The 144,179-nt window shown below is 38.2% G+C and overlaps 4 protein-coding genes and 1 long non-coding RNA gene across 17 annotated transcripts; 2 read left to right on the plus strand and 3 right to left on the minus strand.

The window, feature by feature from the left end:
* Positions 1-31,722: 31,722 nt before the first annotated feature.
* Positions 31,723-33,896, minus strand: LOC129728407 (uncharacterized). Its single transcript, XR_008728646.1, has 3 exons — positions 32,017-33,896; positions 31,867-31,956; positions 31,723-31,798 (listed from the first exon to the last, which is right to left on the minus strand). It is a non-coding gene; the product is annotated as an uncharacterized LOC129728407 (long non-coding RNA).
* Positions 33,897-36,752: 2,856 nt separating this feature from the next.
* On the minus strand, positions 36,753-38,199 carry LOC129718144 (WD repeat-containing protein 18). Its single transcript, XM_055668585.1, has 2 exons — positions 37,916-38,199; positions 36,753-37,855 (listed from the first exon to the last, which is right to left on the minus strand). Exons 1-2 carry the CDS (start codon positions 38,019-38,021, stop codon positions 36,762-36,764), a joined length of 1,200 nt encoding a protein of 399 aa, XP_055524560.1. The 5' UTR covers positions 38,022-38,199; the 3' UTR covers positions 36,753-36,761.
* Positions 38,200-48,335: 10,136 nt separating this feature from the next.
* On the plus strand, positions 48,336-107,681 carry LOC129718462 (NIF3-like protein 1). Of its 3 annotated transcripts, none has more exons than XM_055669266.1 (5): positions 48,336-48,393; positions 48,463-48,637; positions 81,122-81,450; positions 98,822-98,998; positions 99,052-107,681. In XM_055669266.1, exons 2-5 carry the CDS (start codon positions 48,525-48,527, stop codon positions 99,240-99,242), a joined length of 810 nt encoding a protein of 269 aa, XP_055525241.1. In that variant the 5' UTR covers positions 48,336-48,393; positions 48,463-48,524; the 3' UTR covers positions 99,243-107,681. The 3 variants fall into 3 exon arrangements, 2 of the variants coding, with proteins under 2 accessions (XP_055525241.1, XP_055525230.1); XR_008726913.1 differs by having other exon boundaries at positions 48,344-48,637; positions 99,052-103,467; positions 103,521-107,681; XM_055669255.1 differs by having other exon boundaries at positions 48,344-48,637.
* A 4,371-nt stretch (positions 107,682-112,052) lies between these two features.
* Positions 112,053-118,097, minus strand: LOC129718323 (uncharacterized). Of its 11 annotated transcripts, none has more exons than XM_055668989.1 (6): positions 117,615-118,097; positions 117,308-117,553; positions 117,166-117,240; positions 116,611-116,852; positions 114,779-116,004; positions 112,053-114,728 (listed from the first exon to the last, which is right to left on the minus strand). In XM_055668989.1, exons 1-6 carry the CDS (start codon positions 117,678-117,680, stop codon positions 114,508-114,510), a joined length of 2,076 nt encoding a protein of 691 aa, XP_055524964.1. In that variant the 5' UTR covers positions 117,681-118,097; the 3' UTR covers positions 112,053-114,507. The 11 variants fall into 11 exon arrangements, 10 of the variants coding, with proteins under 10 accessions (XP_055524964.1, XP_055524974.1, XP_055525016.1 ...); XR_008726882.1 differs by lacking the exon at positions 112,053-114,728 and adding an exon at positions 116,413-116,549 and having other exon boundaries at positions 115,876-116,294; XM_055668999.1 differs by lacking the exon at positions 116,611-116,852 and having other exon boundaries at positions 114,779-115,919; positions 117,208-117,240.
* LOC129718456 (uncharacterized) lies at positions 117,047-121,870 on the plus strand. The gene is made up of 5 exons (XM_055669250.1): positions 117,047-119,728; positions 119,784-119,972; positions 120,028-120,144; positions 120,355-121,480; positions 121,536-121,870. Exons 1-4 carry the CDS (start codon positions 119,476-119,478, stop codon positions 120,705-120,707), a joined length of 912 nt encoding a protein of 303 aa, XP_055525225.1. The 5' UTR covers positions 117,047-119,475; the 3' UTR covers positions 120,708-121,480; positions 121,536-121,870.
* Positions 121,871-144,179: the final 22,309 nt, after the last annotated feature.

Below are 144,179 nucleotides of genomic sequence, written 5' to 3' on the forward strand. Positions count from 1 at the left end.
ATCATAACTGAATTTAAACGACACACCAAGCTATATTAAAGACAAACTCGAGGACCTATGCTCAAAATACGACGATATATTTGCATTACAGACTGACATGCTGGCATGTAATAACTTCTACAAACAAAAAATCAACTTAAACGACCAATCTCCAGTATACATAAAAAACTACAGAACCCCAGAGATACACAGAACAGAAATAGACAAACAAGTGACGAAAATGCTAAACGAAGACATTATCCAACCATCTATATCCCCATACAATTCACCCGTCTTACTAGTTCCAAAAAAGACTACGAATAACGACAAAAAATGGCGTTTAGTAGTAGACTTCAGACAGCTCAATAAAAAAGTTATTGCAGACAAGTTTCCTTTACCCAGAATAGACGACATACTTGACCAAATGGGTAGAGCTCAATATTTTTCCACGCTTGACCTAATGTCAGGATTCCACCAAATTGAACTAGACGAAAAATCCAAACAATTTACAGCATTCTCAACCAACTCTGGACACTACGAATTTAATAGACTACCTTTCGGACTAAATATATCTCCCAACAGTTTTCAACGCATGATGACGATAGCCCTTAGCGGACTACCACCAGAATGTGCTTTACTTTACATTGACGACATCATTGTAATCGGATGTTCGATCCAACACCATTTGACCAATTTAGAACATGTTTTTCGCAAATTAAGAGGATATAATTTGAAACTTAACCCGGCAAAATGCAAATTTTTCTGTGCAAACGTGACATACTTAGGACATGACATATCAGCGGAAGGCACACAATCCGACAAATCAAAATTTTCAGCAATCCAAACCTATCCCCGACCACAAAATGCAGACGACGTTAGAAGATTCGTCGCATTTTGCAATTATTATAGGAGATTCATACCCTATTTCTCAGATAAAGCAGCACCCCTTAACGCACTTTTAGTCAAAAAGGCAGTATTCAACTGGACAAAAGAATGTCAAAATGCATTTGAGACATTTAAACACGAACTTTTAAGTCCAAGAATACTACAATTTCCTGATTTTAAAAAACCGTTCATTATTAGCACAGACGCCTCAAAAATAGCATGTGGCGCTGTACTAGAACAGGAACATGATGGCATCAGATTACCTATAGCATATGCCAGTTAGAAATTTACTAAAGGAGAAAGTAACAAGTCAACGATAGAGCAAGAGCTCACTGCCATACACTGGGCAATTTCTCATTTTAGACCATATCTCTATGGACGGAAATTCATTGTAAAAACAGACCATAACCCCTTGGTACACCTTTTTTAAATGAAAAATCCAACGTCTAAATTAACAAGAATGCGACTAGATTTAGAAGAATTCAACTTCAATATTGAATACGTAAAAGGAAGAGAAAACGTAGGGCCCGACGCTCTTTCACGTGTTGCAATTGACTCTGATACTCTAAAAACTATGTCAATTCTTCCAATGCAGACGAGGTCCAAAACACAACAAAATAATAAAGCAACAAAAAGCGAATCTACAGCCAATAAGATTGATCACCTTAAAGCCTACGATTCAATTAACAACATCGAAGCTTTCAATTTACCAAAAATAACATTCGAACTTATCGACAATTATATGAGCATATCAGTAAAAACGAAAAACCTGAAAGGAATCATTGCTCTAGCGCAAGTATACCAACACAAAGGTACAATCTTTTTAAAAGAATGCATGCAACTAGTGAACGATATGGCCAAAACAACAAAAATAAAAAAAATTGCGGTCAGTGAAAAGGCTCCAATATTTAGTTACGTTTCCCGGGAACAATTTAGAGCAGCATGTAATGAGAATTTAAATGACGTCATAACTATTATCTACACACCAGCAACGGTTTTGAAAAAGGCTGATGAAATAAATCAATTGATAAAAGAAAACCACGATACCCTTTTAGGAGGACACGTAGGTATTAACAAACTACTACAAAAACTGAGAAGAAACTATTACTGGTCTAAAATGAAAGACAGTATTTCTAAATATGTGAAAAATTGCATACCATGAAAACAAAATAAACACAAGATTAAAACAAAAGAAGTTTTTGAAAACACTTCTACACCAATAAGAGCCTTTGAACTTGTTTCAATGGACACCATCGGTCCACTAACAAGATCAACAAAAGGAAATCGTTACGCATTAACAGTCCAATGTGATTTAACGAAATATGTAATAACGGTACCAATAGTAGATAAACAAGCTACTACTTTAGCTAAAGCACTAGTAGAAAACCTTATCTTAATATATGGATGCCCTAAGATAGTTAAATCCGATATGGGTACTGAATATAGAAATGAAATATTTCAACAAATATGTACTATTCTCTCCATAAACCAAAAATTCTCCACAGCATACCACCCAGAAACCATAGGATCCCTCGAACGAAGTCATCGTTGTTTAAACGAATATCTCAGACAGTTCGTCAATGAACAACATGATGACTGGGATTCGTGGATACCATTTTTTACATTTTTCTACAACACTACGCCACATACTGAACATACTTTCACACCATTTGAACTTGTCTTTGGTACACAAGCAAATTACCCAACACAATTAAGAGAAACCATTACTATAGATCTAATTTATAACTACGATTCATATCAGAAAGAATTTAAATTCAAATTACAACTAGCAGCTCATAAAGCAAAAGCTTTACTAGAAAAATCAAAAATAAACAGAGTATGTAAACAAGCAGAAGACTCAAAACCAATTAATGTTCACATAGGAGACAAAGTATGGTTGAAAAAGGAAAACCGTAGAAAACTAGATTCAGTATATTCAGGACCATTTATCATTATTCAGATACAACACCCAAATGTAACAATACAAAACGCAATATCAAAAGAAACCCAAACAGTACATAAAAACAGAATTGTCAAATGATAATTGTAATACACTATCATATAATTAAACATAGTTTATAAGATCACAGGCAAACTGAAAAAAAAATTATAAAATCCTATTACGAGATAACTGGAATCAGGCAACAATTGAACAATTCCATTCCATTTCATTACATTACATTATTCTTCTAAAAAAGGGAGGTGTCGTGTGACAACTTGAGCACCCCTAGTTAATACAATCAATACAACCCAAAATAGCCATCAGCTAAACGCATAACACAGAAATGCTAAATAGTGTTATTACAACCATATGCGACAATTGTCGCGCAAGAATACCACACACCGATAGACAATTACTTCTTTGCCTCTTTCTCTACCACCCGTACGCAACCGTACCAGTGCATAGACTCAATAGCCGAAATATGATCTGACGCAGCATTCTAGACCCTTTGCGTGGTTTCGTCCATACTTAGGTATGGTGGGCCAGTGTGGTCCAGAGCGCTAGGTACTAACAGTTACCGTGGTAAACTGGAAAGTACCTACAGGCTCATGTGCCTGAGAGTTGCGAGTGCGTATCGTACGGTGTCATACGATGCAATCTGTGTCTTGTCCGGCATGATGCCTATCAGCATCGCCATCAAGGAGGACAGAGAGTGTTTCGACCAACGTGACACAAGGGGCATACGAGGTACCAGAAGGTCATTCTCGATGCTCCGCTGGCAGCGGGAATGGTCCAACTCCACAAAGGGCAGATGGACGCACCGACTCATACCGGAGATATCCGGCTGTGTCGGGAGACGACATGGTGAAGTGAACTTCCACCTGACACAAATCCTGTCAGGCCATGGTTGTTTCAGGCAATATCTGCACAGGTTCGGACACGCGGTGTCCCCCATGTGTCCCGAGTGCGTGGAGGAGGAGGAGACTGCTGAGCATGTCTTCTTCGTATGCCCCCGTTTCGCAAGAGCGAGGAGCAACATGATGGCTGTGAGCGGGCCTGGCACTACTCCGGACAATCTAGTCCGAAGGATGTGCGACGACCCGGACATCTGGAACGCGGTCTGTGCGGCCGCCTCTCAGATTGTTCTGGAGCTGCAACGTGTGTGGCGGGTCAACCACCAACACGCCAGTGGTAGCTAATTACCAGTCTCCAGGTAGTTAGCTAGGAGGTTATAAGAGTAAAGAGGGTGCATCACGCACAAAAGCCACTCCCCGACGTAATACTTAACCGTCGTTCCGGGAAGACCAGGGCTGGAGACTGGAGGGGTTTTAGTGGGTCGGGACAGGGATCAGTAGGTGTCTGGGCGAGTGTAACTACCCCAGCATCTCTCCCCTAGTCTCATCCCCACACCCTGAGTTCTCTTCTCAGGTGTCTGTTTGCAGATTTCCCCGCCACCTTTAAAAAAAAAAAAAAAAAAAAAAAAGACCCTTTGCATATAGCCACACAGTCCAGAGGTCTCGCTCATACTTACTATTAGGATAGGTTTAAGCAAAAATATACAAATCATATATAAGGAAGAAATTTACTGAATACAAATCAATTGGTATGATAGCAACTGTCTCACTAAGTTCTTTCAGCCTGAACCGGTAGTCTTCTACCCTAGTTCGGTTACTGAATAGAAAGAAATAGCCTTCTCCATCCGATGTTCTAAAAGGACATCTTACAGTAGACATGTTAGCGTTATTAATTAATAGAGACAACAAATTTTGAATGCTTCCAAAAAATTGTTCGATTGAATGGGTTAGTTCGATTTGAAATAATTGTTGTGTGAGGGTAACGGGGTCGCGTCTATCATTGTAGTATGCCGTTAAATTTGATTTGATTTCATCCCAATCAAGAGCAGTACCGTAAGTTTCTAGCACTTGATCGGCGTCTTTGGTGATTTTGGCTCTAATTGCCTAAAGCCATATTTTCTCGAATGGTGTATTTTTCAATGGTTCAATAAATGGTATTAGATTTTCAACTGATCTTATGAAGCTATGTAATTTCATCGGGTTTCCATCAAACGGTTGCAGTTCGCGTACCGCTTGAGGTGTCTGTAAAGATTTCATGATTTTATCCGCTTGCTCAAACATTCTGTTTGTTTCAGCTATTCTGTTTTTCTCGTTATTCAAGTGCGCATTTCTGTTGGGTAGAGGTAAAGGATTAGGTTGCGGTGGAGGAGGTGGAAAAGGGTTTTGGTTTGCATTTTGAGGATCGTTCATATTTGTTTCTCGATTTCTCAGATTGTATGGTTGGTACCTATCCATAAAAGATGTAAAAGAATTTTCCTGGAAAAAATTATATTATTAAACTGTCACAATAAATTATATGTTTTTGTTCTATTAATAATATTTGTTAAGTTAAAACAATGGTATGCAGATTTTCTCTCTGCTTGGTATTTTTGAATTCTAATCGCTTAACAACTAATTGCAGATATTCTCTCTGCTCCGATTACACGTACAAACAGATATGCACTCTGTTATGCAATCGTTGTTCTTTCGGGGAGCAAGCGCGTTTGCACTGCTCCAATCACGCTCAATACAACAGACATTCACTCTGCTACGTGATTAGATTACACACTGATAAAGGACGTGGGGCCTGGGAAATCTCCGAAAGATTTTTCTTTCTGTACTGACGTAATCAGATATTCATTCTCTTACGTATCAGTCTCTAACGGGACGAGAGTAACACTGCGCCGCGAAGATGGTCAGAAAAGAGAAACGTTTTGCGCCAGTGATCAGATATGCTCTCTGTCCGGCTGGTTCGCTTTTGCGTAAAGACTATGGGGCTTATTTATTCATTTGTGTGATTACTTGCACGAATTGACAACAAATGTTCATTAGCTTAACACAACTTAACTTTTCATGGATTTATCATTATTTTTAATAAATTCTTCGATAGGGAAAAAAGGTTAACGTTACTTACAGGAGTGTAGCGATGGTCGGCATGAAAAATGGTATCATTCTCCGTATCGTCATGTTCGTCATACTTATTGTTCGTTCCAGCAAATTTTGAATTTAGGTTGAAGGTATTTTCAACACTTGTAAGTTATATTGTTCACTGGTTTTCAGCATAAAATTTGTTTCCTCCGAATTAAAATTGATGATTTTTCATCACTTGTAGATTTTTCTATTACTTCACGGGTTTGATTTAATTTTAGAGTTCGAAATTATTTTTTTTCATCACTTGTGAGTTTTGAGCACTTGTAAAATTTTTCTGTCACTAGTAGAGGAACTTCTGCTGTCTATTTTAATTTTAAAGTTGGAAATTTTTTTTCATCACTTGTGATTTTTTTGAGTTGCACTTGTGAATTATTTTCTATCACTTTGCAGGGGAATTTAGTTCTAAAAACGACTGCGCCAGTTAACGTATGATGGTCTTCGAACGTGTTTTTAAAAAGAAAATTAAACCACACTGTTTGATTGTACGAATAAGACTGACTTTTGTATTCAATAATTGGCCCTATGCTTAGTCCCTAACGTGGCGTCCGGTTAATAAACTGCTTATGTCTGGATGATTGCTGGGGCACCCGAAATGCTGATGCGATGATATGCTGTTGGTTCGATCGATCGATCGATGTTGTTCTTGCTGATGGTACAGCCGTTAATCGGTGCACCATAGGTGATGATGTGGTGTTCTACTTGGTGGATTTCGTCGATGTCGATGTCACCGTGGCTGGTTGACCGGATGGCACTTCTGATGAGCTGGCTTAAGCAAAAGTGGAAGTCGTTGTTCGATGACGATGACTAGATGGAGCTTTTCAGGAGTGGTCGGGGATGTGGGTGATAACTTATATATATATATATATATATATATATATATATATATATATATATATATATATATATATATATATATTTATATATATATATATATATATATATATATATATATATATATATATATATATATATATATATATATATATACATATATATATATATATATATATATATATATATATATATATATATATATATATATATATATATATATATATATATATACATATATATATATATATATATATATATATATATATATATATATATATATATATATATATATATATATATATATATATATATAAGTTATCACCCACCCCATATATAAGTTATATATATGCCCTCAAGGAGCAGTGCGAAGTGGTTGTGGCACCAGAGGCAGTTCGACTGCGCAAAGGCCCAGTAGGAACCCAGACCGCCACTGTCAGGCTTTCGTCAGTAGACGCAAACCAGGCGCTAAAGGTAGCGAGGCTCAAAGTGGGCTGGTCAATGTGCCCACTCAGCATCTACCAGCCGCCGGAGGTCTGCTTTCGATGCTTCGAGCAAGGACACAAGTCCTTTAGCTGCAAGGGGCCTGACAGGAGCTCCCTATGCAGGCGGTGTGGTGCTGCAGGCCACAAAAGCAAAGACTGCGGAGAGCCCCCGAAGTGCTTGGCGTGCGCCGGGAAGCGTGACGCAAAGCACATAATGGGAGGCCCGAGGTGCACGGCCGGTAAGCCGACTAGCAAGCCACGGGCGTGAGAGTGACACAGCTAAATTTGAACCACTGCTTCGCGGCTCAGCAACTGCTATACCAAGCAGTCACTGAGTCGTTGTCGGACATCGCCATAATCTCGGACCCCTACCGAATTCCTTCCGGAAACGGTAACTGGATTTCGGACGGGTCCGGTATGGCGGCAATATGGACGACGAGCAGGTTCCCGGTTCAAGAGATAGTGTCAACTTCAAACGAAGGATACGCGGTTGCCAAGGTGAACGGAGTGTACTACTGCAGCTGCTATGCTCCGCCTCGTTGGTCTACCGAGCAGTTCGCAAGGATGATCGACCGAGCCACCGGGGAGCTGATCGGTCTATCACCGTTGGTAGTGGCGGGCGACTTCAACGCATGGGCAACTGAGTGGGGAAGTCGACGCACAAACCAGAGAGGCCGGATCTTGTTGGAGGCTTTGGCGAAGCTCAACATAGATCTGGCCAACGTCGGCTTGAAGAGCACCTTCAGTAGAAACGGCGCGGAGTCGATCATCGATGTGACATTCTGTAGTCCAGGATTGATCACGAACTGGAGGGTAGACGATGGCTACACTCATAGCGACCATCTGGCGGTCTGTTATAGCGTAGACTGTAAAACGAGACCGCATGTGGCGAGTAGAATTAACACTCCAGCTCCTCGCGGGTGGAGGATATCACACTTCAACGAAGAGGTATTTGCGGAAGCAATTAGACTAGAACACGAGGCAAGCAGAATTCGTAACCCGAGCGCTGATCAACTTGTTGCCATACTTTCGCGGGCGTGCGACGCCACTATGCCTAGGAACCGCCAGCCTAGGCATGGAAGGCCACCAGTCTACTGGTGGACCGACGCGATAGCGGACCTCCGCAGAGCGTGTCTTCAAGCGAGAAGAAGGATTCAACGTGCGCGAACCGACGAAGAAAGGGAAGATCGTCGAGGGGAATTCAGTTCCGCAAGAGCGGCGCTTAAGAGAGCAATAAAAGCTAGTAAACGTGCGTGCTTCGAAAGACTGTGCGCTAGTGCCAACACTAACCCGTGGGGTAACGCCTATAGGATGGTGATGGCCAAGACTAAGGGTGCGATGGCGCCCGCAGAAAAATCACCAGCGATGCTTGAGCGGATCATAGAGGGACTCTTTCCACGCCACGAGCCAAATCCTTGGCCTCCGGCTGGCGAGTCACTTCACCGACGTTCCAGTATCTCAAACTCAGACCAGAGGTGGTCGGCCAACCTGCCGAACACCCAATATATGAGTGACGGCGTTAGCCGTGCCGAGGCAGAGGAGGCGGAAACGGTTACGAATGAGGAACTCATCGCGATCGCCAACTCCCTGAAGGTGAGCAAGGCACCGGGATTGGATGGGATTCCGAATCTGGCTGTGAAGAAGGCCATCAAAGAGGCCCCCAGACTATTTCGGGAAGTCATGCAGAAGTGCCTGGATGACTGTACATTCCCAGACAGATGGAAGCGACAGAAGCTGGTCTTATTGCCGAAGACAGGGAAACCACCTGGTGACCCGTCGGCATACAGACCGATATGTCTGCTCGATACGGCGGGTAAGGTGCTCGAGAAGGTTATTCTCAATAGACTGGTTAGGTACACCGAATGTGCAAACGGTCTGTCGAGTAACCAGTTCGGCTTCCGAAAAGGCAAGTCTACGGTGGATGCTATTCTGTCCGTCACCAAAACAGCAGAGGTAGCACTCCAGCGTAAAAGATGGGGCATTCGCTATTGCGCAATCGTCACGTTGGACGTGAAAAATGCGTTCAATAGTGTTAGCTGGGATTCCATAGCCCACTCGCTTCGGAAACTAGACATTCCGGTGTCTTTGTACAGGATTCTGGAAAATTATTTCCAGAATCGTGTGCTAGTTTACAGCACAGACGAGGGTCAAAAATGTGTCCCAATTACCGCAGGGGTTCCACAAGGTTCCATCCTGGGCCCGGTACTGTGGAATATCATGTACGATGAAGTGCTGAAACAAAAGCTCCCCCAAGGGGTTGTGATCGTTGGATTTGCGGACGACATCACACTTGAGGTCTACGGCGAGTCGATCGAGGAGGTTGAGTTGACGGCTTCGCACTCTATAAGCGTCGTCGAGGACTGGATGCGCTCCAAAAAACTGGAGCTGGCGCATCATAAGACGGAAATTTCAGTTGTCAATAACCGCAAGTCGAAGCAACAGGCGTTGATCAGTGTCGGGAATTGCACCATCGCCTCTAAGCGCTCCCTGAAGCTGCTGGGGGTGATGATCGATGACAAGCTCGCCTTCGGGAGCCATGTCGAATATGCCTGCAAGAAGGCTTCAATGGCTATTGCAGCATTATCTCGCATGATGTCCAATAGCTCAGCAGTGTACGGCAGCAAGCGGAAACTTCTAGCTAGCGTGACTTCGTCCATACTGAGATATGGCGGGCCAGTGTGGTCCAAAGCACTAGGTACTAGTAAACATCGGAGTAAGTTGGAAAGTACCTACAGGCTCATGTGCCTGAGGGTTGCGAGCGCGTATCGAACTGTGTCATACGACGCAATCTGCGTCCTGTCCGGCATGTTGCCTATCAGCATAGCCATTAAGGAGGACGTAGAATGCTTCGATCAACGTGACACAAGGGGCATACGAGGTACCAGAAGATCATTCTCGATGATCAGATGGCAGCAGGAGTGGTCCAATTCCGCGAAGGGTAGATGGACGCATCGACTTATTCCGGATGTATCCGGATGGGTCGGGAGGCGCCATGGAGAAGTGAACTTCCATCTGACACAGATTCTGTCAGGCCATGGTTGCTTTAGGCAGTATCTACACAGATTCGGGCATGCGGGGTCCCCCATGTGTCCCGAGTGCGCGGATGCGGAAGAGACTGCTGAGCATGTCTTCTTCGTGTGCCCTCGTTTTGTGCATGCGCGGAGCGACATGATGGTAGTGAGCGGGCCAGACACCACTCCGGACAACCTAGTTCGGAGGATGTGTAAAGACCCAAACATTTGGAGGGCGGTTTGTACAGCCGCCTCTCAAATAGTTTTAGAATTGCAAAACAGGCGACAGGTTGACCACCGACACGCCAGTGTTAGCTAACGGCCAGTCTCCAGGTTAGTTAGCTAAGTTAGCAAAAAGACCTAAAGAACCAAGAGGGTGCACAGAGCACAAAAGCCGCTCCCCGAAGCAATACCTAGCGGTGGTCCCGGGGAGTATTATGGGCTGGAGACTGAAGGGGTTTTAGTGGGTCCGGTCACTGATTCAAACCAACCCCACACTCCCTGAGGTTGGTCACCTCAGGGGTTTGGATGCAAATTTCCCCTTCACCTGAAACAAAAAAAAAAAAAAAAAAAAAAAAAAAAAAAAAAAAAAAAATATATATATATATATATAAATATGTATATATATATATATATATATATATATATATATATATATATATATATATATATATATATATATATATATATAAATATGTATATATATATATATATATATATATATATATATATATATATATATATATATATATATATATATATATATATATATATATATATATATATATATATATATATATATATATATATATATATATATATATGTATTTTATTCAATCTTGATGAATGAAGTGTACAATATTAAATAATATTTTATTAATTTTTGTAATTTTTACGCCAATATAATAGACGATGTAACTAAATGTAATGAGGTGAAACTACTAGTCCATTGTATGCAAGTGCGTTGATAAAAACAGAAATAATAATAATATTGTGAACTGAAAATGGCGATAATGAGAGATGTAACACTAACAGTAAACAGCAACTAAAAAAAACAGCTTTAACATTTTTAAATTTCGCAAAAAAAAACAGATTTGAATATTCTTTTAATATATCAAGTTTAATTTCTGGTTTTTGGTGACATCGTAATATACATTCTACAAATTCAAAATTAAACATATTTTGACAAATGCAATCAGATTCTAATATGAATATTTCCCTATCTACCTCAACTGCATGGTTCAGTACCATTTATTCTCGTTTTTTTTAAATGTTTTTTTTTTAGGAAGGTGTTTTTATAGATATTTATTCTCGAATTACCCATTAAGCAACTGCAAAAAAAAGGCAACGATAATACAAGTAACAGTTTGAAGCTACTGAAAATGGTAGGGAATAGGTTAATCAATAATCATATCTGAGGCTATACGGAGAGTTGAAATAGTGAATGGATAAATACTTAGAAACATGCAAGCAACCATAGCTATTATCAAAAAATAAATTATTAAAAAGATGCAAAAAAAAAACATTGTCGAATACGAGAAACGCAATACTAATAGTAAGCAGTAACAGAAAAGGAAGAAAATTGAGTCACCATAAAACAAATAATCCGGATTCAAATCGATTCAAACAAAAATAATAATACAAAAATAAAATATTTCATAACGAATTGTAAGTTCTCGCTTACCACCCCAGCTTTCACGGGGTCGATTTACCCGGAGGGCGGCGATGCACGGGGGTACTTCTACACAACGTAGATTTACTTGGGTGGAAATCAATTTAATAAAATAAATAAATAACAAATAGAACAAAATAAATGAAAACAAGAAAACCTAACACTAACCTTCCGTCCTCCTCGCCGACTTTTCGCAATGGCGGGTTTGTGGAAGGCAGCCGTTGGCAGTGAATTATATCTTGGCGGCTCGCTGCTGGCTTGGCGATCCAGCACTCTGTAGAGGCTTTTTCCACACTGACGGGGTGTATTTCACGATGGGGCACACACACGGTTTCACTCCCGGCGGTATCGGTTTCTATCACTCCGACTCGCGTTGGTTCACGGTCAAGTCGCGATTTTCTTTTCAGGCGAGCCAAAAAACGCGTCCTTTTCTGTTGGCGGTTCACTGCGATCTCTCAGTTTTGAATTTGTGGATCATACATTTATTTTTCAACATGGCCGACAGAGCACTGTCCGTTGAGGAATTCAACGCAGCGTATCTGCAAATGCGTGTTGACCATTTGCATCCCGATGAGGTCGATTTTTAACTTATCTCCAGCGGTGTTGTGATCCCTTCTGAGAGTGACAATCGGGTTCACAGCGACGTCGTCGTTTGAGAGGGTTACTGAACATCGAAATGGAACAAACAGCGGAAGCTGTTCGGTCATTTAAGGGAGATGTTCAGGAAGAAATCGCTTTGTGCCGTGGGAAGTTTGAGTCTATGAGGGAAGATCTACAGTACAGGTGCCCAAACAAAGAGATTTAGCGGAGCAGACTGCTCCATTTGGGATTCCGACTTCAACTTTTGCAAAAATATGCCATTGGGGAGATCGCTCTGTACCGCCGAAAAAGAAAGACGCGTTTTGACCGCCGGGAAGAATTTCGAAAAAAAAGCTAAGTGCCGAGTTAGCTTCCGCCGTTCCCTGAGTTGTGCTGGAAGAATTACCCAGCTCCGGTGAAAGTGTAATAGTGCGTGTGCCCCAGCGAGCTCATTAAACCGGAGCAAACGACCACCACCCAGGAGAAAGCGGCGCTTCCCTGGAATCGCGCCACAAAAACCCACCATTGCTGCGAGGAGGACGTAAGGTTAGAGTTAGGTTTTCTATTTATTTTGTTTTATTTTATTTATTTGTTATTTATTTTTTATTGTCCTAATTAAACTTTATCTCCACCCAATCTAACTGTAGGCATGATGTCGGCATGTCATCGTGACTGATTTTAAACACCTTACGTGTTGAGTATGAACTTAGGAATGAATCTTTATTTCAGTAATTGGCTTAACCTAACCTCCTATTTACTGGAGATACTTGAAGTCATTATGTATCGATCAGCCAATTGGTGATCGATGCAGAAGGCGGGAGAGAGCTAAGTATTGAGAGAGAGACCGCCTGGTCAGCGCATCGTCGCTGCATGTAGCTTGGGAATGGAATGGCTTGGGAACAGCCATAAAACAATGACTCTGTAAAATTACACTTTCATGGGAAAGTGTTTATGCAAGGCAGCAACGATGGGTTGATGACTGACGAGGGTTTTGACTTGGAATCAGCATGACGCAACTTATGCGTTCTGCTGTGATTGAACAGGATTCGATGCCATGTGTGATGCACATGCCACACCATCCTCCTTTAGGGAAAAATGATTGAATTGTATGAGATCATTTTTGTTGCTATTGTTGTTGTCGCCTTCAAATACCTCTCACAATAAAGTTTCTGAAATGTATGCTTAATATCTATATTCAACGTTAATTTGTTATAATTATTTTGAATTATTTTGAAATTACTCTATTTTTATGAACTATTTGTTCATCTTGGTTGACAATATTTTTTATTTTAATGTTGGGATGATTTATTTCAATAACATTGAATGGTCCAGAGTAAACTGGATCCAGTTTCCGTCTTTTCTCCTTTTTCAACCAAACCTGGTCTCCTATCGCTACATCAATTGGATTTGAAACTAATTGCTGATTTTGTATTCTAGTTGTTTTAGCTTTTTCTAGCAGAGTTTTTGCTTTACTAGCTGCTTGTTGCATCCTAAATTTCAGTTCGTAATTGGTCGGTATGAGGTGTACTATTATAACAAAATGTGTAGTATTTAAGCCATGCATCCCAATTGTCATGCTCTTCATTGATAAAACTTCGGAGATATTCGTTTAGGCATCTATGGTTTCTTTCAAGACCTCCTATCGTTTCTGGGTGGTAGGCAGTTGAGAATTTTTGTTGGATTTCTAATAATTTGCAAATGTTTTCAAAAACTTCATTCTTATACTCGGTACCCAGATCTGATTTAATTGTATTTGGGCATCCGTATATGAGAATACAATTTTCTACTAAAGCTTTTGCTAATGTATTAGCCTGTTTGTCAGGTATTGGAGCTATGATAATATATTTTGATAAATCGCACTGAATTGTTAGCGCGTACCTATTTCCATTCTTTGATTTGGTTAACGGTCCAATTGTGTCTATTGATATGAGATCAAAGCATTTGGCTGGTGTTGTTGTTTCTAAGTATGTTTCGTTTGTTTTCATTTTGTGTTTATTCAGGCTACATTTCTCACATTGTTTGATGTGATTTGCTATCGTGCCTTTCATATTACGCCAATAGTATTTTGATCTTAATCGCTTCATTAATCTGCTAATACCAACGTGACCTCCCGTAGGGGTGTCGTGGTATTCTGAGATAATTTTCTTTATAGTGTCTTCATCGTTTATAACTTGGGCTGGTGTATAAATTATAATCGTAATGTTTTTCAGTAGTTTATTGCATGCTTCCTTAAAAGTTTCTCGAGAAATCATTGAAAATAATATATCATCTATTTTCACAGCAAGCATTTTTATTTTTAATGTGGCGGCCATTGCATCTAATGTCTGCAGACATTTTTGTATATTAAAGTTTCCTCTCTTGTAAAATAATTGCTCTTGTGCAAGAATTCTTTTCAGAGTTTTTGATAAAATTCGTACGTTTAGATTGTTGTCGTCTATATCGAAAATAACCTTTGGTATGTTAAACGCATCTAGGTTATTGACCGATTCATACGCTTTGAGGTGATCAGTCTCGTCAGCAGATGAATTGGTTTCTATGTCATTATCGTTCTGATTTATTTGCTGCCTGGTCATAGATCTTGTTTGGATTGGCAGTATGGTTAAATTTTTAAGTTCTTCGGAGTCGATTACTACGCGGGATAAAGCGTCGGCGCCAACGTTCTTTTTTCCGCTTATGTGTTCGACATCAAACGTAAATTCTTCTAGGTCAACTCTCATCCGGGTTAATTTTGAACTTGGATTTTTCATTGAAAATAGGTAGACGAGTGGACGGTGGTCTGTTTTAACCGTAAAACGTCTACCATACAAATAGGGTCTAAAGTAGTTGATTGCCCAATGTATAGCAGTCAACTCTTGTTCAATAGTGGATTTATTACTTTCACCCTTTGTAAACTTTTTGCTTGCATAAGCGACAGGCAACTCTATGTCACCATGCAGTTGTGACAAGACAGCACCGCATGCAATTTTAGATGCATCAGTGCTTAGAATAAACTTTTCTTTAAAATTTGGAAATTTCAAAATTGTAGGGGATAATAATTTTTGCTTTAAATGGTCAAATGCTTTTTTACATTTTTCGTCCCATTCAAATTTTACTCCTTTTCGCAGTAGCGCGTTTAAAGGGGCTGTTATTTCGGAGAAATAAGGAATGAACCTTCTATAATAATTACAGAAAGCGGTAAACCTTTTTACATCATCAACGTTGCGGGGTTCAGGGTAATTCAGTATTGCGGAAAATTTCGATTTGTCAGGTTGAATTCCTTCACAGGATATGTGATGTCCCAGGTAGGTAACATCACTTCTGAAAAACATGCATTTCGAAGGGTTCAATTTAAGGTTAAATTCTCGAAGTTTTACAAAAACTTTTTCAAGGTTTGAAAGGTGATGTTTGATTGAACATCCCACGATAATTATATCGTCAGTATAAAGGAAAGCGCATTCCGGAGGAAGACCGCTCAAGGCTATGGTCATCATCCTTTGGAAGCTGTTTGGCGAAATATTAAGTCCAAATGGGAGTCTATTAAATTCAAAATGCCCTTTTGTAGTGGAGAAAGCTGTGTAATTTTTTGACGAATCATTAAGTTCTATCTGGTGAAAACCAGACATTAAGTCCAGGGTCGTGAAATATTTGGCTCTTCCCAGTTGATCGAGAATATCATCGATCCTGGGGAGCGGAAATTTGTCGGCAACGATATTTTTGTTTAATCGCCTAAAATCGACTACAAGTCTCCAATTTTTAGCCTTTCCATCGCTTGACTTTTTAGGCACAAGCAAGATAGGAGAGTTGTAGGGCGATATTGATGGTCGAATAATATTTTCTTTTAGTAATTTATTCACTTGTTCATCTATCTCTTCGCGATGAACTTCTGGAATACGATAATTTTTGGTATATACTGGTGTTTTGTCATTTAATATTATTTCCTGTTTATAAAAATTATTGCATGTCAAACTTTCATGTTGAAGTGCAAAAATATCGCTAAATTTGGAACACAAGTTAGTTAAGCTCTTTTTAGCTTCATTTGGAACACTATCCGTTTTCAGTTCCATTATTAGACGTTCTTGTCTGTTTTGTAAATCAATTTTATCGAAAGTAAAAATATCATAGTTTTCTAAAGTTTCGTATGTTCTATCAAATGATTTGCTTATTTTTACCATTTCAGATGTAGTGTTTATAATTTTTACTAAATGGTTTCTAGTGTTAACTATTGATTTTGCACTAAAAACACCTGGTAAAATTTGTTTTGATTCCATGAAATAACTTCCTTCAGGTTTTCTGGAGTCGATAATTCTTAAAACCTCACACCTAGGTGGTATCATAAAATATCCACCTAGACTGTCTTGTATTGTAAACTCTATTTCTGTACCTGCATTGAAAACTGTAAGTATCCATGAATCATAATTGATACTACAATGAAATTTTGTCAGGAAATCTCTTCCCAAGATTCCGTCGGTGGGGATTGGAAAATCCTCGTTAATTAGTTGAAATTTATGTTGTATCGAAGTATTATTAGGACAAATTATATCTGTAGTAATTGTTCCTAGGGTTTGTAACTTTTGCTGTGTAATGCCTGAAAGTGAACAATTCTCTTTTACGTTTACTAATTCACTAGGATTAACAATATTTGCTTTTAGTATAGAAATATCTGCTCCTGTGTCCACTAGTAAAGTGCACACTTGATTAGAGGCAGTTATCTGGATATTTATAAAGTTCGTGCAGGATGTGCTAATATTGTAACATTTCAGCGTCTCGCAATATTGGCCAGTGCGACCTGCGAGTTCTGTAGAGGAACTTGCTGGTTGGACTGTTGAGGTAGCTGAGCTGGACTGGCTGCCATGCTCGTTATGCCCCCAACGTTCATAGGTTGGGGGGCCGGCATGTTTTCCGGCTGGGCATAATAAACGCGATTATGCGGGTGATAATTTCCTCCTCGAAAATTATTACCACCTCTGTTTCCAGATCCGTTACGATACCCATATCCACCTCTACCTCGAGATGAATTTACCCATTTTGATTTCCATGACTGCGTCCGTGGTACGTATTGCCTCCGCGAGGTGCATTGCCTCGGTTGTTGCGTCCACGGTGACCACCTCTGGCGTGATTGTAATTGGGGCCTTTGCAATACAAGATAGTGTTGGTTGTAGGATTTTTTTCATTTTCCGTTGCTTTGCCTATTGCCTCTGCCAGGGTATCAAATTTACCGGCTTTTATGATCAGTTGTGTTTCTTTATTTTTAAGTCCGCTTGCCAATGCATTCGTACCGGCTCTAACAGCCAGCCTCGATGCAGTGTCAAGTGGAACTTTTTCTGCAACATAAGCATTTTCGAGTTGGAGTGTTAATTTCTCGATTTGCTCCGTAAATTTGGCTAATTCTGAAGTTTGTCTTTCATTTGATAATTTGGCCAAAATTACCTCAGGTTGGAGGGTAGTCGAACATTTCGCTTTCAGGCCATCAATTATTTCTTTAATTTCCTGTGGGTTGTCGCCCACAGCTGATCGAGCTTTTCCCGATAATTTAGATAAAATTACTCGGATGGCGGCTGCCTTGTTTGCATTTGTGACGATAGTCTCCAATGCCTTGATTGCGGCAATCACTCTGTCTAACTTGTCACTGCTTCCGTCGAACTCGGGTATGAGCGTGGAAGCAGTCTTAATAGTATCTAAAACTGACGTCATGTTGGCGTTTAATCTTTTTGTAAAAATAATAGCTGTTACTGCTGCTTTAAATGAAACTAAATGTAATTTGCTTTTTTGATCTACTATTTGCTTAATAACTTGATATACTCTAAGTGCTTTTTGATATATTATTTCATTGTCTGGATTATCTGTAGTTTCTCTTAGATTGGCAATTTTCCAAATAAGATCCTTTGCTATGTTTGAATTTTTTGTCAATATTCTTTGTGATGACCTTACATTCTCTTTTGATTTTAGGTCTTCATATACTTGTTTTAATTTATTGTATGTATCTTTCATTGAGACTTGTTAACTTTAATGTAAAAATAATAGATGGATAAACTCACTCGATATTTATGTTGCTTGCTTCCGGATTTGTTGCTTTGGTCTCATCTTCCTGCGGATTATAGATGCTTCTTGTGGTTCAGCTCCACTGCTTCCGTTGCACTCGTAAAAAAAATTATGTCGCTTCTGCTGCACTCGTACAATAATCATCTGGCTTCCGTTTCACTCGTATATTAATCATCTTGCTTCTGTTGCACTCGTATGTAAATCATCTCGCTTCTGTTGCATTCGTACAATAATCAGCTTAATTTCTCGAATTGGTATGTTGTAGTGTTATTTTCCGACGGGTTTACTGTCATCCCGTTTCGCGCACTTTCAGTTTATTTCGCACTGTTCCCTAAATCGTTTTTGTAGACACACACTTGTGTACACTGTCACTTTGTCAGTTTTTTAAATTGTGGTCAGATCCGAAATAGTTTTCGCAGCTTTCAAAGCCTGCGCACGGGTGTGTTCTTTGTAAAGTTTGTACACTGTTATAAGCAATTGCACAGAGACGATCACGAGTATAATCGTGAGTTTGAATTCGTGCTCTCTATGCTGCTCTGCGTGAATTTCCAGTCTATTTAAAACTTGGACCTGGGGGTCCCCGGAATTCTGTGATTCTTTTGACTTTTCGTTCCCCATGTTGACAATTAACGCTGGTCATTATTTAAACTTGTTTTTCGTGAGGGGAATTAGTCACTTCACACCGATTATCACGTCGTTTGTTCACTGCTGCAGTTTACGATTAGCTCAGAAATTCAGCTTCTTCTTATTTGCACTTATTACTTATTACACAAATATTGTTAATTGTGCTTCACTTAATGCATTTTTTGGAGAAGGCTGTGCTTGGTTTTAATGTCACTGGGCGCCATGTAAGCATGATGTCGGCATGTCATCGTGACTGATTTTAAACACCTTACGTGTTGAGTATGAACTTAGGAATGAATCTTTATTTCAGTAATTGGCTTAACCTAACCTCCTATTTACTGGAGATACTTGAAGTCATTATGTATCGATCAGCCAATCGGTGATCGATGCAGAAGGCGGGAGAGAGCTAAGTATTGAGAGAGAGACCGCCTGGTCAGCGCATCGTCGCTGCATGTAGCTTGGGAATGGAATGGCTTGGGAACAGCCATAAAACAATGACTCTGTAAAATTACACTTTCATGGGAAAGTGTTTATGCAAGGCAGCAACGATGGGTTGATGACTGACGAGGGTTTTGACTTGGAATCAGCATGACGCAACTTATGCGTTCTGCTGTGATTGAACAGGATTCGATGCCATGTGTGATGCACATGCCACATAACCCCCTTTTGGTGAAGTACCCCAGTGCTACGCCGCCCGCCGGGTAAATAGGCCCCGTAAAAGCTGGGGTGGTAAGCGAAAACTTACAATTGTCGCCCAACTGAAATACAGATTTTGAGGAAAAATATTCTTAAGGAATATTTTTCCTCCCGAGCGTGGGGTACTTCCTCCAAAAGTTAGACGGCTGCAGAAAGATTGCGTCCGAAAAAGAAGTTTATTCCGGATATCTATTGAGTTTGGAAAATGAGAAAGACGCGGTAAGCCGCAGAATTTCCAGCTTCGTGTGTCTGATTTACAACAGCTACTCATTGAAAGCGTTTTGATATCGGTTCGTCATGATATATCGGCTCTAAAGTTTAAAGTGAGGGAGTTTCATCAAAAGCTCAGTAAGAAAACGAAGCATTAGTGATTGCAACCAAAAAATGAGCAGCCCCCCCCCGCCAATCTGCCGCGCATACTTCGCTGCCCTTACCAACTCATCAACACTTCTGATGTACAGTCAATTCCTCGAGCGACACCCAGCATGTACCTACAACAATATGCATATATATATATATATATATATATATATATATATATATATATATATATATATATATATATATATATATATATATATATATATATATATATATATATATATATATATTTTAATTTAAGGAGTAATTGTAGTAATGAAGATAGAAAATTAAACTAACTGAAAATATGATTGTAGAAACTACGAAAAATATAGTTCAGCAGGTGGGACTCGAACCCACAACTTCCAATATCCGGTCAGATGTGTTCCCGTTACACCACCGCAGAACGTTAAAGACGTAGTTCTAGAATCGAGTTTTGTATCGCTTATCCAATTCTCGCACTTCGTACATTTACTCAGTAGAGACTATTATTTATAGCTGGCTATTGTTTCAACACCCTCAGTGGAAGTTGGAATGACTTCTCAGTGTGAGAGATAGAAACGTGCCAGTAAGTTGCCATCTCTACCAGCAGCAACATCGACTTGCGTCACAAACATTTTTACTTTTCTTTTTTCGACTCTAAGCAAAGTCATGCTATTTTTTAATTTTAATTTAAGGAGTAATTGTAGTAATGAAGATAGAAAATTAAACTAACTGAAAATAGGATTGTAGAAACTACGAAAAATATAGTTCAGCAGGTGGGACTCGAAGCGATACAAAACTCGATTCTAGAACTACGTCTTTAACGTTCTGCGGTGGTGTAACGGGAACACATCTGACCGGATATTGGAAGTTGTGGGTTCGAGTCCCACCTGCTGAACTATATTTTTCGTAGTTTCTACAATCATATTTTCAGTTAGTTTAATTTTCTATCTTCATTACTACAATTACTCCTTAAATTAAAATTAAAAAATAGCATGACTTTGCTTAGAGTCGAAAAAAGAAAAGTATATATATATATATATATATATATATATATATATATATATATATATATATATATATATATATATATATATATATATATATATATATATATATATATATATATATATATATATATTATTTCACAACATTAATGTCCGTTCGCCGACAAAATTTTTCTCATGCTGCATCAATTAAATCGTTTAACCATACGTTGTTTTCTAACCATTTTGGTGTATAACGTTGAATTGCTCGTGCGCCAAAAAAAAAAAGAACGATGCAGCAATATATGTGGGTTGGAATGTTCGTTCTGCACTAAGTAGCTGATAAAATCATTTCAACCACATCGATTGGAATAGGCCACTTACAGTCCATAAAGTATTTGAAACCACGATTCAGTTTGTGTTTAATACGCAAAGTACATAGGTACTAAGCGATTCACTTAGATGATACTCTTATGAAAATGCACCGGAATAAACATGAATGATCACTTTATGTTTTTTTTTTTTTTGTCTGTAATTAACCGATAAAGCACGGCCATCACTGTTGATGACACAAACTGTTTTTCGCCATGCTTTTATTTATTGCTTCACTGAGGCTGAGCGTACAACGCAGTATTTTCATTTGCTTAACTAATTCACTGGACTGGTGTAAATCTGCATGATTGGAGAAGGCGATTGATTCTGTATTTGAATAATACCGTCGATAAGCGTAGATTTCCGTAAACAGATAATTGATATTTGGTGATCATCCACCTTTCCGGAACGGCTCCATTGGATCTTGAAATCGGCCTGTCCAAAATCACCACGAACAATGTGGTCCGCTGTGGAGGTTTCAGCAACGTTGCACTCCTACATCGTTATCGTTTTGCAATGCTGTGCAAAATGTGTGCATATTGTTGTAGGTACATGCTGGGTGTCGCTCGAGGAATTGACTGTACATCAGAAGTGTTGATTAGTTGGTGAGGGCAGCGAAGTATGCGCGGCAGATTGGCGGGGGGGGGGTCTGCTTGTTTTTTGGTTGCAATCACTAATGCTTCGTTTTCTTACTGAGCTTTTTATGAAACTCCCTCACTTTAAACTTTAGAGCCGATATATCATGACGAACCGATATCAAAACGCTTTCAATGAGTAGCTGTTGTAAATCAGACACACGAAGCTGGAAATTCTGCGGCTTACCGCGTCTTTCTCATTTTCCAAACTCAATAGATATCCGGAATAAACTTCTTTTTCGGACGCAATCTTTCTGCAGCCGTCGCTACTGTGCCATCCGGTAGCTTTTCAATGCTTTGGCAATCGTAGCTCGGACACTGACATTTATTTTTATTTCACTTTCAAACAGTGAAGCTGCAGCCGCCAACACGACACTTGAAGTACAGCTTAACTAATAATTACAGCAATTCAACTTTCGGGGCACATAATGTTTTTTCACGAACTTCGTTTCAAATCACTGGTCACTGGTCGCCATGTGGTAAAATTCTTTCTTTAGTCCGGCTTCCAACCGGACCCGGGAATGTCATCACTTATTGACTATACACGATGAGTGTTGTTAGTCGAATGAATCGCACTGAGCGATCAGTTTATTGTACACGTCGGTAGCAATACCCTTTTCTGCTGATGCAGCGGGTGATCGCACCGTCGTTTTATGCTGATGCGAAATATGATCGCACCGCTTGTTTTATATTTACTTATATTCTAAATGGGGACGGGACACGAGGCATATGGACGCTAGGCATATGGATGTTAGGCATAGTATGCTAGGCATACAGACGCGAGGCATAATGGATGTGAGGCATAATGGATACGAGGCATACTGCCAAAAGGCATAACGAACGCGAGGCCGAATGGACGCGAGGCCGAATGGACGCGAGGCCGAATGGACGCGAGGCCGAATGGACGCGAGGCCGAATGGACGCGAGGCCGAATGGACGCGAGGCCGAATGGACGCGAGGCCGAATGGACGCAAGGCCGAATGGACGCGAGGCCGAATGCGATGTTGTACGATCGCATGAGATCCAATTATGTAGTTCTGGTGTTTAAATATTCGTAAAGAGTTTAAGTTGGGTATAATACTTTTCATGAAATCATGCGGCGAGACGCATAAACGAGGGCAAGGAAACGAGGCGACCGCCGTGGTTTCCGCAGTCCGAGCCGGCCGCCGACCCGCCGTCGGAAGCGGCGGCCTCTCGCACCCAAACAACTGATCTACTGGTTTGCTAGGTCTACTCAAACAGAGTTTTCTTCCCTTAGTTAAGTCCGAACGAGCATTAGCGAGTAAGGACAGCATTCGCCCGAACGAGTCGGCCGAAGGCCGCGAGTGTATTGCTTTCCAAATGACACTTTGAAGCGAAATACATGTTATTTAAAGAGGACTGTGATGATGGTGACGATAAAAACATATTCCGCATCACTTTCTCTTGGCCTTGTGTCCTTTCGGCCTTGTATCCATTCAGCCTCGCGACCATTCGGCCTCGCGTTCATTCGGCCTCGCGTCCATTCGGCCTCGCGTCCATTCGGCCTCGCGTCCATTCGGCCTCGCGTCCATTCGGCCTCGCGTCCATTCGGCCTCGCGTCCATTCGGCCTCGCGTCCATTCGGCCTCGCGTCCATTCGGCCTCGCGTCCATTCGGCCTCGCGACCATATGCCTCGTGTCCGTATGCCTGCCGTCCATTATGCCTAGCGTACTATGCCTCGCGTCCGTATGCCTCGCGTCTGTATGCTTAACGGGGTGTCATCATTCTAAATGGTGCTTGGAATAAGTCCATTACAAGCGAAACAAATTCTCGGTCTGCGAGTCACCAGAGGCAACGGTGCGATTTCAATTGACTACCGCTGAGCTACTTGAAAACTTCAAAAGGCAGGATTGCAACGCTATTTCAACTCCTCTCGACGTTAACCAACGAAATAAATAAAGGCAAAAAGGTTTCCTATGGAATTCCATACACTCGAGCGACATGGTTTTGGGAATCACCGTTTTTGATTGTCTCTAGCACCGATCGTAGCTGTTCAACGATCCATGACCGCCGATTGGACTTTCGGACAATGCTGGAAACGAGATGAAATGTAAGCAAAAAATTTGTTTACAAAGAGTCCTTTTGCTTCGAGCTAAGGGAAGCGTTATGCCCCGAACGTAATAAGAGAATGTTTCTGGTTATATAACGGTAATTCTCATTGAAACTTACTGATATTTCATCAGAAATATGTTGGTCGACATATATTCCATGCAATAACACTTTTCGCTGGTGGAAAACATCAATTTAAGAGCTAAAAACACGTAATTTAGCTGAGAAAAAAATTAGACCGTTTGCAACGAAAACTTTTTTTTGTATTTATTCACATATTCTGACATTTCAGTGCTGGCAAATGGACAGGGTGACTAAAGAAAACATAGAATCAAATAATAGAATTATTATTTTGTTATTAAAATGTTTCTCCATTGTAAATCAGAGGGGGTGCATCTTGCCTCAACGGTGCTTATTACCCCAGGTACCCCTATATATGTTTTTTAGTCTGAGATGTATTTTTGCGAAGTTACTGTATGATGCTAGACCTCCTTTATATCAGTGGCGTTACAAGGACAAGGTGGGAAGGGGGTGGGGGTGAACGATCTTAACCTTCAATGATTTTAAATCTGCTGGAGCGATCAGCATGAATTAGGTATTAGAGTCTATTGTAGCTGTTGTATTTCAACGATTTTGAATGTCATATATTCCATTAGTGTGGCAAGGGGGGGGGGGTAAATTAACTATTTGTAAGCTCCTCAACACCTATTTTGCTCACCGTGCCAATTTCGATTGGTGGGTGTGTTTCTATAACATTGGTTTTTCTGTATCCCAGTGGCGTAGTAAGGGGGGGAACGTACTAATTTTATTATTTTTAAATTATTGAAATGTACGTCGTGAAAATTTATATACAGGTGGTTGCGATGAAATTTCGCACAGGTTATTATTTTAGGCAAATAAACAAAATGTATATGGTCGGTTCTTTAAATTCGATGATGATATTTTTTTCCACTCATGCCATTGCCACCCTAATAATCATTCATGCTAAATTATCCTCTAAAGCAATGGAATGTGATTTTTTACACGTTTTACAATATTCGTTGGTGTCTTAGAAACAGGTCTGTCGAAAAGCGAAGGTTTTCTGTTTACTAAAAGTTGTGCTTTAATTAAAAAAAATTGAGTAAATTTTAAAATCACGATTTTAAAAGTTTTTTAATGTTTCTTATTGCCCTACGCTCTAGTTTGAATAAAAGAAAAAGAATCATGAACCTTATAAGATGATACTACTAACAAAATTACTAAAACATCAGAAATGTAAAATTTTTATGCTAGACTCGCACTAAATCAAAATGGGGTTTTCTATAGGAAAATTTTTGCAGGTGTTAAAGAAACACGTTTAAGTAAAAGTAAATGTATTTTCAGGATCAAGATTCTCAAAATCATTTTTGAATTTAGGTCTAATAATGTACAAGATCAATCACGATTGCCACTGCTACTGTTTTGATTTAGAACGATGATAGTGATTATTGTACACCTCAAAAACTGGGGAAATAATATCATGATCTGCGTTTCAGAATCCCATTTTTATATAGTAGATAACTTTGATGATGAGGATATAATTTTGATATTACAACTAATGCGTTATGCTCTCCTGGTTAGGTTAGGGGTTTTACGCAGGACAAATTGGTCTATGTGCCATCGAGTAAATTTTTCAGCCAAAGCAATTTTCGAAAAATCTTTGAATAAAATTCTGTTCAACGAATTCTCTTAAACGGTATGTTATAATATAAAGGTAATGAAGTGATTTAACATGGGAATACATGAAATTAACATTTTCTTTGCGAAATAAGTGATTTGATCTGAATGTACATAGACCACTCTGAAATTCAGATTTCACTGGAATTCTCGAATCGTTTCGGAACAGAGTGGTCTATGTAGGTACACAAGGCTAGTAAAAGACAAAGAAAATGACGGTAACTCGTAAAGAATGACTAGTGTCACATGTTAAATGATAGAAATAGCATGTCGTCAAAGGAGATGTGTCCTAAAAATGAACAGTTGAAGAGAAGGATGAAGCAGATAACATTTCGCGAGCTGATAGGAGGGCTTTAGTTCATCGCACAATGCGCGAGACCGGACATTAGTCATGCGGTCAGCGTGGTCAGTAGCTTCTGCAGCAATCCAGGATTTGCTCACTGGACAGCAGCAAAACGGATTCTTCGCTATCTTCGGGGCACCAAAGACCTCAAGTTGTCATACCGCAATAAAAACGACTCCCTGTTTTCCGGATACAGTGACGCCGATTGGGGTAACGATCCTGAGACAAGGCGTTCACTCAGTGGCTACGTTTTCATCCAAAGTGGTGGTGCAATATCGTGGAGTTCCCGGAAGCAAACCACAGTTGCCTTATCGACAACAGAGGCCGAGTACATGGCGCTTTCATCAGTCACGCAGGAAGCAAACTGGTGGCAAGGATTCTTAGCCGAGCTTTGGGGTACTAAGGATCCCATCATCATCAAATGCGACAATCAGAGTGCTATCAGTCTTGCAGAAAAAGAAATTGGCTATTCAGCAAGAACTAAGCACATTAATATCAGGCATCATTTTGTGCGTGAGCAGGTGGAGAAGAAAAAAATCAAGCTGGAACATGTCGCATCTAACCTTAAAGCTGCAGACATCCTCACGAAGGCGTTACCAAGTTCAAAACTATATGAAGATATGAAGATGTTAGGAGTTAAACAATGTTCCGCTCAAAGAGGGATGTTAGCATAGTAAGCGTTTACTTTGTAATATTGAATAAAGATCATTCTCTGTTATCAATCTAAACCAACTAGACGTGTTAATTATATCAAAAATCAAAACACTTTATGTCTATATGTCATAACACGAGAATTGAAAGTGATTTCCTTTAGAAAATGAGGTGTTGCGCGATAAATAATTCTAAAGTGTTTCGCATATGAATTTTATATGTTTTGACCAGTAGGGTGAATTCAAGTGCAAAACAATTTATAATGTCGTGTCGATTTCTTTCAGTGTATATTAGTGTAACCACAGATAACAGATATCCAAGCTAGAACAAAAAAATCCAGAAATCGCGTGTAAGATTTCAAATTCTTACTCGTCTGGAATGCTAACGACATCTTTCTGCAACTTACGACTTCCACCACTTTAGTGATGGAACCACTGGATTATAGTCAAAGCTGCCAGACGCATGAAAATTCTCACAAATAGTAGAGTCGCTGTTTCATTTTTGTTGTTCTCGCAACACTGCAACCATCTCAGCCGCCACTGCGCTGTCAGTTCGGCTTACAAAAACAAATACATTGAAATAATTCCCGCAGTTCATGTTGTGTGAACACCGTGAACACGCAGTTATTCTATGTGTTTGTAAAGTCGGAAGAAAGTTCGGAAGTCGGAAGTCCGACTTCCGAACTTTAATTTAGTGCTGGCGCCACAATAATATCGATAAGAGCTGGAAAACTATCGATTTTATCAAATCATTGACCACTAAGTGTTCTTAGCGCCACCATACTGCGTATTGCGACATGCTAAAAAACAGTTGCGTCTTTTTACACATGAAGCAAAATTAGCTTGGATGTCTGTTATCTGTGGTGTAACTCAATCTTTTCTGGCAACAACAGTGCACGGATCCAACATATGCTTGTAGAAGTAAGCAGAAAATCCAGTGGTCAAAGCAATAAGCAATATGATTCTCATATACCTTGCGAACTCAAAGTAATGTGGCGCCTCCGAACAACTCCTTGAAACATTAATGGTGAATGTGTGTGTAATGTGCATAAACTATCAAATACGAGCTTGGCAATAACAATTACATAAATATCTTGTCAAACGTGCCGGCACGATAACTCGCATACAGACACAGTTGATGTTTCTTGGACGCGTTGAAGGCGTTTCGACCTTGTTTACAGTCATATGCAGGGAGCTGTGCGTCTTGTTATTATTCGTCTTAGTTTGTAGCACATCTGTTCAACCACAGATAACAGACATCCAAATTAGAACAAAATAACAGGAGGGTTATGTGCAAAGCTACGACCGCAAGGTTGAAGTAAAATACTTTTACAAGAAAGATAACCGGGCTGCTTGCGTGTCAGTCATTTTTTTTCTAGTAAATAAACGTTGACTAATCAGACCGATCGAATTTTGCGCTTCAACAAGGATCCACCATTTTCAATAATATAGTAAGCACAGAGAACAGACATTCATGTTCATATAAAGAAATTTGAAAATTGTGTGTAAAAATTTGAGTCAAAATACGTTAATACACTAACGACATCTGTCTTGTGGTGCCCCAGTTACACTGCACAAATATTGCTGTATCGATATTTTATCGATATCAGTGCTTGGTTTGTAAGTGACAAAAGCGCCACATAGCGGGAGCATTACCACTTAGTGGTAAATGACGGTTGCAAGTTTTTACACATCTTTTGAAAAGAAGATGAACGTCTGTTCCCTGTGTAGTAAGTTGCTTGTCATGATTGGGGCTCGACAATTTTTAAATTTTGGGATGAAATTTTTTCGGATGCCGTGCTCATGACTGAAGGAAAAGATAATTCAGTACGTTCTGAGACACGGAAACCAAGGAAAATTTATAACTTTTACAAATTTAAAAATGTAAATTAACTCAAGAGAAAACATTAACGCTTTAATCATCAGGTTTTTATTTCATCCTGAAAAGGGCCATTTACAGTTTAATTTAGTATCGGATAAGATGCCGATTACATCTTTAAAAATAAACAGTGAAATGCTGATATAACACTCAAAACTAGACGGCTCACGTGTTGTCAAAATGAGTCAACTGTTCATTGAATGCATTTACTAGTGCCCACTATCGCACAGAGACTGCATTTCACCAAAGTGCCTCGCTGCATCAGCCACTATCGATGCTGAGATCCGCTGCAACTAGTGCGCTATCCATAGCCATGCCACAGTTGTGGCCGCTTTACGCTGCCATTGGTATCCTCTGTCCCTGCATCAGCTGGCCGAGCTGCTATCGTTGCTGGGATCCGCTGCAAATAGTGCGCTATCCACTGCACTGCTAGTGCTGCTGCTGAGGGAGGACGACTGCTGTTGTCGCTGTCTAGAACTATTATGAGCGGCTTCGGCTGAAACAGGCTCTTTTATAGGCCAAATAGCATGTTTAAAATTGCAAGGTATATGATTCTGTCGACCGTCGACAATCGAGGACGAATTTTTCGTTTTGACAAGGCTTGACTATTTTAAATAATACAATAGTGTGAATAATAAAACTACAATTATCTTCTTTTGGGAAGAATTTTAGAAGATTTTCCAATCAATTGCTGCAAAAACGAAGGAAATCCATCGAATACTAACAGATTTATTAGCATTTAAAATTGGACATATTTTTCACTTTTTTCGGTTTTAGATTTTCATTTCACATCCCTATGTAGCCGAACTGCCTGAGAAAAGTATTCTACTTTAAAACTCCAACACTTTAACCACTTTAGTGATGGCAGCGCTGGATTACAGTCAATGCTGCCAGACGTATTCAAATTCTCACATATTATGCGACAAATCACCCAAATCACCGTTTGTTAAAAATATCTACATTAAAAAACGGCAACCCTTCTCATTGCGATAATATCGATAAGAGCTGAAAAACTATCGATTTTATCAAATCATTGACACTAAGTGTTCTTAGGGCATCCTTAACGGTGCGCTTCTATACCCCGTTTGGCAGCGCTCTATCATCACTTCATACCGTACTGGTTGCTGCTAAACGCACTAGAGAAATAGCAGCCGGGCCTCCGGCAAGTATCGCGCTCTCAAATTTGGCAGCCCGATAGCAGCGCTGCTAAAGGTTTATGCTGGAGAAACGTCAAACAGAGACGATAGCAACGACCGGTGTGAAAACGGGTGAGTGAGCAGAATAGCCGCGCCGTATACAATCGCCATAGCAACTTGAATAGTAGCGCACTGTTAAGGATGCCCTTAGTGCCACCATACTGCGTATTGCGACATGCTCAAAAACCGTTGCATTTTTTTTCACTTGAAGCGAAATTAGCTTGGATGTCTGTTATCTGTGGTTCAACTAAAGAACCAAAAACGAGACAAAATCTCTTTATTTTAAGTATCGACATCTGGCGGTTGAGAGAACCTTAGATTATTGAAACATACACGCTGCTTTATTTTAACTCTAATCTGATTAGGATCTACTCAGTTTGGTATTCTTATGCAAAATGTCAAAAAGTGAGTAATCGAGTACTGGACAATTGAGTAACATGAACCCAAATTTTCATAATTACCATGTTTACTCAGTTTTGAGTTATTATCCATGATGATTACTCACCCTGAGTATATGTATATGTCAAAAGTTTTCAACAGCAATATTATCGGTTTCGGAAGAACAATTGGTGTCTCTTTTTATTCGTTGGCTAGCAGTAAGTATCTGATCTGTCATCAAATCAATAATTTCTTAATCAATTAATAATTTCAGCCCAACATCAGTATTGCAGAGGATTTGAAAACACCTAAAAGATCTCTTCAAAATGAACAACCGCATGTTGTATGTTCTACGATGCCGTTTAAAGCCGGACTTTTATTCGTGATAACAAACGGAAACATTTGTATTGATGTACAGTGCTCAACAATCGATGCAATTTAAATCCTTCGCAGTATTCGGTGACGAATGATGACGGATTTTCTGGCACAAAAATGTAAATCACAGTTCACGGGCAACTGTCAACCGGTTGGGTGCCACATTCAATGAAGACATGGGAATGATTTAGTAAATTTTCTAATGTTTCGATGAAAAATAAATCTGTGTTTTTGATTGTTCTGATTTTATTTTCTTTATTGAGTCAGATTTACAAAAACCAGAAATCATTAAATTTCCGTATTTAGGCAAACTGGGTAACTTGTACTCATTTTCGTTAATTTCTGGTTTGCATTAACAGAGTAGATTCTACTCAGTTTTTGACGTATGACGCCCTTACTCAGAAGTGAGTAACCGTAAAAGTACCCTAATTAGGGTACCTCCACTTTTTTCAAAAGTGGGTGATATCTAACTCACTTTAGAGTAACAAAAAATGAGCGTGTAGATATCCAACTCAACCAACAATACGGGCAACAAAAATGTGGCGCCCCTTCGAGTATGATGGCGGTTGGGTGAACTACATCATAGACTAAAGAGACATAGATATCCAAGTTGGGCTTCACTGCATATAATCTCAAGGCAACACTCTGAACTTGCCATCTGTAGGCCGTTGGGTGAACTAAAGCATATCCACTCGGAAAAATATCATGGTATTCCTTATCATTTCAGTACACTGAAATAATCTCACCTGTTCATATTATATGGGAGTGTTATAAATTTGCACTATTAGAACTTCCAATCAAAACGATGTGATCGAAAATGTGTCATGCATTCTTCATAGGATCGTCTGATAGACTGACATTACTACCAAGCTTTTAAAAAAGATAAGAAAACCCTTTAAAAACTAAAGAACATATAATCCATTAGACTCATTGGAAACACCATAATTTATATCTTGACATACACTAACATTTTCATAGGAAAATCTCATGCATTCTTTGTTATTTTCCTATAGAAATAACTTCACTAAAGGGACTGTTTCTTTCATATGATATGTACATGAAAACAAATCGAAGTGTTTGTTTATGAAATGTACTAGAATTTATTATAAAAATATAAAATATATAATATTTAGCAAATTTGTGATTGGTTGTTGACTGTTGAACGGCAATCCTAAAAATTAAGGCAAAAATGAATTACGTCGGTTATTCCTGACAAATGATTAATAAAAAATAAATTACCGGTTCAACGTCGGCCACTTGATCCCAGTTCCAATTATCTGTTCGTTGTTTGCCCTACGATTTGATAAGTGCCAAATTCTTCGGTGTAATCTATAGTTGTGAATATTTATGTAAGTTTGAGCTCAAATGGAGTATAGAAAAATAACTTACCCATTGGAGATAAGCAAATATCCTTCCAATCGCCCAATAAGACGCCGTCTTTTCGTGGTGTAGCCATTTTGAATAACCATCTGGATTATTCGATACCAAATCCAAACGTCAAAACAAAATTTCACAAGTACTGAAGAACTGACAAGAAGTGCGGCGACGTGTGTTTTTCATTAGATTTATCAATAAGATTTATGTTGGTTTCGAAACATGGCGGTTTTATATATTTACTTTATAAAATGTATTCCGCAATATTGCCGGTAAATTCAAATTTTTGCGGCACATGTTAGACGTAAATGAATATCAAATAAAATGGATGTGAAAATCCGATAATAATTATTTCATTGTGCGATTCGTAAAAATTATTGTATCACATTTAATTTATAAATGGATTTCTAATGGAATCATATAAAATTGAGAGATCTTTTGATATGTGAAATTCATTGGACGAATTCAATAGAGAATATATGTCGACTTGTTTCAGATAGTGAGCTTGACCAGATTCTCACACCCAGAAAAATATCATGTTACTTTCAATCAGATTTGTACGGCGGTTTTCAATCGACTTTACAATATAATCTAGATGATTTGGTTCTCAATCGACTATTAAAATTGGTACAAACAACAAATGAGTTATGCTAATGATGACTAGAGCAAGATACCTGACTTCATACATTTTGCTTGCAACACCTTTATAACGGTGCCATCTGATGACCTTAAAACTGTGATTATTAGCAAAATCGATTTATCATGCTCAATCCGCTAGATGAAAACAAAAACAGAATGGCAATATCGTATAAGGATATTGAAAATTAGATGATAGGACCATACAATGATATTGAAAAACATGCTTCACCTTTCACCACCTTGTCGTCATCACCAAATTAACAGTATACAAATTAGTTCAATTTTCGTTCACGCGTAGCGAAACTCGTGTCCGCTGCATACTGCAAGAGTAACGTATTGTGTACTTGTCATCTTTGGTTATGCTTAAAAACATATTGTTGAAACGACTATGAACGATTAGTCATACTATCATCAAAATAAATAATTTATATCATGGTCATCTCACACATTGACATTTATTTTAGTCCTGTTGTGATAAATTATTGTTATTATCTAGACCATATAGATTAGTCTGTTAAAAACACCGCACAAATCTGACCAAGCCTAAAAAGATAGCAATTACCTTAATTAATTACCTAAATTATTGAAACTCTTTAGTCTATGTTCCAACCTAAGACAAGACGCGACAGCTGGTCACCGTTACATTCAACCAATTTGAACCGGCTGCTGATTGGCTGAATCCGATAACGCAATCGTCACGTAGAAAATACAACGAGGTTACTTTTCACTGTGAAGCAGTGATGCTGGAGAGCCATAATTTAGCTATTATAATTGTTCATAAATAATGATGCAAAAGCATGCAAGGTACATGATATTACCGAGTAATGTATTTCACTGTTATAACTTTAAAAATGCATTGATTAATTGTTTTTTTACTATTTCGGTTGAAGTCCAAGAAACTTAGGAAGAAAACATTGATAGTAGAAGTATGCTTTATTGAACATAAAATAATAAATAAAAATTGAGTATTTTTCGCCCATATATTGCAATTTCAATTTGTTTTATTTTCATTGACCTGCAGAAGTTGTTAAAAATAATCATTCTGGCATCAACGGTATGGAACGTTCAAAAAGTAAGAGGGTGGTATTCAAGACACGACCGCATGACGTTGGACTACGGTATTCTTATATTCCATTAAAACAAATAATAGAGAGAATTGCAACTCTAGTATTTGCTGCAATTTTATCTAACAGTGCATTTCTGGATGCTGAGATGTTAAAACGTTATAAATAATAATATATACTAAAAGAATGGATATTTTTTATTTAATCGCTGTCATTTCATACATATTCGAATCAACCTTTTGTTTGCTGCACTACCAAGACAATCATTTAATTGAGCGAATTGGTAAAATTTTCCTATCTAAGCAAAAGCAAACTTTACGAAACTATCTGAAATTGGAGCTCAGAACGATTCAACCGAAAATTTTAAATTTGAAAATTGTTTAACATTTAATCGATAAAACTCATGCTAGGTTAGTTCCAGCCCAGCATATAACTTTATGTATTTGAAAAAAAAAAAACGTTTGGTTCAATAACTCAATATAGCAAGAGCTCAATCACACGTTTTCGGTAGTTGTTATCAAGGTTTGGGCGAGTGACAGGAAAATATCTTAACTTCTTCAGTTGTGATTTAGAGCATTTCTAATTGTTTTGTTATTTTTCACGATAGCGACAAGTTTGTTTCTTTCTCTGTGTGCGAGAAACAAAATCAAAACCGCGCACCGAGAAACAAAAACGAAAATTTAATGAATGCTCATTGAGAAAACTTGCAACTCTTTTTACCAATAACTTATGATACTCAAAAGTACCCGTTTTGATCTAAATCAAATTTCTAGTAAATAAGTGTTGATCATTCATAGGCAGTAATTTTTCCTCGATGAATAAAGACTGGCTGAAGAAGTTAAAATCGCTGCTGTAAAATCAAATTCACAACTGTGTTCGTTAAGACGTTTTAATATTTTCAATGACAATAATAATCTTCGATAAACACCCGCTATAGTTATTCACACACATGCTATAACTATCTAAACACGCGTTAAAACTATTCATACACACGCTGTAGCTATAGCTATCCATACACACGCTATTCCTTTCCATACATCCGATACAACTATCTATACACACGCATAAGCTATCCAACCATGTGCTATTACTATCCATACATACGCTATAACTAATCATTACACACGCAGCAGCTATCCACACACAAGCTATAACTATCCGTACACACGCTGAAGATATACACGCAATAGCCATAATATGCTACACATGCTAGTGTCTTACACACGCTATAGCTAGCCATACACACGCAACAGCACCATCCCTATCATCGCAAATGTCATAGAAATACAGATGCACATACGCTATATGTGCACACTGCACACACACCCAACGTTTTCACCCAACGATATCTGAATTGGATTACCGCTGGTGGGGTCCAGCTCAGATCGAAGGAGCACCGAACTGAATGAAGAAATGCAGCTTCCCACTACCTCCGCCGCTGCTGCCTGATACCACCGCTCTGGTTCTGCTGCAGCTCAGTTTGGCCGCTGGAATCAGCCACCGCTGCTGATTATACAAGACCGGCCTGGTGGCCTTTCACTTGTTAACTGATGACTGCTATGAGACGACACAGGCTATTATATAGCCCAAAGCAAAAATCCATCCGCGAGCAAACAAGAAGCGAGCTTGTGATTGGTTGAATGTGCACGACTTTTAACACAACTTTTAACTAGTTTAGTATCGAAAACATATTTAAATTATTATATGACGATCTTGCGCAATATTTCCCCTATCAATCAAGCCATTGGTGTTTAGAATCTGTTCAGTGGTAATGATAAAAGAAGCATTTTAAAACGGTGTTGAAACACCTGTTGCAGCTACCGAAAGCGAGCTCGTTATTGGTTGAATGCTGTGAGACTGTTTACAAAGTCAGATTGGTTGTATCCGTTAGTGTCGACTGTGCTTGTGAAGAGAGGTGGTGATTGGTTGCTCGGTATGATTTAGACAATCGATGTCATTTATCAATTTTTCAATAGTGTATCTCGAACAATAGGTTATTTTTGTTACATAAATTCAACCGTAAAAGAATTTCTGATCGGTTGATGCCAAAACCTCGAAATTCTGAAAAGAAATGACTGATATAAGCGCTCAAAACCTGACCACTTTTCCCTGGTTTTCCCCGGTTGAATTACTAGATTTTCAAATTCAGATGCCTAACTTCGATATAGACGTTAGTCCAACGTCAAAAAATTTCGACGGGGATGACGGCCGTTACAAAAAGAAAAATAAGAAGCCAGCTGTCGCGTCTTGTCTTAGGCTCCAACCGTTCCAACGGTTCCAACCAACGAATTTCGGCTGTATAAATGTGGCAACCCTGGTACTACCATCGAGTATACCACCGTTTCAAGCACAAACTGGAAACGCAATACCTATATTCGGAGCAGTGATATGAATCAGGGGGGATCTATCTGTCAAACATCGTGTAAACAACATATTCGGCAACAAGGCGTTTGTTTTGGTTTTTGTTCTTTTTGGTCATGAAATTGATCGATGTGAAATATTATAGAATAGAGATAAGTGACTTTTCACCTACGCACACTAGGAAACGTGTAAACCTGTGTAAAGTTGCTTTTGTTTCCTCCAAACTGTAAATCATTGCATCTCGTTGCTTCGACTTTTATCACTTTTTAACATTTTTGGTCGATTATGTTCAGCAGCTTCTTCCGATTTCTGATCACGAATAAAAAAATCATTCAGAAACAAGTTTAAAATATATAACGAGTGTTCAACTGAACATTTGTCCAGCTGCTAAAAACATAGCATTGCAAACAAAACGGCTATTGGTAAATATTTTCCTCAACTAGTGGCACTAATACATTCGTACGTAAAAAGGTCTATTGGAACGTTTTTTATCGAAACTCGAGAAACCGCGAAAAACTTTCATGAATGTGTTGTATAGTGTTTTTTCCCCATTATTGATCATAGTTACAAACATCATGGACCAACAAATGTCATGGACCAGAGTTGATCTGCGATAACGCACAAATATATGAAATTTGACAGCAGTGAATCCCCTCTGATATGAATTGAAAGAAGTTACTTGTAAAATTTTAATTTTTAAATACCTTTATTGTTTTTTAGAATATGTTTCACGGAGAAATCATATATTTCGTTATTTACCATTTTCAATCGTTGAATTTCTCTTTTGAGTTTTGAAACCTCTTCGAAATTACTGCTTTCTCCTACAGGATTGTTAGACGTACAATTTTGAGTTTTTACATCTGCAGACAAATTTTTAATCACGTTGAATTCTATAGAAAGATCAATAATTTTATCAGTAGGATAAACTATCTTTTGAAATGGCTGGAAAGGTGAATTTAATTTAATTTCTTGATTGAACATTGCTTTAGGTGTGAGTAGGAATCGTGCAATTGTAATAGTTCCTTTGTGAGGAATAGTACGAAGTTGTTGTCGATTTTTAATATGCCATACGATAACCCGTTCATCTGCTCCTCCAGACAGCAAAATTTCTTCGTTTGACGATACAGAAAGACATGTTACTTGCTTATTATGTCCGACAAAAATATTTTTTTGATGCTGTTTCCTAATGACGTGATAGTCTTTGGATCGTGGAACAAGAGTAATGTTGAATACATGTATAGGTCCTTCATTTGTGCCAACAAAAATGCTAGATTCTAAGGGGTTCATAATAACCGAGGCGAGTGGTTCTTGAAATATTAAATTAAGAAGCATACAACCGGAAGACAAATCGTAAATTTTACATGAACGGTCCGTCGATACTGAACAAAGCAAGGCTTTTATTCCACCTCTTCCTATGTACAAGTCCGTGACTGGCAAGACGTGATCAGAAAATGAATAAAGGGCTTTTGAAGTCTGCTTCTGAAACACCCGAACTATTTGCGACAAATTCCATACAAGCACCATGCCGTCTTGACCAGCGCTAGCGAAATGCGAACCATTGTCGGTAAAACAAATAGATGTCACAACTTGGTAGTGGCGCGTTATTGTTGTTATCATTGCCCCAGTCGCCATAAGATATACGTATATGATTTCCTGGACAGCTACTAAGCAATAATTTCCGTCGGGAGAAATTGCTACCGCATTAGCTCGTCCGGGTAAAACAAATCTGGTTGAAATAGGTTCATGACGGTTTATCGGCCATATATGAAGCATCGGTTTCACCATGTTAGCTGTCAGGATAAAATTTTGATTGATTGTACTGAAGGTATGATGGCCAGGAGCTCCGCCACCTTTGTAAGTGAGTAAATGGTTCCCTGTCCGTACATCCCAAACACAACAACTCCATAATTGCTCACTACAATCTCCGGTGATTGCAATTTCCACACAGTCGGACATTATCTAATTATGTTTCCTTGTTAGAAGTGTCAGATCTCCATCAAGCAATTATTATATTCGGTAATATTAAAACAAAAACACTAGCAAAAACACAGCTTAGAACACGTTTCTTAATAGTGAATAATTCCTTTATTCGCGTTGACGGTAGTGATAGTTAGATGCCTGTAAATAGATAGAGTGGCGACACTGTCAAAATAGGAATAAAAACTATCTGTCATTGAGCAATTGAGCAAACAACCTATTAAACACGTGTGTGGAAAAGAGAAAGGATGTTCAGTGTTACCAGTGTTACTAGCGTTACTTTAGATGACACGGCGCCACTCTACACGCTCATTTTTTGTTACTCTAAAGTGAGTTAGATATCACCCACTTTTGAAAAAAGTGGAGGTACCCTAATTAGGGTACTTTTACGGTTACTCACTTCTGAGTAAGGGCGTCATACGTCAAAAACTGAGTAGAATCTACTCTGTTAATGCAAACCAGAAATTAACGAAAATGAGTACAAGTTACCCAGTTTGCCTAAATACGGAAATTTAATGATTTCTGGTTTTTGTAAATCTGACTCAATAAAGAAAATAAAATCAGAACAATCAAAAACACAGATTTATTTTTCATCGAAACATTAGAAAATTTACTAAATCATTCCCATGTCTTCATTGAATGTGGCACCCAACCGGTTGACAGTTGCCCGTGAACTGTGATTTACATTTTTGTGCCAGAAAATCCGTCATCATTCGTCACCGAATACTGCGAAGGATTTAAATTGCATCGATTGTTGAGCACTGTACATCAATACAAATGTTTCCGTTTGTTATCACGAATAAAAGTCCGGCTTTAAACGGCATCGTAGAACATACAACATGCGGTTGTTCATTTTGAAGAGATCTTTTAGGTGTTTTCAAATCCTCTGCAATACTGATGTTGGGCTGAAATTATTAATTGATTAAGAAATTATTGATTTGATGACAGATCAGATACTTACTGCTAGCCAACGAATAAAAAGAGACACCAATTGTTCTTCCGAAACCGATAATATTGCTGTTGAAAACTTTTGACATATACATATACTCAGGGTGAGTAATCATCATGGATAATAACTCAAAACTGAGTAAACATGGTAATTATGAAAATTTGGGTTCATGTTACTCAATTGTCCAGTACTCGATTACTCACTTTTTGACATTTTGCATAAGAATACCAAACTGAGTAGATCCTAATCAGATTAGAGTTAAAATAAAGCAGCGTGTAGTTATATATACACGCTGCTTTATTTTAACTCTAATTTGATTAGGATCTATCACGCTCATTATTTGTTACTCTAAAGTGAGTTAGATATGACCCATTTTTGAAAAAAGTGGAGGTACCCTAATTTGAGTACTTTTACGGCTACTCACTTCTGAGTAAGGGCGTCATACGTCGAAAACTGATTAGAATCTACTCTGTTTATACAAACCAGAAATTAACGAATATGAGTACAAGTTACCCAGTTTGCCCAAATTTGGAAATTTGATGATTTCTGGTTTATGTAAATCTGACTCAATAAATAAAATAAATTCAGAACAATCAAAATCATAGATTTATTTTTTATCGAAACATAAAAGTTTTAAATCATTCACGTGTCTTTATATAATGCGGCAACCAACCGGTTCACAGTTGCCCGTGAACTGTGGCTCATGTTTTTGTACAGTACGCACACCAGAAAATCCGTCATCATCCGTCACCAAACACTGCGAAGGATTTAAATTGTATCGATTGCATGTATTGGGCACTGTACATCGATACAAATGTTTCCGTTCATTATCACGAATAAAAGCCCGACCTAAAACGGCAACGCAGGACACACAACATGCGGTTGTTCATTTTGAAGAGATGTTTTTTATGTTTTCAAATCCTCTGCAATAATGATGTTGGGCTGAAATTGATATGGAATATTGTTACATGTTGTTTGTAATGTAATTGATTAGGAAATTATTGCTTTGATGAAAGATCAAATACTTACTGCTAGCAAACGAATAAAAAGCGACACCAATTGTTCTTCGGAAACAGATAATATCGCTGTTAAAAACTTTTGACATATACATATACTCAGGGGTGAGTAAACATCATGGATAATAACTCAAAACTGAGTAAACATGGTAATTATGAAAATTTGGGTAAATGTTACTCAATTATCCAGTACCCGATAGCTCACTTTTTGACATTTTGCATAAGAATACCAAACTGAGTAGATCCTAATCAAATTAGAGTTAAAATAAAGCAGCGTGATAGGCACTCCAGTGATAGTGATGCGAAACTTATCGATACTTTTAAAAGCCGGACATCGATATTATCGTTATTTTTTTACGTTAACGATAATTATCGATATTATAAGGGTGAGCCATCCCTTTGGCATCACGCCATGTTTCAAGGGCTAACATCTCAACATATGTATAAGCCTAAGGAGAGACATCTGGCTTCTTACTCTTCTTCCTCACCCACCTCGATGATCCCTGTTGTATTTTTCGTAAGTGATGCCATTCACTCGGAAAATACTTGAATGTTTTAATGCTTTCATCAGCATTAAGCACAATTCCTCCTGCAGGCGATTGATTTACCATCTGGGGGTTACCGGAGAATCTGCATATTTAATATCCTTAAAATCAAACGTGTCATCCATCAAAGATTATGATTCATTCATTGACTCATATGAATTGTACTCTCCGCACAAGCAATATGCCTGAACAGGTATGTTCCAAACTTTACCCAGACCGGATTCAAAAGTAAAAATAAGCTTACACTACACTATTTACTTCCGACATTGAGCAGCGGTATGCTGTTCTTATGCTTCACGCAAAACCGTATTAACTCCTTGCGCACTTTTAGATCTTTGGTAATTGATATAAGTGATTATCCAAGTCGGATCTCTTACTTCACCCGTATTTGTACGCTTTGTACTTTATTTTGAATGTTCATTTGAAAATATTCTAGATTATAACAGGTAACATCATAAAAAAACATAAATCAAAACAAAGAAACATGCTGTTCAGCAACACTTCCAGCAAGCCTGATGATAAATTTTAACGCACTCGGGGTTTTCAATTTCAACCAATCAGCGAGTGGTTCCCAAACTGGATGCAAATCTATACCCAGTTGTCTCTCCTTATGTATAAACGAGATAGCACATCACCGCTTCTTTTCATACATCTTTATCTTACTGCTGACAGCGGGCACAAATTAATTTGAGCTCACACGGTAAGAGTCGAAAACCCATTAATGGGTACTTTTTCAACCATTTCGCCAAAAAGTGAGCCAACCCATTTAGTGGGTAAACTCGATTTACCCATTAACGGGTAAACCGATTAAACGTCAAAAACTGGGTCACTCATTTTGAGAAATGAATTTTCTCACGGAAATGGGTGAAATTTTACCCATTATTAAATAAACGGAAACTTTGTGATTATCAGTCAAAAAAATGAAAAGAAGTGAAGTGAAATCAATTATTTTTAATTATTTTTAAAAATGAATCTTATCTACGAAAACAGGAGTATTTTATCTGCTATCATCAATTGTCAGAATCGCTATTCTCTGCAACAAAGCCAATACCAGACGGATAGTGAACATTCTAGACCTAATATAAAAAAAATCTCACATTGTAAAGTTCAATACTTGATATAATATGCTGTTTACCTTGCAACTTCTTAAACGACGCAGAAATAATAAACAAAACAGATCGTAGAAATAACGCGTGCGAACAAATCGACAGAGCAAACTAAAACGATGCTTGAAGTATTTTTTCACTCATTAATGGGTAAACAAATGAGCCATTTTTTTTCTAAGAACATGTCTTTCTAATGCGTACAATTTTACCCATTTCACATTTTTAAATTTACCCATTTTTTTGACAGCCGCATATGACAGAAAAAATGGGTACAACAATACCCATTAATGGGTTTTCGACTCTTACCGTGCAGGACATGAGTTCATTGTCATTCACTGTTACTCGGTATAGGGATGCCAAAGGCTCGGGGTGAGCTGGGAGGGAGAAACGGATACGAAGCTGTGTGAGTTTCAAAATGAACCAGAATGAGCTGTCAATATAAAAAAAACAACAATATCGCACGCTAGACTGGGGGCTAATGCGGTCTCGATCAACTAGAATAGTTGAGAGAATTCGTCATCGATATTGTTTTCGGCACATTTTGCATGTTGTAGGATAAGTAGAACGATACACCGTGCCCCAGTGCTGAGTCAAGAAAATTTCCAGCTCTAAAAGTTCCTCGACCTGATCGGGAATCGAACCCGATATCACAACCGTGTGGGAGAGCCGACTGACATCGCTAACCACAGAACCACGGGGACCAGAATGAGCTGTCATTGACTGTCAATTTGAACCAAGGAAAAATAGGCATTTTTTTTGCGATGAGTATTGCGATGAGTATTGGCAAATTGAAGGAAACACAGACTCGAGAAATTAGACTGTTATTAGTCTATTTGCACATTCAGTATTCCTTCGTTTGAGTCATGCATGCGTTACAGCAAGAAGATAGTTACACGCTATCAGAAAACGACGCATGTGCGTGTTCTCTGTTTTGAGTGTAGTATTCGTTTCTCCCTCCCAGGGGGTGAGCACAAGTCAGTGCGGCTGGTTTGGTTACTGGAGGAGACCCAAAAGAAGGAGACCTCACCTACCCTACCCCAGGAGTTGCTTTTGTCGCTAGGTATTGTTGGGTGCTGCTATTCGACAAGATTTAGCATTGTTGGGGGAGGTGTAAAGGTTCATCCCGAAAGTCACTGAGTTTCTGAGAAAAAATGGTAACTAAAAAGGTATTAATAGTTCTTAGTTTCCTAAGAACAGATGAATTCGACAAATTAGTACTGGAGAACTTTAAACAAATATCCAAACTTTTTGCACCATGTCATAAAAAGCAATGATACGAAATTGTAATAAAATGCATTTTCTTTGACTTGCCAACTTATATAATATGATGGACATGCATAGCGGCAGTCTATTGGTAATTCTCTGGTATTTGTTTAGTTTAACTTGGAACTGTTTAAGTTGAAAGTATCTGTTACCCAACAAACAATTTTCACTTCCACTAAAAATCCAAATCAACAAAATTGTTGCGCCAAAACAAGTGTCCTGATTTATTTAGGGGGTAGACAAAATAATTGAGATAAATAAAATTCTTTCAAATTTTAACTGGCCGGAACTTTACGAAAAATGAATCAATTTTGATGACCGGTTTTATTTCACTGGAAAACTATTCTAGTTTCCTAGTATTACTTGGGAACTTGGTGTGACCAGCCTACACCGAAAATGTTTCGGATTTCAAGAGTGTGTGTCAAAGTATACATTTTTGCAACGCAAAGAACGTTTTAGGCAACTAAATTGTTTATATAAAATACATCATTTAAAAAAATCTGAGATCACCGATGTTTTCTAAAATCATTTTTTGTTTTCAAAATTATATTTTTTTCAGAGTAGGATCTTAAACTTATTTTTTTATATTTTTGAAGGAAAGTTCAGATATTTTTAAGATATATTGATTCATAAGAAAACCACGTTAATTTGAAAATCTGCATAAATATTTAACCTTTTAGAGAAAATCCGCGTGAAAATAATCTGACCTTTGTAAAACATTTACATCCAGATACATTTTCAAACGCCAGTTTGCAAAGTTGCTTGGTTTAATAAGACCTACACACCCACAATGTTCGATTGAATTCTGCTAGAGTGCTGCAAGCTCAAAGAAAATTAGTACCCAACAGGGAAAAACCGCCAAAATCAACACCCATACTAAATAAATTCATACCTCGATGATTCCTTGGCGAATTTTCAATCTTTGGCTACCAATAAACTCGAAATAAATTCTGATTTATCGACAACATATAAAACTAACTGAAACAAGATGTCAGTCGCGTTGCAAAAATGTACACTTCGGCACACACTCCGGAAATCCGAAACATTTCCAGTGACCCTTGGTCACGTCCAGTTTTCAAGTAATACTAGGAAACTAGGACAGTTTTCCAGTAAAATGAAACCTGTTTTGTCAAAATTGATTCATTTTTCGTGAAGTTTTGGTCATTTAAAAATAGGCAGAATTTTGCTTGCTTCAATTATTTCCCTTATTATACAACCTTCAAAATGAACTTCGGCTTGAAACTAATCCGTAGAAAGCACTCTCGGCGTAAAACCCGTAGATTTTCCAAAACAAACTGTTTAACTCATCCGGTTGTTAGAATTTTCATTCGCAGTAAGATTTGTCATTCAAGGCCTTAACACAATGGATACATTGCGGCTGCGTTTGCGGCAATTTGACAGTTAGCCCATGCGATAGCTTAACATGATTATTAAGAGAAAGAGATTTGCATAAAACTGAACGCGGTCTATTCCAAACACCGCGCTTGAATCAAAGGCCGCGCTGAGTTGCCAGATTTATGCTGTTCTTATTTGCATTAACCTTCATTGTTAAAGAATCAGGAAAATCCTTGAAGAAATCACTGCTGGGGACAGTGGTGACTGAAAAGGATTACTAATCACCAGAGGAAAATCTATTGGAGCATATACTCACTTCGTGGTTTCTGTTTTAAGCATTATGATATCAATCTATATTAGAGTAATCCGTAAACCTGGCACCCCTGACGTCGCCTTCAGTGTGCTGCCAGAATCGAAGTTTGTTTTGATTTTGGGAAGGGTTGCCAAGACAGGTAGATTTAATTTTGGTTGTTGCTTACAGTGACCCGAGGAAAATATAATCGATTCGGCAACCAAGAAGGGCATTTGGTTTCAGAGTTTCGGTTTATAGCGCGGCGAATAAGTTTCAGTGAAACTCACAATATATGGTCTAGATAATAATAATAATTTATTACAACAGGACTAAAATAAATGTCAATGTATGAGATGACCATGATATGGCGTCATCCATTAATTATGTAAGGACTTTTTTCGAAATTTCGACCCCCCTCCCCCCATAATAAGGCTAAGTAAGATTTTGCATTACCCCTCTCCCCCCTACGAATCTTACGTAAGATTGTCTCTTTAGGGAAAAAAATATTTTCGAAGGTAGAAAAATTTTTTTACCCATAGCATATTCGTAGAGGATAAAACAAAACAAGTTATTACAGTTAATACTATGTTAAAGTAAACAAAATTCAAAATTAAGTAGAAATGAAGTAAAGCACGCAATCACCCAGCGACGGCGAATTCACTGCTTCCCCAAGGTTCAATTGTCAAGATCGCAGGGATAGATAATTCAACTAATTTTATTTTGTTTAGTTTTGTAAACTTTTTTTTCATTTTTTTGAGATTTTTCAATCTTAGGTAAGATTTTCTTGAATCCCCCTTCCCCCCTTCGAAAGCATTCGTAAGAAATTTGGATACCCCCCCTCTACCCCTAAACCCTTACGTAATTTGTGGATGACCCCTATGAATTATTTATTGATAGTATGACTCATCGTTCATAGTCGTTTCAACCATATGTTTTTAAGCATAACCAAAGATGACTAGTACACAATACGTTACTCTTGCAGTATGCAGCGGACACGAGTTTCGCTGCGCGTGAACGAAAATTGAACTAATTTGTATACTGTTAGTTCGATGATGACGACATCTAATTTTCAATGTCCTTATACGGTATTGCCATCTTGTTTTCGTTTTCATCTAGCAGATTGAGCATAATAAATCGATTTTGCTAATAATCACAGTTTTAAGGTCATCAGATGGCACCGTTATAAAGTTGTTGCTAGCAAAATGTATGAAGTCAGGTATCTTGCTCTAGTCATCATTAGCATAACTCATTTGTTGTTTGTACCAATTTTAATAGTCGATTGAGAACCACTATACAGCTTTAATCCCTTTGCGGAACTGATTGGGTTAATAATTCTGCCTCAGCCGTCAAATAATGCTTTAGAATGTTCTCCTATTCGGTTTGTAGCTTCCGTTGCAGATTATTGTTTGTGATCTCATTTATTATCAATTTCACTATTCCTTGCTTGAATGTTTAAATCGGTTTATTAATATTTGCAAATAACTGAGAAAATCAAATTTGGAAATTTTCACTCATCCTTTTAAGTTCTATTTAAAAACGATACAATATATATTTTGGTGAATATCGCTAAATGCTATTTTTAACTAAGGTTTTACATTACTGCGTTGAAAATCGTTGTTATATACGTCTCTTAATATCCTCAAAATTCACTTACAACGAGTAGCAAAGCATAGCATAACTTATTTTGTCAAAATTCACGAACGTCAAGTACAACATAAACAATGTTAAAATAATGTAAGTGAATTTGAAGCTTTTTTCTTCTTTTTGTCGCCTTCGACAATTCGATGAGAGTATCTAAGAGATTTTTACATTTTGTGACTCATGCTAATTTGTAAAATTACGAGAGGTTTCTTTGCAGTTTTGTTGTAATAAATTGAAATCACAAATCATCTAGATTATATTGTTAAAGCATCCTTAACGATGCGCTTCTATACCCCGTTTGGCAGCGCTCTATCATCACTTCATACCGTACCGGTCGCTGCTAAACGCGCTAAAGAAATAGCAGCCGGGCCTCCGGCAAGCTTCGCGCTTTCAAATTTGACAGCCCGAGAGCAGCGCTACGAAAGGTGTATGCTGGAGAAACGTCAAACAGAGACGATAGTAACGACCGGTGTGAAAAAGGGTGAGTGAGCAAAATAGCCGCGCTGTACACAATCGCCATAACAACTTGAATAGTAGCGCACTGTTAAGGATGCCCTAAAGTCGAGTGAAAACCGCCGTACAAATCTGATTGAAAGTAACATGATATTTTTCTGGGTGTGAGAATCTGGTCAAGCTCACCACTGAAATGATAAGGAGTACCATGATATTTTTCCGAGTGGATATGCTTTAGTTCACCCAACGGCCTACAGATGGCAAGTTCATAGTGTTGCCTTGAGATTATATGCAGCGAAGCCCAACTTGGATATCTATATGTCTCTTTAGTCTATGCTACAATGCACAGGAAATAAAATACACTGTTTTATCAACTTGGAAAAGTTGTTGAAGAATTATACCTAAAAATTTACATCATTTAATAATATTGGTTATGTGTTTGTTAGCATTCAAAATATATTGCAGATTCATACGTCAAAATATCACACTTTTGCTTTATTATTTCTGGAATGTGATACAAGATAGCAATGATATAGGATGGTCGGTGTGCGACCACTCCGAACCAAGAGCCATTTTTTGAAAATTGAGTTATTAACACCAGTGTATGTGAGAATAAAAAATATATCTCGGAATCATTTGAATTATTTATACTGATATCATGCCCGCATAATCAATAACCATAAACGGATGATAATCCATATAGTTTTATCGTTAAACATACAGTCGGGACTATATCCCGAACTAGGTGTTAGGCACGTTTTATGGTTATTAATTATGCGGGTGGGGCTTATTACAGAAGACAAAAGTCACTGACAAGACGAGCAAAATGTTTTATCAGGGATCGCAAGTGAAACTTGACTGGATAGTTGAGTCGAACAGTTTCTCAAACGAGCTATTTGACCAAAATCCAGCCGACTCGCCATCTGTAATACCAAAATTAGTCAGGCAAGTAGCTCGCCGCTTGCCTCGTTTCCTGTGGCACGCCTCTATAACAAAAATTTCCCAAAACTTTGAACGCCGGTTACTCGAAATAATGTTTTTAGAGCTTGGTTCGGTTTGGTTGCACGCCGGTTATATCATATCTGCTAGTGCGTCACCAGTTGCTTTACTAGTAGGAATGGAATGGAATACATGGAAGCATTATGATGCCATAGCCGCGTACAACCATTCAAAAGCCGATTGAACAACATTGAAAACGATACACGATCAGGGTTGCCACATTTAAATCTGTGTTATCCCTTGAAAAAGTCTGAGCATCTGTATCTGGAACAAAAATATCTGTAAAAAAAATCGGTATTGTTTAAACATGAAGAACTTTGCATTTTTTAAGTTTTTATGGTACATAAACAAAATTTTTAGCTTAAAACGTGTGAGGAGTTGAAAATATGTTCAGTTTGCTTAATATTTAATGAAATAAAATTTGGATTGTTTTTAAAAATTAATGTCAATTTTGAAAAATCTGTAAATCTGTACTTTTCGACAAAAATCTGTATATCTGTATATACAGATTCTGTATCGTTACTCCGGCCAAAAATCTGTAAAATACAGATTAATCTGTACATGTGGCATCCCTGTACACGATGCTGCACGCTAAAAATTAATTTTAATTTTCCAAAGATCGAAAAGATCAAATCGAAAAATGAACGATCCAAAAAATTCGAAAATCAGGACGAAAAAAATCGATTCTTCTTAGATCGATTCAAGATCGACCAATCCTAAATCTTAAAACAAAAACCGAAGATTTCAAACTGGTACTAATAATCACTTTCAAAAATCTTGTGTCAAAATTGGTGCTTGAATGATCAATTTGTACAAATCAGGTGGAAACATCTCTAGTGTCAACCGGGCAAGCGTTTCCAGAAATTCCCCCTTTGTACGTAGAATGGCTGGAGCTGCTTTAGCGGTTGTTGTGGAAAAGTTGAATGATTTTGCACCCGAGAACTTAGCCGAAAAATGGGATAATGTAGGCCTTCTAATTGAACCTTACACGAAAAGGTAAGAAATCTGTGATTTTTGGGTTTCGTTATCACAAATTTTGATTATACACATAGACGGAAATACAAAATTTCAATTACAGCAACTATTCGCTAACTGGGAGGATTCCCACTGGGACTAGGATTTTCCCAGTTAAAAAGATAACAAACGACAAATATCAAAACGGAAGGGGGGCATGTGGATTTGGAACGAAAACTGAAAAATTAAAGTTTTTCTATCGAGCATATTTAAAATACAAATATAATAATATAGCTAATAAATATACTCGCTATATAAATCTAAAGTTTAGAAGCTTTGTTTAAGAGATAAGTTTGTAGTTGTGGCTTCCCTATTTGGTGATCAACTTGAGAACGAAAGCCTTTTATGAAATTATCGCGAAGCAGCGTTATTCATCGCATTCCCCCTTGGCGTTGAGATGATATTCCATGGAAAATCCAAAATCTGAAAAGAATTTTCAGCAAAAAAAAAACACTGAAAAAAATCAGTAAAAATATTCTTGCTGATTATCAGCATTCAGAATTCTGTTTACCGGAAATCAGCAAATTGCTGGTAATTGCTGAATTTCTGGCAACTCCATCCGTCAAACTGTCAGAACAATCGCCATTTTGTGCGTAAAAAATGAACAAAACTATAGAGAAAAAAAAATGAGCTTATGTATCATGGATAAGGAATTTAAAAATGCCTTGCATGCGCTTAAATTGAATAATTCTCGCTAAACATGTGAAAAGGGCTCATGTGCCATATGTAAACAAGCCACAATTTCACGTTTTTCAATGAATACAAGCTTATTCTACTCGTACAAATAAGATTTTTTGATAAAGAGTGAATTCTTTTATCAATAAATCTTATTGGTAAGAGCAGATTTCGCTTGTATTTATTAAAAAACGAGAAAATTTGGCTTGTTTACATATGGCACATGGGCCCTTTTCACATGTTTGGCGAGAATTGTGATATACATAAAGTGTTGGATAAGTTAATTTTCAGTTTTTCTAGGAATTTGGGAATATGGGCAATAAACTGCTATTTCTGCTATCAATTAGTAAAAGGTTATATCGATGGACTATAAAAACATTTGAAAGTTCATACTGATAATTCAGATTTAAAGTCAGATAACTTTAAAATAAATATTCTCAATCTAAAACATTCGTTTTAATAAAATAACAAAAAACAAAAGAACATTCTGTGTGTTGTCTAACTTTTGCTGAGATACATCAGCAAATTCATGTCAAATGCTCAAATGCTGAACAGGCAGCAATTAATTCAAACAACTGATTTTCAGCAAAATGGTGTCAAAAATTTGACGTTTCGATTTGCTGATTGTTTCAGCGAGAAAGTTTGCTGATATCATAGCTGATTTTCCAGCATGTAGAATATCAGCAAAATTTTGCTGGTTTCCAGCAATAAAAATTTAGTGTGGTTAGTGAGGTGATTTCAATAACTGGGAACAGCTCGTCGCCCAGTTAGCGAACAGTTATCGTACACTTCAAATGCTTTCCTTTTTTTATTCCTCCAAATTGATTTTAAAATACGAGGTTAGTCCAACAACTCGTATGTTAAATCTTTATAAAATAAAAGGGCATTTTAGCGTAAGAAATGTGAATATTTCTCACCTAAAATGTTACAGAATTGAAAATTATTATCTCAGCAGTATGTCTCGTTGAAGCAAAGTTTTATCACCGACAGACGTCCAAGCAAGAACAACATTGATCAAAATTTCCGTGTAAATTTTCAAAGTAAATTGCGTTATAAATCACTCGTACACTAGCGCCGCCTGGTGACCTTATCGCTACAATACATTTTTTGAAGTAGAATACTTCTCTCAGGAAGTTCGGCTACATAGGGATGTGAAATGGAAATCTAAAACCGAAAAAAGTGAAAAATATGTCCAATTTCAAATGCTAATAAATCGGTTAGTATTCGATGGGTTTCCTTCGTTCTTGCAACGAATCTGTGTGCTATATCTAAACTGTTCGAGCTAATCGTGCTGCAACCTATTACCTCGCATTGCCAGAATAGCATAGCTGACGAACAGCACGGATTTCTACCGAAACGTTCCTGCACGACGAACCTAATGTGCCTAACAAGTTTTGTTGTCGACAGTTTTATCGAAAGATCACAAACGGACACGATCTACACGGACCTCTCAGCCGCATTTGATAAAATAAACCATCGTGTTGCTGTCGCTAAACTCGACCGTTACGGCTTCAGCGGCCACCTTCTGAGCTGGTTAGAATCCTATCTAATGGGACGTACACTGAGTGTTAAAATCGACGACGAAATCTCCCAATCGTTTTCCGCTACTTCCGGGATCGCCCAAGGCAGTCATCTTGGGCCACTAGTGTTCCTGCTTCATTTCAACGACGTTCACTACTCCGTAAAATGCCCTCGTCTAGCATTCGCCGATGATTTGAAGCTTTTCAACAAAATAAAACATACCACCGACGCCACTTTTCTTCAGCAACAACTTAACATATTCGCCAACTGGTGCGAGTTGAATCGAATGACACTTAACCCATCCAAATGCTCCGTGATCACGTTCACTAGAAAACTCCGGCCACTACATGTTGATTACACCCTTAACGGTTCCCCAATACGACGAGTCGAATTCATCAAGGACCTCGGAGTGCTTCTGGATGAAAAACTCACCTTTAAACAACATATATCTTTCATCGTAGCGAAAGCTTCCAGACAACTGGGACTTATTTTCCGAATGACGCGTGATTTTAAAAATATCCACTGTTTAGTCACACTCTACTGTTCGCTGGTTCGGTCTTCACTGGAGTACTGTTCAACGGTCTGGATCCCTCACTATAACAATGCTATCCATCGAATTGAAAAGATCCAGCGGCGGTTTGTACGTTATGCCCTTCGAACGCTCCCTTGGCGGCAACCTATGCGTAATACTAGGTACGAGGATCGCTGTCAGCTTCTTCAGATCGACACTCTCCAACTACGCCGAGAAACAGCGCGTGCTATGCTAGTATCAGATATGCTGACATCACGAGTTTACTGCCCTGCCATTCTTCGCCAAATCAACCTGGATGCCCCTACTAGAACTCTGCGAAGGATGCCAGCGTTGCTATTGCCCTTTCGTCGAACTAACTACAGCTCTAATAGTGCCATCATCGGTATGCAACGCGCTTTCAACAGAGTATCACAAGCCTTCGATTATCATTTATCGTTTAGTGTTATACGCTCGAAATTTTTGTTACTGTTCCGTCGACTTCTATATTAGTAGCCATTAGGACAAGTTATTTCATGTCTGTTGGCAGTAGTAGTAAATAAATTCCCCCCGTGTCGGGGCAGCATGAAAATTGCCATCAGGAAATCCAATTTTGAACATGAAAATGCCTTTTTCAAGGCAAATAAACAACTCATTGAAAGTTAATAATTTTTTGACAACGCAAGCAAGCATTCTGTGTTGGATCCTAGCAATTTAAATCTGTCGCGCCCTTCTAATTCACTGAATGTGAAATAGCTTCCACAGTGCATGTTGTCCGTGTATCTTAATTCCCCCACTGTTAGGGCAGCTCAAAGGTTGCGATCAGCAACCGATTTTGACCCGCAAAATGCCTTTTTCAAGGCAAATAAACAAGTAGTTGAAGGTTAATAATTTTCTGGCATCAACACAAGCAGACATTCTGTGCGGGATGCAATCAAATTCTGTTGTAGTTGTCTAATTTTTACTTTATTGAGTTAACCCCCTTCTGTTAGGGCAGCGCAAAGGCTGTGATCAGCATAACCGATTTTGAATAACAAACTGCCCTGTTAGAACGCATTCACAAAAGCAGTTAGTTCGACTATGCACAGAGCTAATATGAAGTCGATTCAATCAATCAGCATGAACAGAATTTCGTCGTCTCCCAGCTGCCAAGCTGCAACATGATGCAACACGCAACAGCGAGCAAACGAAATCGCTTGATGTTACAAGCCGCAATACGGTTAGGGGTTAAATCGTTGCGTGTGTGAGAGCACCATCGGTGTTTATTCGCTGGATACAAAAATCAAATGCAAATTGTGGAATAATTCGTCTAAAGAACATTAGAAAATGGTACAACTGAAAAGAAAGGCGTGGCCTATTTCGTAGCACCCTTCGGCTATAAAAGAGTGTTTCTGGGAAAACTAGCTACATTCATCAGTCGGATGGTGAGCTGGATGGACCGTCCACAACGTTGACATCAGTAGCAGCAGATATCAGCACTGCTCTGTGGTTGATCACCACGTCTCAGGCCTCTGCCAGGCTGAACGCCAACGCGAGCGATCTGGCGAGATTTTTGCCGTACATCAGCCGGCACTTCCTCTAATTGAGAATATTACTGTCGGTAATATTACAGAGATGCGATTGCATTATATCCGATATGGAATTGAACAATTATTCTATTGAGGACAAATAAAACACTTAATTTGAAGAGTTAATATGTTTGGATACCAGTAGCAGTATGGTAACAGCCTCAGCGGTAGGTGCAGCCGGTACTTCCATGAGGCCGATGTTATAAGGAAGTAAATAGAAGCGGCACGGCGAAACAGTTCGGGTGTGCTTAGACGCGCGTCATTTTTCGTTGTTGATATTATTCCCCACATGAAACGACGCGCTTTCGTACGATAGCGGCGGTATTAGCGGTAGATGCATTTGCCAACACTTACTCCAGTAAAGCCGTGTCTAATTTTCAATGTGAAAACACCTTTCTATTGTGTTGGCCGTGCGCATTAGGCCTCTGCCACGCTAAACGCGAAAAGTGGCGCGAACCGATTCGCCCGGCCGTACGTTAATGTACAGCCGTAAGTAGAGCTGTACATTAACCTACGGCCGGGTGAATAGAATAGAATCCCTAACTACGATGCCGTTCCTGAATGCGAAACCACTATTTTCCTGCTATCGGAGTATCCTTACCGGTTGAGGGTTTCGGCCTTCCTCCGGTGAAGTTCTGCCTTATTTTGGCAACTACACAAGCATTCTGGATTTTGGCAATCAAAACTTCTGCTGGCTGTTTGATTTTCAGTGTGAAAACAGCCTTTAACGTTGTTATCAGAGTACCTGACTACGATTTGGTAATATTGTTTGTATTAAATGTTTACAAAATTTTACAATATTCCTCTTTCTCCCATTCAATAAAACAGGTAATACGATGCCTTCGTCATACGCAAGTTCACCATAACTCCCGCTATCGGCGTAACACAGCGTCATATCCGATTTTAAATTCAACAACAAGCTGTCCTTTTTAGGACAACCAAACAAATGAATTGAAGATTTAATATTTTCTCGTTCTGAGCTTTAACCAAAAGTTAATTATCTTAATTTGAATTCACTCTGACTGTTGAAACTTGTTTGCGCCGAAAAGAGTTTGTACTTTTCCTGTTCAGTGAGGTCGTATTTATATGTGCAAACTGAAATTGAGTACTTCATTCAACTTCATTTGCACAGAATTTTCAATACTGCCAATGAGCGGTCAACATTTATTTACTAGGAAAAATGACTAACACGCAAGCAGCCGGGTTATCTATCTTGTAAAAGTAATCTACTTCAAACTTGCGGTCGTGGCTTTGCACACAACCCTCCTGTGATTTTTTCGCTGGTGCACGAACCTGGCGGTACTGGTAGCGCTATCTGGTTACGGATTGCTACTACAAAAAACTTTACACAAGTTTGGAACTCAGCCTGGACGTCTGTCTGCGGTTTTATCTTATGTAGAGCCCCTACATGAGATATAGTAACAGCTTTAACTAGAAATGCTGCTGAGATAATAATTTATAGAGGTGATATTGGTTTATTATATATGTGTTATTGTTATCAGGGTGTGTTATTGTTATTAAATAAAACAAATGAAAACCTAATAGGTGCGCGATTCCAAAATTTCAGGCTTGGAAATTATAAGAAACATATCAAAACCGGTGCATTTTGTGAAAAATGAACATTTCCGGAGTGATTTGCGATAAGGGGGCAACTGGCAAAAGATACACACTTAATTTATCTCGGCAAACTGCCCAACAGCTGATCGAGCTCGGCGAAGTTTTTAACAAATGTCAGCAATATATTTCGACGAACATTCAGCAAATATATCGATCTACCGTAAACCAGCATGTATTGACATTTTGTTTGCCAAAGTTCTTGAAAATTCTGCCGAAAAGTTGTAGAGCATTTCGCTGAATTTATCAGCTGTTGAGTTCTCGGCAATAAAATCTAAGTGTGTAAACATTGGGGAATATCAGTTTGAAAATTTGCAAGTACATTTTCAAATCGTAATTTCAAAGGAAGTGACTAACATTAACATCAATACCAAAAATCGACGTAAAATAAACCTGGCTCATAGTTTCCTAACAATACTACATTAAATTTGTGCATTTATGGCTTAAATCTGCGCTTTTCATCTAACCTTTTTCTATAGGGCCTTAAAGCATTCTGACAACGAGATTCGCCCACCTCTATTTCGCCTTAAAGCATTCTGACAACGAGATACGCCCATCTTTCTTTCGCCTTGTTTTTATTTTTTCTTCAGTTGCGCCCTTTTAAATGCGCCTTTATTTTGAAAACAAAAGTTGATCCGCCCTTTACTGTCGCCTGTTTACGAAATATTTCGCAAATAACCCCGTTGCTTCAAAACAATGTAAAGGGCCTAGTTCCAAAGTATCTTTTGTTTTGGGTAAACTGCTTTATCGCCCTTCACTGAAAGCTTGATTTAAATAATTTTATCGATTTATACAAAAGAAAGGATTCTTGCCATGAATTTCGTAAGTCTTTTCGAAACCAATAGTGTAATTAAACCATTTGTTTACATTTTGTTAGTTGCGCCGTAATCGCGAATCACTCCGGATTTACAGACTTATTTCAGTTTAGAATTAAGATCGTGTCACTAGTCAATTGAATTTGCTATTTGTTACAGGCAGTTTTATCTTCAACGTATTTATTTCGTGGATTAATCCTGTCACATATTTGTGTAGTATAGTTGTCCTTATGAAAGTTTCATGAAACCATGGGTGCAACTAATAAAAGTTTCCAGGGGGTGCTATTTTTTCTAAATTTTATTCAAAAAAAAAAAAAAGAAAACAGGTAACGCTTTTCAATAACGTATAAAATAGTTACAGTCGTAACAGTAGAAAAAATCATTTCAATCGAGATTGAATCTCCAAAAAGATTTATTGAATAAAACGCCAATATCTTTCAGCACCGCTGTTTCGATATTGAAACCAACTACACTGAACCAAGTAATCACCTGATTGTTATTGTTATGTTAAAATTCACATAACCCCACTTATTTCATAATCTAGTTATTGTTATGTGTACACGATAAACTTCATGTGAAAACTAGAGACTGTGTTATAAAGAGATACGCAAAGAGAAAAGCAGTAAATTTGGTAACCCTTTGCTAATATTCTATTCCAAACAATTCTGGCAACCACATTTATTTTCGCATGACTTTTCATACGCAATCAGCGTTGCCACTAAGTTTTGAATAAAATCTGGCAAAACGAAAATAAAAAGTCTGGCAAAAATCTGTCATCACTCATTTTTGAATAAAATTCCTGGCAGAATTGAAAGTAATGACCTTTTTTTTGCTCTCGCCGGGTGTAGGTAGGTAAAGACCAGGCATTAATGACCTTTTTGCGAGACGACGCGGATGAAATCTGGCAAATATCTGGCTCATTTACAAATATCTGGCAGATTCTGAGGTTTATCTGTTTGTCTGGCGCGCGAACGGAAATCTGGCAAAATCCAGATTTATCTGGCACAATGGCAACGCTGTACGCAATAGAGTTCTCCAAGTGAAAACACACGAACACTACGACACGTTTCGCTTTACACTGTATATTGAAATTTGTGAGAGTGTGAAACAAACTCGGTAGTTTTTTGTTCTGTCTTTTAGATGACAGTTCTCACAGGTGACAAAAAATTCTTACAGCTAACAAAGAAAAGTCGAATACATCGCACTAATACAAACGCGCCTGGAGAACTCTATCCAGCTTTTTACGCGCCATAATGGCGGACGCTATAATGCAAAGTTCGTAATAAATTACCCACCCTTTTGACAACTCTGCTCACGTCAGTTTGAAGTCTTCATACAATTTATCAGAAGAAAAATTTATCTGGCAACATTTGTGTTGCCAATTTTTCAGTTCGCATATTACGAACACGCATTATAGCGACCGCCATTATGGTGCGTAAAAAGCTGGATAGGAAGTGTAATGAAATTCTAAAACCTTGTAAGGAGTTTCAAAGCTTGTTCATACAATTTTTTAATTTTCAATGCATTACTCATAATACGAGCATAACGAACACATTTTCCGTTCAAACCATGATTGCACGTCATTCACAACATTTATACTGATTGCAATACACACTCTGTACGAAGAGTAACACTCCTGAGTTTGTTTACTTTGCACACTTGGGGCCTCGATTCGACGGGTCACTTGGAGTTTTCGAACCCACTCTTTGCGTAACTGTTTATAACACCGTCTGTAGTGAAAACTAATTGAAATTTATTAAAACGCAGGAACACTTTTTGTTTGTCAACCCGATAGCTTTTATGTGAATACGCTTCATGAGCGTATCACTGAAATAATCTCACATGTTCAGATTATATGGGAGTGTTGTAAATTTGCACTATTAGAACTCCCAATCAAAACGATGTGATCGAAAATGTGTCATGCATTTTTCATAGGATCGTCTGATAGATTAACATTACTACCAAGCTTTTAAAATAGATAAGCAAATCGTTTAAAAACTAAAGAACATATAATCGATTACTCATTGGAAATGCCATAATTTATATCTTGACATCAGGCCTACATAGAAACTAGAAATCATGTGTAATCCATCTGAAAAGGCATATAGTTATTTTCCATATTGTTTTTCACATGAACCTCATTTGGAAATCACATAAGGTTTCGCAAAATAAATTGGATTAGATTCATTGGAATAACCACATTATTTTTATGTGAGAGTTTGATAAAAGTCACTATCGCACAGACATAACTTTTATGTGATACTTAATATTTGTTTTAATTTGGCTTATTGTTTTTTAATCAAGTTAAACATTTGAGTGACAAGTAACAATGTGTAGTTTTATTTATTGTACACTATATTCCTAAAATTTAAAAGTATTTCATTGATCAATAATCATCAAAACTAGACTTGTAATTAGTTTGATTTAATTTTTCTAAAGTCGTCCGCCTTATAAATGACTTAGAACTTCGTAGCTCGTAGAAGTGAATTCCGCAGCCTAGAATAAGAGAAGATTAATTTTCTCAGCTCTGCACCATTTGTTTATAGTAAGCATGTCTCAAAATTTCGAAAGATTCCTCCGGAAAATCCAGATCAGAGAGCAATCCTTCCTTCGTTGCCGCCATCTTGAAGCACTGCGACAGAAGAGACAGCAATGACATTTTCACATCTGCAAATCACATAACTTTCAACAAATGAGTGTTATCGTAATGACGAAATAACATGTATGTGTTTTTCACATGATATTTATTCAACTCAATTTATCGCGTACATATGAAACATATATGATTTGCGTTAATGAAAAACTATTTGCTGTTTTTGATAAATAGTATGTGATTTCTCCGTTCAGTGTATGAAAAGACGCCTTTTTCGTGACTATCGATAGTTATTGATATTATCCTCGCATTGGCATTCAGGCATTCATACTTCACAATGATGCCAGACTGAAAAAAAGAGATTGGCCTTGCCATTGTTGAAAGAGACTTCGATGCGTGTTCACTCTCACAAGAAATCCTCTTTAAAATTGTTAGAAAATTGAAAGATAATTATTTTCACTCACTCTAACTTGTACGGACAACGACGAGATTTCGCATAAGTGCGAATTATGTGTGCGAATAAACTTTTAAATATTGCTCTGTCCACAACGCAAGCAACACTTTGTTGTTTTTCTTCATCTGGCTCTAGCTGTCAAACTATCGATAATTATCGATAGTATTAGGGAATTCATCGATAATTATCGATAGCTATTTTAGTCGATATTTCCCACCCCTTTGGCATCACGCCATGTTTCAAGGGCTAACATCTCAACATATGTGTAAACGAGATAGCATATCACCGCTTCTTTTCATACATCTTTATCTTACTGCTGACAGCGGGCACAAATTAATTTGAGCCCAGGACATGAGTTCATTGTCATTCACTGTTACTCGGTATAGGGTAGCAATACTCAGAGGGAGAGATATGCGAAGAGAGTGTTGTGAGCCAAACGAACATGTCAAAATTCGAGCCAAACGAACAAGAAAGGTAACGCATTGAAAGGTATTGCAATAAGGTTCAATAAAGAGTATATTTATTTTTACTCGTTTTTCATGTTTTATTGCTAGTTCTTCAAAATTTTAGAAGTAAAAAAATGGTATTTTGAAAAATAAAAATTAATAATTAGTTAGTGATCAACACGGATTTGCTCGGTACTTTTGCCGCTGCAATGTCCTTAGTGGATCAACTGAAAAACCTGTGCAATTCCACGCAACAAAGGGCAAGCATTTCAATCAATTGTTTTTGATCTGGCTGATACTTTACACTGCCCATAATTCAAAAATTGGCTAATATGCCATTTTTACCAAAAACGAGAAAACAGTTTTTCGTGATGGTAAACACCCAAAACAAGGTCCCTATGGAAGAAGATTGTCGAAAAATGCATTTAGGAAGGCAAATGTGAAACGATTTTGGCTAATATCCAGAAAAAAAAAATGAGAAATTGGCTTATATCCAGTATATTTCAACCTGTGGCTTGTACACGAACCAGTAGGTTATTACTGTGCTTCGTTTCGTCTAACTTTCGAAAGTGTGTGGTAGCCTGGTGGTTACTGGCGTCAGATAACCGATTCTTGCATCAAATTTTTCTTTTTTTACGAAGACTATTCGATGCAACAAGAATTTATTCGCAAAACTCAATTATCAAAAAACGTGACTGTTTCCTTCTGTCATAAATATTTACATTTTCAGAAATACTATTTAGCTCTTTGATTACAAGTTTTATTAAAAAGAAGAAGATTGGACTCGCAGCTTTTGAAAAATACATCGTGGTGAAGCTGCTTTTTTTCCTTGATTCAATAGCTCGAGCCTCACGTTTCCGCAACGGTCTAATCGGTTGCACGAAACAATTGCCTCGTCGTCCTTCTCGTCCTCACTTGTGCTTCTAACGTATGCGTTAAAAAAATTGACTTTTTTCGGATAGTGGTAAAAAATAACTAGAACAGATAATTGAGTTTGATAAATTTCCTATGGAAAGTAATTATGTTAGCTTACTTGCAAAAAAAAACTACGCTCTTGCGTACGGCCTTCCGGCAGTTAACTGGAATATTCGCCATAGCGGACGAAAACATGTGTGTAGGCATGTTTTTTGATTATTTTTTCGTTTTATTTATCAATTTCTCCTGTAATTTCGCGACAAAATTGTTGAAGTAGATTGTACGCTTCGGGCTTAAATCCTCGATGAGACGCATCTTGGGAACGTTGGGCGGGTTCGCCAACTTGGGTACCACATCGACATTTAGCCGTTCCATCTCCTCAAACGATCGCCTCGAATAGTGAGCCGACTCTAGATCCGGCCAAAACACCGTGTCTTCGGCCTTATGGTATTTTTTGGTGAACGACGCAACATCCGGCAGGTACTTCGTACTATAATGCCCTACCAGTCGTTGCCATCCAGGGTGAGACAGGTCTCGTCGTCCATCACCACCGCCACGTCGTGAATTGCCGGGAAAATCGATTGTACCATCTTATTCAGGCGCTGCCGCTGCGTCATTGCCTGCAGCTCCGAGACTAGTGAACGGGTATTGACCGTCCATGTTCGCCAAGCACTGTTTGATCGGTTGCACAGACCTCCAGGCCAAGCGCACGCAGCGATGTAGCCACTTTTACCTCAGTCTTCCTCTTCAGTATCCTTTGGAGTATCTTGTCGCTCAGGGTCGTCGGCCGTCCTGGAACCGGGCTTTCTTTCGATGCTCTGATTGTTGTTTAATAGTGCCAATATGTTGTAGATGCCGGAACGGGCGTATCCGGTGTCCACGAACTGCCGCACGATGTCCGTTTTCGACGCGGCGGGGTACCGTTGTTTAAACACGCAAATGAATTTTTTTCTGATGACTGATGGTTTAGCTTCGTCAGTGCGTGTAAAGATAAACCCATGAAAAATTGACAAATTTTGTCCATTTTTAGGCGCAAACGTTATTAAAGTTATGGAAAATAAAATTCAGCACCAATTTCAAAAATTAGGGTGGGGCAACGGCCCCCCCTGCCCCCCTCTGGCTACGCCTATGCTAATATTTGAAACCTATTTGCCAAATCAGCGGTTTTTTTCATCGCTTATCTCTCCCTCTGAGGATCTCTAGTATAGGGATGCCAAAGGCTCGATATTTCCCATCCACATTATTGGCCCTGACACAAGTAAAAGAGATTTTTGAGGCTGTTCGCACCTACGCGAGTTCTCATATGCAATTGTCAATTTATGTGTGAAAACAAAAGCAAAAATATTTCCTTCCTTCACTTTCGCAAGTAAAAACCAAACCAATCCACAGAGTCGTCAGGGCCAATGGAACCACGGTGGGTTCGAAATGGAAATGGAGCCAGAAAAATGTCACATACAACCCAGTCAAAAGCATAGGCGCGTCTAAGGCCTACTTGACATACAATAAAAATTTCATAGGAAAATCTCATGCATTCCTCATTATTATCCTATAGAAATAAATTTACTGAAGGGACTGTTTCTTTCATACGATATGTACATTAAAACAAATCGAAGTGTTTGTTTATGAAAGATACAAGAATCTATCTTCTATTAAATAAAAATCAGTTGGTATCTGTAAAAAGGCGTTTCACTTAAAATAGAATCAACGGATTTGAATGATTTTTTTTTGTATTTGTTTTGTTTTGATCTCCGACGAGTTAATAAGCCATAAAAACAACAATAATCAACTGTTAAAGTTTAAAAAGAAATTAAAATCTATTTTCGCCTTTCCCGCGTTTTATTCCAAGAACAACGTGATAAGATTACAATGATTGCAGGCTATGAGCGGTAAACAAGCTGTTGTAACGTCGTTGTTGAGTAAACAAGCACCTGGTAATGATTCACATATAATGTTTCGCTGCCTACTACACATTTTTCAGTGTTACAGAAAGTGGTGTAGCTCGAAAGCCAAAAAACGAATAAATTAAGTGCAAAAGAGAACTAGCGTGGTAGCACTACAAACTCGGTATGCATATACTCTCAACGTGGCTTTGATTTTATTTGAGCAAAGTTGCATATAATCGTCTTATGTATCAGTTTAACGAAACGACAAAACAAGGATAACACTACATATGTGATGATTCGATTTTCCATTGCTCGGATCTAATCAATTTGTTCCATTTTCTCTAAAATGCACACTGACTAAGATCATATTTGCTCATGTTGCAATGATTCTGTTAACCGGTAAAATGAACGTGAAGTTTTTGCTCCTCAAAAACATTGATTTTTGTTCATGTTTCATAAAAAAGGCACTATTGCATTCCTACAAACAATATTGTTGCGGAGTTTGAATTGCACTGTGCTGAAGCGGCAGGTCTGCCTCAAATAAAAAACAAGAAGTTAACCCTTTCCCGCTCATGGTGACTCTCAAGCACCAAGATATATAATCATCATATCTTGACATAAAATACTTTGTTGTGCCTACAATTGTTCCATAAACTTTTATATGCTGCCTCATAGCATCACCGGGCATTTTTTTTCAAAAAACTACAGTTGACAGTAATTTTAGTTAGTCTACATAGTGTTCAGCTTGAATTTTCTCGTGAAGCTATAAATTTAAATGATAAGCCTTGTGAGCGGGAGAGGGTTAATGTCACTGAAGCGAAAATTTCGAAGTCCTGTGTCTCGATATTACCTATCAACTTACCAGTTGATTTCAAACGTCTGTACCCTCGCACTCGAAATGCAAAAATCTATGTTGACATTCAAACTAGCTATTTAACATTCCCCACGAATGTTTGTCAGCTGACAGATTCTAAGGCTGAGCTCTTTGAAAAAATGTTCCCGAATATCGCGCAAAATCATAAAAACCACCTCTGGTTAAGCAAAGGTGCGATTCTGGCCGCCAAAAATAAAGATGTAGATGAGTTGAACATCATAATTAAAGGTAAAATTGACGGCCAACTACATTCCTAAAAATCGGTGGATTCTGTCTCTAACCAAGACGACGTTGTGAGTTATCCTACCGAACTTTTGAATTTACTATAACTGCCCAGCCTATCTCCTCACAATTTGCGGTTGAAGATTGGATCGGTAATTATAATGTTGCGGAATATCAATCAACCTCGACTGTGCAATGGCACCAGGCTTGTGGTGAAATAGCTAATGGCAAATGTCATTGAAGCTACAATTGTGACAGGATACTACAAAGGAAAAGTCGTATTTATCCCGCGTATCTCTATTATTCCCACCGGCTTGCCGTTCAATTTTTACGTCTGCAATTTCCGTCTGCGTCTCACATGCGCGGTGACTATTAGTAAAGCCCAAGGACAGTCACTGAAAATTTGTGGCATAAATCTCGAGTATTCATGCTTCTCACATGGACAGCTCTATGTCGCATGTTTACGTGTCGAAAGAAACTCAGCATTATGTATGTTTGCTCCAGAAGGAAGGACGAAAAATATCGTTTACCATCAGGCTTTGCGATAACTTTCTTTATATATAAACTAATAAAAGATTCTGGAAATTGGTTATCAATCATATTTACTCCCAAACTCATCACCTGACACTGTGGAATATATAGAATTTAGTAGCTTGGACCGCTTTGTCATCCTTCACATGTTTCGAATAGCCCTAATTTTAAACTTGAATTGCTTAGAATTCTAAAGCTTTTGATAAAATCTGTACCAGAAAGAATGGCCAGGCAGAAGGGTATTACTATACATATTTGCATTTAGCCAAGCTTTTAAATATTTGAATAGATAACGTAAGAATTACCTTAAGAATATTTGAAAGAATGACTGTTTATTTTTAGAAATGTATTTAAATTAGACTACTAATTTTTTTTTGTTCAGCACAATACAAATTAATGTTTTACGAAGCCAATTAAATCTAATGCCTTATGGTCTAAAATATCTTATAAGCTAAAGGCAAACTCTTTACCCTCGCTGCCGACTACGAGCTGAAACTAAATCTAACACTCAAACTAACATGGTTTTTTTTCTTATCCGAGATTCGTTTCGCTGTTAAATTGGCACCTTGATGCTCTTCAAGTAGCTATAAACATGTAGCATGTATGGCAAGTTTCGCTGAGCGAGAATATCACGAACTGGCACATAGGGCTGTATTCCTCGGGCCCTGAGGGTATCCAAAAGTAGAGATCTGGCGCCGCAGAATTCAGCACACACCCAAACCACGTATTCAATGTCTTGATACCCCAATCCACAAACGCAATGATTATTGCTCGCCAGCCCAATACGCAAGAGATGTGCATCTAGCCCGTAGTGGTTGGACATAATCCGAGACATCATGCGAATGAAATCTCGTCCTACATCCAACCCCCGAAACCAAGGTTTGGTGGAAACCTTGGGGATGATGCTGTGTAGCCACCTCCCCAGTTCTCCCTTATCCCACGAGGCCTGCCAGTTGATAAGTGTACTCTGACGTGAAAATTTTAAAAATTCATTGTAGGCAATTGGTCTGTTATAAATATCACCGTTTGTTGCGCCCACCTTAGCCAAAGTGTCCGCTTTCTCATTGCCCGGAATGGAACAATGAGAAGGGACCCACATTGAGGTAATCTGAGAAGATTTTTCGGATAAAGCACTCAGATGTTCCCGTATTTTCCCCAGGAAATACGGAGAGTGCCTTACATCCTTCATCGATCGGAGAGCCTCAATAGAACTGAGACTGTCCGTAAAGATGAAGTAATGGTCCGTGGGCATTTTTTCAATAATCCTGAATTACTGAATTGCAGCCAATTCTGCGACGTAAACAGAAGCAGGATTATCGAGCTTGTAGGAGGAGGTAAAATTATTGTTGAAGATATAGAAGCCAGTCGACCCGTTGAGAAATTATCCATCAGTATAAAACGCATTGTCGCAGTTGATGTTTTTATATTTGTTATAAAATATTTTAGGGATCTGCTGCACGCGTAAATGACCCGGGATTCCACGAGTTTCTTCCATCATGGATGTATCGAAAAATACAGTAGAAACAGAAATATCTAATAAGTTGACACGATTGGAGGTGTATGAGGAAGGATTTATACTTTGAGACATGTGATTGAAATACACAGTCATGAAACGGGTTTGAGAATTAAGTTCAACTAGCCTATCGAAGTTTTCAATTACCAAGGGGTTCAAAACCTCACATTTGATGAGAATACGAGTAGTCAGATCCCAAAAGCGGTCTTTTAATGGGAGAACGCCCGCCAAAACTTCCAAACTCATCGTATGGGTCGAATGCATGCAACCTAAGGCAATACGCAAACGATACTGCATCGTTCCAGCTTGATTAAATAGGTGTTTGCAGCGGAGCGGAAGCAGAAACACCCGTACTCAAGCACCGACAATATCGTTGTTTGGTAAAGTCTTATAAGGTCTCCTGGGTGGGCGCACCACCATGAATCAGTAATTGTCCGGAGAAAATTTACTCGCTGTTGACATTTTTTCATCAAATACCGAACGTGACATCCTTTGGTACCTTTCGAATCGAACCAGACACCAAGATATTTAGATACCAAAACCTGAGAAATCGTTTCACTCATTAACTGTAAGTGGAGCTGAGCAGGCTCACGCTTCCTAGAAAAAACTACTGTCTCAGTCTTCTCCGGAGAGAATTCGATACCTAGCTGTAAAGCCCAAGCAGACATATTGTCCAAGGTATCTTGCAATGGTCCTTGCAAATCGGCAGCTTTGGCTCCTGTAACAGAGACCACGCTGTCGTCTGCAAGTTGTCTTATCGTGCAAAAATTTGCCAGACATGCGTCAATGTCATTCACATAAAAATTGTAAAGAAGGGGGCTTAAGCATGAGCCCTGGGGAACCCATGTAGCTAATACGAAACGTTGCCAAATCGCCATGCGTAAAATGCATATGCTTTTCGGACAACAAATTATGCAAAAAATTGTTCAAAATTGGTGAAAATCCTTGTCGGTGAAGTTTGCCCGAAAAATTGTCAATAGAAACGGAATCAAAAGCCCCCTTAATGTTCAAGAACACAGATGCCATTTGTTCTTTGCGAGCATAGGCTAGCTGAATATCTGTAGAAAGCAACGCAAGACAGTCATTCGTTCCTTTGGCACGGCGGAAGCCAAATTGAGTATCTGATAGTAGACCGTTTGATTCGACCCAATGGTCTAAACGACGGAGTATCATTTTCTCCATCAATTTTCGGATACAGGATAGCATTGCAATCGGCCTATAAGAGTTGTGATCAGAAGCTGGGTTTCCCGGTTTTTGGATGGCGACCACTTTCACTTGCCTCCAATCCTGCGGTACAATATTTTGCTCCAGGAACTTATTGAACAAGTTCAACAAGCGCCTCTTGGCAGTGCCGGGTAGATTCTTCAATAAGTTGAATTTGATTCTATCTAATCCAGGTGCGTTATTGTTACAGGACAGGAGGGCAACTGAAAATTCTGCCATCGTAAAAGGTGATTCTATCGCGTCGTGGCCCGGAGACGTATCGCTAACAAAGTTTTGCGCAGGAACAGAGTCCGGACATACTTTCCTGGCAAAATCAAATATCCACCGACTCGAAGACTCCTCGCTTTCGTTGACCGTTATACGGTTTCGCATTCTTCGGGCTGTTTTCCAAAGAGTGCTCATCGATGTCTCCCTCGACGTTTCGTTTACGAACCGGCGCCAATATTCGCGTTTCTTTGCTCGGACCAAGCTTTGAAACTTGGTCTCAAGCGCCAAATACCGCTTAAAGTCATCGGGTTTACCTTTCACCCAAAAGAAGGCCTTAAACGCGTCGGATTTTTCCGAGCACACTTTGTCCCACCACGGAGTGGGAGGGCGTTCTTTGATCGTCACGCCGGGATATTTCTTCGTTTGGGCTTGCAACGCGGCGTCGAGAATCAAGCCCGCGAGGAGGTTGTATTCTTCAAGTGGTGGGTGATGTAGAATCGACTCGACAGCTTCTGATATCATTTCCTCGTATAATTTCCAATCGATATTCCGTGTGAGGTCATACGGAATATCAACTGATCGCGTGCGAGTTGAACCATTATCAATTGAAATTTGAATAGGCAAATGATCGCTACCGTGGGGATCAAGGACTACCTTCCATATGCAATCCAACCGTAGTGACGTTGAACTTAAAGATAAATCTTAAGCACTGGGGCGCGCTGGAGATTTCGGAACGCGTGTCATATCCCCGTTGTTTAATATTGTCATGTCGAAGTCGTCGCAGAGGTTATAGATCAAAGAGGAACGGTGAGCATTAGAAGGGGAACCCCAAGCCACGCCGTGAGAGTTAAAATCTCCCAGAATCAAACGTGGCGAGGGAAGAAGTTCTATTAAATCAAAGAGCAGCCGTTGCCCTACCTGTGCTCTGCGAGGAATATATATTGAGGCAATACAAAGCTTTTTACCTTGTATTGTCATTTGACATGCGACAGCTTCGACGCCTGGGACCGAGGGAAGGTTAATACGATAGAAAGAATAGCCCTTCTTAATCCCTAGAAGTACTCCTCCGTAAGGGGTGTCTCAATCAAGGCGAATTATGTTAAAATCATGGAAGTTGAAATCTACATTTGAAGTGAGCCAAGTTTCACAGAGGGAAAATGCATCGCATTTATGCTTATTAATCAAAACTTTGAATGAATCAATTTTGGGGATGATACTTCTACAATTCCACTGTAAAATAGAGATAGAATCCTTCATCTCAGCCGATGAATTGGCCATCGAAGGATACGATCGCTGCAAGGAGGGGCCATTTAGCAGTCAACTGCTTCAAAAACGTTTTTACTTTCGGTAAAAATGCCAGCAGAAGACTTTTAAGAGGATCAGTTATGTTAAAATTTTCAAAAATCCAGTCCACAATATCTGAAAACTTCAGCAGTCCAGATTCTGGCTGAATCTTGGACGAAAAAGAAGGAACAGTTGGGTTTTTTGATGTTCCTGGAAGTGCCGGAAACTCCTTATTTGAATTCAATTTTGCCAATCCCGGAGGAGTTTGCTTCGGATTTTCTACAGCACTTCTTAGTTTCTTAGTATCAGTCACTTCAGATGGAGAACTGCTCTGTCCTTTCCTAGGAAGCCTAGGAGAAGAAAGGTTTTTCCTCTTGCTAGATTTCCCGGGTTCAACAAAAGAAGGTTCCCCAACTGAATCGTCAGAATCAGACTCATCGGATGACAAGACCTCGAAGAGATCGGGGAAACCAGTTTGGTGGCAGCGGCCTCTTTGAGCATTTTTTTCAGAGACCGCTTGATCTTGTCTTTGCGCTGTTTGTACGCGGGACATGCAGACAGCTCATGCGGAGTTTGCCCACAATAGAGGCACTTTTCAGCGACCTTATTACAGGCGTCATCCGCATGTTGCTCTCCGCACTTGCCACAAAGTGCTTTATTGCCACAGTGGGAGGCCGTATGGCCCAACTGTTTGCACTTGAGGCAATTCATTACCCGCGGTACAAACAAGCGCACAGGCAGACGCACCTTGTCCACGAGCACATAGCTCGGCAGAGCAGACCCGGCGAAAGTCACGCGAAAAGAGTCTGATGGGGTGTAAGTTTTTACACCCTTGTCAAGCGATACTGAATGTAATTGCTTACATTAAAGTATCTTGGCTGGTTGAAGGCTAGAATCCTTGAACAGGCCTTTCCCAGCCTTCAACAGGTCCTCGACGGTCAGGCTCGATTCGCTGACCACACCGTCAATCTCTACTACGCGAGCTGGAATGTACACGTGGTACTTCCGCGTGAAGAGCTCACAAGCAGCAATCTCGTTTGCTTGCTCGAAGTCAGACACCAAAACACGCAGCTTATTCGGGCGTACTTTCGTTATTTCAGTCACGGCTGAAAACCGTGCCAGATCGCTACAAATTTGCATTGTGTTCAATGCTTTAATATTCGGCCGGAAAAATACAGCCCCAATACCAGCTTTGCCCTCCGGATACTCCTTTAGCCGATGGGTAAATTCCTGCGGGGTTCCAATTTTAACCCTTGGAACTTTGTATCCGGGAGGGCTAGGCGGTGGAACGAGCGGGTTTTCATCCCCGCTTTCGGTCATGCCACCATCGTCGTCCATGTTGGACGCGTGAACCACACACGCAAAATGCCAATTAACAAATAATTTTGTAGAAAAAAAACCAAGAAAAAAAACTACTTAGCTTATGCAGCCGCTCTCCTCCACAATCAGCGCATGGGCGATGCCAATCTCTGCTTGCTGCTTCCTTCCTTGGTTGTCCGATCGACTAATACAGCCAAACGGCCGTGCGCCGGGTACCGCGTTTCTTCAGGCAGCGTTGCAACGCACGGGCTATTGTTGACTTATTCTTCTTTTTGCTGTCTTGAACAGCGACGACGGCAACAGGCAGGGGGGCACAATGCACCTTGAAGGCGAATTACTGGTCGGCACTATCGAGATCGAAATAAAATTGCGACCGAACACGACGAGAGCACAACTCGGAATTATGATACGATTTAACAAGTGCCATTTTCATCGGTGTGATCTATAGTTGAAACTCAAATGAAGTATAGAAAAATAACTTACCTATTGGGGATGAGGAATATTCCTTCCAATCGCTCAATAAGACGCCGTCTTTTCGTGATGTAGCCATTTTGAATAACAATCTGGATTATTCGATACTATAGATACTCACCCGAAAAAAAATAACATCAAAATGACCTCAAAAGTTGCTGTAATTGTACATAGTTATACCATAATTTAACTACATTTTTCATTGTAAATACATCAATTTTACAACCAATATCATTGTCCAGAACAATAAAAAACATAGGTTTTGTCTTTTTTACCATGAAAAAGGGGTGTTGTTATGTATCTTAACAGCATTTTTTCAGGCATTTTTTCCATACATTTAGAAGTCACTGACGATGTTTTTCATTGAAAAAATATTGTCGGTGGTAGATGCAACAACCAAAAACGTTGTTAAAACATGGTAATGACAAAAATCGTTTGCAAGTTTACAGTAAAAATGCCATGTTTTTTATGGTTACAATACGAAACATTGTCCGTTTACTGTTCTCACCGCAAAATACATCGTAAATTTTTTTTCGGTCAGAGAGAGATATGCGATGAAAAAAGCCGCCAAATTGGCAACTAGGTTTACATGTCAGAGGTGCCAGATCTCTTCTCAAAGCGAAATATGGACTAAATTTTTCATTCGACTCGTATAACTGATGGTGACGGTGGGAGTCCTGAGAAATAATAAAGAGCATCATAAAAACCGCGAAAGTGTAAAATTATATGTTTATGTCTATTTTAATATACCGTGCTGGATCGAAATCCGTACACCTAAGCACATGATAATTTTCGATGGTCAATATAAAATCAATAAATCACATATTGCTTTAAACTGACATGTTTACTCATAGGTCTACTTATATTTTATCACTATTATCAAGCAAAATGATTAAAATCACTCCGAAACTCGGAATAATCATGTTCAAATAGAACATGTTTTGAATCGAAATCCGTACACAGTTTTTTGTCTTGATTCAGACTTTCCCTTGCGCACCTCAGTCACAGCTCCTTCGAAATTGTTTGCCGTATATTTATATTTGTTTTCTTCCAAAATATGTTGAAAACAAAAAGAAAGTTCAACAATATATGCATGATACACACGCTGTACGGATTTCGATTCAAGCAATTAACAAGAATCAAAATCCGTACGGCACAGTTTTTGTTGAATAAATACGATTTACACTAATTACCAAACAATATACAGCTCGAAAATAACAAAGACTTACCTTTTCCATCAATTTCAAAAAGATTCACAGAGTAAAACACTTATATCCCACTTGAAAATCGTTTTCATCTAAAGAACGTTTCCTTAGTAAATTCCCTAACGATACAACGAAATGGCAACTGAAACCGATACACGATTGATTTTTCATTTTTAATATTTTTATTTCATGGCCTACTGGCGCATAGTTTGATTTAACAGAAGGCCAACAGCTCAACGGATAGGTACATGTAACTATCATATGAATTTTTATTTTTATAATGCTTAAAACTGAAGAAAAACATTAAGGTGTACGGACCTTCGCCATAATTGATCATTATTTTGTTGACCATACAAAAGGTTTGTAAACCACCGGTTGAAAATCAGTATTATCACAGATAACAGACATCCAAGCTAATTTCGCTTCATGTGTAAAAAGATGCAACGGTTTTTTAGTGTGTCGCAATACGCAGAATGGTGGCGCTAAGAACACTTAGTAGTCAATGATTTGATAAAATCGATAGTTTTTCAGCTCTTATAGATATTATCGCAATGAGAAGGGTTGCCGTTTTTTAATGTAGAAATTGTGAGCAAACGGTGATTTGTCATTATCGACATTTTTATTCAATTCCAGTTTATGTTTGCGATAAATTTGTTTGTTTTAGTGTTGATTTAAAAAAAAACATAAACCATACAAAATCAGTGTAGTATTGTTGCAAAAACAGGGACTGCATAATCTGTGAGAATTTTAATACGTCTGGCAGCTTTGACTGTAATCCAGCGCTGCCATCACTAAAGTGGTTAAAGTCGCAAGTTGCAGAAAGATGTCGTTAGCATACCAAACGAGTAAGAATTTGAAATTTTACACGCGATTGCTGGAGTTTGTTGTTCTAGTTTGGATGTCTGTTATCTGTGGTATTATCCAATTAATTGAACATTGTAGTTGTCGACTGGCGACAATTGATTTTACTCTTATGCCGCACATTTTACCTTACGTCGCAAATAGTGCGTTGTATAGCGCATCCGATGTGCTATACAGCGCACTACCTCCCACGTCAGGATATTGAAAGTCGCATCGAAAAGTCGCGCGCAACGAAAGTCGTGATTTCGATTTAATACTGCTACGTTAATATGATACAGCAATTTTGGAGCATTCTCAATTCATTGTATAGCAACAAAACATGAAAAACGTGTAAAGAAAAATATATCTTTTATTGTAACTGATTGCAATACCTTTTAATGTGTTACCTTTCTTGTTTGTTTGGCTCAGATTTTGACATGTTCGATTGGCTCACAACATTCTCTTCGCATATCTCTTCTTCTGAGTATTGCTATTCGATACCAAATCCAAACGTCAAAACCAAACTTCACAAGCAAACTGACGAAAATTCCAAAGTCACGGCGACGAGTGTTTTTTATTGAATTTATCAATAAGATTTATATGTTGGTTTCGATACATGACGGTTTTATATATCTACTTTATAAAATGTATTCCGCAATATTGCCTGTAAGTTTAAATTTTTACGACATATGTTAGACGTAAATAAACATCAAATAAAATGGAGTTGAAAATCCGATAATTATTATTTCATCGTTCGGTTCGTTAAAATTATTATATCACATTTAATTTACAAATGGATTTCTAATGGAATCATATAATATTAAAAGATCTTTTGGTACGGTAAATTCATTGGATAAATTTAATCTACTATATAAAAATGGAATTCCGTAACGCTTGATCTTATTGATATTATTCCCTCAGTCTCTGAGGTATACAGTAATCATAATTTCGAATCGTCCTAAATCAAAAATAATAAGCGGTGATATGTAGGTTTTTAACATGAAAATGTTCGCTGATGTTCAGGAAAGAAATTTGAGAGAAAATAATAGGTATCCAATTACTAAAACTTGGGATATTATTCACAAAACTACGTAAAACATGCAAAATTATGACTTTTCATACTTAATTCGTCTCCAAATCAAAATTCAAAGCGATGACATGTGATTCTCTTTTCAGATGTTTGTTGATGTTCACGAAAGACATTCGAGAAAAAAAAAATCTAATTACTAAAACTTGAGATATTATTCACAAAACTACGTGAAACATGCAAAATTATGACTTTCTGTGCTGAATTTGCCACTATATCAAAATTCAAAGCGATGACATATGCTTCTTTTTTCACTACAATGTTTGTTTATGTTCAGGAAAGACATTTGAGGAAGAATAATTAGTATCTGATCACTAAAACTTGAGATATTACAGTCGCCGTTCGATAACTGCAAGTCTTTTAACTGCAACGCTTTTTAACTGCAAGACCGATGACTGCAACAACTTTGCAGTTATCGGACCGCAATCCGTCAAATCTGAAATCAAAGTCATATTTGACATTGAAGTGACAAATCTCGCGGGGGGATTCAAAATGCATTCGAAAATGAAAATTGTTGAATATCTAGAAACATTTCAAAAGGACTTTTTCATTTCGATTTCGTTTACTTGTTGTCTCTTCATTCTAGATGGGAGTTTATAGATCTCCACTATCAAGTGGGTTATATACCTTTTTGGTCGAGAAAAATGAGGGAAGTTTGAATTTATTTTCAAGTGCATAGCACCATTTTCATTGCATCAAAGTGGTATTTTTCTGAAAGCACAGTTTATCAACAACAACAAAATACGTTTGATTTTGAGATATACCAATTATTACTGGAGTAATGGCCGTTTCCCCGAAACGCTATTTTTTGCAGAGGATTGCGGTGATCCTGATAGAAACTCAGCGGGTCAACCTTAATCAAAAAACTTATATAATTTCATTAGTTTAGAAGTGTGCCGTGTCCTTGAACGATCGCTTTTATGAGTATTTTGTTTTCAGTGCAAACGGAAACGTTTTTCCCAAAAAATGCACGTTTTGAGCGCTAAAAATTGCAATAATTTTTTTTTTGCGGCAAAATGTAACTGTATGTTTCAAAAAGCGATCGTTCAAGGACCGGCGAATTTAATAACGAAAATTAAAAAAAAAAGACGAAAGTAATCGGTTCACTAGTTTTGCCGTAATCAGGATCACGGCAAAGTCATTTTTCGGAAAACTATTCCGAGATAATCGCGTGTAAAGTTTCAAGTTTAGCTTATGCGGCCGTGGCGAGGCGCCCTGCAAATCGTTCTAACTTTCTTCCTTTTGCTCAGATCTTTATGGAAATTTGTGAAAATGTTCTCAAGATGTTGTATTTGAAGATAATGCAATAAAATTTTTTTCGGTTTTTTGAAAGCTAAAAAAGTATATGACCCCTTAATCAATGAAGCAAAATCACCATGTTATGTGGTTCACTTTCCGTAATTATTATAAGGGAAAAAAATATTCCTTGTGCATTGTTTGGCTAGCTTTCACTACTCAGTGAGGCAGTGCATAGTAGATCACAAACAATATTTTGTGACCTAGCGTTAAATAGACCATTTTAGGAACTGATAGGTGTCACGGATCCTGCTGACGTTGATGTTGCTTTTACTTGCGTTATGGCAGCGGTTCCGAGCTTTCTGTCAAAATTTTATTCATGAATTGAGTTCAGAAACGTCTCGTAAAATGATCTTCTGTAGTGATGAACTTTATCTTCGCCTACATATTGGTTATGTAAAGTAGTTACTAAAACGCAATAAATTATGATGCGGAAATATGAATATCAAATTGATTAATCAAAAAGCTTGCCTCTTTTAGTTTTCTGCTATTTTTTGCCACTATTCCATTGAAAAAATACATTTCGACATCATTGTAAACAAAAATGGTAGTAACGGACCCCCCTCTAAATTTTGGCATGTATCAAGTGTTGCAGTTATCGAACGGCATTCGATAACTGCAATGTAAACATGTATATATAAATATATATATATATATATATATATATATATATATATATATATATATATATATATATATATATATATATATATATATATATATATATATATATATATATATATATATATATATATATATATATATATATATATATATATATATATAATACATGCAAAATTTTGACTTTTTGAGCATGGCTCAATTCGCCTGTGAAATAATTTTTTTCAATAAAATGTTCGTTGTTCCTTCAACATCTGCAATTATTTTTTTGCAGAAGAATTATGTTTTAATTTGGTGCGAGTCGAGCAGAAAAAAGTACATTTTTGATGTTTTCGTAGCTTTGTGAATAGTAACACATTCCGGAATTCGAAATACTTTTTTTACTTTTACCAAAACTAGATCTTGGGACATTTGGCTGGAGGAAAGGCCGCATTTCATTGGTTTAATCTTCTTTTTTTTTTAAATTTCTACGTAGTTATGTGGAATAAAACGTTAACCTTTTCTCAGACGTGTTCCTTGGACACCAACAAACATTTTCGTTATAAAAATTCACATGTTATCTCTTTAGATGTGATTACCTATAGAGGAGAACTAAGCATGAATGGTCACCCTAAATTCTTCTTACTTTGATTTAATTCTTGAGTTACGTAAAAAGAGGTTTTACTGTGAACGATTGACGAATATCTGGTTATCACTCGAGTGTGGTATATTTGGAAATGAAGCCACATAACATTTTCCAAAATAACGATTTCTGGTTTCAGGAAAATAACCTAAAGTGGTATTTGGCCAACCATTTCAATACTTCCGAAACTTCCGAACTCCATACGTCATTTTGAAATTCGAAATAGCGACTTCCAGTTCCTGTAAAACATCCCCAAATCACAAAATGCAATCCAATATGGGTATTTCCGTTCTGTGCGTTCTCAGAATGTTACAGTTATATTTATTTATAATTTATATTATTTATAGTATACCTCAAACAAAATTGAAATAAATGGATCAATTCAATCTCTTTAATCAATTTAATCTATAAATTTCGGAAAAATGCAACTTCAAACTACCAGACTGAACATTACAAGCACAAGCATTTGAAGTATATAAAAAACCAATAATTCTCATCAGAGTGAAACATATACAAGACATGTGATTATTCCAATGAATATAACTAAAACCGTAATGTGATTTTCTATGTGATAATGCTATTAGAAAACCTTCATATATGTTTTCCAATAACTTTTACATGATTACTTGATTCAGTGTAAGTTTGAGAATCGATCTTGGGTGCTGTACGTATACGAAGCCACGTTTTCAATCTTCGAATTATTGCTGAGAAGCTTCTCTCCGCACTTGCCGAGCTCACGGGAATCATCACTAGTTTTCCCTGTATTGACCTAACCGAAAAAACGAACTACCTGTTAACGCGGTGGACGAGAGTCATTAAATAAAGAAAACGCAAATCATTCATCTTGCTAGCTGCTACTGAACTTCGGGAAATGAGTTCCGCTGATTTTGTCGAAAAAACGAACTACCTGTTAACGCGGTGGACGAGAGTCATTAAATAAAGAAAACGCAAATCATTCATCTTGCTACCTGCTACTGAACTTCGGGAAATGAGTTCCGCTGATTTTGTCGAAAAAACATCATGTGAAGCGTCAATAAATGAACAAACTGCTCGATTTTTACAGATTTCTGCTCGCAAGAACGAAATTTTTTCGAATAACGTATAAGGCAATCCCCGGGTGACGTTTCATTGCTTGTACGTTTGATATTGTTGTTGTTTTTCAAGTACAAACCCAAACCCAAAACACAACCGAACACGAGATCTTCTAGAGTCGGAAAATAAATCTAAAGTGATTTTCTATTGTTGTGTAAAGGATTGCCCCACGCAATACTAGATCAACCGATAGGACAATTTTTGTTTGTTACGCTTTTCGATCCGCATTGCATCCAAGTTGCGACCGTTCGTACAAACCTGAAGTTGTCAAAAGTTGAAAACAAACTGCAATCAGCTGTTTGCCACTGTCTCGTGGATTGCCTTATAGATTTTTTTCTAGATATCGAGCAGATTTTTTCAGGCGAGCAGGCGCAGAAATTTTCCAATAACATCTGCCATCTCTGCTCAGTACGTCCTGAGCTGTCCCGAAAGTTATAGGCATTCAAAGACCAGTCCACAAGCAACCGAAAATACGTCTGACCAATCGGACAGGCAATTCGAGTGTATGCAGCGAAAATGTATTTGGCATTTTGCCTGAGCAAGAAGCCGGTGAAATAAATTGACTTTAAAAAGGAACTTTCAACATTTTTTTCTGACGTCAGAGTTGGCCGTAGAGGCGAAGGTTGTTTATTAGCTGAGTCAATTACGGGCTATAATCGTCTTATTCAGTATTTAACTGACAAGATGTACAAATTTTTTACCTATGACACCAAGAACGTCAAGCCGTTCAGGGTTGTCTAGAAAGGTCTCACCAACGAGCAAACCGTTGATGAGATCGAAATTACTTTGACAGAATTAGTTGGCATAGCCCCTACCCAAGTAGTTCCAATGAAACAGAAATCATGAGGTGAAAACAGTCAGAGAACTGAAATTTCCCTTGTTAATTATTCAACTCATTCCCTTGTTAAGTAGTTAACTTATCTAACTCATTTCAGTGCGGTTACTGAGGTCAACAATTCAAAATTTTCGAAAAGCACATGCTATCTATAATGTGCGGGTAAAGTGGGAGTTGTATAGAAAATATGGCGGAGGTGAAAAGCATACCAACGATATGGCCATGGATCTAAATTCTGAAACTCTTATCACAAAAAGGACATATGTCTTTAGAAAGAGAGTAAAAATTATCACTGTGCCAAGTGTAACGGCAACCATATGTTAAATTTTTTCCAATGCCCAGTCCGTTTAACTATTGTTAAGACAAGGCAAAGTAAATCAAATTTAATTTCCCATCCAGAACTTCGAAACATATTGCTAATTCTCTGATTGGACCGTCCAATTTTTCTACTCCTGTACAGTAGCAATACTCAGAGGAAGAAATATGCGGAGAGAATGTTTTGAGCCAAACGAGCAAGAAAGGTGACAGATTAAAAGGTATTGCAATCAGGTACAATAAAGGATATATTCATCTTCTCACGTTTTTCATGTTCTATTGCTAAACAATGAATTGAGAATACTCCAAAATTGCTTTATCACAGCGATTTTTAACTGGTGGCTCACAAACCTTTTGTATGGTCAACAAAATATTGTTCAATTATGGTGAAAGTGTATAAAATTTAACACCTTCACGGTTTTTGGGATGCACTTTATTATTCCCCAGAACTTCCACCGTCACCATCAGTTATATGAGTCGAATGAAAAAGTTAGTCCACACTGCGCTTTGAGAAGAGATCTGGCACCTCTGACATGTGAAACCTAGTTGTCAAATTGGCGGTTTTTTTTATCGCTTATCTCTCTCTCTCTCTCTCTCTCTCTCTCTGAGTATCTTTACTGTACAGCATCGAGTATCGTATGTACAGGTTAGAGGTATATTAGTTAGAATATATTTTCTAATATTAACTACCTGGGGCTCATTGCAGCAGGTAAACTTTCTTTTCTGCAATAGGCAATGTTCGATCTTATGAACGCCATGTTGCAGGCAAATTCCATGTTTGAAGCAATTCAAATTGGAACAAATTTCACCTTTAAAATCGTTTCAAATTTAGAATTTGACAATGATTGTAGATAAATCAATCAAACTTTCGAATTGGAATGCTCTCTCATTGAAAGTCAATAGAATAGACTTTTAAATTTTTTAACAGTAAATAATGGGCACATAGCAATTATTTCTAAAACTTTTTAGAAGCTTAACATTAAATTAAAATATAATTCCAACACTGGCGTAGCGTGGTAAGCGGAGGAGGTAGTCCTAAAGGCCTAAAGTTAAAGTTTGGCCGACTGTCACTAAAAGCTCCAATCGAACTGTCAAAACTCGTTCCAATCGAACATCAGCAATGTTGAAACTATGATGAAAAAATTGTTGACTGTTCGATTGGAACTTTTCAGTGACAGTCGGCCAAGCTTTATCTCTAGGGCTTTAGGTGGTCCGCCTCGGGTGTCCCTTTAGGGGGTGACATCCATGAGGAAAATTTTCAGACGTGTCACCTTCAAAAAGGTGACATTCGTGAGATAAATTATCAATAGGGGTTTTAATTTGAAAAAAATACCTGCTTTTTCTTATACTAATCGATAACCGACCTTTCAGTAGACATAACGTAATTTGTCTTAGATCTCTACGAGTTTTCTTTGATTTAAAAATTGAAAAATTATATTTGTTTTAAATTTTCACTAACTGGCAAGTAGTGCACAGAGTGACTTTACTGTTGCTGGTTTTTTGGGGAATATAACCCTGATAGTAAGCTAAGTGACATTTCTACTGCTGGCTTGTGGAAAATATAACCCTGGTTTACGTGTCATGACAAAGATGTCAGATGTGAAGACATATCTTAATATTGAAAACATTTGAGCGCGTGTGAATAAGTGGATGCCTTACAGTCGGTTGATTAATCTCACTCGATTTAATGTGTCACTGGAAGTTTTGTAAATTTTAAACGGGGACCGTTTTCTATGTATAAAGACATTATTTGTGGAGTGTGAAGATATTTGAGAAATGAACTGGCCTCCCTGTGTTTTGATTTCTTGACGGTAGGATATGTCTTTAAACCACTTACAGTTGTTTAAATTTGAATTCGATTTTTTTCAAAAGTTTTGCTATTTAAATTAAAAAAAGTCAGTAGAATATGTGTTTCTTTTGACATTTCTTATCAAAAGAAATAATAATATAAATACCCCTAGAACACCCTATTAGGTGGATCAATTTCGCGATGAAACTCTCGAAAATTAAAAAAATTGCTCCTAAGAGTATAATCCCATCCAATTTTTCAAAAATTGGTAGATTTAGTGCAGTTGAAAATGAACGTGCTTACTCTCACAATTTTTGAAACAAAATGATTTCACTGCAACCTGGTAGGGTGACACCTAAATTTTCCGCCCCGGTTGTCACTCGGTCACGCTACGCAACTGGATCCCAATTACGTGGTTCATAGATTTGACAGAATTCAGGATTCTGGCGGTGGAGTTGCAATGGTAATCCATCGCCGAATCAAACATCGTGCTCTTCCTCATCTTGAGACGGAAGTTATTGAAACTTTGGGAATTAAAGTTCAAACTGAACTTGAGATTTTATTTGTTGCCGCAGCGTATTTACCATTTCAATGCACACGCGGGCACAAAAACTATTTTAAAGGTGATATACAAAAACTCTCCAGAAAACGTTGAATTTTTTTTTTATAATCTGCAATTTTAACGCTAAACATCGATCATGTAATTCTCAATGGCAAAATTTTATTCAATGCGTGTTTCTCAGGACATTATTCTATTTTATATCCGAATAGTCCTACATGCTTTTCTTCTGTAAGAAATCCATCAACGATCGATTTGGTACGAACAGATAAAAATATGTAGTGTATGTAGTGAATTGATCACACATGCTGATTTTGATTCTGACCATCTTCCAATAACTTTTTCCATACCGTAAAACGGGGTGAATAGAAACAGTTTCCGATACATCTTGCAGTGTACAAAAAAATATTGTAATGTCTAGAACGAATATAAAAGCTTTAGAACATGGGTCTAGCCTTCCTCTATCAAGGGTGTAAATACCATTTTGATGAATAAATAATTCATTCATTTATTGAAAAGAATGCTACATGTTTCTATTCTATTGAAGCCCTCCCAAGCCCCAGTAGTTGCGCCCATGCATGAAATTTTGACTTGGACGGAAATTGGAAGCTTCAAAGCTTTTTTATCCGCTTCTTAAAAACTTCTACTCCACTAGCAGTGCAAATTTATTAAGGTTTCGCACAAGAGGCGTGATTTTTTGACTTTGATTTCGATGTTATAATGTAAATTTATGTTCCGTTAGGATTAGCTACCAAACGAACTTCTTTCGAATTAATCTGAAAACTTCTGTTCTCAATATTTCATGCTTATTACAATTTTTTACATCCTGTACAGACTCCAATATACACATAGTCCTAGTTCATTAAGCAGACAGTATGTGAGTAGAGAAAGAACGAAAAATAAGCGAACTGGAAATATGATACAGATTTGGAAAAATATGAACTTGCGTGTTAACGGAAAAAGCCGTTGTTAAAAATAAAAATTCAGTTCGAAAAAATTTAGCCGTACGGAGCCCCTTCCGTAGTTGTGTCGCACTTGCAAGCACGACGCAGACTGACTTTGGTCTCGATCACACAGGTCTTTAAGAGTTATCAGCATCAGCTGACTCTTCTGTGTGTGATGAGACATTCCTTTCAGTCTATAAATAACGCTTGCACAGCAGTGTTTGTAGTTAGGGATGAGCAATAGAATAAGTCGACAGCGGAATGTGATACGATATAGATTGTGGAACAGTACCACCGTCCCCCGTAGTTTAATTGGTCAAAACACCATGCCGGAGACAGGGAGATTGCGGGTTCATGTCCCGTCGGGATGCGGTATATTTTTCCAAATCTGTATCATATTTCCAGTTCGCTTATTTTTCGTTCTTTCTTTACTCACATACTGTCTGCTTAATGTACTTGCGTGTTAACGGAAAAAGCCGTTGTTAAAAATAGAAATTCAGTTCGAAAAAAAACATAGTCCTAGATCAAACCAAATACTTAGTAAGCTGGTTATTCTAATTATAGTTTAGTATCTACTGCAGAAATATTTAACAATTCGATTGAATAATTTTTATCGTTTGCAGGAACATCAACAAAATTTTACTAACAAATGACCTTACAGAAAACGTGCTGGACGAAGCATTGGCTCTAAGCTCCGATATGATTATTTCTTACCATCCTCCTATTTTTGCTCCGCTAAAAAGGATCACTCAAAAATCATGGAAAGAACGGATTGTTTCAATTTGTTTGGAAAACAAAATTGCTCTGTATTCTCCGCACACCAGTTGGGATAGTGTTACAAATGGTGTGAATGACTGGTTAGCAGCATCCTTGCCTCTAGCCAGCGCACAGCCTGTTATAGAAAATTTGTCTAATCCGTCGTTTGGAGCAGGCAGAATATGTGTAATTCGAGGTTAGGCAGTCCACGCTACTTCGCAAATCGATGCTGATCGATCATTTCCGATTTCGTTGAAACTTGCGCATATGTTCCTTTTTGATGAAGAAATTATTTTATGATATCAGTTCTTCATGTTGACCCACGACTCTTTTCAAACGGCCTATCCAAAAATGTGACAGATTAATAAAATATTCTATATCAGATTAACAGTTTGTTTGATTGAAACAGTGTCTTTGGCAAAGTTGTAGATTATATAGTTGCAATTCCAGAAAATATACTTTATAAAGTTTTTGACGGAAAACTACGTACGGAATTCCAGTTACATAGGGGTGTAACATGACAATCTAAAAACGGAAATGGGAAAATTATGTCCAATTTCATATGCTAATAAGTCGCTTAGTTTTCAATAAAATTCCTTCCTTCTTGCAGCAATCGATTGAAAAATCAATCCGTGCAAAAGCAGAAAATTGTGATTTGATTATTCGATCTATTGTGCTATTGAAAATTGTCAAGCCTTGTTGAAACGCAGATTTTGACCTTTGGTTGGTCGCTTGATGCTTGCTTCCTCTAGCATGATCGACAGAATAATATATACCTAGTAAACCGGGAATTGGAGGAGCCTTCTCCTGCTGAAGCAAATCAGTTTTCTAATTGATGGCCAATAGAACGATCCTAACTAAACAGCAGTAGCGGTTTGTTACAACACTTGCATTGTTGCATTCGGGAGTGATCGCTAATCCTTTGAATGATATACGCTAAGATAACGATAGATTATCTTCCCAGTGTTGATAACTTTTATTCAACATCATTTATTAGTGTAAATCTCTGGAAATAATGCGGTTGCTCGGAAAAAATTTCGGGATCGATCTACGGTTCAATAATATTATCCCGGTTCTGGAAATACATACTCATACAAGCTGGTATTTGGCTATTTTTCAGGATTATTTCTAGAGAGTTTTTTTTTATTTGGATAAAAGCTATTGTGATTGATCACTCTTGAATACAACAAAGAAAGAAATTTTATAAATAACCTTATGTCTACGTCAACGTTCTTTTTTTCCGTACCAAATTTTCCAATTAGCCACAAAATATTCAATATATCTCAAAAAGTACATTTTTAAATATTTAATATTTTCACACATTGAAACTAACAATGTTTACTACCACCTGTCAAAATTTGGTGCTGGTAGATAAGAAACAAAAAAGTTTTAATTTTCAAAAATAAGTAATAATTTTGTCTCAACCAAAACGGTTTGTTTTTTTCTCAGCACAGTTTTTTCTTTCTTCACATAACATTTATTTGACACGGCACAAATACAATTTAATGTTTAACGGCGCCAATTATATCTGATGACTTAAAAACTAAAGCAAATTTTTTATCCTCGCTGCCGACTACGAGCTGAAATTAAGTCTAACTTAAAACTAGCATGGATTTTCCAATCAGTGTTTTGTTGTTCAATGGTCGTCTGATAATCGTCGAATGGCATGTATGGATTCGTTCTGCTGAGCCACGATGTCGTGAGTTGGGACAGAGGCTCGTAGTCCTTGGGTCCTGGTTCTATTGTGCGGGGTCTGGTTGCTGGTTTTGTGCTTGAGGTTCAAACGTGTTCTTGTCGTTTTGTTGGGTGTAGACGGAGGGGAACGGGACTAGACTAGGGCATGGATGGATTTCAGGAAAACATATATAAGGGTCATGTAGGGTAGGTCAAGGCTCGCCAAGACATCACGAACAGGAACAGCTGGCCGTCTACCTCCGGCCTGAAGGGAAGCTACAAGTTTAGACCTGGCGTCACGGTGAACAAGGCATGACCAAACAACGTGCTCTATGTCGTGATAACCTTCACCACAGGCACAGATACCGCTTTCTTCGAGCCCAATACGACGGAGATGCGCGTCAAACCTATAGTGGTTGGACATAAGCCGAGACATCACGCAAATGAAATCTCGACCTACATCCAACCCCTTGAACCACGGGTTCGTCGATACCTTGGGAATTATGGAATGTAACCACCTCCCCAGTTCCCCCTTGGTCCAAGAATTTTGCCAACTGATGATCGTATTCTGACGTACAAATGCGAAAAATTCATTGAAGGCAATTGGTCGTTCATAAATATCGCCGTTAATTGCACCCACCTTAGCCAAAGAGTCCGCTTTCTCATTGCCCGGTATCGAGCAGTGAGAAGGGACCCACGCTAAGGTAATCTGAAACGATTTTTCGGATAAAGCACTCAAATGTTCCCGTATTTTCCCCAGGAAATACGGAGAGTGCTTAACATCTTTCATAGATCGGAGAGCCTCAATAGAACTGAGACTGTCCGTAAAGATGAAATAATGGTCCGTGGGCATTTTTTCAATAATCCCTAGGGTGTACTGAATTGCAGCTAATTCTGCGACGTAAACAGAAGCAGGATTATCGAGCTTATAGGAGACGGCTAAATGATTATTGAAGATACCGAAGCCAGTGGACCCATCAAGAAGTGATCCGTCAGTGTAGAACATATTGTCGCAGTTGATGTTTCGATATTTATTGGAAAAATTTTTAGGGATCTGCTGCACGCGTAAATGATCCGGGATTCCACGAATTTCTTCTATCATGGATGTATCGAAGAACACAGTAGAATCAGAAGTATTTAATAAGTTGACACGATTTGGAATATTCGGAGAAGGGTTAATATTTTGGGACATGTGATTGAAATATAATGCCATAAAACGGGTTTGAGAATTAAGTTCGATTAACCTTTCAAAATTTTCAACCACGGAGCGGTTCAAGACCTCACATTTGATTAGAATACGAGAAGACAGGCTCCAGAAGCGGTTTTTCAATAGTAGTACTCCAGCTAAGATTTCCAAACTCATCGTATGGGTCGATTGCATGCAACCCAAGGCGATACGCAAACAACGATATTGTATTCGCTCCAGTTTGATCAAATGTGTGTTTGCTGCGGAGCGGAAGCAGAATCACCCGTACTCAACAACAGACAGTATCGTTGTTTGGTAAAGCCTTATAAGGTCTCCTGGGTGGGCTCCCCACCATTGTCCGGTTATTGTACGAAGAAAATTCACTCTTTGTTGACATTTTTTCATCAGATACCTCACGTGACAACCCCAGGTGCCTTTAGAGTCGAACCAGACACCAAGATATTTGTGTACCAAAACCTGAGAAATCGTTTTACCCATTAATTGTGTTTGAAGCTGAGCAGGTTCATGCTTCCTAGAAAAAACTACTATCTCAGTCTTCTCCGGAGAGAATTCGATACCTAGCTGTAAAGCCCAAGCAGACAAATTGTCCAAGGTATCTTGCAATGGTCCTTGCAAATCGGCAGCTTTGGCTCCTGGAACAGAGATTACACTGTCGTCTGCAAGTTGTCTTATCGTGCATGAATTTGCCAGACATTCGTCGATGTCATTTACATAAAAGCTGTAAAGAAGGGGGCTTAAACATGAGCCCTGGGGAAGACCCATGTATATTCAGCACAGTTGTTGATAGTAATTTTGTCGTTTCATAAGAAAATACTACAAGGTTTACAGCCCTAGGGTTGTATGAATAGGGATACCATCCGTCCTGATTTAGCAGGACATGTCCTGATTTTGAGACCCATATGGAGCGTCCTGATTTATTTCATATTTTAGCATTTGTCCTGATATTTTTGAATGATGCCGGACATTCAAAAAGTAGCAGTTCAGTACTTTCATCTTGACTCCGGGAAGAAACGAACTTATTTCGAAAGAATTTTTCTTTGCTTGAATCTTGGTTGAAATGAATGGTTGAAATTGTCTAGCCGTTGAAACCGTCAAACGTTTTTTGACAATTGTTTATTCATACAAGTTTATTTCAAACAGTTTCCTAGTGTTGCATTCTTTATGTATCTACTAACACTGTTGAATCGTTCTAGAAATACGTTAAATATGAGTCTTCTGGCGTATTTTGAAGTGCATATCGCAAATTACGTGTTTTATTTATTGATAACTCAAAAAAATAAAAATAGCTTAGAACAAATTTTTGCTGGAAAAAATTGTCCTGATTTTTAACTCCGACCAAATGGTAACCCTATGTATGAAACGGTGACTAAACACTGTCATCAGGGGATTTTTTGTTACAAAATAATCAGAGACCGCAGACAGAACCAATTTGTTTGCTCAGTGACTTAAAAAGGCAAAGCAAAAACCAAACCAAATCCAATAATACTTACGTTATCATAATAAATGGTTTTGTCTTATTGAACTCCGATTAAATCAAATTTATAATATGGATCTTACTTTCACAATAATATGGAAGCCCTCACATAGGTTCAATTATTAACAAACGTAAGAAGATATGTTAAACAAAATTATCAACAAGATCCAGCAAGAAATCGTAGCAATCAACAACCAATTTTTGTTTTTTGCTTGACAATTTTTTTTTTCATTTGCCTACAATTACATTCGCTGTATTACGAAGACAGCTTAGAGCAAGCGCACCGGTGAGTTGCTATTTTCACAACGCTGGCCGTATTTTGGATAGCAACCGATGTTCGCACCGTTCGTTGCTATTAAGGATTACTAGGGACAGTGGTAAATCGCGATTTCGCGGAAGCCGCGAAATCTAGCTTCGACCGCGCAATTCACAAAAACCCGCGAAATGTCGCGACAATAATAAAAAAACAGCAATATTCTATGACAATCATGAAACATTTCGATTTGCAACCTACGAAAGTCATGAAAACCAGCAACAAGGACAAAGCTAAAGATTAATGGGCACCTAGATTAGAAATGGAAGGTGGTTTTCTACGCAACTTATAACATAAAACAGTACTACAACCGCTCTCGTACAACGCGATTTTGTCAGTTCTAATTGAATTTTGCGATTGGTGACGTTCATGATAGAATTCCTGAGAGTGCAGCCATTAAATCCAAGTTGGCAAGATGAATGAGGGGGGCCTGCAAGCCAGCATCTTTTTTAAAATAATCGACAGTGAGATTGGTATTAAAATTTTGGCAGGTATTCGAATCGCGGACGTTTTCCTGAATTTTCCCGGTTTAATAATAATTAAATATTCATCGATTTCCGGAAACGCGGTAGATACGGAACGCAGCGTGAGTTAGTATAACATGAATAATACCACAATATAACTGAAAATAATTTGACACAGCACGTGCTTTTAGTTAGTAATGGAAAGAAATTATGGATTGTGCGGTTAAATTACCGTACATTAAATTAAATAAAACAGTTGTTTCTTGTTTTTACCAGAGAAAAAATCACTTTATTCAGTATTTTCTGAAGAAAACAGGTGCCGCGAAACTACCGCGAAATTAGAATATTTCCTATTTTGCAACCCGCGCATTTTCAAATTTTTTACCGCGAATTTCCACTGTCTCTAGGGATTACCAATTCATCTACTTCTTTTTAACGACCGCAGTTGCTAATTTCTAAAGACCGTCACTAGCTAGCATTAGCAAAATGTTTGTGTGTGTCGTGTTTCTCAAAAATTCTGCGCATCTAGTAATAACCAATTTATCTGTCCGTCAATTGTTTCCGGAATGATCTGCGTTCTTTCTGCTTCATTAAATAGCCCCTTTATTTCAAGCAACTCTGTTTTAACTTTGTTTCCGTTCTCCCAAATTATCGATAACACAATTCTGTTGCAGGTTTCTTCGTTTGTGCGTGCATGGATTTTTTATCCATGTATGTTTAATTAAAGTAATTGCGTTAGACCGTGGAACGTTTCGCAACGTTGCCTTCAATAACTATTATACTCAAAATTGGCGAACTTTCATTAATTGTATTTTGTACTTTGTGCTGTCTCAATTCCTACAATTTACTATTAATATTTGCAAATTTGCAGCCAAACAAAATTTAAATGTAGAACGCGGAAATTGTTCTCGAGTATTTGGTTGATTCTAGTGACGAAGAAAATGATTTCGCGAAACAAATCTTTTTAAACGCGAGTATGAAAAGGATTTTTGGAAAGATTCGGTGTGGCTCTCAGCCTGGAAAACGGTAAAATATAGACCGCTATACTGAGGAAGTTTGCCATCCAGCGTTTTAACAATGTTTTTTTTTTCGGAAACACCGGTCTATACCGATGACCATTTCCGACTTACGTTGTTTTCGAAGATTAAAACAGCTGTGGATGCGAAAAATGGTTTTTTCTTCAACAACCGGACGCAACGGGAAAATGAAACTAACATGCCTTCAAAAGAGTCAGCAGCAATAGTCGGTAACAATCGCGAGCAATTCACTCAAACCTTCCAGGTTTATTGAACTAATGACATGGTTGACCAATCTTGTGAGGACTTGAGCTTTATGCTTCGTGTAGATTAGAGTGCCAACCAAAATGGTCATCTCGAATTAAAAAAAAAACTATAAATGTTTACCCGCCCGAAAAAACACCCTGTGTAAAATTTCAGCTCAATCGAAATTAAAATAGACTTGTTCACGCCGATACTTGCGTCCTACGACGTGTTTGAACAAAGTCAAAGCGTTTCGTCTTCTGGGGCCGACCAATTATGTTCGAAACACTCATTATTTTCATAATATTGTTACGAACATTTACTATCGAGCACAAGAATACAAACAACAGTTAGACATTATTCATCAAATAGCAACGTGCCGCATCGTTGCTATTTGATGAATAATGTCTAACTGTTAGAAATCAGCAACTGCCGGCGTTAAAAAGAAATAGATGAATTGGTAATCCCCAATAGCAACGACCGGTGCAAACATCGGTTGCTATCCAAAATAGCAACGGCCAGCGTTGTGAAAATAGCAACTCAAATGGTAACTCACCGGTGCGCTTGCTCTTACCAGCAGCAGTGGATACAGCAGCAGTAGCAGTGCACCGGATAACGGCCTCAGTTGTGGTATGGCAACGGATAGTGGAGCGCGTCTCAGCATCGATAGCAGGACCAGGTGATGCAGGGCAACGGATACCAATGGCAACGGAAGCGTCCACTACTGTGGCAACGGGGATAGCGCAGCAGTTGACGTTGGTCTCAGCCTCTATATAAGCAGGGCCAACTGATGCAGTGTGGCATTTTAGTGAAATGCTGTCTCTGAGCGATAGCAGGCACACTAGCAAATGCATCCAACGAAAAGAACGTTCTGGAAAGCTTTTCAGTGTTTATTTTCCTTCAAGGAATACTTTATTTGCACTGCCAGTGATAACGCAAAGATGTGATCGGCATCTTATCAGTCATTGAATCAAACAACAAATTGTCCTTTTCAGGATGAAATAAAAACCTAATTGAAGAGTTAATATTTTCTCTTAAATCAATTTACACTTCCAAGAAATTTGGAACAGATATATATTTGGCTTCATCTCCGTGTCTCAGAACGTACTGAATTATCTTTTCCTTCAGTCATGAGCACAACATCCGACAAGCTTTCATTATCAGCATAAAAATTAATTTTTTGCATAATTAAAATTCAAAAATTATCAAGTCCAAATCATGACAAGCAACTATATTATTGAGAATGGTCAATCCTTGTTGAAGCGCAAAAATCGACTGATCTAATAAGTCGTTAATATGATTGCTTTCCAAGCACGGTCGACAGAATCATAGACCTTGCCATTTTAAATTTGCTATTTGTCTGTATAAGAGTAAGGATGGGAGATATCGACTGAAATGGCTATCGATAGTTATCGATGATTTCCTACTACTATCGATAGGTTTTCATCCCTATATAAGAGCCTGTTTCAGTCGAAGCCGCTCATTAGGGACGAATGACCGTTTGGGGTTAAAGTCCCTTTAAAAGAAATCAATCAATCAATCGAAGCCGCTCATAATAGTTCTAGACAGCGACAACAGCAGTCTTCCCTTAGCAGCAGCAGTAGCAGTGCAGTGGATACCAGGCGGATAGCGGCCACAGCTGTGGCATAGCAATGGACAGTGGACTAGTTGCAGCGGATCTCAGCATCGATAGCAGCTGGGCCAGCTGATGCAGGGACTGCGGATACCAATAGCAGCGTATAGCGGCCAAAACATTGGCATGGCTACGGATAGCGTAGCAGTTGCAGCGGGTTTAGCATCGATAGCAGCTGATGCAGTGAGGCACTTTAGTGAAATGCAGTATCTGTGCGATAGCGGGCACTAGTAAATGCATTCAATGAAAAGTTGACTCATTTTGACAACACATGAGCCGTCTAGTTTTCAGTGTTAAATCAGCTTTTCACTGTTTATTTTATCACAAGGAATACTTTATTCTCACTGTCAGTGATAACGCCAAGATGTGATCGGTATCTTATCCGATATTGAATTGAACAACAAATTAAAAAATGACAGACACGCAAGCAGCCGGGTTTTCTTTCTTGTGAAAGTATTCTACTTCATCCTTGCGATCGTGGCTTTGCACACAACCCTCCTGTGATTTTTACGCGAATTCAACTTTCAGACGCACCATCTGTTCATAGACTTCAGGGCAGCGTACGATTCAGTTAAGAGAAATGAGTTATGGCAGATTATGCTCGAACATGGGTTCCCAACAAAGCTGATTAGGCTGATACGTGCCACCCTTGAAGGTTCTACATCAAGCGTTAAGATAGCCGGTGAGATATCGGACTCTTTCGTGATGTTAGATGGTTTGAAGCAGGGTGACGGACTGTCGAACTTATTTTTCAACATCGCATTGGAAGGTGCTATACGGAGGGCTGGTGTGCAGAGAAGCGGCACCATCATTACGAAGTCGCACATGGTTCTCGGTTTTGCGGACGATATCGACATCATTGGTATCAACCGTAGAGCTGTGGAAGAGACCTCTCAGGAGGGAAGCTGCGAGATTAGGGCTTGTCATAAACTCTGCCAAAACAAAATACATGGTGGCTGGCAGAGTGCGTGGTAGTCCGTCGGAGGTTGGTGCTGCGGTGGTGCTAGATGGGGAAACATTTGAAGTAGTTGACGAATTTATTTACCTGGAAACATTAGTGACATGTAACAACGAGGTTAGCCGTGAGATAAAGAGGCAGATAGCAGCCGCAAACAGGGCCTTTTACGGATTACGTAACCAGCTAAGGTCCCGCAGTCTGCAAATCCGTACTAAACTTGCACTCTATAAAACACTGATTCGTCCGGTGGCTCTCTACGGCCATGAATCATGGACGCTGAAAGAGGCTGATCGGCGAGCTCTTGGTGTTTTTGAGCGTAGGATTTTGCGTTCAATCCTTGGTGGCAAACTAGAAAATGGTGTTTGGCGCAGACGCATGAACCATGAAGTGTACTAGTGTAAGCTGAAACCTTACGAGGATAACACGATCCTCCAAATTTTAATGACTTTCCAAACGAACCCAGAAAACATATTTCCACGGGCCGGATAGTCAAACATCTTCCAAATTATTCCCACGACAAGTGTTGCATATGACATTAGCCATACGCAAACCACTTCTTTCCCACCAAACTAACCCAATTTCTAAAACCTATGTTATTTAACAAATCCTTATTCTAACATACGATTTCCCACGACAAGTGTCGCATATGACAACTAGCCATACGCAATCCACTTGAGAATTCTCACCGAGCCAGCCAAATTCCTAAAACCCATGTTTCCTCAATAATTCAAATTTACCACACATTGGGTTCTCATGCATGTACATGCAACCACTGGAAAATTAACCAAGTGCATGTGGATATATGAGAACCAAAGAACCTTTTCGATCCCATATTTGCAACACCTCATAAAACTAACCAAAACATTGCCAGCACAACCAGCAATGTTTAGATTCCCACAATTCTTTCTCGTCCCACTTTATTCTTTCGAAATAGAACGAGAGCCGCAAGCAGCGAAGACACTAGCGCAACTTGCGGACGTCATGAACATGTGCTATTGCCTACACTCAGGCGTAAGGAATAGCCCGATAGCAGTGTGAGTTTATAGCAAGCCACACTGTATCAACCAATGAAAATTCAATGCTCTGGTCCCGCCTATTTTCATATACATATTACAGACATACATAAACCATGTTACACGTAAAGTAGTATTAGGTAAAAGTTAGAGATTAAGAAGTGACTTAGAATTAAGTAGAGTTTGAATAAATTAATCCCGTTTGGGACTTGGTGACAACAAGTCGTGTTTTAGTTGTTTCAGTGTTTTAACTAAAAGAAATACCAGAAGTTGGTAGGAGTTCAGATGGCGACCGTGACTTAGTAACCACAATCGTTAAAGTGAAACCCCGGGGAAGTGTTAACAAAAAAAAAAAAAAACAGCAAAACGAAAATGAACATAGAATATGAACAAGTGTACGCGAGGGTATACAAATATATGCCCAACCTGTATGAGTTAAAAGCACGAGAACTTGAAGCGGAAGAAATAGACCTCGAAACATTAAAAAAAGTGTGTGTAATGATCGAACTGATCGAACACAGGCGGCTCACGAAGAACATGTTAATAAAAACCGAAGAGCAAATGATAACGTCCTTCGGCATCAACAATAACGAGGAATGAAAAAGGTAAGACAAACCAAGTGCAGTGCTGGAGAAACTCCAACGAAACATGAAAAACTCGCGAAAATATAACAGTTCAGTGGAATAAAAACACGGACACAGACAAAAAAATAGCGACCGTGAGACAGTGAATTGCAAGCCTCAAAGTGAAGTAAAAAAAAAAAAAAAAAAAAAAAAAAGGAGAAGAAAAAAAATTTTTTGAGTGCTTGAAAAACCTAATAAAGTGAAAAGTCTACCACACGATTCGCACCTAATGGCATAAAATGGCATAGAAGTTCAGACCTAATGGCTTAAAATAGAATAGAAGTGATGATTTATGTGAAGAAAAGCAAAAAAAAAAAACAGTCCGTTAAAACACGTTAAATAACAAAAAACAAAAAAAAAAAAAAATTATAATAAAAGAACACTAAACAATCTAAAATACCCAGTGAGAGAAAAGAACAATGGGGTTTTTCAGTGCGGACGAAGTAATAACGAACACCGCAAGCAGCAGTGCTAACAGTGCGGTCGAAAATAAATACGCCGCGGGAGCACTGTGCTTAATAGCACTAATATTAATCTTGATAATCGCGTTTAGGTTGCTACGAAGTGCAACCAAAAACTATATCGAAAAAAAAATAAAGGCAGAAACACGCCTACAAGTCATTAGTGCCTCGGCAGTGTAAAGGACAATAAAACAAAAATTAAGTGCAAACCGTTTCAAAAGAAAAGACAATGAAGAATTATATGGAAGATTTTGAAGAATGTTTAGCATTCTATCAAGCATGGGAAGCGGCTATTGCAGCCAATACACCCATTATAAGAGAAAAATACAAGAACATTAAGGACAAAGAAATCGAAGTGATTTTGACTCTTGAAGTGAACGGTCAAGTGCAAAAAAGAAAAACGCGTTTTGAACGACGACCGACCGTAACAGAAGACTTAACGAAAGAATGGTTTGAGTCGTGGAAAAAACTCAACATTCAATGAAAAAAAAAAAAAAGAAAAATTCAGTTAAGCAGTGACACAATTTGAAAGACAAAGGCAACTATCTCGCCAATAAGAGATAAACAGTGAAAACAAAAAAAAAAAAAAAAAAAAAGGAGAAGAACAATTATAAAAATACAACGAAAGCTGAAGTAGCAGAAACAACGATTCGGTGGACGTGACCGAACCAGCATCAAAGACAACAAGCTTGTATCCAGCAGCAACACAGGTGACAGCAGCAGAAGCATCGCCACGGAAACAACAAGTAACCACACTTATGTCAAAACAAATTTATATATATATGTACACTTAATTATACAATATTACAATGTTTATATAGGTAAAACCAGTATACAAATCAATTTTTTTTTATTATACAAATTATACACAAAAAAAAAAAAAATTACAAATAAATGTAACATAACATAATAGCATATGCATTTTAAAAAGCAAGAGCCTAAATGTCAAAATCATACGAGGATTTAGAGAATTTACATAAATACCTCAAGAAAGCTATAAACACAAAGCTCACGGACGAACTTTTACATACCAAAAGACACCTCAGTAACATACTAACAAAAGGGGTAGAAGAATATTTACACGAGAACAACGACAACATCCCCGACAAAGAGTTTAACGCTATCGTGAAAAATACAAGGACTCTAAACTACGAAATCAACAACATAATAGACCTAAAATTACAATACAATAAAAATAACACTACTGACCCAATTACTGGCGGTAGTAGAAGCAATAACCCACCTGCGGGAAATAAAGACAATACAGCAAAAATCCATAACACTAACCCACCAGACGGTAGCAAAAACACCACAGCAAAAATACAAACCACTGACCCACTCCCGGGCAACAGCGAACTAGACAGTAAAGGGCAACAAATAACTAACCCATTAAGGCAAACGACTAACATGACGAACAACGAAACGTTCGACATAAAGCAAGCGACCGCGCTTGTACCAACGTTCGACGGAAGTGCTGATGCACTCAGTTCATTCGTTGACGCTGCCAACCTACTAGCTGAGTTAACACCAGCAGACCAGGTGGCAACGGCTATAAAATTTCTGAGAATTAGATTGGTTGGAAAGGCAAGACAAGGCCTACCAACCAACATACCAACAATTAAAGCTTTAATCCTCGACGTCCAAAAAAGATGTAAATCTAAAGAAACACCCGACACGATAATTGCCAAGTTGGGACAAGTGAAATCAAAAAATACGAACGAGCTTTGTGATGACGTAGAAAACCTCACACAAAAACTCAAATTCATGTACATGGAGCAAGGTGTACCCGCTGAAACAGCAAACACTTTAGCTCTAAAATCAGGGTTAAACTCCTTGATAAAAGAAATAAGTAATAGAGAATTAAAAACAATCCTCAAAGCGGGGAAATTTGCAGAAATAAGCGAAGCGGTCCAAAAGGTGCAAGAATACACCATGGACGCTGCTCTATCGTCTGAAATTGGGAACACAAATAACGTATTTTCAATACAACATCCTCGGAATCATAACGGATTCAGAGAAAATAGAGCGCCAATCGCTCAATATAATAATTTCCCACCTAGAAACAACCTCTATAGAGGAAGAGGAAATAGTTACGAAAACCATCGTGGAAATTTAAGAAATTTTTACAACAACAATAACTATCAGAATTACAGACCAATTAGAGAAAATCAAGTATATCCACAATATAAATACCAAAATCGAAATTTTAGACGAGGCATGAGCCGAAAACATTTCCAACATCAACAAAATCACAGTAATTTTCAACATCAGGGAGACAACCAAGTATTTTTAATAAACCAAAGTCAGTTAGGCAATGACAATAACAGCCTTAACTGGAAAGCTTTGGAGGCGAAATACGGATTAGAAGAGCTAGAATAGAAATATTTTTTTTTTCTCACTAAATTAATTTTTTTTTTCTTTTTCTTATTCTGCACAATACATTGCTTTGCACCAATTTATAAATATTATTTTTTTACTTTTATATAATAATTATCCAAATCTACGTCGTTAAGAGAACATGTGATCGATCACCACATGGGCTCAAAACGATAAATAAACTGCAATCTTAAGTCTGATCAACTTTAGATTTCAGTGGATTTCGAAAATTATTTAAATTTAAGACGTTTATTCAAGTAGGAGGCAGATACCACGTCTGCTAACCTAGCTGAGTAACCAAAATATTACAGATTTACCTGGTTGAAATGGCTTAAAATCATCAGTATAATCTTTTAAGAGGCGATGCAAACAAGCAACGTCCTATTTTGTTGAGCGAAAAGGCTAAAAATCCTCAGCAAAGTATAGAATTTAAGAAGGAAACAAGAAATAACGAAAGTATTCCTGGAACTCAAGATAGTTACCAGATGCCCGGGAAGCAACTACACAAGACGGTATCAAATGGACACAGAACTTAACGCTCTACTGTCCAAGAACCAATTTTTTATAATTTTCCCCGGATGCCTGGCATAAAGAGGTGAACCAGAAGGACGTCATTAAACTTACGAATATAATAGAATAAAGCAAAAATAAAAACCCTAAACAAAGCAAATTAAATTAAACAAACTCATAAAATAAACAAAATGGAACTAAATGAAATTCAAGCAATTAAACAAACACAAATTAATAAAATTCACAAACTAAACAAACAGAAATATAGACATTAGGAACAACAAAATTAAAAAAACAGAAACACGAAGACATTAGAGGCAACACGATATCAATTGTATATACTTATACATATTAACTTTCATATACAAAACAAAAAAAAAGGGAAGCAAAACAAAAGAAAAATAGCAAACGTAAACACAGAAAAATATTCACAAAAAAAAAATATACATTAACTATTCCACAACATACAAGAAAAATACATACAAACAACATTTGAGCAGTAATCAATTAGCTCGGTAGCGCATGAATTAAGATAACACACAAACTGTTTTACAAATATCATAATTAAGAATAAAACATTTCATTCATTTAGTTCATCATACCGATGACAAAATTGTACATAGTAGAGTTTAAAAAAAAAAAAATCATAGACCACAAAATCAAAAATTGTAAATAGTAGAATATAAGGAATGTAGTAGCTAACGCACCACCACGATTAGCAACTACATCAAGCACTAAAATCATCATAAAAACAAGACTATACAAAAGATCACATACAAAATTTAAATAAAAGATTATATTAAGTATACAAAAAAAAAACACTACGATATGTCATAATTATAACTTACAAATATTATATTATTTTATCATCAAAAGCACATATTATACACACAACATTTTTTTTTTTATATAAAAATATTATAACATATCATATCACTACATACATTTTATATTCACAATTTTGTTATACATTATAATAGAAAATAATAATAATAATAATATATACACATACAAGAATTCATTATACAACAAAATTTCATCAGTATTGTAAAGGTGAGCAACAAGGCATTTTTCACGATTTATAAAACAATAATTGACAACAATTACAGAAAACCCTACCTATCCTTTTTCAGAATGATCCTTCGGCTTCACCCTCCAGATCATTCTTGGGGAGGAGATGTAAGCTGAAACCTTACGAGGATAACACGATCCTCCAAATTTTAATGACTTTCCAAACGAACCCAGAAAACATATTTCCACGGGCCGGATAGTCAAACATCTTCCAAATTATTCCCACGACAAGTGTTGCATATAACATTAGCCATACGCAAACCACTTCTTTCCCACCAAACTAACCCAATTTCTAAAACCTATGTTATTTAACAAATCCTTATTCTAACATACGATTTCCCACGACAAGTGTCGCATATGACAACTAGCCATACGCAATCCACTTGAGAATTCTCACCGAGCCAGCCAAATTCCTAAAACCCATGTTTCCTCAATAATTCAAATTTACCACACATTGGGTTCTCATGCATGTACATGCAACCACTGGAAAATTAACCAAGTGCATGTGGATATATGAGAACCAAAGAACCTTTTCGATCTCATATTTGCAACACCTCATAAAACTAACCAAAACATTGCCAGCACAACCAGCAATGTTTAGATTCCCACAATTCTTTCTCGTCCCACTTTATTCTTTCGAAATAGAACGAGAGCCGCAAGCAGCGAAGACACTAGCGCAACTTGCGGACGTCATGAACATGTGCTATTGCCTACACTCAGGCGTAAGGAATAGCCCGATAGCAGTGTGAGTTTATAGCAAGCCACACTGTATCAACCAATGAAAATTCAATGCTCTGGTCCCGCCTATTTTCATATACATATTACAGACATACATAAACCATGTTACACGTAAAGTAGTATTAGGTAAAAGTTAGAGATTAAGAAGTGACTTAGAATTAAGTAGAGTTTGAATAAATTAATCCCGTTTGGGACTTGGTGACAACAAGTCGTGTTTTAGTTGTTTCAGTGTTTTAACTAAAAGAAATACCAGAAGTTGGTAGGAGTTCAGACTAGGCATACAAATAGGCGTATATAGTCAAGCGGATAAAACACGGCAGGCTTCAGTGGGCTGGGCATGTAGCGAGAATGCCGGATGAGCGTCAAGCGAAGACTATATTTAGCAGGAATCCCGATAGAGCTCGTCGACTTTAGGGTAGACCCCGCACTCGTTGGATGTGTGCTATCGACGAGGATGCACGCGAAATAGGTGTTAGGGGCGATTGGAGGATAGCAGCCCAAGACCGAGGGACATGGCGACGTATTCTGGATTCGGCACTGGATCGATGATCGGTCTGTCGCCTTAAAAGTAAGTAAGTAAAGTAAGGTTGCAAAGCATCATCCAAAGAATAAAACAGACTTATGGAATGTCGTACAGGCAGCGTGAAGTGCTAGTCCAGCTTCTACTCATGAAAACATGGTGATAAACATACCATGAAGATTGAATATGGTTTTACAAAACAAAGGACAAGCCACAAAATATTGAAAGTGAGTTTTGTAACGTAAAAGGTCGCTTTGCTAACGATATGTAGAGAAATAAAGCTAATTTGGATTGTTTTGTATATATATTTCAATAATGTATTTATTTTTTTCGCCACTTCAAAAACACTTACGCAAAAAAACTTCGGAATCACCGACAAAGAAATTTCTGCAGTTATTTCTCCGTTCCTTTTTTTAAAAATGGTGTTATCCAGCACTGCAAGTGTATTTATTATTTCTTCCATGACTGTATTTTTTCTGGAATCACAATTTTATAGACCATTTTACAAGACGTTTCTGAACTTAATTTACGAATGAAATTTTAACAGAAAGCTACGGTCCCGTGTGCATAACGCACGTTAAGGGGCCATTCAATAATTACGTAAGCAAAAATGGGGGGAGGGGGGAGTGTGCAATTTTCTTACGATATCTTACAAGGGAGGGAGGGGGTGAATTGATTTTCTTATGTAAGAAAAACATTGTTAATGCAGCTGTTCAAATAACCATGTTTATGACAGCGTGGACTGTAAAATTCATGAAAAGGAAATTACGAAATTACTCGAATAAAGGACAGAAGACGAAACGAAGTACTGTACTTGCTTTATAATTTAAAACTAAAATAAAAATCTATATATGCTGGCAGTAAGATCTTACTAGGGGGGAGGAGGGATATCAAAAAATCTTACGATGTCGTACAAGGGAGGGAGGGGGGTTGGAAAAAGTGGAAAAATATGCTTACGTAATTATTGAAAGGCTCCTAAAGCAAAATAAATATCAGCAGGATCCATGACACCTGTCAGTTCGTAAAATGGTCTATTACCTACAACAGGTCTAGGAAACTATTTCAATCAAACAAACCATTTTTCCGTTATTTGATTCATCAGTCACATTTTTTGATAGGCACTCTCGAAACAGCAGTCGGAAATCAACAAGAAGAACTGATGTTAAACGACCGCTTTATCAAAAAAGAACAATTGCACAAAGTTTCAGCAAAAACGGAAATGACATCTCGAAAAAAATAATTTTTTTTATTCATTTTTTATGGAATGCCTCAGGTGAATTAACACTTGGTGCAGCAGTTGACCGCATTAAAGCATATACAAAATTGAAGGACCTGAAATTAGCAATCGCTGTCAACCGAAACATCGAGTCTCCTATTCGAACGTTTGCTGTGTGCGCTGGATCTGGTACAAATGTTCTAAAGGGAGTGAAAGCAGATTTGTATATCACAGGTTTTTTTCTATTTGCATTTATTTTTCTTTTCAAGTAATCAATGAAATTGCAGGTGAAATGTTTCATCACGATATATTAGATGCTAATCATCAAAACATCCATGTGATTCTGCTGAACCATAGCAATTCGGAACGAGGTTATCTACCAATCTTTCGCCAGATTCTACTTAGCATGCTCAAAAAATATCAGGGTATTCAGATTGATGTATCTGAACAGGATATTGATCCATTGCAGACTTATTGATTTCCGGTGTACCACTGGTTATGCTCGTAGTATGATCCTGGACAATTGCAACAGCAGCAATCGCATAACCAGCGACAGTTACCGTCGACTCAACTTTCCAGCGATAGCGGTGTCACTTCGGGTGGCAATAATTCCGTTTTTCTTCCCTCGGTTGCAGTAAGTAATCAACGACAAGCCAAACAAAAGCGCGTTGTTTGTAGTAACAAGAAACGAAAATCTAGATAAGTTGATATTCGATAAAATAATCAACAATCAAAATAATTTTGATGTAAATAGTGTAATCGAGCTGTAGGATGTATTTCTTTAAGCATTCAATCGATTTGTACGAATAACGTTGAAAAGTACTAAGTACTTACATGAAGCAGATAACAATCTTTTGAGCGTTGTCATGATAAACAATCTGGAATTTTACACAAATTGAATCGACCTTCTCTATTGGTGATTTAACACAAATCAGTCCAGAATTCCCCGTGAATATTGTACTTTTTTCAACTCTTAATAACTGCAACGTTCAGGTACAAAACTAAACTAACTTGATGCGATTTTCTCTGTAAACCGGCATCTGTTGCTGTTCATAAATCTCGCCAAACATGTGAAAAGATCCCATGTGCCATATGTAAACAAGCCAAATTTTCTCGTTTTTTGATTAATACAAGCAAAATCTGCCCTTACCACTAAGCTTTATTGATAAAAGAATTTACTCTTAATCAAACAATCTTATTTGTACGGGTAGATTAAGCTTGTATTTATTGAAAAACGTGAAATTGTGGCTTGTTTACATATGGCACATGTGCCCTTTTCACATGTTTGGCGAGAAATGTATTGCCAAATGAAGGAAATGTCATTAATTTTCCTTTTAAGTCGAGAAATGTTCAATGTGTCAGGTGATGCCATATGGCATCATTGGATTGATTCAGGTTGAGCATGAGCATGAGCATGATTGATCGCCCGCGGTTGCTACTCTGTTATTGCCAGGTCAGCTGTATTTACACAGGGAACCAATTGATGATGTTTGAGATTAACATACATCATCAATGTGTAAAAACTGGTGACCTCAATCTTTTTATTGGACAATACCAGCGCCGGCCGCATCCGAATGCAGATCAAATAAGAAATGTGTATAGGAATATGATGACATGATACTCGCTTTGATGGAAGCCGAGAACACCTCTGCACTTCCACGAGAAATCACTGGGAGGTCGGATAAAAGGGTAGGGTTTGTTGCAGCATAGTTCGTTTTGGTAAACGGTGCGCTGCCACCGAGTCTCTCTTACCGTATCACGTCTTTTATGACAGCCACCGACGACGTCGACGATCACGATAGCGTTAATATTCCTAACCGATATCCACGAAAGTTCTCGCATAATACACTCGAAAGACTGAAAATTTAACGGTTATTAGGCCAGACAATATATTTTAAATTGCATCCACAACCATAATCGCAATATGAATATACAAGCAAATCGGAAGGTAATTACTTTCTGCGGCCTTGCGTAATTTTCGTTAATTGAACGTATCGCACTATACTACGCGTTTTAGTTCCAGCAAGTGTTATTTTATTGATTGATTTTATTGATTGAACCTAAGTCAAACCCTATTGAACAACCGTACGTCGAACGCGAATAGATGGCAATTATACCACTGGGAAATATATTAAAAAGCATTGTCGTCAACCATGAAATGATGGATTATGCGCTCGGGAAACTACTCGGGAAATTTTTTTATACTTAATTAAATCAACAATTATACCGCGCGCGACATGTGTTATAAGCCGGCCATTGTAAAGGTAATCTTGAACGCGTTGAAGAAGCTCGCTAACGTAGGTAGAAATGAACTAAGTATCCTAATGAATTCAAAAACTGGCAATTTTTCATGCATCCAAAGCCCGTAAATTTCAAAAACGAAAAATTGCATGAGTTTTTTTTAAATGCCAAAATTGTCAATATCAGAATACAACCGGCATAGACTCGTAACACGCAGACTTACGAGACACCAAATAATCACTCAAAAGTTGAATATATGTAACAGTATTTTTCAAAAGCTGTAAAAATCATAAAACTTGACGAAATACCCACAAAACTATGCCTTATTTTAAGTTTGCTAAATGTTGAAAATATCATGCTTAAGATCCAAAAGAAAACCCGCAAATATCTGCATTTGAATAATCTGTATATAAATAATCTGTACACGAGCCCGTGTAACCTGCGATCTGCGGACAACTCCACACATCTAGCAAGCAGCTGTAGTTTGCAACTACTGCTCAAAATAAATCTCTCATCGACCTCACACAATACCCTCACTCGTTTATTAGATCATAGTGAACCTGTAAGTCAGAGAACCGACAAGGCACCCACCGTCAAGGCAACCGTCAACATCAAAACAGACGAGCTGTATAATTTTTGGTGTGGTAGCCGCCCCATCGGGGAGCCCCCCGCCGACCCTCCAACACACAGGCTTACTAATTAGATACAAAGCCAATTCGTCTGTGTATCTCTCACATAGTTATCGACTCAAGAGTTACCTATTGAATGAAAAAACTAGTAAAATTCCATGCATTCAAAGCCATAAAAATTTAGAAAATTCAGATACACTTTTTCCTCAGAACAATGCGCATAAATGTATATAAAACCGAGCAGAGTTCCAACTCCATTTGAAAAATGCCAAACCAATCGCAATCAAAGTATGTTTCAATATAATTGTTTGAAAAAGAAAAGTTTATTTACGGAAATATTTATCCAAAAGCTAGAAAAATCATAAAATGAAATCCGCGATTCTATGAGACAATTCCAAATATCATGCGCCAAAAGTAAATTGTAAGGATTCTATATACTAAAACTATCGACGTTAAAGCAAGACGCATATTCAACGATTTGATTAGAAATTTATGTGTGCCTATTACCTTTCATAAACACAATTCATCTATTCCATCTCTCATGAACTCTAATAGACAACAATATTCCACATAACCACATAACAATAGGGGTCTTCACATCGAGCTCGCATACGAACACCCAGCCGTAAACTGTGTATCTTCCGTTACTCGTCAATGGAGGTGAGTATTTTTACGGCTGGGTATTTGTTTACGAGCTCGACATGAATACCCATAATATAAATCTCCAAGAAAGCACCCTAATTTAACTCTTTTTCCTATTTGGACAATCAATACAACTATACAATTATTCAGGAACAATAAAAACAGTACGCTACGTCGCTGCGCAAACTGGTAACTACGCGGTATCCGGTGGCATATAAAGCCTGTATCAGACTAACCGTTGCAGCGGTCAACCGCTACCGTTCCGTTCTTTTTCGACCAATCAGAACACAGCGGTTGCAAAAAATAGAATTATTTCTATTTTTGCCGTCAACCGTTCCCAATCAATTTGTTGACCAATTTTACATAAGAAATGCTATATTTGACCGTTGGGAACGGTTGGCGGCAAAAATAGAAATAATTCTATTTTTTGCAACAACAACAAGCGACGGTCGACCGCTGTGTTCTGATTGGTCGAAAAAGAACGGAACGGTAGCGATTGACCGCTGCAACGGTTAGTCTGATACAGGTTTAAACCATATTCGTGAACCATTTAGAAAAAAAAATATTTCCAAACGCGGATCGTGTATGTCGAACCGATCGCGCTGATAAGTTAACCTACCTGACTATTCTCAGTTGCTTCTACTTGTGGTCTTGTGGGTGAAAAGAGAGTAAAACATTTCGAGACTCAACGCATCGCACAATTTGACTTGCGAAAAAAAAGCACTACTAGCAACCGGAAAGCTACCAACAGATCACACTTTTACACTTCTGCCGAAGTGCGATGAAAACCACTACACACAAGGCCTATGCATTCTCGAAATGATCGACACAAAAACATATGTATCCTTTCGATGATTACTATGCCAGCAAAACAAGCGCCAACTAGCACCTAGCATCACAGCAGACACGACAGCGCAACGCTGCTCTCTCCGCTCTCCAAGTATTGCCTTTCTTTTCGTACACACCATCATGCGGTCCATTTGCGCATGTCCATAATGAACCGCTAGTTAGTGCGACGCACAAAGTATGCACTCACACTCACGCAACTTAGCTTGCCTTGCAATTGGCAATTTTAATACGTGGATAAATAAATAATCACTCCCACGCAAGGAACACTACGTTTTTCACTAAACCTTCACTTTTCTCACATAAACGAAGCATCACAGACCACATCTTTACACTTTTAAACAGGTTTGGCCACATAATTCATTTATAAATTAATAACCTAAACGGAGAACTTTCAGGGCACGTGTTATCAAATAGCCGTCGGCATCATTGGATTGATTCAGGTAAACGCAAAACTAAAAACGACCGTGCGACTTCTGGATTTTAAGTTCAGAACTAGGAAAATGATGATAGATTTAATTTTTAGCATAGACTAAAGAGACATATAACGAATTTCTTTATTCCACTGTGTGCGGGCAAAACTGCCGAGCAATAATAAAACGTCATCGCCATTTAAGACGCAAGAAAGAGAGAGATGCCAGATAATTGTTTACGAATTTAGCACGTGAGGTGATGGGTTGAAGCTGACAAATTTTACAGCCAAGTATGCTGACAGTTCTACAAGGTATGCTACATTTTGTCTATCCACGCACACAAACAAATCTCGTTATGAAAAATTTCGCGTTTTGTATGGAATTCGGAACATTTTTGGAAATTTCTCGTTTTATGTTGTTTTATATTTGATTTTTTTGGTTGGAGAGTGAATCTCCTCTGGAGAGTTGCAACACACTAGAAATAGATATTAATTTAGATTTAGTGTGAAAAATTGCGACAATATGTCGAAATAAAATATATAAAAATGCTATATTTTCAATAGTTGGAGCATAATCTTAGTCATTGTCATAGCTCATGACTTTTGTTACTGTATGAAACATACGCGACTCTATTTAGAAGCGCTATAAGAGTACAAGAAAAAAACGAAAAGTGCAAAAAGGTTACCGGCAAAATGATGAAAAACAGCATATTTTACCTAAACCCCAGCGTGTTTATGTATTTCTCACGAATAAAACATTTTTCTACATCATTTCTATAACTTTTCAGGGAAGTATGTTTTATAAGTTTTGTTTAAAATGCATAATCATTTCAAATTTCATACAAAATCTGAAAAAGTTCATAACGCTCACTAATGCTAATGCATCGACGTGAATAGCATACCTTTTAGAACTGTCATTTATACTTGGATTTTACAGTGCGCTTCGGGCAGCACGGCAGGTCAAAACTGGGTCAAAATCGAGCGAATAAAGAAGGGTTTTGACAGCAGTTAGTGCGCTTCCAGGTCAAAACGAGGTAAGCTGGTTGAATACAGAAATTCGATAATAGATATCCAAGTTGGGCTTCGCTGCATATAATCTCAAGCATAGACTAAAGAGACATAGATATCCAAGTTGGGCTTCGCTGCATATAATCTCAAGGCAACACTATGAACTTGCCATCTGTAGGCCGTTGGGTGAACTAAAGCATATCCACTCGGAAAAATATCATGGTACTCCTTATCATTTCAGTGGTGAGCTTGACCAGATTCTCACACCCAGAAAAATATCATGTTACTTTCAATCAGATTTGTATGGCGGTTTTCAATCGACTTTACAATATAATCTAGATGATTTGCAATTTCAATTTATCACAACAACAATGCAAAGAAACCTCGCGTAATTTTACAGATTAGCATGAGTCACAAAATGTAAAAATCTCATAGATACTCTCATCGAATTGTCGAAGGTGACGAAAAGAAAAAAAAAAAGCTTCACATTCACTTAAATTATTTTAGCATTGTTTATGTTGTACTTGACGTTCGTGAATTTTGACGAAATAAGTTATGCTATGCTTTGCTACTCGTTGTAAGTGAATTTTGAGGATATTAAGAGACGTATATAACAACGATTTTCAACACCGTAATGTAAAGCCTTAGTTAAAAATAGCGTTTAGCGGTATTCACCAGAATAAATATTGTATCGTTTTTAAATAGAACTTAAAAGGATGAGTGAAAATTTTCAAATTTGATTTTCTCAGTTCTTTGCAAATATGAATAAATCGATTTGAACATTCAAGCAAGTAATAGTGAAATTGATAATGAATGAGATCACAAACAATAATCTGCAACGGAAGCTACAAACCGAATAGGAGAACATCCTACAGCATTATTTGACGGCTGAGGCAGAATTATTAACCCAATCAGTTCCGCAAAGGGATTAAAGCTGTATAGTGGTTCTCAATCGACTATTAAAATTGGTACAAACAACAAATGAGTTATGCTAATGATGACTAGAGCAAGATACCTGACTTAATACATTTTGCTAGCGACACGTTTATAACGGTGCCATCTGATGACCTTAAAACTGTGATTATTAGCAAAATCGATTTATCATGCTCAATCCGCTAGATGAAAACGAAAACAAGATGGCAATACCGTATAAGGATATTGAAAATTAGATGACAGGACCATACAATGATATTGAAAAACATGCTTCACCTTTCACCACCTTGTCGTCATCACCAAATTAACGGTATAGTTCAATTTTCGTTGACGCGCAGCGAAAGTCGTGTCCGCTGCATACTGCAAGAGTTACTCTTGCATAACCAAAGATGACTAGTACACAATACGTTACTCTTGAAGAGTAACGTATTGTGTACTGATCATCTTTGGTTATGCTTGAAAATATATTGTTGAAACGACTATGAACGATTAGTCATACTATCTTCAAAATAAATAATTCATATCATGGCCATCTCATACATTGGCATTTATTATAGTCCTGTTGTAATAAATTATTATTATTATCTAGACCATATAGATTAGTCTGTTAAAACACCGCGCAAATCTGACCAAGCCTAAAAAGATGGCAATTACCTTAATATTTTTCTGTGTGTGCTTATTAAATGTAGTTCACCCAACCGCCATCATACTCGGAGGGGCGCCCGGATTGTTGGTTGAGTTGGATATCTATGTTTCAATGATCTATGCTTTTGCTCACCCTTATAATATCGATAATTATCGTTACCGTAAAAAAATTAACGATAATATCGATGTCCAGAATTTATCGATAAGTATCTCATCACTACAGGGCTAAAGCCTGTAGTACCTCTTTGTCTAATGGTCAAATATTTGACCTTCTGACATAATGGACAAATTTATTTGATTATGATGTTGTTTGCCCGTGTTTGACCCATGTTAAAATTGGAGAGTGGCAAACAATTATATTTGACAAAATTTTTATCTGTCAAATAGTGCCAAATATTTGACGCTCGGTCAAAGAGTGTAATACAGGCTCAAGAGAAGAGTGGCCAAGATGATACCTCGGTTCGCTCCAATGAGAATAAAAGCTTTTATGCTCATTGGGTTTGCTCCAGGTTTTTTGCTTCAAACGTGATTGGCTGATTTTGACAGCACGCGTGTGTGACAATATTCAAAAGGGGTTCAGATTGCCCATCATTAAGTAAGTGAAAGTTCAATACTGTGGACACAATTTTGTTTTGGTTGCGGTATATAAAAGCAAAAATGAATTTGAATGAAATGCCAAGCGTTTGGTTTTAAAACCTACTGTGGTGGTTCCGGTCTAGGCATTAAATTTTATCCATTTACCAAGGATGCAGGAGCTTATTGACAGTTGCTAAAAATATGCGTGAATCTGAAAAAGATATTCCAAATTTGAACATCCCACGCAATAGTCGAATATGCAGGGAAGATATTTTTTTATTATTATGTTATTACAACGAACAACTACATTGTAACGTGAAATTAAGCTTTTCTTCACAAACAACCATTTGACCCCTGATTTACAATCTCCTAACTGGTTTCGAGGTACGATGCTGCCCTAACAATCCAGTCGTCGTATGTTCTCGAAACCCGGCTCGGGACTGTTGGTTTCAGCAAGATCGTAGCGCCTAGTCCCGCAATTGTATACTAACTAAGAAATCTGTGTATAATAAACAGAAGGTCGAGTTCCGATACGGATTGTAGCTCCAAGGCTTTGCTTTGCTTTTGCGACAGAAATTGAGTGTTTTGCCGAGTATTTTTAATTGTATTCTATTAAAAATTTTATCATCAAAAAATTTATTTTGTTTCGAATAAAGTCTGGAGAAGTGAGAAAAACAAGAAGAAAAAGTTTGACAATAGAAGTATGATGATCTTAATATAGACGAAATTTTGTTGTATTGTTTTATATGTTGTTTGTAGTATAATTTTCATTGTTGTGCTTTTTGTTAAATAAAAATAAAATTAATAAATTTTTCTGGTTGCACTGAATTTTGCGTAAGGCAAACGAAAATAATGTTCAACCGGGGATATGTTTCATACTAGAGGATAAGAGGAAGAAGCCACTTGGCCACTCTTCTCTTAGCTACAGGGTATATAAATTAGGTTCATTGTACAGATAAAATGCGTTGTATATTTTTGAACTCTACACTGTGTTTTTCTCATGTTCATTTTAAATTTTCTGTGAATAACGTATGAGGAAAAAAATCCGAACAAACTTTCAATCCCAAATAAAAATCTTGCGCAACTTGTTTTTCTATACTTGTTTGTTTATTCAGATAATGTAAGTCATTAACAAACCTCATAGGAAAAACTCAGCTTCACATCGCGCTGATTTCCTTATTCTCTGGGGTATTTGCTTTCTAGCTTCCTAAATTCCGGGTGTTTCAATTGTTTTTTGCTCTGTATCCTTTATGGTAGACCATTCGCTTCAAATTTGCTCAGAAAGTTTTAATAGACTGCAGCTGTGGCACATTTTGAGGATTGTATCCTTTCGGAATAAACCCTTGCCGCAAATCCGCTAAAGTTGCATTAGCATAATGTGACCATGCAAGGTCTGGCTAAAGCACTACTTTGTCATTTGTATGGAACTTATATTCTAAGTTTTAAGCCCATTTCATGCAGATACTTCTCACCGTTTTTGGATCAAGCTAATGTTTATTGCCCAGCTCACGATATGATTTCGCCGACCAACCAGACGTTTCCGCCTTCAATTTCGCTCGAACTTTGCTCTCTTGCAAAGTGCATTTTCGTCCGGAACCAGTATTTCTTTTGAAGGTACATTTGTATTTCCATTCTCGAAGAGTTTGATAATAATGTATATAAATGTTTTTCTTTATTTCCCAGATCTTCAAAATAGTGGAACACTTCACTTTTAGATTTTTCTCCATTTCGCTCACAAAAATTGCAAATAATTTACGGCGATCTTCTTCCGACAACGCCTTTTTCCCAACTAAGCGTCACTTGACAGAATCGACTGGTCGTGTTACTAGTTATATAAAAGTAGAAAAAATAAAAGTAGATAAAATAAAAATAGAAGTAGATAAAAGTAGATTTGATTTGATTTATTTTGCGAAAAAGACGCCCCCCCTTAAAGATTTGGTTCCATCCGAATCACGTCTTGGGTTGTCAATGTTCTGAACCTGGGTTGAAGGTCGGCTAGCTGCTACGTCATTCCGGACTCTATGGTTGGATTGTAGCCTCGAGTTGAATTATTGAAGTTGACTCTGTAGGATCTTAACTTACTGGATAAGGATCACGCATTCCATCGGATTGATAATTATACACGTAGTAACTTCAGAATCTTTGAACTGTATTTTCCCAGGGATCTTCGAACACACACCGCTTCCGACCCGTTCTCTCTACACTGAAACAAGTCGACATATATTCTCTATTGAATTTGTCCAAAGAATTTCACGTACCAAAAGATCTCTCAATTTTATATGATTCCATTAGAAATTCATTCATAAATTAAATGTGATACAATAATTTTTACGAATCGCACAATGAAATAATTATTATCGGATTTTCACATCCATTTTATTTGATATTCATTTACGTCTAACATGTGCCGCAAAAATTTGAATTTACCGGCAATATTGCGGAATACATTTTATAAAGTAAATATATAAAACCGCCATGTTTCGAAACCAACATAAATCTTATTGATAAATCTAATGAAAAACACACGTCGCCGCACTTCTTGTCAGTTCTTCAGTACTTGTGAAATTTTGTTTTGACGTTTGGATTTGGTATCGAATAATCCAGATGGTTATTCAAAATGGCTACAACACGAAAAGACGGCGTCTTATTGGGCGATTGGAAGGATATTTGCTTATCTCCAATGGGTAAGTTATTTTTCTATACTTCATTTGAGTTCAAACTTACATAGATATTCACAACTATAGATCACACCGAAGAAATTGGCACTTATCAAATCGTAGGGCAAACAACGAACAGATAATTGGAACTGGGATCAAGTGGCTAACGTTGAACCGGTAATTTCTTTTTTATTAATCATTTGTCAGGAATAACCGACTTAATTCATTTTTGCCTTAATTTTTAGGATTGCCGTTTAGCAGTCAACAGCCAAGTTCAAATTTGCTAAATATTATATATTTTATATTTTTATAATAAATTCTAGTACATTTCATAAACAAACACTTCGATTTGTTTTCATGTACATATCATATGAAAGAAACAGTCCCTTTAGTGAAGTTATTTCTATAGGATAATAACAAAGAATGCATGAGATTTTCCTATGAAAATGTTAGTGTATGTCAAGATATAAATTATGGTATTTCCAATGAGTCTAATGGATTATATGTTCTTTATTTTTTAAAGGATTTTTTTATCTTTTTTAAAAGCTTGGTAGTAATGTGAGTCTATCAGACGATCCTATGAAGAATGCATGACACATTTTCGATCACATCGTTTTGATTGGAAGTTCTAATAGTGCAAATTTATAACACTCCCATATAATATGAACAGGTGAGATTATTTCAGTGTACTAACGTTCTTCACGAAACCCTGTTGCCAGATATCCTCTTTTGCATCGTCTCTCGTAATTCCAGTAATTAATCCCAGCATCCCCCCTAAACTTTATCGACTTGAACTTCCTGTACTACATACTCTCTCATTCTGTAGGGTGCGAGATGGTCACTCTGGCAGTCCTTGCTGATCCTTTTTAGTACAAGTCTTCGAAATCTCCTGAAGAGTAGGGGATTCATTTCCGCAATTGTTTCCTGCTTGATGCATCACTTACACATCTGGGATTAGTCTAGTTCCAATTGATTTCAGATGACTAATGTTTCGATGTATGACCCGATCCGATTCCGTTGAATGAAGAGTTGCTTCGGATCCCGATATATCTGTGATCTTGAATTCTTCCGGTGTAAAAGTTGTAGAGAGTTTGTTGTCTTTAACCAATCTTTTAGTAATTACTATATCCCCCTCCCTTGATTTTGATGGTTTTGCACGCCGACGATTGTCAGTGTATTTTGAGCATTCGAGTTTTCGGGTCCAATCTCGGTCCCGTATTTCTTCTTTTTCGAAGTCAGTTGTACTTCCTTGTAATGTCGGTAACTTGTCTCTTAAAATCCGCCCGAACATTAGCTAAGATGGCGCCACTCCGGTTGTTGCATGTGGTGTTGAGTTGTACATCAACAAAAATGTTCGCAGATCCCATATCCAATCATGGCTGTTAGATTCTTGACTGATTTTCAGGTGTTTCAGTATGGTTTTATTGGCACGTTCTACCTCACCATCTGCTTGTGGCCAGTATGGTGTAGTGTGACATAGTTCTATACCGTATTCTCTGCAATAAGTGTTTAACTCACTGCTCACAAACTGCGGTCCGTTGTCTGATCTTATAGTTTCCGGTATCCCAAATCTACAGAAAGTCTCATGTAATACTTGCACAGTTCGTTTGGCGGTTATCTGTTTCATGACAACTACTTCTGTAAACCTGCTATAATAATCAACCATAACTAGGAGATTGTGGCCTGAAGGCAACGGTCACATGAAGTCAATGGCAATGTCGTTCCAAGGCTTCTCTGGCATTCTAGTTCTTCGCAGTGGCTCTGGAGGACCTAGCGACGATACTAAAGTACATTGTTTGCACCGCTTGACATACTCTTCCGCGTGTTTATCGATCAATGGCCACCAAACTTTTTGTCTTAATCTGCGCTTCGTCGCTGCTATTCCAGGATGAGCTTCATGAGCCAGTTTTAATACATCGCGAAGTGTATTCGGTATGACTATCCGGTTCCCACGCAGCAGAACTCCTTCAGCCTCGCAGAGCTCATTTACAAATGGCTTGTATTCGTTAGAAAATCTCGAGTTGTCTTGAAGTCCCAGCAACGTTGCCTGTATTATTTCATCCTTTGCAGTTTCTTCCACTATTTCGGCGAATGGTATTGCTACAGGTACTGCAATTTCGACTATACTGTGAATATAACCCTCACCTGATACATAGAATGAATCTTGTGATGAAGCTGCCACTGAGAGCCTGGAGAGGGCATCAGCAATGTTAACTGCCCCAGGGATATGTTCGATGTCATATTTGTAAGCTTGTAATCTTAGAACCCACCGTTCAATTCTCGCACACGGCTTAGACTTAGGACTAAACAAGAACTTTAGTGCTCTACAGTCTGTCAGTAGTGTGAATCGTGTACCTTGCAAATACCACTTGAATTTGTCAACCCCCCATACCAGCGCCAAAGCTTCTCTTTCCGTTTGGAAATACTTCTTCTCTAAATCCGTTAAAGCCTTACTGGCATACGCAATGACTCTAATCTGCGCGTGAGAGTCTTCTTGAAGCAGAACTGCTCCTAAACCTGTAGGATTGGCATCTGTTATGAGTTTGGTCATATCTTTAGGGTTAAAAAACCCCAAGTATTCTATCTTTCCGATCTCGTTCTTAACTGCGTTGAACGTTCTGGAACATTCTGTGGCTCGCGAAACTTTTGAATAGCGACGATTCTGCTTTCTGTGGGTCGCACTCCATTGACAGAGAGCTCGTGTCCTAGAAACTCTAGTGTATCAACTTCTTATACATACACACTTCTTATCGTTGAGAAGCACGTCATATTCCGATAATCTTTGTAGAGTCGCAGACAATCCACATCATCCAGGTAGACAATTACACCATCAAGACCGGCCAAAACTGACTCCATAACTTTCTGGAATAGTTCTGGTGCGCAACTTATTCCGAACATGAGGCGTTTATATCTGAATATATTTTTATTATTAATTATAAAATCAATGTAACGTTAACAGGGTTTTCTCTAAAATATTCCGAAGATATAATGGAACAAACAAAAAAAAACTTTACCTGAACAGTCCGTACTTAGTTATAAAGGTCGTTATTGGTCTCGAACGCTCTGAGATTTCAACCTGGTGATAAGCGTCCTTAATGTCAATTTTTGAGAACCGAACTGCCCCATTCACTGATCCTAATAGTTCATCAACAAGTGGCAAGGGATGTGCCTCACGGAGAACTGCCTGGTTAGCTTGACGCATGTCTATACAAAGACGAATGTCCCTCGAATCCTTTGCTACTGGAACCATAGGTGAGATGCACGGAGAAGGCCAATTGACTTGTTCAATGATGTCTTGCTCCAACAGTGCACGAAGTTTTTCCTCTATTTTACCTTCCATTGCAATTAGCGGGCGTCGATAAGGTTGTTGCATCGGTTGAACCTTGTTATCTATCGGAATTTCCATTACAACCCCTCGTATTTTAGGAAAGGGAGTCGATCGCTTTGTTTGGATTGCATTGATGTTGAATCCAGTCTTGAGAACCTGTAACTGCTTAGCTGTATGATCCCCAAGGAGACATTGTTGTCCGTTCTCCACCACGTAGAATTTAGCCTTCGTTTTGTTCGTTTCCACACCCTCCTCTTTCATATTTCATATTTGCACCCGCACCAGAATCAATGTTCATGGGAATCTCCACACCCCCGACCTTGAAGTTAAACACATTCCGTCCCATCGCGTAGAAAATGTAATCTTTCCTTTGTTGCTTTTCGCTTTCTTCAGTGACAGCACGAATTCGCTTGGGTTTTGGATCACCTGGGTGTGGATCCTGACGACGTTTTTGAGCCTGTTCACGAGAATAACAGTGCTTGGCCCAATGGCCTAGCTTTCCACAATTGGCACACTCACTGTGTTTGGCAGGACACTCAGCACTACTCTGTATATGTCCACGTTTTCCACAACTGTAACATATAAAACGATCATTCGATGTTGGATAACGTTCCGTTTGCTTACGAAATCTCTCGTTAAATCTAACTTTGTACCGTGAAATTATTTTTCGCTGGGCTGCGATAGCATTGACATCGTGGTATTCCGTTTTCGGATGGTTATGAAACTTTCTTGACTGATCCGAGGACTCAGCCATGCTAGTTCCCAGTGCAACCACTTCTTCAAGCGAACGATCTTTTTGGAGAAGTTTAATGCGCAAATCCTCGGAGGAACAACCTTGAGCTATACGGTCCGCGATCAACTCTTCCACTACTGATGGCTGGTAACTACACCTAGCGATTTGTTTCCGTAGACGCATCACGAAATCGGCAAACCGTTCTTTTTTAGCTTGGGAGATTTGATGAAACAAATGACGCTCGTAAGTTTTACGACGAAAAGGTTCAAAGTATCCATCGAGACACTTGATCGCCACGTCATAGAAAGGGGGATCCACTGACACATGTTGAAGCTTGATCTACTCCAGGCAGATGATGAAGTAGCTCTTGTAACCCTGGGCCTCCCAAGTACGCCAACTGAGCACGCTTCCGATCAGAAGAGCATAACAAACTTAAAACAAAATCCTATCTACGTGAGATACAAGTAACACAACCTGATCTGATTTTGTTTTGATAATTGATCATCATTAACATGAATATATCTTGATAAGATATGATATCAAATCCTGTAATAAAGGTGATTAAAAGTGTTCGGACCAAGAAATATGTGCCTCAGTACTGTTTGACGAGATATTTTCATCCAATTCCAAATCAATTCCTACCAGTTTTGATTTTTTTTCTAAAACACGTTTTTTTATATTCAAAAATTTTGTTAGGTTTAGTCTATTTGTGTTCGAATCTTGCAAATAGATACATAATTTCTCAAAATTCCTTCTGAAGTTTTCACTGTCACACTTACACATTGTCGAACTGTTTCATTAAGCGATAATAACATGATATTCTTTGAAAGTACATAGAGAAACATATTTTCAAAAAGTTTCCTAACAGTCATCTTCTCACCTACAATGTACAATTTTCCTGCTCTATCAATAAAAACGCGAAGCACGTTGTAGAAAGAACCATTGAGAAATATATAGGAATCATCATATGCAAATTGTATACATTCTTCTTTACCACATATCTTAATTCCTTCATAATAACATTTTCCTATATCGTTAAAATCTGTTTCACTAATCATGTCGTCAGCAGTAATATCATCCTCAAGTGAGGCTCTTAAGGAAGGATCAAATTGAATGTGTTTTGCTGGTGAATTCCATAATCTCTCTGTCCATTGGTGAATTGGAGAGCTAATTGGTACACACGTGTGATGAACAATTTTATCCAAAAAAATTTGGTTGCCAATTGAAGCACTGGATGGTTATTTGATGTATGATAACCTATTAACATTCCGTTGCCATTTTCATAAGGGAAGAGCGAAAAATTCCACAACGCACCTGAATGAAACTAATGAATATATGATTTACTATTAATTTTGAAGAGTTACCTAAATTCCGATCAGAGTTGACTAAATGTAAAGAAAGGTGAATATTGTACAGCAAATATGATTTTCCGTACAGTTTTTCGAAATCCTTGACAAATTTTATTAAATTTTTTTCACACGCTGTTAAGGTGTCTTCCTGAATACTGAATTCTAATAATTGAAAGATAGTGGTGGCAAATAACATTATATGGTTTAAATATGATTTTGGTAACAAATCCGATAAGCACGGGTACAAAATATGTAGTAAAATTGTCTCCCATTCTGATGCCTTGAACTTTTTGTACTCTTCCACTCTTCGTGGTCTTCGGGGAAAGCTACTTGGTAGTCGGATGGACAAAAGTCTACTTTCTATTATTTTTTTCTTATTTCCAATGTAATAAGGCTGATTTTTACTATCGCCTGGGTTCTCCATCAGTAACTCCCATATAGTCCTTGTAACACCTAATAGCGCCATATGCATGTAATCCACAGGTAACCCATCAATTATGTTGAAGTCTGGAACTCCCACTAACACACTCAGTCCCTTTATTCCATGCAAAATTTGTGATGATTTCGGCTCTTGAATTTCGAACATAATCTTTCGCGTGTCAACATCTTGCCTCAACTTAGCCTTCTGATAAGGATATCGAATTTGATTATTGACCAATTCTCCTGGATGCAAACACATGGTGCAGCCGTATCTCCCGTTAAACTGTTTTGAGCACAACAGCTCACATCTAGCAACAGAATCTAGGCTGCAATGCAGAAGAACTACATTGTATAACTTTGTTCCAACTGACATTCCGTTTCGCAACTTTTGCAGTTCAATTATAATTTTTTTATGAAAAAGAGCCATGTTTGGTTTGCCGCTATTGAACCATAGACTGGCTAATATTAGATTATTTTTGTTGAATCGGATCTTCGGAGGTAGGTTGTTAACAACCAGAAATAACGGATACACTGGCTTTTTATTTGTACTTTTATACGCGGCAGCGCCATCTTCATTTGCCGAAAGCGTTATGACCGCGTTATTTCCGAGTGTCTTTATAGATTTTGCCAACGTGCCTCGGTTGATATCAGCTATGTTCTTAGTTTCGATGTATTCTGCGTAGTGTATAATTTCTTTGGAATATTTTGAGTATAGCTGGCGTATTTGATGCTCTATCTGAAACATGATGAAAAAGTCTTTTGACATAGAGCCACAATTTTCCACAGGGCATTTCAAGTCAGATTCTGGTTTTCCGTCGAACCTAGAAGAAATTAAATAAACTTAACGAGTACTCAAAACATATTTTTTCTTTTGAGCTAGAAACTATTTTGCAATGGATGTAACAAGGAAATTTTACCTTAAAATTTACTCAAAATATATCCTTTCTGGGGATTGGTCAAACAATGATAATCTGCTAAGAATTGGCTCGCGTTACGTAAATTACTTTATTATATACATAATGTTTGTATTATTGAATGAATGATGTAAACACAAAACATTAACATATAGGCACAGGCAAACCGACGTGCCACTTGATCACGATTTCATCGTCTACAAAAATAACGATTATTTCGAAATTTCGTTTAGTAGGCATTAATGCCACTGGTGTCGCTGTAAGCTACAACAAAAACCGTTTTCTCAAAAATTAATTAGTAAGCAGTAAACTCACATGATGGCGCATAAGTGTAACGTTTCAAACGAGGACGAAGATTTAGATTTATCTTCGGGGCACGTCTGTTTGTCTGTGACATAAGTATACTGCCATCTCAAGCATCGTTGTCCTATATAAAGTTTCGGTAATCATCACTGTTTTTCACAAAATAGCTTGATCAGAGCAGAAGAGAAATTAAACGAAACACTTACATACCCGAACTGACAATTTACACAAAAATAGTTTCTTTCCATTTTGTACGGATCCGGAAACTGTTTTGCAAACAATGTGAAAGATTGTGAAAACGGTGTTCGTTTTGCCAATGCGTTGAGCATGCTCAATAAATCCTCTAAAGCATTCTGGGTGAGTTTATGCTTAATGTAAAAATGAAGTATCATGAAGAGAATATCGTTTAGATGCAAATTGTTGGCGAATTCTACAAAACTGTGTTCATTTTCCTGTAATATTGAAAACGATTGAGATTTAAAACCTAATGAAGGTTATTAATTCCATTCATTCAGCAGCATGCAATATACGTTGTCATCTGTTATGCCAAGTATGTTATGAAAATACATTTGAATGAATAATTTTTGAATTCAACAATCTCTGAGGACGCTAAAAGGCACACTACACCTTGCACTAATGCAGTTATGAAATAGCCTGATGTAAATGATTGGAGCAAAATTTCAAACAATATATTTTTGGTAACAATATGTGGTGTGTATCTTCTAGCCTCGTCCATGGAACACTACTACAAAGTTTCAATCTTACATTAGTACTCTTTAGCTGATCATCCATCTTATCACCACTTACAGATTCGTCACAATTTTCTCTGTCAACAGTACCCTAAAACATGTATAAAAATTGTATCACTCTATGTCTTCGCTATAGACTCTCAGTAAAAGCCACCAACCTTTTCAAGTTCAACTGAGGACTGATCAGCTTCTGAATTAATGGAAGATGCATTTTCATCTCCAGGACCATCGAAGGAATTGTCATTTTCGTCATTACCAGTTATTTCCATGCAGTCAATTGTATCATGGGAGCAGTTTTCAATTCGCGGGTCGTTACCTTTTAGTATATGTGTTGTATCAATTTTATTCGTATCTGTTGTTAGAAATCGGCTACCGGAAGCTTTCTTCCCGCACGACGTTTTTGCCTGAAAATATTCATGCTTCATGCATTTCATTTAATAATTAATGTATAATTTTATTGCTCACCTTTTTTGTGTATTTTGTATCGCGCCAATGCTGCATAAAGTAGAAATGACGCGGCTTCCGAGCCATGTTATTGTTGTGTTAACTTTTTTTGAAAATTCACAAACTAAATTTTTCCAAAATCTTTTTGAACTATCTAGACCAGGGGGGGATCTATCTGTCAAACATCGTGTAACCAACATATTCGGCAACATGGTGTTTGTTTTGGTTTTTGTTCTTTTTGGTTATGAAATTGATCGATGTGAAATATTATAGAATATTAACGTTTTTTTATCAAAACTCGAGAAACCGCGGAAAACTTTTATGAATGTGTTGTGTAGTGATTTTTTCCTCATTATCGTTCATAGTTACAAACGTCACGGACCAACAAACGTCATGGACCAGAGCTGATCTGCAATAACGCACACATATATGAAATTTGACAGCAGTGAATCCCCTCTGATCTAGACTCAACGATGCAAATTTTGCAAAACAACAGAAACAACAACGGATCCAGAGAGGCCAGATCAGAGGGGATTCACTGCTGTCAAATTTCATATATGTGTGCGTTATCGCAGATCAGCTCTGGTCCATGACGTTTGTAACTATGAACGATAATGGGGAAAAAATCACTACACAACACATTCATAAAAGTTTTCCGCGGTTTCTCGAGTTTTGATAAAAAAAACGTTAATATTCTATAATATTTCACATCGATCAATTTCATAACCAAAAAGAACAAAAACCAAAACAAACACCATGTTGCCGAATATGTTGGTTACACGATGTTTGACAGATAGATCCCCCCTGGGCCAGATGATTTTTGAAATGTTTTCGCCCAGATAAAAAACAAATCTAACCACAAACTTCACTCGCTTATCTAAAGCAGGTATTAGACGAAGCAAATTTTTGGCACGGATTTTATTTACACAAAATAAAATCCGTACTAATAATAGCAAATATTTGCTTCGTGTAATACCTGCTTAAAAGATAAAAACGGATCAACTAGAAATACTCAAAAAATCGCCAACTTGGCAACAGGGTTTCACATGTCAGAGGTGCCAGATATCTTCTCGAAACGCAATGTTGAAAAACTTTTTCATTCGACTCATATTATCGATGATGACGATGAAAGTCCCGAGGAATAATACAGTGCATCGCAAAACCTATGAAGGTGTCAGGTTTTTTGTTTATGCCTAATTTTATACACTTTATTTTGTTAACTGTACAAAAGGTTTGTGAACCTCAGGTTAAAATTCACTGTGAGAAATCAGTTTTGGAGCATTCTTAGACCATTGGTAAGCAATAGAACACGGAAATTGCATAAAAATCAACACGTCCTATATTGTAACTGATTGCAATACCTCTCAATATAGTGTTACCTTTCTCATTCGTTTGGTTCGGATTTTGACAGTTCGTTTGGCTTAGATTTTGATAGTTCATTTGGCTCACAGAAGCGTTGCCTTTTCTAAAAACCTTCACTAGTATCAATAACACTGGTAGCCTAGGGGCTTGACACTATTGATATATGTGCAAGTAACTATTGATATATTTACAAAGTATTTACCGTTGCATTTTCGGGCACTCCTCTATCTATACCGAAACTTCTTGACGTCACATTATCGTCGGTGTGATGTCAAATATGACAGATAAACGATAAGTATTAAAATATTTCAACCGATATCGTATAATATTACCGAAATATTTCTCAAGAACATAAAGGTGTCTAGCCCCTAGGCCTGAGCAATTACCACCAAACTGGCAACTGTGGACATCAATCAATATTCATTATATTTGTGAACAGAAGCAAAAGCAGGTGCGTTAGCTAATGTCCCGTTTAAAGTAAAGTTTTCAGTGTTTAGTGCGGTTAAGTGATATTCATACGATGGGCAAAACTCGCTCAAAATACATTTCTGCTGTTGCAAAAAGACTGCAGGCAGCGGCAAATGACAAAAATTTAATGTTTTTAGCGGATTCACAGGCTAAAAATGTATTTGTTTCTGAGAAGAAAAGTGGAGCAACGAACAAAATGGCTACTAAGATTGGTTCTCCAGAACCGACTAGCTCTTCAAAAATGAAGCACGAATTGAGAAAACATGAAAAAGTAGCATTGAGCCGTCGACAGTTATATTCCTCAGGTAGGGTTGATTTATTTTTGCTAACTGCCAGTTTTAAACGTGCTTTTTTGTATAGACTACGCAAAACACGATTCAAAAGAATATATTGATTTCGAGAAAAACAAAAAACTGGTGGTAGCCCTCAAACCAACAGATAATGAATTCAAACCTACACCTAAATTCCAACATCCTGGAACTTCCGTATCGAAGGAGCTGAAATCCGAACTTCGTCAAACAACAGTTCCGAGACAATTTGTTTCACCCGGTAAATCATGGAATTGATATCAGTACTTTTACCTGATAATTCATTTTTATTGCAGAGATTTGTCCCCACAAACAACAAAATAAAGATAAAACTGATTTGGCTGATGAATCCATTATGAGCAATGACTCAGTTGACCTGTCCAACACTGACAGTGATACTGGAGCAGAGAATCGTAAGTTTGTATTTGTTGTGTTGTTTGCAAGTTTGCATGTGTTGTGTGTGTGTGTGTGTGTTTGTGTGTGTGTGTGTGTGAGAGAGAGAGAGCAATTATGGATGTGTTTTCAGCAACGGTTGGACCGATATGTTGCCCTTTGAAAATATGGCTTAACATAATAAATATCAATTGTTTCGATTATCAAAACAAAAGTTTTTTTATTTACAGATCATGGTGAAGCAAACCAATCAAAAATGGATCGCGTGATTAGACAGAACACAGTTTTAAAAAGACAAAACAACAAACTTAAACGTAGCTACAGCCAGGCGATGGATCGCATCTTCAGGTTAACTGACATTCTCAATGCTAAAGTTTGCGGGGAGCCCACGGACATGGTTTTCACGGAAGTGCTTTGGTACCCCGAAAGAGTGACCCTAAGGCGATTCTCGGAGGCCACAACGAGCGGGGTCTACTACGAAAGGCTGAAACTCAAAAGGCTGAAATTCGAAAGGCTGAAATCACGAAAGGCTGAAAACTACATAAGGCTGAAAACACGAAAGGCTGAAAACACGAAAGGCTGAATCACAAAAAGCTGAAAATCATAAGGCTGAAATTCACAAAGTTCATTTCTAAAAGAACACTCGCGGCCTACGGCCGACTCGATTGTCCGAGATGTATGCTGTCCTTACTCGCTATCGCTCGTTCGGACTAAACTAGGGGATCACCCCTACGAGTCAGTAGACCTAGGAAAACGAACGAACCTATACAGAGGTGATTTCTGCGGGGGGCTGCCCCCCCGCAGTGGCCGGCGCTTCCGACGGCGGGTCGCCGGCGTACACGAGTCAAGTGTGTATAGATTCAAATGTTGCCGAAAATTAACTTTGCATTGCACGAACCAATTGATACGCAAGCATTGAACTCTGTCACTTTATAAAGGTTTGTTATCCATGTGTCCGAATTTTTCAACGATTATGATTCAAGTTACAAAAGTTTCAGCCTTTCATGTTTCAGCCTTTCGTTCATTCAGCCTTTTGTGGTTTCAGCCTTTTGTGCATTCAGCCTTTCGTTATGAAACATACTTTTCAGCCTTTCGAGTTTCAGCCTTTCGGGTTTCAGCCTTTCGGGTTTCAGCCTTTTGAGTTCAGCCTTTCGTTACCAACCCCAACGAGCGACTTTATTTTTGTAAAGCTATTGATGAAGGAGCTGTGGCCAATAGGTTTTAAAAATAGATCAGTAAGTGGCCGTGCTTCAAATAACCCGCATGGCCGCCCATCTCAAAAAAATACTGTTAAAGAGACAGAACAGGTGTCACGACGCGAGCCACTGACACCTGAAAAGGTTAAATACGTAAAAGGTAAAAAAACAATTGCTTAGCTCTATCTAATCTAACAAATTTAAACATTCTTCAGATCGTTTGATTGAACATCGAGTATTTCTAGGAGATCCTCCCGCAATTGCCAAACAGCGAGCAGATGAATGTGGCCGACTAATGACTCGCGTAGTATCGTACTATGGTGCTACATAAGCAATCTACTGTTACTGTATTCTGGAACTGGAGTTTTCCTATAGATAATTGCCATTGATATTACCTTATTTGTAAACAAGTCTGCAATGAATCTAACTTTAATATTGTTATATTTAATGAAACTTTCGTAGAATTTCTTAAGCTATTAACATTTATACATTGCTACATTGAATAATAAGATAATACTTGTATAGTTTCTTATGCGATATTTACGTTTATAATAAAATGAATCGATAAATAAAATACTTATAATTAGACCTGTGTAATTTATAAGAATCAAGTTAAATTATATTAAGGTGAGTAACAATTAAATATCAGAAGCAGTAAAGATTTAAAAATTCTGTAGTATCTCAAGTTGTAAGAATCTTGTTTTGTGTCTATCAAGATATGCTATAATTAAAAACTCCGGTTGTTACTGGGCTGTTATTCTCACTATCTGGTGTTGTTATGAAGATGATATCGCTCTTACAACGGTTGATATGTGTTTGATATTTGCTGAACATTTTTTGTTATAATTTTTGTTATTTTAACAACTAACGAGACCATATTCAGAACAAAACCTGGTAGTTTTTATTTCGTAACAATTTAACAGCAGTTGTTATATTTCTGTTTTACCTTCCTGATCGGGTTATCTCGTTGAGATTCAATGCGATGAGCAGCAAAAAATGATTGCAAATCGAGTTTCCATATTTCCCATTCAGCTGTCAAACGACTAGTATCAATCGAAACATCGAACGGTTTTATTCGACTGGGTGTGTTCATCCTGTATACAAGTAGATAAGATGTTCGAATGTGATCAGGAAAAATTAATCACCTAATATAATACATATGAAAATTTCCCAGCATTTTTCTCCTCTGAGCACAATACCTGCTTAAAAGTGTAAACCGTGTGATCTGACACTCAGTCATAGCGGGATTATGCTCGTTCCAGTAATGTTATTTCTCAAGAATGGAAGAGCATTAAAAGGCATTTTATAAAATGAAATTGATGTCACAGTAAATAATTTAAAATAATTATTCCTTTCGAAACTCTTCCGCACCATGGTTTTATAATAAATATTTTGAATTTTTTAATCATGTTATTTTTCTCTGTCTGCCTCCCCAGCTGGTCTCGAGGTACGATGCTGGCCTTACAAGCCAGTTGTCGTATGTACAAGTCTCGGCTCGGGAGAGACTGTTAGTGTCAGTAGGATCGTAGCGCTAGCCCCGCAATTGTCCTGTAACCTCAACAGTTGGCTGCGAAGTCTGTGTATAGTAAACAGAAGGTCAAGTTCCGAATCGGAATGTAGTACCAAGGCTTTGCTTTGCTATTTTTCTTCTTTTTTCAGATAACTAGAGAAATTTTAGAAATTTCATTCATCATATTAGTTACATGCGATAGTACTCACGTATCAAGCGATCATTTTAGTTTTTCTCTCCGACAATCCATGCATTTACCTTTAGACTTTATTTTTGCTTGCCATCTGCTAATAACTTTGAAAATATATTGGTACACAACCATTATTTCTGTCACTCAACAAAGTCTCTTTGCTTGAAACTTCCAGAAAGCAACAAATTTTCTGGTACATAACCACTTTGATTGGTACACAACCATTTCCTTTATTTAGGCCAATCATTAATTTTTTTTTCTTCCAATAAGAAAACATATTTCTGTTGCCATTTTACTTCCTGGTATTTATTTGATACTTGCAAACTCCAGTAGAACGATACCATCACACAAACACATATACTTTTCTTCCATTTTCTAACACAACATGTACTGATATTTCAATTGAAAATATGCACACACAATTCCTACTTTGCCATCCATGCCTTTTTCTTCTCGCGGTACGCAACCACCAATACAAAACTCTGGTTTTCAATTGCATGCATCTTCTCGTTGTGACCGATACGCTTTCTCACTCTTCGTTGTGCAGGTACGCAACCTAAGCTTTTTTGTATGATTTGGTACACAACCATTACAATTTCATGTATCTTCGCGTTGCAACCGATACACTTTCTCACTTTTATGTGTAGGTACACAACCCTAGTTTTTTTTTTAAGATTTGGTACACAACCATTGGAACAAATCCCACCACTTGAAACAATTTTTCGTTAACCGCTGTTATTAATCATACCACTGTTTCCCGCTCTTTGTTGGAGAAAAATGCTGCTAATTTTACTAACACTCTGATTGGAAAACACATCCAAACACTTCTTTTATTCCTTTTCTCAAGCTGTTTACCTGTGGCCGCTAATAAGCGGAGTCGGGGCCCCACTGATGCGCTGTAATTTCCTAACCTCAAACCGACGCCACCGAGCACAGCAAACCTACAGCAAATATTCGAAACAAAAAGAAAATAACATATATTTCCTTTTCTCACTTTATCGCGTACTCCGATTTTGATCCTCGTCGCCAAATGTAGGATTTTAACTTACTGAATAAGGATCACGCACGCAATAATCGGATTAATAATTATACACGTAGTAACTTCAGAATCTTTTAACTATATTTTCCCAGGGATCTTCGAACACACGCCGCACAGTGTGTCCAAATCGAGAAACGGACGGCAAAACTATTTAGTAATAAAATTCTGCACAACTGCAGAAGAAACTATTCGTCTAGCAAGTCACGTTCAAAAGTTAGGTGTGGCGCCCTCTATATGGTGACAATTGAAGAGGGTTGTATTGACGCATATAAAGGACAACAGTAAACGAAACAACTTTCTAGAAGATACTGATAACATTGGACTTCAAAATTTCCTATTTCCGTCCGTTTCTAGATTTAGCCCCATTGTGGTGTCTGTTCGTTGGGCATGGAAACGGAAACGTAGTGTACGCGCCGGTCTTTGTGCTATAAAGAGCTCACAAATGCTCGTAAAAATCGGTAACTTCAGTTGGCCATATATTCAAAACTACAAATAACCCACTGTAGTTATGTGTTTTTCTGTTAGTCAGAAAGGTACTCTATTGGATGGCTTCATAGAAGCCTGCATTCGTTTGCGCCTTTTCGAGTTTCAACTCAAATAAAAAAAGCCTTTAAAAACACGTTTTTACAGTTTTGAAGTAGAATACTTCTCTCAGGAAGTTCGGCTACATAGGGATGTGAAATGAAAACCTAAAACCGAAAAAAGTGAAAAATATGTCCAATTTCAAATGCTAATAAATCGGTTAGTATTCGATGGATTTCCTTCGTTCTTGCAGCAATAGATTGGAAAATCTTCTAAGATTCTTCCCAAAATAAGATAATTGTAATTTTATTATTCACACTATTGTACTATTGAAAATAGTCAAGCCTTGTCAAAACGAAAAATTCGACCTCTGATTGGTCGTTATATGATTGCTTCCCAAGCACGGTCGACAGGATCATATACCTTGCAATTGAAAACATGCTATTTGGCCTATATAAGAGCCTGTTTCAGCCGGAGCCGCTCATAATAGTTCTAGACAGCGACAACAGCAGTCGTCCTTCCTTAGCAGCAGCACTAGCCCTGTGGCTGTTCACCACGCCTCATCCCCACAAACTGATACAGCTTTCCCATTAGGCCTCTGCCATAGTAGACGCGAAAAGCGGCGCGAACCGATTCGCTCGGCCGTAGGTTGATGTACAGCTCTACTGATGGCTGTACATTAACCTACAGCTGAGCGAATCGGTTCGCGTCACTTTTCGCATCTATTATGGCAGAGGCCTAATGGGAAAGTTGTATCAGTTTGTTCAGAAGAATATTATTGTCGGTAATATTACAGAGATGCGATTGCGTAAATCCGATTTTGAATTGAACAATTGTTCTTTTGAGAACAAATAACACACTTATTTGAAGAGTTACACTACATCCTATGATAAATTGAACAATTGTCCTTATAAGGACAACAAATGAATAAATGAAGATTTAATTTTGAATTAGAATACTTCTCTCAGGAAGTTCGGCTACATAGGGATGTAAAATGAAAATCTAAAACTGAAAAAAGTGAGAAAAATTTAAAATGCTAATAAATCCGTTAGTTTTCGATGGATTTCCTTCGTTTTTGCAGCAATCGATTAGAAAATCTTCTAAGATTCCTACCAAATGCATGAAATTGCAATTTTATCATTCGAACTATTGTACTATTGAAAACTCTAAAGCCTTGTCAAAACACAAAATTCGACCTCTGATTAGTCGTTATACCGCGCTTTCCCAAGCACGGTCGGCAGAGTTATGGACCTAGTAAATTGGGAATGCATCATTTGGCCTATATAAGAGCTTCATCAGATAATAAACAAACATTTCATCGGATATTAAATTGAACAACTGAAATTTGAAGAACACAAATGATTATTTGAAGAGTTAATATTTTCTCGTTTTGCGCTATAATCCAAAGTTAATTATCTTCATCTACATGCATACTCTGACTATTATTACGTGTTTGCGTCGCTTAGTGTTTGGCTACGGTCATGCAGAACGCAAATAACGGCGCGATGCGATTCGGCAAGACGAAATCTGTTGAAATGTATAGCTCTACTTCGCCTTAAAAAGAGCTGTACATTTCACCACGGTGAGGCGAATCGCATCGCGCCGGCATTCGCGTTCTGCATAACCGTAGCTTTTGTTCCGTTCCCGTTTAATGATGTCGTATTAAATGTGCATATTACAATTCGGCAGCACTTCAACTTCTCATTTGCACAAAATTTAAAAATATCCAATGAACTTCATTCAAAATATCAGCCAAAAAAATTACAATACTGCCAATGAACGGTCAACATTTATTTACCAGAAAAAATGACTGACACGCAAGCAGCCAGGTTATCTTTCTTGTAAAAGTATTCTACTTAAACCTTGCGGTCGTGGCTTTGCATACAACCTTCTTGTGATTTTTATTCATTAATACTGTATATATTAACTAATATATCACTAGAAATTGTTCATCTTGATTTACCACGTCATTCTCAATTGTGTTTTACAGTCATGTTTTAGGCCTTAGAGTTGAAAATATGGATGAAAAACTGCTTTTAAAAAGCCTTTTTAGAAAACGTCTTGTAGCTCTAGAATCTCAATTCCTAGAGGTTTGATGTATTCATCGAACAGTTTTGTAATAAAATTTTACACAACTTTGCAGAAGAAACTATTCGTCTAGCAAGTCACGTTTAAAAGTTAGGTATGGCGCCCTCTATATGGCGAAATTTGTAACTAATTTCATTAAAGCATATGAAAGACAGCAGTAAACGAAGCAATTTTCTAGAAGATATGGATAACATAGGACTTGAAAAAATAGTTTTGCCGTCCGTTTCTCGATTTGGACACACTGTGCGCCGCTTCCGACCCGTTCTCTCTACTAACGTTCTACACGAAACCCTGTTGCCAAATATCCTCTTTTGCATCGTCTCTCGTAATTCCAGTAATTAATCCCAACAGATTCGAAAAGTTTTGTTTCTGTGGACGAGAAAACTCAAGAAAAGTACGAAATCGATTATAAATGGCGTGATTGCCATTCCTCCAAAGATACTCCAATGAGGGAACTGCAAGCTGGTACTATTTAACCGGAGCAATCCCAACTCATTCCGATTCTCCAATTGAAGATTATGAAGATGTTCCATACTGAGATTAAGTATCTTTCGTTGCTTTTTGATATGAACTCCGTCTAAATGAAGTTGGATTGGATTACCTGGCAATGTTCGAGTCTTCGAAAAATATAAAACGTCTCTTATATATAAACGGCAGTTAGGCGTCGTACACAAATTACGTAACGCATGAAGGGGGTGGGGAGGGGAGTTAAGTCTGCGTTACTTATTGTTACGTAGGGAGGGGGTAGTAGAGACAGTTACGTAACTGTGATGTTTGCTCGAAATTGATACATAAATTTCGGGGGGGGGGGGGGGTCAGGCTGATCAGCGTTACGTAATTTTAGGGGGGAGTCATGTCGAACGTTACCTATCGTTACATAGGGGGGGGGGAGGGGGTCTGAAATCTAGATTTTTAGCGTTACTTAATTTGTGTAATTAATATATCTTTTTCTCTTGGACTTAAAATTTTTTCGTTAACTAATCCTAATTTGGCTAACAATATAGTATCAATTATTTGGTTGAGTTTTTCAGAGGTTGAGTAGTTAAGGTGGAATAAAATTTTTGTACAATAAATTTCGATAGATCCTTCATTGAACAATTGAATTGCCTTTTTTGTTTGAAACATAGCCTCCTTTAATTGTAAATTGGTTTCGCGGTTGATTTTTACTTCACACTTAAAATAAAACACCGAATTCGGTAATATTTTACCGGAATCTCAACAGCTGAACGTTCGGTGAAATCTTCGGTGTTTCCGAAAATTACCGAACAGTTTGTGAAACCACCAACCGAGTGGTCGGTAATTTTCGCAGCTTTTTGGTAATGTTCCAAACCGAGCAGCCAGTAAAATTTACCGAAAGAAACTTTAAAAATGAACAAAAATACCGAACGCACCTGTAAAAAATACCGGTGGCAGAAAAAGTCGGTTATAAATGAGCCTGCCGGTACCGTCTAAAATTAAACTTAATTAACCAGATTACTTACGAAAAATGTTAGCGACTCGTACATCCTGTTTGAGTAATTCACCATTAACACTTTCCAAATTATAAATATCCTATGCTTACACACAACAACAATTAAAACGAATCAGCAGCACCAGTAGAAAATATTCGCGTCCTGCACGGTTGCACGTATTAGAAAAATGGCCACCACATTCACAATTTGGTATTTTTACAGGTTGTTCGGTAAAATTTTATGCAGATTTCGGTGAATGTGAAATTAAGCAAATATTCCGGTAAAAATTAACAAAATTATGGTAAAACTTACAGATCATACAGAACAGTCGTTAATTTGATGCTTTTTTTGCAGGAAAACCGGTATTATTACACTTTACCGATGGATAATTGTATAAAAAATTACCGAACGACTTTTTTTGGATTAAGTGTGTTGTTTGTTATTATTGATGATAAGATTATTTATAGAAGAATTTATAATTTGCAAATCATTGGCATCTGGGCTACCTGCTAAATATTTCCAAAAAGTTCCTAAACTGTCCCAACGCTTATATCTCCTAACTGGGTCTATACTCTTTAAGGCTAATTTTACTTCATAAAATTTTTCTATTATCAAATCTGTAAACTGATTTGGACTAAAGTTTTTAAACTGGTCTCGGAGGCTATTGATTTGCGTTCTAATAATGGTGAGATTGAAATGGTGGATGTAATATTTGTAGTCCAGTCTGAGTCGTCCTTCTCCATGGTGAAATACCAGAATCGGCTGATGTCGCAAATCCCGTAGTTCGATTTTTGCGTCTTGTCTAGTTTCCGATGCTTGGGTGATGAATAAGAGTAGTAGTCTGTAAGGTAGACAGAAAGTTAGGCTTTTCTAATTTTTATATCGTTTTATGGATACGTCTTCCGTCAGGTGTGGTAACAATACTTTTGTTGACTTTTGCAATTTTAATTTGCTTATATCTGTTGCAGTGTTTGACTCTTCGTCGTGTTTTTTTCAAAGGCGTCTATGTTGTCGTCAATTGCAACGTCCGTCTTATTTTTATTATGTAACGATAAGTCCTTTTTCTGTTTAATGGTGAGATTTTTAAAAACGGTCTGAACAATCGTCTGTGATCTGTTCGATGGCAGGATTATTTCGTATGGTGTAAACTTGGTGCATGAATGGATAGTGGAATTATATTTCGGCGTCGTACACAAATTACGTAACGCTAAAAATCTAGATTTCAGACCCCCTCCCTCCCACTATGTAACGTGATAGGTAACGTTCGACATGACTCCCCCCTAAAATTACAGGGTTGTTACAGTCGGCGCGGATTTCGCGTTTTTGCGGATTTTGCGTTTTTTGCGGATTTGGCGCGTTTTTACTACTCTATGGCGCGGATTTTGCGGAAAGCCTTGCAACCTCCAACCTAAAAATCAGGATATCGACTGCTGAGCTGGCAGCACCCTTTCAGAGTTCTATGAAATATGGTGGGTGTGTAGTAGGGTGCCAATCACTTGTATGAGAAAAAAGTAATCAAAAAATTTAGGAAAAAAAACCCTATACAAAATGTTTACCTGCCCGAAAAACACCCTGTGCGAAATTTCAGGTCAGTTGGATTTAAAATGGGGTGGCGCAAAACGAAGTTAGACCTTGAGAAATCCGAAAAATCATAAAAATCATGATTATTTTCAGATTATACCAGATCTCGACGTTTCATGCATTTATAAGCTATCTGACACCAAAAAATTTTCGAAAACCGAAATTTCATGCAGCCAACCCCTCTTGGGTTCCGATTTTTCACTAGGTGTTTTTTCGGGCATGGTTTCTTAAAATTACCATTTTGGTTGGCATCCTATTTTTTAATGCTATTTTTTAAAAATTATCTAGACTTACATTCAAAGAGGACTGAAGTTTTTTTTTGTAAATCGATATCTGAATAATGACAAGAGAAAAAAGTCGTCAAAGAATGACTTTGAGAAAGATGTCTGAATTTCCATTTAAAAATATGGAGAAAAATAAATAATTGAGATCCTACAAAAACGAAATTTTATCGTAACCGTTATGTGCACGACAATAAAACACCCTTACGTGCCCCCAAAATGGTCCTTCGAGAAAAGATTCTACTGGGGCTTCACTAATAACATATTGCTTTGATATAAGCGTGTCGCTAATCGGAGTAGGTTTCGTTCGGTTTATGAATATCTTGAATAATCTAAATTTAGGAAAAAAAACCCTATACAAAATGTTTACCTGCCCGAAAAACACCCTGTGCGAAATTTCAGGTCAGTTGGATTTAAAATGGGGTGGCGCAAAACGAAGTTAGACCTTGAGAAATCCGAAAAATCATAAAAATCATGATTATTTTCAGATTATACCAGATCTCGACGTTTCATGCATTTATAAGCTATCTGACACCAAAAAATTTTCGAAAACCGAAATTTCATGCAGCCAACCCCTCTTGGGTTCCGATTTTTCACTAGGTGTTTTTTCGGGCATGGTTTCTTAAAATTACCATTTTGGTTGGCATCCTATTTTTTAATGCTATTTTTTAAAAATTATCTAGACTTACATTCAAAGAGGACTGAAGTTTTTTTTTGTAAATCGATATCTGAATAATGACAAGAGAAAAAAGTCGTCAAAGAATGACTTTGAGAAAGATGTCTGAATTTCCATTTAAAAATATGGAGAAAAATAAATAATTGAGATCCTACAAAAACGAAATTTTATCGTAACCGTTATGTGCACGACAATAAAACACCCTTACGTGCCCCCAAAATGGTCCTTCGAGAAAAGATTCTACTGGGGCTTCACTAATAACATATTGCTTTGATATAAGCGTGTCGCCAATCGGAGTAGGTTTCGTTCGGTTTATGAATATCTTGAATAATCTAATGGCTACGCAGAGTATACCTTTGAAAGAGCCGCGTTTATCGACGTGCATTCACATCGTGTAGTCGTATATGCGTGGCTCCAATAACATCATATTGTAAAAATCGGTCAATTTTGTGCTCCATTGAAATAAAACATGCACACCTGTGCGCGGCCCCAAAGGCATTGGTAATGTCTCTTGGTCTAAACCGGTACCAGATATGAATAAACTAATTGTGTTTCTCTAGTTAGGCGGCTGACTATAGAATAAACCGAAAATATCTAAATAGAGACGGATAGGAGTTATATGTATGATCGCATCACTTATCAAAGTGAATCCTGATCCAACGAGCCCTCCCCTACTAACAAAAACCTCCTTCCTGTGACCTTTGTGGAGATGCAGAGGTAAACACGGTCTCCAAATACAAGGGTCACACTAACATCCCTTACCTCTTCCCACCTGATTGCAAGGACGTGGCCGGCGTCGTTATTGATTCTTTAAAGTATTGAGTCACTAAAACTTGTACAATGAGAATGGTCGGTCACTCCCAACCCCATACTGTACAATTTTACTGATTCGGATCAATCACGGAGTGCAACCATTGATATGTGCAGTCAGTCAAGCTAAGCTAAGCTAAGCTACTGGGGCTTCACTAATAACATAACTCTTTGGATGTTATGTGGTGGTCCTGAATAGATTCAAAACGGCAACTGTGGTCGATTTACGGCCTATGAATGTCATCCCTGCTTCGAAAATACTCATATTGGGTGGTATTTGGCCATTTTTGGCTGATTTTCATGAACCGGAAGTTGCCACCTTGAATTTCAAAACGACGTCTAGAGTCGATTTCAGGTCATCCTGATTTCGGAAATACCCATAACCGTGTTAACAAATTCTGAAATCACATGCGTCTCATCGACGTCAGTAATGACAAGGATTAGAGAAAAGTTGTCAAGGGCTGGCGTATAGAAAACCGTCTGGAATTCATTGATTATTCATTGAAACTCTTCTGAACATTCCAACATGGTCACTAGACTGGGACACGGTTATATGGAAAAGAAGAGATGGTGTTTTTTTTCTCGTTCCCATGCACTTTACGTGTTCCTTATAGGTCCTATAACAACTGTGTAACTTTTCAGATCAATCGGTGAAACGCCCGATTTTTAAAGCTTCCATACGATTTTATGTGGAAAAACCACTTTTTCAAAACTTTTTCTATAGAGATGTCCAGTTGGCTCTTAAAAATATATCAATATATGATATTTATAGGAAATTTTCCTGGAGAAAACTCTTCTGGTAACCGCAAGGCGCTACCTTGCTTGTGAAAAAAGATATTCACCCCAGACTGATTGAATATCTGACAAAGGGCTCACCATTGAATTTTACTAGCAATACTGCTGCAGCATGCTGCTGTTCCAAATTCAACCATGTGATGAGAAAGAATATCGCTTAAATTTATCTTGGAGGCTTCCTCGAAGATTCTATGAGCAAGAATCCCGCTCTGAAATCTAATTCCACGCGAATTTTTTTCTCATACTTAAGCAAGTTTGCAATAGCAGCATGCTGTAGCAGTGTTGCTGGAAAATTTCAATGGTGAGCCGTCCGTCAGACATTCAATCAGTTTGGGGTGAATAGCTGTTTCTACAAGCATCGTAGCGCCTTACGGTCTTCAGAAGAGTTTTTCCCAGAAAAATTTCCTACTAATATCATGTATTGATATTTTTTTAAGAGCCAACTTGACATCTCTACAGAATAATTATTGAAAAAGTGGATTTTCCCATATAAAATCGCATGGAAACTTTAAAAATCGGGCGCAAATCGGGCGTTTCATCGATCGATCTGAAAAGTTACACAGTTGTTATGGGACCCATAAGGAACACGAAAAGTGCATGAGAGCTAACATTTATTTTTTATCCCACCCGAATGGTCACTCTTAAGAAAAAAAAGTGTTTATAACAAAACTTCTCTATTTGAAAATCTCAAATTTGTTCAAAATGCAAATATCCAATATTGTTGATGTTTTATTTTTTTTAATTTCAAACTCTTTGTTTAGGTACAAAAGAAAACAAAGCTACCAACGCAAAGCAAAGCAAAGCCTTGGAGCTACAATCCGATTCGGAACTTAACCTTCTGTTATACACAGACTTCGCAGCCGTCTGTTAAAGGCCCGAATACACACACGGCGTAATGACGCCTTTTCCATACAAATCAGAAGGCGTAATCGCGCCTTCTGTTGGGACGCCCCTCATCCAGAACCTTAGAGCTGTGCCTTCTAGTGAAGAAGGTAGTCGTTCGCCGCCTTCGGCTGCGTACTTGACTGCCTTCCGTGTAGACGCATTGTGCCTTCCACACGGTCTTGTGTCGCCTTCTTGTAACCTTTGGTTACATTGCGTGGCTGGTTCCGCCACAATTGAAACTTCATCCAGACTTGCCCGGTTAAAATCCCCACCTTCCAGATCCTACCCTGGATTCAGAGCACATCTACATGAGTGATATCCCTCCAAGTCTGTCGTTTAACGTCTAGGACGGAGGGGTCACCCATATAGGAAAGCTTGTCAATAGCATCACCATTACTACTTCAACAGGGTTGAGTGATATCCCTCCAAGTCTGTCGCGTCGCGTCTGGGACGGAGGGGTCACTCATAAGGGTTCGTTCACAGATGCATTGAGGAGACAACCTAGGTATTCGGATCCACAGGGTGGGTCAAAAGGAATGAGTGGCCTACTGAACAGTTCATTACGACTCGGGAGTGTTCGTGGCACTCCCGATTCGGAAATGACAGTTCACATATAAACGACGAGGCAATTCTAAGGGGGTTCTCTTTCGGCTAAAACAGCTAACGATTCAGAGGTGCGCGTATAAAGTTTTACCGTACTTGAGGTTTACGCTATGTGTGAAATACGGGGAGTTTTCGCAGTGATTAATTAGAAAATTGTACTATTAGGTGATTTAAGTTGTTAAAATACTGAAGATGTCAAAAATGTGAATTTGTAAAAAAGACGTAACTGATGTAAAACTTACTATTATAGTGCTAAACGGTTTAAAAAGGTCAGAAGACAAGATCGACAGAAAAACTATACGTATATCTATTAAAACAAGGGAAAAAGGTAAAGCAAATTATTTAGATATTATGATTAGAAATTAAGGCGATTAAGAGTGACTTAGGGATCACTAGTTCTTACAACAAGATGGCTAATTTCCGTCGAATAGGTCCTCGAGGGGCCTTTTATTCTTGGTTCTAGCTCTACGCTTGAGGCGGTGCCATCCATTGTCAGAGGACAAAGAGTGTGAACCCGCCATTTTGTGGAACGCCAATCCATCGCATATATACCTTCGAAGGTGCTGGCAGGACGCTATTGGCCCGGCACAACGATCGAGCACTGCCATTGAACGGGAAATCGTCAACCGCCACGATGTTCGGGACGCCGACTCGTGTTTAGTTATACGGATCCGGAGGAACAGCAACAGTAAACCAAGTAACTTAGGTTAAGAAACAACATGTCGGGACAGGGGAAATAAATTAGTTATGTAAGCTATCTATCGATTGTTTTTAAAGCGCAATTTCCCTTGGTTTCACACCTGGCTTTTTATTTCGTTTCAACGTTTTCAAATTTAGTTGTCGCTTAGGTGTTTTACAAAAGTCTCTCAGTTTGTCGGAGTCGTGTGGCAGCATTTTGGGCTGGTGGTTCACCCCTGTAAGTTGGTTTGTTTCCCGATGTGTTTTGTGTCGAATGAACTATAGTGGTGAATGAAGACTAGCTGTGGGCTCGTTTCCAAACGTTGCATGACTCTTCCCTCACCCAACACCCACTGAGCAAGCAAGAGGTTATCAATTGGCGCCCAACATACAAAACCCACGAGAATTAACAAAGCTGCGTAAGTTAAAGGGGGAGGGTAAAATCAGATTCCTGATTACGCTTACTTCGTCCTCCAAACGAAGATTTTAATGATGGACATTGAATTTGATTTACAGTATAAGAACCTTTTGGTTCACCATTTGAAAAAAGAGAGAAAGTGGAATATGAATTAATAATTCGGGGCATTGAGTTTACAGAGCAGGAAACACGTTCGACGATTGCGAGACGTCTGAAGGAGAGACTAAAAGTCGAAAAATGTAATAACAATGCGAATATAGATTTTGATCGGTTAGAGACGACGGTCGAAGAGGAGATTGCGATTGTAGACAGAAATCTTGAGCAAATTAAAGATTTTCTTTTACATTAAAAAAAATGAGAAGGCGCGCGCGTTGGGTTGAAAACGCGGCTCGTACATTACTTTGTGCGTGTGAAACGATTAACGGATAATACGGATAGTGAGGAGGATCTCAACGATATCGACACGATTGAAACGTGTATTCGCGGAACGTACAATAATTTCTTTTCCATTTTTTCACCTGAGGGTCAGCAAGAAATAGTGAATCAGATTAATCAATCCATGTCTAACATAAAAATTAGTTCAGCAGATCCGAATAGCGGAAATAACACGTCGGGGTCTAGCCATGATACAGATTTACCATTCGTAACGCCTGGGAGGCACGTGAGAAGACAGTTACAATCAGTAGAAAATTCAGCTATTGGTCAAAATCAGGTGCCAAACCAGAACATGCTGCAATCCTTCATGCAAGCATATGTATATCCTTGGATGTTCGGCCCACCACCTATGCAAATGTGGGCAACACAGAGGATGTTACATTTTAATTCAGCGGAAAATTTAAATTCTAAACTCACGTCTTTGGGAGATCAAGGTGGTAGAAAGCAAAGTTCTCTCGGAGAGAAAGCTGCAAACGACTCGTCGCATAGAGATCGTAATGCTACACGTCCGCGTAGCTTAGATGATACAGATTCTGAATCGGGTTAGTCATCGGATAGATCGCGCCGCGAAGCAAAATTCAGAAGCCGTTTGCATCGATCGAGCAAAGGTAGGCCAGTATCGGACTGGAGATTAAGGTACGATGGCGCGGATAATGGTCAGTCGTTAATGACATTTATCAAAGAAGTAGAGTTTTACGCGAAAGCGGAGAAAATGTCCAACAAGGAATTATTTCGATCAGCAATTCATTTATTCGGTGGTCCCGCGAAAACCTGGTTCATGACAGGAGTGGAAATCGACGATTTCACTTCCTGGGATCAGTTGAAAAAAGAATTGAAACGCGAGTTTTTAAGTCCGGACCACGATCACTTTTGTGAGACGCGTGCGATTAACCGGAAGCAAGGCCCACGCGAAAGGTTTCAAGACTACTACATGGACATGCAAACGCTTTTCAATTCGCTTACGAAACCTATAACCGAACGTAAGAATTTCGACATAGTGTACCGTAACATGCGCGCCGATTATAAAGGACACGTGATCTCGAAGGATATCGACAATCTCGCGGATCTTAAACACTTCGGTAGGCGCCTAGACGCAACTTATTGGTATAAATTTCATACACCCGTGCACGATAGCAACCCCCGCGGGAAAGCTGCCCAAGTGAACGAGGTTCACACCGAGACAAAGCCTAAATCGAATAGGAAAACTGAAAATGAACCGCAAAAAACACGTCATTACTACAACTCAAATTTACAATCGCGTAGTTCGGATGAAGATGTTAAGAGAACGTAAAATAATAATATTATTAAAACAAACCAATCCGGATTAGATACATTGCTTAATACCTACCAGCCTCCCAAAGAAGGGTACTGTTTCAACTGCCGTCTTAAAGGGCACCATGCCCGAGATTGCGAGAGACCAAAGCACAAATACTGCACTAGATGTGGGTTCCACAATGTGGATACGATCACATGTCCGTTCTGTGAAAAAAACGCGATCAAGACTGTCCCCGCGGGCCGACAGGTCGAGCGTTCGTAAAGACCCTCTGTATCGATGAGCAAATGGCCACTTTACAATCTTTAGGATTTGATAAAGTATCCCCAACCGATTATGTTGACAGCGAGAAATATGAAATGAATGAAATTATAATCTATCTCGAAAAAGATAGTAGGCCGTTCGTAGAAGTATCTGTCTTCGGAGACTCAATAGTGGGTCTTCTTGACAGCGGGGCCCATTTAAGTATACTGGGCATTGGGGCATTTAAATTGCTTGAAAAGTCGAAATTACGTTTATTTCCATCAGATGTGTCTTTAAAAACTGCCAATGGACAGGAATTTGAAGTGAAAGGAACAGTTTACCTGCCAATCACGTTTAATGAGGAGACTAAGATTATTGAAACCTTAGTGGTCCCATCGCTTAAAAGAAAAATTTTGTTGGGAATGAATTTTTGGAACAGTTTCCATATTACCCCCAGTATTCAGAAAGCTGAAATCGAAAGCATTGAAATTCACGAAGAGGTAGAAGCGGCACATCGTTCAGCTCTCGAACACGATCAGGCTCGGCTCAGTAATTTACAGAAAGAACAACTTGAAAAAGTCAAAAAGAAATTCAAAATTACAAAAGAAGATAGTCTAGATACTACGGACTGGATCAGTCATCGGATTGAATTGACAGAGGAAGCCAGGAAACTTCCACCTGCCCGTATAAACCCATTTCCAACTTCCCCGTCTAGACAGCAACAAATTGATGCTGAGCTAGACCGAATGCTAAAGTCTAAAATAATTGAGAAGTCTTACAGTGACTGGGCACTGCGCCTTGTTCCCGTAGATAAATCGGACGGTACAGTGCGTCTGTGCTTAGATGCGCGTAAAATAAATAAACGCACAGTAAGAGACTCGTATCCTCTCCCACACGCTGACCGTATTTTAAGCAGACTGGGAGCGGCCGATTATATTACGACGATAGACCTGTCTAAAGCTTTCCTTCAAATTCCCCTGCACCATAGGTCGCGAAAATATACTGCGTTTTCCGTGTTAGGACGAGGCTTGTACCAATTTACTAGAATGCCCTTTGGGCTGGTAAATAGCCCGGCCACACTGTCACAATTAATGCTCGGTGGCGGGGAATTGGAGCCTAAAGTATTCGTATATCTTGATGACATTATTATCGCCAGCGACACGTTCGAAGAACATTTAGCGCTGCTTGAAGAAGTGGCAACGCGACTCAGAGCTGCCAATCTATCCATTAACATTTCTAAATCACGCTTCTGCGTGGCGGAAGTACCTTACCTGGGGTATATTTTGGGGCAGGGCGGTCTTCGACCAAATCCGGACCGAGTATCCGCCATCGTCAATTATGAGAGACCAAAATCCCTACGGGCATTGAGAAGATTTCTAGGGATGTGTAACTACTATAGAAGATTTTTGGCCAACTATAGTGAAATTACACAACCCTTAACGGATTTACTGCGGAATAAGCCTAAGGCGGTTCACTGGAACGAACTTGCAGAAGCATCCTTCATAAACATTAAAAACCACTTGATAAGCGCCCCCATACTTACCAATCCTGACTTCAAACTACCTTTCGTGATTCACTGCGATGCTAGCGACGTCGCAATTGTCTCGGTTTTAACTCAAAGCCAGGATGGAGTGGAAAAACCGATTGCATTCTTTTCTCAAAAATTATCGACTACCCAGCAACGATATTTCGCAACGGAGAAGGAAGGATTAGCGGTTCTTAAATCCATAGAAAAATTTAGATGTTATGTCGAAGGGACCAAATTCACCGTCTACACCGTTGCATCGGCGCTAACTTATATCATGCGTAGTAGTTGGCGTACATCATCTCGGTTATGCCGATGGAGTATCGATCTCCAGCGTCATGACATGACAATTTTACACCGTAAAGGTTCTGAGAATATAGTGGCAGATGCCTTATCACGTTCAGTAGAAGCAACAAATGCGACTACTGGCTGGTACGCGGACATGATCGAAAAAGTAAATACTTACCCTGAAAAATACAAAGATTATAGAATCGAAAACTAAATTTTTAAAAAACTAATTTCCGCCCCAAACGACCTGTTAGACTATCGCTTTACCTGGAAAACCTGCATACCAGAGCAGATGATACAGAAAATTCTTGTCGAAGAACACGACGATAGCCTACATTTGGGGGTGGAGAAAACCTTAGCAAAAATTAAGAAAAAATATTTTTGGCCTAAAATGGCAACACATGTGAGGGAATACATCAACCAATGCTCCGTGTGTAGAAAAATAAAACCTTCTTATCAGTCACAAAACCCCGAACTGGGAAAACAACGAATAACCACTAAGCCATTTCAAATTATCGCGATAGATTTCATCCAGTCACTTCACAGAAGCAAAAGTAGGTATGCACACTTGCTTGCTATCATGGATTTGTTTTCAAAGTGGTGCTTGTTGGTTCCCGTCAAACGGATCGCAGCAGCACAGGTGGTCAACATTTTGGAAGAATCCTGGTTCCGAAGATATTCAGTCCCAGAGTTCCTGATTTCGGACAATGCCACTTCTTTCCTCTCTAAAGAGTTTAAAGCTCTATTAGCCAAGTATGGTGTACAACACTGGACCAACTCTCGACACCATAGCCAAGCCAACCCCGTGGAGCGGTTGAACCGTACGATAAACGCCTGCATACGGTCCTACGTCAAGCAGGATCAGAAGCCATGGGACACACGGGTGTCGGAAATAGAATTTTGCCTAAATAGCACTCCGCACTCTGCTACGGGATTCTCTCCATACAGGGTCCTTTTCGACACGAAATAATAGAAAAAGGAGACGAACACCGGGTAGATTGGGATGTGGAGGAGATGACAGAGGAAGAAAGGGTAAAGAGAAAAGGTCAGGTGGACGAAAAGATTTACTCGATGGTAATAAAAAATTTGAGGAAAGCACACGAGAAAAGTATCAAAAACTATCATCTGCGTTCAAATCAAACTGCCCCGGTTTACTCGGTGGGTCAAAAAGTTTGGCGCATGAATTTTCGGCAATCTTTTGCGGTGGATTATTACAATTCCAAGCTCGATGCTTTATATGTCCCTTGCGTCGTTCGAGATCGGGTTGGAACTAGCTCATATGAGCTCGCCAATGAAGACGGTAAGCACATCGGCGTGTTTTCAGCGGCCGACCTGAAACCGGACAATTAGGACAAAAATTTCAACTACTTTGTGTGATGTAACTGTCTGTACGTATCTTAGCCAAAAGTTGTTTATTCGATTCACGCCTTGTATTTATCCTACGACGGCTGAAAGGGTGGGAATACTTTGTTAAGGGAGGTCATCGTCACATATTTTATTAAACTTTACCTGTTGTAGTAACCCAGAGCAATCTCCTAAAGAGTTTTACATTCGGAAAAGAAAAACAGAGGCACGTGATAGGTTCGGATACAATCTGTGTTCACGCACGTAATTGTTCGCGATGGTGGAATTTAGTGTGCTAAAACGTTCAACTTGTAAATGAGACTGAATCACTTGCGAGTCGAGATAGTTGGCTGACAGTTAAAGCATTAGTGTTAGTGCAAGCTGATAGGATGGGTTAGGTGAGTTCTTTCGCTTCTTCGTTTGAAGAAGGGAAGTGAGCTTACAAACACAACGGCACCGATAGGCAGCAAAGGGAGATGAGAATAGTTTGTAACGCAAATTGTTTCTAATTGTCAAGATAGGGGACTAATGAACTGGCGGAAATCAAGTTAGGAGATTTTTAGGCAACTACGAGAGGGGATACGATGGGGTATTGTAACCTTTGGTTACATTGCGTGTGCTGGCTCCGCCACAATTGAAACTTCATCCAGACTTGCCCGGTTAAAATCCCCACCTCCCAGATCCTACCCTGGATTCAGAGCACATCTACATGAGTGATATCCCTCCAAGTCTGTCGTTTAACGTTTAGGAAGGAGGGGTCACCCATATAGGAAAGCTTGTCAATAGTATCACCATTACTACTTCAACAGGGTTGAGTGATATCCCTCCAAGTCTGTCGCGTCGCGTCTGGGACGGAGGGGTCACTCATAAGGGTTCGTTCACAGATGCATTGAGGAGACAACCTAGGTATTCGGATCCACAGGGTGGGTCAAAAGGAATGAGTGGCCTACTGAACAGTTCATTACGACTCGGGAGTGTTCGTGGCACTCCCGATTCGGAAATGACAGTTCACATATAAACGACGAGGCAATTCTAAGGGGGTTCTCTTTCGGCTAAAACAGCTGACGATTCAGAGGTACGCGTATAAAGTTTTACCGTACTTGAGGTTTACGCTATGTGTGAAATACGGGGAGTTTTCGCAGTGATTAATTAGAAAATTGTACTATTAGGTGATCAAAATGTTAAAATGTTAAAATTGTTATTGTCAAGTTGTTAAAATACTGAAGATGTCAAAAATGTGAATTTGTAAAAAAGACTTAACTGATGTAAAACTTACTATTATAGTGCTAATCGGTTTAAAAAGGTCAGAAGACAAGATCGACAGAAAAACTTTACGTATATCTATTAAAACAAGGGAAAAAAGGTAAAGCAAATTATTTAGATATTAGGATTAGAAATTAAGGCGATTAAGAGTGACTTAGGGATCACTAAGTCTTACAACAAGATGGCTAATTTCCATCGAATAGGTCCTCGAGGGGCCTTTTATTATTGGTTCTAGCTCTACGCTTGAGGCGGTGCCATCCATTGTCAGAGGACAAAGAGTGTGAACCCGCCATTTTGTGGAACGCCAATCCATCGCATATATTCCTTCGAAGGTGCTGGCTGGACGCTTTTGGCCCGGCACAACGATCGAGCACCGCCATTGAACGGAAAATCGTCAACCGCCACGATGTTCGGGACGCCGACTCGTGTTTAGTTATACGGATCCGGAGGAACAGCAACAGTAAACCAAGTAACTTAGGTTAAGAAACAACATGTCGGGACAGGAGAAATATATTAGTTATGTAAGCTATCTATCGATTGTTTTTAAAGCGCGATTTCCCTTGGTTTCACACCTGGTTTTTTATTTCGTTTCGACGTTTTCAAATTTAGTTGTCGCTTAGGTGTTTTACAAAAGTCTCTCAGTTTGTCGGAGTCGTGTGGCAGCATTTTGGCCTGGTGGTTCACCCCTGTAAGTTGGTTTGTTTCCCGATGTGTTTTGTGTCGAATGAACTATAGTGGTGAATGAAGACTAGCTGTGGGCTCGTTTCCAAACGTTGCATGACTCTTCCCTCACCCAACACCCACTGAGCAAGCAAGAGGTTATCATTCTTTTGGCGAAGGCGCTGGCAGCGCCGTGTTGTATCATTTTCCGCTTGCTGGTAATTCTAGAAATGTGTTGCCTTATTTTTTCTTCTAACAAACATAAACAAACATGAATTGGGTGGCATGACGACAAGAAGGTTGGCACACGGCGAGGTTCGAGATGGCGTGATTGCGCCTTCCATGTAGACGAGTGGAAGGTGGTGTATGCTAGAAGGCGCATTAGAAGGTTTCAAGAAGGTACTGGCAATTTTCGTCAGGTAGGCGTTGTCACACCGTGTGTGTATTCGGGCCTTAAGTGTACAGGACAATTGCGGGGCTAGCGTTACGATTCTACTGATACTCACAGTTTTTCCCATGCCGAGACTCGAGCCTACGACAACTGCAGGGTTGTTACAGTCGGCGCGGATTTCGCGTTTTTTGCGGATTTTGCGTTTTTTGCGGATTTGGCGCGTTTTTACTACTCTATGGCGCGGATTTTGCGGAAAGCCTTGCAACCTCCAACCTAAAAATTAGGATATCGACTGCTGGGCTGGCAGCACCCTTTTAGAGTTCTATGAAATATGGTGGGTGTGTAGTAGTGTGCCAATCACTTGTATGAGGAAAAAGTAATCAAAAAATTTAGGAAAAAAAAAACCTATACAAAATGTTTACCTGCCCGAAAAACACCCTGTGCGAAATTTCAGGTCAGTTGGATTTAAAATGGGGTGGCGCAAAACGAAGTTAGACCTTGAGAAATCCGAAAAATCATAAAAATCATGACTATTTTCAGAGAATACCAGATCTCGACGTTTCATGCATTTATAAGCTATCTGACACCAAAAAATTTTCGAAAACCGAAATTTCATGCAGCCAACCCCTCTTGGGATCCGATTTTTCACTAGGTGTTTTTTCGGGCATGGTTTCTTAAAATTACCATTTCGGTTGGCATCCTATTTTTTAATGCTATTTTTTAAAAATTATCTAGACTTACATTCAAAGAGGACTGAAGTTTTTTTTTTGTAAATCGATATATCTGAACAATGACAAGAGAAAAAAGTCGTCAAAGAATGACTTTGAGAAAGATGTCTGAATTTCCATTTAAAAATATTGAGAAAAATAAATAATTGAGATCCTACAAAAACAAAACTTTATCGTAACCGTTATGTGCCCCCAAAATGGTCCTTCGAGAAAAGATTCTACTGGGGCTTAACTAATAACATAACTCTTTGGATGTTATGTGGTGGTCCTGAATAGATTCAAAATGGCAACTGTGGTCGATTTACGGCCAATGAATGTCATCCCTGCTCCGAAAATACTCATATTGGGTGGTATTTGGCCGTTTTTGGCTGATTTTCATGAGCCGGAAGTTGCCACCTTGGATTTCAAAACGACGTCTAGGGTCGATTTCAGGTCATCCTGATTTCGGAAATACCCATAACCGTGTTAACAAGTTCTGAAATCACATGCGTCTTATCGACGTCAGTAATGACAAGGATTAGAGAAAAGTTGTCAAGGGCTGGCGTATAGAAAACCGTCTGGAATTCATTGATTATTCATTGAAACTCTTCTGAACATTCCAACATGGTCACTAGACTGGGACACGGTTATATGGAAAAGAAGAGATGGTGTTTTTTTTCTCGCTCCCATGCACTTTACGAGTTTCTTATAGGTCCTATAACAACTGTGTAACTTTTCAGATCAATCGGTGAAACGCCCGATTTTTAAAGCTTCCATACGATTTTATATGGGAAAAACCACTTTTTCAAAACTTTTTCTATAGAGATGTCCAGTTGGCTCTTAAAAATATATCAATATATGATATTTATAGGAAATTTTCCTGGGAAAAACTCTTCTAGGCGCTACCTTGCTTGTGAAAAAAGATAATCACCCCAGACTGATTGAATATCTGACAAAGGGCTCACCATTGAATTTTACTAGCAATACTGCTGCAGCATGCTGCTGTTCTAAATTCAACCATGTGATAAGAAAAAATATCGCTTAAATTTATCTTGGAGGCTTCCTCGAATTCTATGAGCAAAAATCACCCTTTGAAAGCTAATTCCACGCGAATTTTTTTCTCATACTTAAGCAAGTTTGCAATAGCAGCATGCTGTAGCAGTGTTGCTGGAAAATTTCAATGGTGAGCCGTCCGTCAGACAT

This window comes from Wyeomyia smithii, chromosome 1 (genome assembly GCF_029784165.1).
Source record: "Wyeomyia smithii strain HCP4-BCI-WySm-NY-G18 chromosome 1, ASM2978416v1, whole genome shotgun sequence".
Taxonomy (NCBI): Eukaryota; Metazoa; Arthropoda; class Insecta; order Diptera; family Culicidae; genus Wyeomyia; species Wyeomyia smithii.

Bases quoted from the DNA above. Each gene is read 5' to 3' on its own strand.
- LOC129718144 (XM_055668585.1), bottom strand. From the start codon at position 38,021: ATGTCCGACTGTGTGGAAATTGCAATCACCGGAGATTGTAGTGAGCAA. The intron at 37,856-37,915 runs GTGGCGGAGCTC...TTATCCTGACAG, and splicing joins CCATTTACTCACTTACAAAG to CTAACATGGTGAAACCGATG.
- LOC129718462 (XM_055669255.1), top strand. From the start codon at position 48,441: ATGATCAATTTGTACAAATCAGGTGGAAACATCTCTAGTGTCAACCGG. The intron at 48,638-81,121 runs GTAAGAAATCTG...TATCGTTTGCAG, and splicing joins ATTGAACCTTACACGAAAAG to GAACATCAACAAAATTTTAC. The intron at 98,999-99,051 runs GTTTTTTTCTAT...ATGAAATTGCAG, and splicing joins AGCAGATTTGTATATCACAG to GTGAAATGTTTCATCACGAT.
- LOC129718323 (XM_055668989.1), bottom strand. From the start codon at position 117,680: ATGGCTCGGAAGCCGCGTCATTTCTACTTTATGCAGCATTGGCGCGAT. The intron at 117,241-117,307 runs GTTGGTGGCTTT...TACATGTTTTAG, and splicing joins CCTCAGTTGAACTTGAAAAG to GGTACTGTTGACAGAGAAAA. The intron at 114,729-114,778 runs GTAACTCTTCAA...AGTTTCATTCAG, and splicing joins CAACTCTGATCGGAATTTAG to GTGCGTTGTGGAATTTTTCG.
- LOC129718456 (XM_055669250.1), top strand. From the start codon at position 119,476: ATGGGCAAAACTCGCTCAAAATACATTTCTGCTGTTGCAAAAAGACTG. The intron at 119,729-119,783 runs GTAGGGTTGATT...TTTTTTGTATAG, and splicing joins TCGACAGTTATATTCCTCAG to ACTACGCAAAACACGATTCA. The intron at 119,973-120,027 runs GTAAATCATGGA...TTTTTATTGCAG, and splicing joins GAGACAATTTGTTTCACCCG to AGATTTGTCCCCACAAACAA.